The 144,179-nt window shown below is 34.4% G+C and overlaps 1 protein-coding gene across 2 annotated transcripts; it reads left to right on the plus strand.

Moving 5' to 3' along the window:
• The first annotated feature begins 11,893 nt into the window (after positions 1-11,893).
• Positions 11,894-120,105, plus strand: NOX3 (NADPH oxidase 3). Of its 2 annotated transcripts, XM_074265294.1 has the most exons (13): positions 11,894-11,986; positions 12,609-12,704; positions 12,804-12,914; positions 14,927-15,011; positions 38,142-38,287; positions 40,642-40,823; positions 46,220-46,349; positions 55,361-55,453; positions 57,779-58,032; positions 60,765-60,927; positions 78,758-78,904; positions 87,478-87,602; positions 105,610-105,823. In XM_074265294.1, the coding sequence occupies exons 1-13, from the start codon at positions 11,942-11,944 to the stop codon at positions 105,734-105,736; spliced, it is 1,704 nt and encodes a 567-aa protein (XP_074121395.1). In that variant the 5' UTR covers positions 11,894-11,941; the 3' UTR covers positions 105,737-105,823. The 2 variants fall into 2 exon arrangements, with proteins under 2 accessions (XP_074121395.1, XP_074121394.1); XM_074265293.1 differs by lacking the exons at positions 11,894-11,986; positions 12,609-12,704; positions 12,804-12,914; positions 14,927-15,011 and adding exons at positions 22,563-22,738; positions 114,982-115,103; positions 119,737-120,105 and having other exon boundaries at positions 105,610-105,701.
• The last annotated feature ends 24,074 nt before the right edge of the window (positions 120,106-144,179 follow it).

The following is a 144,179-nucleotide window of genomic DNA, read 5'->3' on the forward strand; positions in this document are numbered from 1 at the left end:
TACCCAGCAGTATTAACTCTTCCCTGAAGAGAAAAGGAAAATATAATAAGAGGGTTAGATACCTCCTGGGTAGAATAAGTTGTGGTCTCTTCCTTGAATCTACTCCCCAGTAGCAGACAACATCTGGCCCCCTCACAGGCATCCCATTCTCAGAGTGTCCATCAATGTATCAGTGCCTCTGTGTTGTGCTTGCTGACTACCCAACAGATTTCAGAAGCCAGTAATGAGCAGCATTAGAAGTAGAGCCCTCAGGCTGGATGATGTTATGTGTTTATTTTCTTGATTTAAAGTTTAAATGTAACCATTTCCCTAAATGTTAGCTGTAGAGTCTTGTCCTTAAATACATGCAAAAGAAGGCTCTCTATCCATTAGGAATATATTTGATAAGCATATCCTTGTATACAAATCTATTTCAAGTACATGAATTCCGAATCCTTTAGAAGAATCTGGAGTGCACATACAATTAGTAGGATCCTAGAGAAAGAATTTTCCTAAAGAAAGAGGCCATGGTCCACATAGTTACTGGACATAGTTAACAAGATTCAATGCATGCGGGTGTCTGGACAATCACACTACTAAAGCATGATCTCTTCCAGGTTTAGGATCTGGGGCATCCTTCCTGACTTCAAGTGTGATATACATGGCTTCAGGGTACTCACTGAAAATTAATCCACATGCACACACAATTTTTAAGATGCCCCAGTTATATCTATTTTTAGTAATCAATTATAAGAAACAAATAGTTCAAGGCAGACAAATGATCAAATCATAATCATAATCAAATATTTCCTACTAAAGAACTTGGAGCACATCATCCCATAAAGTGTGTACACACACATGGTCCATGGGGAAAGTGGGACAGGTAAAGAAAGACACACACATACTGGAAATGTGTGACCAGGGTAAACCTGTGAAGGAACAACTGCTTTTTTTCCTGAAACTTCAAGACTAACTATCTTTGGGCTTTGTAATCACACTGCTTTTGCAGTTTTAAAAATAAATAAATAAAATGAAAAATTAAAAAATATAAAAAAATATTATTTTCATTTTAAAATTATTAAATCATTTAATTATTAATTATTATAATAAAAATAAAATAATTTAATAATTTTAAAATAAAAATAATAGTCCTGACTAAACATTGTCTATAGTCTTTTCCTGATTGTATGAACCATTCAGTGTGGTGAGACTGAGATTGGATGGTGCTTCATTAGTGCATTTATCTCTTCCTTGGTCTCGTCAAAACTGGATTTCTCTCTCATAACTGAGTTCATCTCTTTTGAATTTTTGCTGGTCATCTCAGTTACTACCTAGTAGTATATGAAGATTAGAAAGTCTCTCTTCAGACTGATAGTTTGTTTTTTGTTGTTGTTGTTGTTGTTGTTGTTTTGTTTTGTTTTGTTTTGTTTTTTCATTGCAAATGCTAATGAATGCTTGCTTCCAAGCTAAGACTGTCTACATTTCTTTTAAGGCAAGGTAATTGGGGTTAAGTCACACAATTAACACAGGTTTCTAAGGCCAGATTAAGCTCAGATCCTCCTAACTCCAGGGCTGGTACTATATCAATTATACCACTTAATAGAGCATCTGCCCTGAAGTCAGGAGGACCTGAGTTCAAATCTGGTCTCAGACACTTAACACTTCCTAGCTGTATGACCCTGGGCAAGTCACTTAACCCCAGCCTCAGGAAAAAAAAACAACAAAAAAATACCACTTAGCTATTTTAGTTGTTTATCTTTTGAACTCTATACCTAGACTTGACTTGAATCAGTGCTTTGGCCCCAAATAATTATTTGATTTAAAGTTAGAAGTTCCTAAAATCCTCTGCAATTTGACATGCATGCTAATGTGAACCTGAATAAAAACAACTAAAAGATATAGATTTAAAAAAGTCTAGTGGACACTTGAACACGTATATACTTCACCTAGACATAGAATATACTTTCCCTCAGTTGGATGTAATGGAAAGGTCCTGTAACCTTAGGACTATTCTCCAAGAACTATCTCCACCCACTACTTCCCACCTACCCATTTCCTTTAAGGTAAGAGTGGTATTGTACAAAGAAGTCTTAATTTAGAGTCAAACAAGGTGGGATATATATTCTGTCACTTCCTGCGTGACCTTAGACTTACTCCCTATGACTTTTACTCCTGGGTGATCTTTGCCAAATCTCTTTACCTTTTGGGACTTCAATTATCTCATCTGTAAAAATGAGAATATTAGGCTTTGTTCAGTCATAAACAATTCTTCATGACCCCATTTGGTGTTTTCTTGGCAAAGACACTAGAGTGCTTCCATTTCATTCTCTAGCTCATTTTACCAATGAGGAAACTGTTAGGTTGTGTGACTTGCCCAGGATCACACAACTAATGTCTGATGCAATATTTGAACCCACAAAGTTGAGTCTTCCTGACTCTAAACCTGGCACTCTTTCCACTGTGTCACCTTGCTGCCTTCCCCGAATTAGACTAGATGGCCTTTAGTAGTTCCTTCTAGCCATACATCGATAGATAATCCTATGGCCCAAGGTGGGAGGAGAGAGGAATAATGTCTCCTAAGCCAACTACACCATTGGAAGAACTATTCTTTGGGTCACTGTGTTCTACCTTCCAGGGTAAATGAAGGGCATGGAGTTAGAGGATGTCAGGGAGAGACTTACCACTTCTCCATCACACCACACTATTCTGTATCCACTGAAACTTGCCCCGGGTACAGTTTCAGCTAGGTATATATCTTGTTAATTGCATGATTTCATGATGCTCACCATCATCCCTGCAAAGTGCCACATGAAATTTTTTTTTCTGTTAGTGTTTTAAATCAAAATAAATTTTGATTGTGCTTCTCAATTTTGTGATGCAAGATTTATTTAGAGAACCTCACAACATCTCCAGAGAATGGAACACTCCCTCTGCCCCAGAGGCTACAAAATCAAGATGGTAGACAATTCTAGAGAAGAAATCCATTGGGACTTTGGCAAGGATTCAAGAAAGGTTATGTTAATCCCTGCGCATTTGTCCTCTTTTTCTCTAGCTATCCATATTGTGGCACATGTGGTCAACATGGAGCGCTATCACATTGGCCAATCCAAAGGGGCTGGGGAGCTGCCAAACAAGCTTTCTTACCTTGGCAACAACCCAAATGAAAGCTACCTGAACCCAATCAGGAAATATGACACAGTGAGTTTCCTTCAGTGCTTGTCCATTTTTCTCATCTGAGAAATCTTCCTCTTTTGATCTCTCTGTCAAGAAAACCATATTTCAAAACCTTTTAATAAAAGAGAGCAAGGCAGAGGGTCTGCCAAATGCTAACATCAATTTCAGCTAAAAAATGTGATTTTTTTTTTACTATAAACTGCTGAGAGGGTACACAGCAAGGAAAAAAGCAAGGAATGGCACTTAATTAGTTTATTGGGGGAAGGGAGAGTAGATTAGGTCTAGTATAAAATGCAATAAACCTGTTAAAATGCAATATTTTACATTTTAAAACCTTGCATAAAAGAACTTTTTTTTCACCTTGTGTCAGACTCATAACTATGAAGTATCATCCAAATTCAGGGAATATAAATTGGATGTCTTCATTTTCAATTTGCAAATTGTTTTTTTGACCCACTCTGATAGGCCTCATATTTTGGCATACATTTGAATTGCTGTTGGTATATATCTGATATTGGGGAAATGAGCTAATTTTATGGCTAGTGTTACCATTAGAGTTAACTGTGACTGCACAGAGAGGCTGATTATTGAAGGAAGAGGATGATAAAAATATAATCATCCAAATTATAAGAGAATCTTGGTTCAAGATTCTAAGCTAGTTAAATGAATACTTATTAAGGACCTATTATGTACCAGTTACTGTGCTAATTACTAGGGATACAGAAAAACTTAAAATACAAAAATCCCTTCTCTTAAGCAGGTCACAATCGGATGGGGGCAGACAACATACAAATATCTATGTAAAAACAAACTGTATTTACAGGATAAAGTAGAGGGAAGGAAGAATTGAGAGGACTCGGAAAGGCCTCCTTTAGAAGGTGATCATTTAGCTGAGATTTAAAGGAAACCAGGGAAACCAAGAGACAGAGATAAGGACAGAGGGCATTCCAGAAATGGAGGATCTAGAGGGAAAATATCTGGAGTCAAGAAATGTCGGTGGATCAGAAAGAAGTCAGGGGAGTGGAGAGAAGGCAGAGTGGCATGGAGGTGTAAGATGTAAGAGACTGATGAAATGGAAGGGGGCAGTTTATAAAAGGGCCACTAACCTCTCCTTCAAGCATATGAAATAATATATGTGTCATATGTTCTTTAATTTTCTTGAATATAAAATATCCATTTAATTTATAGTCTTCTTTAAAGTTTTTCCAGGTTCTTAAGTCTTTCAAAAGAGAGAGAGAGAGAGAGAGAGAGAGAGAGAGAGAGAGAGAGAGAGAGAGAGAGAGAGAGAGAGAGGGGGGGGGGGGGGGAGGGGGAAAGGGAGGGGGAGAGGGAGGGGGGAGAGGAAGAGGGGGAGAAGGGGAGAGGGAAAGGCAGAGGGAGAGGGAGAGAGAGAAAGGAAGGAAGGAAGGAAGGGAAGGAAGGGAGGAAGGAAGGAAGGAAGGAAGGAAGGAAGGAAGGAAGGAAGGAAGGAAGGAAGGAAGGAAGGGAAGGAAGGAAGGAAGGAAGGAAGGAAGGAAGGAAGGAAGGAAGGAAGGAAGGAAGGAAGGAAGGAAGGAAGGAAGGAAGGAAGGAAGGAAGGAAGGAAGGAAGGAAGGAAGGAAGGAAGGAAGGAAGGAAGGAAGGAAGGAAGGAAGGAAGGAAGGAAGGAAGGAAGGAAGGAAGGAAGGAAGGAAGGAAGGAAGGAAGGAAGGAAGGAGAGAAAGAAAAAATGAAATGAAATCAACATAATGATCACTGTGAATGTTCCTTGGAAACACATAGGTAGAGACTGTGGAGGACTTTTGTTGTTTTTGGTTTAGGTTTGGCTTCTAACAGGAACACAGAGCCATGCACAAGGAGATGCTGACTAAGCATTTGTTTTGAATCTAAATAATGATATTTGGTTATTGGAAGCAAGGACAGGCGATGTTTCTTTAATAGTTAGAAGAGAACTGCTCACAGGTGCTGCTTTTTCTAGGATGAACTCCTCTGCACTATCTATGGGGAGCTCCTCTTTTTAGTATGCAGCAGCAAAAGCTTGCCTATGATCAATCTTGCCCTTGAGGATCAAAGAGTGCCTTTGTTGGGTCAGCCACTCTTTAACTGTGAAACACTAAAGCAGCTAAAAATATAATGCTGAAGGATTCTAGTCTAAGAGAGCTTTGCAGCACAAGTACTGTTAGCTTCCTATTTACTAGAAATGTGCTTGTTTTTAGGATTTCATCCCTCCAATTTTACTTTGCTGCCTCTTTTTCCTCATCTGCAAAATGGAGTTGATAATTGCATGCACTTCATAGGATTGCTATGAGGGCCAAATGAGGTATAATATTTAAAGCATTTTGCAAATCTAAAAGTGCTATAAAATGCTGGCTGTTTTTTTTTTTTTTACTAAAGAATAATAGAGTATGAATTTGTATTGAGAGGTTTTTTTTCTTCATATCATCTTCAAGTTGGGGTTATTGAAATTCTTCATTTCTTTCAAATCTAGGCTCAAGTGTCACTTCCTACATGAGTTCCCAATCCTCGTCAGCAATTTTGTCTAGACCTTGTACTTTGCCCCTATCACATTTTATCCTACTCCATATAGAAATTTGTAGTCAGTCAGGTAACATTTCTCAAGAACCTACTATATGCCACTCACTGTGCTAACCTCTGGGGAAGCAAGGAAGTGGTCCCTACTGTCAAGGAATTCATGGTCTAATCAACGTGGAAGACAAGATGCAAATAGCTATGTACATACAATATATTTCTATGTTTTGTTCATTCTTCTCTTCTAGGGAAAAAAGAGAATAAGTCTAATCCCTATTCCAAATAACAGATCTCCAAATACTTAGAAGACAACTGTCAAATCTCCCTACATCAGAACCAAGAGAACATTGTAGACAGCAACAACACAATTATGTGATGATCAGGTCTCATGGATGTAGCTCTTTTTAACAATGAAGTGATTCAGGCCAGTTCCAATAGACTTTTGATGGAGAAAGCCATCTGCATCTAGAGAAAGCACTGTGTCTCCTTTTTGGTTGTTGTTTGTTTGCTTTTTTATTTTTCTTTCTCATTTTTTCCTTTTTGATATGATTTTTCTTGTGCAGCATGATAAATGTAGAAATATGTAAATGAGGGAATTGTGGGACTTGCACATGTTTAACATATTATTAGCTGTCTAGGGGAGGGGCTGGGGAAGGAAGGGAGAAACACAAGAGGATTTTTCAAGGGTGAATGCTGAAAACTATCTTTGGATATATTTTGAAAATAAAAAGCTATTTTTTAAAAATCTCCCTACATCCTCCTATGATATGTAGGACTCATAATTAGCACTTAGCTCAATGCTTGGCACCTAACTGGTACTTAATAAATGCTTTTTGAGTGACTGATTAATGCTCCTTATGGAGCTGGCAGTGCTGAGTACAGGGCAGGAATCCTGTCTCTGTCACTTACCATCATTGTGACCTTAAGCAAAACATTAACTTCTCTGAACTTCGCATTCCATGTCTATAAAATGAAAGCTTGTCCTCGAATGACTTCTGAGGTCACTTTCCAACTCCAAATCTAGAATTATATGTTCTTGAGCTTCTTCTGACCAAGGCAGAAAAAGTTTTTTTTATCCCTTGTCTTGAGCACAGTGACTTAGACATAGTGGGTATTTAGCGAATGTTTATTGAACACAGCAGTGGACAATGCCTTTTGCATTAGTAAAACTGATTACATCCATCTTTCAAAACAAATAAGGCAACATTCATTTCACTGGCTTTCAGGCATTTGTAACTAATGGGTGAGAGAATACAGTCTAGTACATAGCACATATGCTTTTAAGAACATTGTTGGAAGCTGTGCCTATTTATTTAAAATGAAATCTTCGCAGGGGTAGGAGATTGTGGATATGGAATATCACATATACTTATCAGACAATTTGTTAATTAGTTTTGCTGATGTGATTTTTTCTTCTTTTTTAAATTTTTATTACAAGGCACAGTGGAGAATGTTCTGAGCCTGGAATAGCCTTAGACATTTATTAACTGTGTGACACTGGGCAAGTTACTGTTCTGTTTGCCTCAGTTTTCTCATCTGTAAATGAACTGGAGAAGGAAATAGCAAACTATTCTAGTATCTTTGCCAACAAAAAAATGAGACCCAATTGAACATCAACGACAACTGTTCTCTGTAAAAGGAAATGGGAAAAGACATATTTAAAAATGAAATGAAAGTGAGATGAAAAAAAAAGTGGTAACTCTTAAAATAAGAATTTGAGAGGAAACAAAAGAAATCATTTGTTAATGATTTTTTTTTTTGTAAAACTAGTAATCTTCAGCATAACTAACTTTCTTCCCTTTTTTAGCACAAGATTGCTCATATTTAAGATTCCATGTCATTCTGCAAATTTCCTCATCTGCTTTTCCATGGGTAACTAGCCCAAGATGTTTCCTCTGCCCCTCCATTCTATGCAGCCTCCATCTTCCTGAGTCTGCAAAGAATTCCTTAGCCAATTCTTTGGAACTCCTTGTTCTGTCCTGGTGCTTATTTTGAATATTGAAAATGAGAGGCAAAAGTGGTTAAAATTCCTACAGATTTGCCGTCTTCCAGCTTCCTCTTCTCCCTTTCCCCTCCTGACCATTTTTCTCCCTATCTGACTTTGCCCCAGATAAGCACTAAGGATTCAGAGGGCTAGCAATTGTAGTTGCGGTCCTTGCAAAGTCCTTTAAAAATAACTGTGGCTAAGACAAACCTCATTATCCTAAACAGCAGAACCTGTCGATATTTGTTCATGATGTGTAGGCATAAAATGTCATGAGGAAGCAGACAGAAGATAAGAATCCTAGAGCACCTGGCACCTGCAGAGTCCTCAGTGTACTTTGTGTTGTCTGTCACAATCCCTGCATCAGAGACAGAGAGCACAAGGTTCAATTGAAGTTGGCTCTTGTTCTCAAGATAAGAACTGACATCTGGAATTTAATCAACTTGGAGACCAATGATGTAATCTGATGGCTTGGGATGTCTTTTAACTGAGAAAGAAGTAACACCCTCCCCAGGTCATGGCTATGAAACTGAAATGACATTGATGTGAACAAAAAGAGCCTATATGAAGGTGGCGTTCAAAAGGGCTTTTCCAGCACTTAGCACAGTGCCTGGTGAATGCTGCTGTTTTTATTTCTGGTGTTGTTATTCAGTCCTTTCAGTCATGTTCAACTCTTTTTTGACCCCATTTGGGATTTTCTTGATGAAGATATTAAAATGGTTTGCATTTCCTTCTCTAGTTCTTTTTACAGATGAGGAAACTGAGGTGAATGGGATTAAGTGTCTTGGCCAACCAGATTTGAACTCATAAAGATGTAGATTATTGATTCTAAACCCACCTCTCTAGCCATTGTGCTACTTACCTGCCCAACCTGGTAAATAGTAGGCACTTAATAAATGCTGATTGAAAGAATGATTGACTGACTGACTGACTTCTCCCAAAAATTCTTTGTTGCAAGTAATATTATTCCCATTTTGGGCTTTATTTGAAACACAAACACACACATGCAGAGTGTTCCCTGATATGACAATAATTTCTAAAAGGAAATACTATTGGAGATTTCTGTAGTGGAATTATAGCTCATGTTTAAATGCCAAAGCCTGGAAAAGAATTCAGATCTTCTGAGCCCAGGGTTCTATAATTACACTGCCCTCTTTGAGAAGGGAAGGGTTACCATTTATTGAAAAACTTCCTGAATACTGACTGAATATAACAGTTAGAGGGAGGAAGAGAAAAGGGGCCTTTTATTTCACTTTGGACCTTATCTTGCCATTAACTAGCAGCATGATCTTGATAAGTCCATGATTTTTTTCTCAGTGCCTCAGTTTCCTTATCTATAAAAGTAGACAGTTGGATTAGATGATCTCTAAGGTTCCTTCCAATTAAGAATTATTATGATATAATTGGCCAACTATAATATAGTTGTGGTCAGTGAATCTGGACTCAAATCCCTACTTTGTCACTTTCTACATGAATGACCTCAGGAAAATAATTTAGTCTCCCTGACCCTCAATTTCTTCATTTATAAAATGAAGGGATTGGACTAGAATACATCTCGGGTCTTTTGGAGCGATGAATCTATGATTCTCTGACCACAATATTTTCCCTAAAAAGAAAATCTCTGAAAAAATAATGAATTTAAATATGAGCTGCCCAAGGTACATTTCCACAATGCAAATCATAACTGCTTCTTTGTAATAACTCCCATGGATGCTATGAATGAATAATAAATATAGCATCCAGCTAATTCAATGTAGTTCTGTGTATTCAAATGGGAATTAACCAACCTTATTTTTAAAGTAATGATGGACATCTCTTTAAAACTAAGTCGTCAAATGATGTTTTTAATGTGGGTCTGAAAATACACCAAGCAATTAACAAAAATTGTGACCACCTTTTATTACTCCATAATATGTCTCTTTATTATTTGGATTACTATGTGAAAGATATAAAAGCCTAGAAATTTTCAAATCTTTCTCATACTCACCAGACCAAAAATAGAAGAGATAGCATAAAACTGTAGGTATATTTCTCTCTGAATTAATTTTTATAACCCAACCAGATAAGACCTCAAAGATATGTAAATCCTAAACACTTCAGGAATAATAACAAATTATTTCACGATAGAAGATTATTGGCTTAGAGGAATGAATATGAAGATTTCACATCTACAGTGAGTGTACTTTAAAGGAAATGACTGTAGCAATTTCCCTAGCTAAGCTATAATCTCAAGTTAATTTTGCCAGAATACCTGTGATTTGATCCATTTCTAAAATGAAACAAATCAGACAGAAGACTCATTTCTGTTGCTTCTAAATAAAATCGAAGTTTAATTTTTTATTGCTGACAGGTGAAAGCATCAGACAACACTTTTCCAAATAATCTTGCTTTTCTCTGAAAATATGTCCATCTGTCTGATTGTTTGCCCATCTACGTATCTGTTCTGACATTATTTCTGGAAAGCCAGAATGGTTGAATGAGGGATAAAAATGTTTAGCTTCATTTGATTTGATTGAATATTGAACTTTTCTTTTAAACTGATGTACAAAATCAAAGTGGGGGTGGGAATGGGGAAGAGGATAACAGAAAGGGAGAGGAAGTAATAGATGAAATATATGACACACAGAAATAACAGAGAGGCTGCCCTCATGTCAGGAAGACTGAGTTCAAGTTCTGCTCCTGGCCCCACTTTAGCTGTGACAAGTCTCACCATACTCTCAGCAAGTTTATAAGACTATAAGGTAAAGATGGGTTGTCTACTCACGCTGACAAAGAGAATTATTATAATAGAAGTGACATATGTTTGTGAAATCATTGGTTTAGACACATCCCATAAAATTCATATAATAAAGCTAATGTTTACATAGTACTTTAAGGTTTTCAAAATGATTTATATATTTTATTCCATTCGACTCTTCCACTACACCTATGAATAAGATGCTTTTATAATCTTCATTTTACAGGTGAAGAAACAGGCTCAGAAAGAATGAATAACTTGCCCAATGTCACAAATTAGCTTCTGAGATTTTTTTTCTTTTTTTAGGATTCAAATCCAATTCTTCCTAAGTCTAGGGCCAATGTTTCATTATGCCAAGGTCAATCAAATGTTTATTTAATATACTGAAAGACAATGCCCTTATTCATAATTGAGTGTTGTATGCTATAGACAATAATTAATGAAAGACACCTAATAAATGTTAGTTGATTGATAGACTGGTTAATATATTGACTGACTGATATAAACATGGAAGCTAGCTTTCTAAAGTGTGACCTTGGACAGGTCCCTTTCCCTCTGGGCCAAGATTATCTCCTCTGTAAAAATAGAGGGTTGAACAAGATGGGTCTCTGAGATCTCTTCTAGATCTAAGCCTTTTATCCTATGATGTTAAGTTGCAAGGAGAGCTAAAGTTATAAATCAGATAACCCCTTTATGTCACTTTTTTTCCTGTTATTGTTCATGTTTAAAAACTTTTGACCTGTACCATCCAGAGAATTATCCCCATATCCCTCTACAGACCTAGAAATAGTATAATTTGTATGCTAGGTTGGAAGATGAAGTCACAAAAATGGTCTGGGTTTGGGCAGTTTTAAAGAAATGCCAGTCTCACAACACTGGCCCTGAGAAAATAATGTTTGATAAATATAAAAATTATATGTTAACATACAAATGCAAAGTGATGAAACAAATCTCCAAAACACACAGAACCCTTTTTATGCTCATATATTGTACATATATAAAATGTTCTTATCTAAAGCATTTTTCATTTTCATTTTTATCATATGATCATCATCATTACTACCCATTAATATTCATTGAGACATTATTTTTGCCCAGAATCAAAGATTTTCTTAGAATAGTAGAGACAGATTATATAAATATGAGAGAAAATGTTTTTTTTTCATTTCAGGTTCCGAGTTCAGTTATTTATTTCATGTATTTGTTCAATTTGGCATTATAATCTGAACTGCAACCATTTAGAAAACGGAAAAGAAAGTATATAAAGATAATTTAATACAACAGCTTTCCTTTCTTATGAAATATTTTGGAGAAAAAAATCATTAGACAGAGGTTTGCTTTTTATTTACTTAGGTCATGAGGCATGTCAGGTTGGTGATCTGCTCTTGGCAGGAAGTCCTTAATTAGAAATTCCTAGAAAGCACATCTCCCAGGAGGTGCCTATTAAGACCTAAAGACAAAAGGAGTTAGTAGGAAAGCCCTTACGAAGGGCAGAAAATCCAAGCTAAGGTGAAGAAAAAGAGTAAGTTGCTTCTCAGCATAAAAGCAAAGCCATTCAGATGGGGTGCTGGATTTTGAATGAAAGTCTGTCTGTCGTGTTACTAGTAAGTAGCTCTTTATTTCTCGACGTTACAAAATATGATAAACATACTTTGAATTTGAGTGTGTCGGAATGTTAAGTGATTTCAAGTATGACACAAAAACAGAGATCTGATTAGAAAACATTCAATAGTCATATTTAATATACCCTTAAAGAATTATGTAAAGTTGTTTGTGTGAGCAATCTCATTTTCAATTATTTTTAAAGTCAAGTATTTTGTTCTTGCATAATGTATGAATTGGCTTCTGGAAATCAAATGAGGTCTTCAAACCAGCTTGCAAGATTGGGGTCTTTCTCAAGTACTTTCTGAGGTTTTTGTCTCCCTTCTTCTAGATGTCATTGACCTTTAGCAAGGTCTCACTGGGAATTTACAACCTTTTGCAGTTTTGAAACAGCTTGGAGTATTTCCATGGGTTTTTAAACATATAATAAAAATATTTACAATTTATTACTCTTATAATTACACATAAGAACAATTTGATAATAAGGAAGGGGGTACCGCATTTCTGATTAGCAAGATGAAATTCTAATTTAATTTTTAAAGACTTATAAGTGATTCTGAATACAGGAAAAGGTTGACAATGATATTGATTGGCTCACTCTCTCCTCTCTTTTCTGTATTCTAGCTGTCATGGTTGGGAGGGAATTTCTATCTGTTTATTGACACATTCCGTTGGTATGAAGAAGAGGATGCTTTTCTTTACACACGGGTTATTCTAGGTGTAAGTAAGAAATTGTGAATCTTTGGAAAATAATATTCCTTTATCTTCAGCTTCCTTCTTTTTAATATGCCTCTTTTTTGTACTTTTATCCATATCCAGTCATCTTTGGCTTGGGCAAGAGCATCTGCTGTGTGCCTGAACTATAATTGCATGTTAATTCTGTTACCCGTCAGCCGAAATTTCATTTCATTTTTGAGAAGGACAATCATTGTAAGTACCACGCCCAGCTTGACTTTTCTCTGTGGTTAGCATGGTCATTATTATAGTGTCAGACTAGGGCTTTCCAAATAATATGTGCTTAATAAGTGTTGGTGGAATTGAATTATTTAAGTTTGGAGGAGGACATCTAAATCTGTTACTTCATGCACTTAGGGAACTCTCAGGATGAAAGCTCCCTTTACAGAAGTTATAAGGGTTGCTAGATGGTACATGGGATAGTGTGTTAGCCCTGAAATAAAGAGAATATGAGTTCAACCCTGACCTCAATTTACTAGTCACTTAATGCCTATTTGCCACAGTTTTTTTTTTAATCTGTAAAATGGGCAAACATTGAAGAAGGCAATGGTAAGCCATTCCACTATTTTTGCCAAGAAAACCCCAAAAAGAGTCATAGAGGGTTAGACATGACTGAAATGACTCAGCAACAATCTTTCTAAATATTGGTATCAATATTTGTAAGCCCCACAATCTGTGGCTTACAGTTTTACAAAATCACTTGGGGCACTGAGAATTTGAGTTACCTATGATCACACAATTGGCATGTGTCAGAGGTAGGAGACTGCTATCCATATATATATATGCAACATTCCCTTTTTAATCCGTTACCCCAATCTAAAACTAAATGTGCCTCTTATAAGTCTTCGTTTGCTCAAATGATCTGTGTGTTTATTAGTAACAGGAAGCTTCCAATGTAGGAATTCCTCTCACCAACACGTTATACATTATTATAAATATTGAACTCAGATTTGAACTTGTGTTATTTAGCTTTTCAAAATTGTCTCTCTATCCACTGTGCCTCATTCTCTCCCAAAGCCTTAACATCCTTTTTAAACTAAGGTTTATATCTTGCTATGAGGAGAAACCAGTGATTAAGCCAGGAAATCAGAATTTCTAGTAATACTCTCACTTCTGCCATTTTCTCCCTACAAGATATTGGTCACATCATTCAACCTCTCCATGTCTCATTGGCTCTGTCTGAAAAATGGAGTTAATAAACTTGACCTGATTCACAAAGGTAGAACTACTATAGCAGCATGAATTTTCACCATTTCAAATTCAAAGAACTTACATAAATAGTTCAGCAGAGAGTCGACAAGGAAGCATCTTACAGAATAATGGAATTTGAAAATCTGAGTCACTGGATTTCTTAGAGTTGAATCTTACTTCAAAATCACAGACTTTTCCCCTAATTATACTTATTTCAAAATATTTGGTCTTTGGCCAAACATCCTGCCATAGAGAATCATAACTTGTACAAGACTGCTTTTTGAAAAGGGAAAAATGTGGAGTTTTCAAACATCAGCATGAATAGAAATCTTTGATAATAAGTTAGTAAAAATTCATATAAACTCTATAATGTCTTTCTCTAAGTAGCTTAAAAAATTAATGGGTCATTTAACCCATATAAGATTATGTTCCATAAATGGGATAAGATATGAATTCTATTTTTCTAAATGTAGAAATCAAGGAATGGATGTTAGTAGGTTTGCCCAAAGTCAGTATGTCTCATTCAGGTAGTCTTAGGAATTCAAAAGTAACACAGTGGGTAGAGTCTTGAGCCTGAAGTCAGGAAGATTCACCTTACTGAGTTCAAATCTTCCCTCAGATACTTACTAGCTGTGTGAGAATGGGTAAATCATTTGATTGTTTGCTTCAGTTTTCTCATGTGTAAAATGAGTTAGAGAAGGAAATGACAAACCACTCTTTGGCAAGAAAATACCAAATAGATTCACAGAGAATTGGGCATGACTGAAAAATGACTACACAAGATGTAGACCCATTGATTTATTTTTTTTCTTGAATTTGACTAAATTGGCTTTCTTTCCCTCTTCGTATCGAACAAGTTGAAGGGAGATACTTGAACAAATCAATTGGTAGTTTTGATGTGATATAGATAACTTCTTAGCAATTCAATGGCAGTGAAAAAAAAGTAAATATTCAGATTTCCAGATTCTTATTCTATTATCCATTATCTTCAAAAACTATTATGTTTTCCCATTCAGTGTTGCAGAGAACCATGGAAGAAACAATTAGACAGAAGCCTCAAGTTCCACAAGCTGGTGGCCTATGCAATAGCTATTAATGCAAGTAAGTGTTTCATTACCTATGCATTTTCTTCTTCCTGATTTATGCAATTTGTTATTATCCAAAAGGATTTCCTAAGAACCTAGATATGGTGCCCAAATAATTACAAGACTAAACTAAACTAAAAAAATTAGAGTGTAGCCTTGGGTAAGACAAATGTACAGTAAGGCAACCTTGTATTGGGATTAGCAACATGTAGAGATAAAATCCTAGATTTTATTCAGAGAAAGTGGGCATATATTTCATTGAATGTTTTGCTACATGTTTACTTGGTGACCATGGAGAAGCTATGCAATTTCTCTTGCACTCATTTTCCAAACATTCCAAAGTGAGAGATGTCTAAGCCACCATTCTTATCTAAATTCTATGATTTGTCTTCTATAGGACCATTACAATCCAGAAAGAATAATTTGGTATTTATCGTTTTAAACTCTCTTTATTCAGATCCTTTTGCTGCAATATTTTCCACTATTTAGAAAGAGATACGTGATTAACACTATTTTCAATTGTGAATAATTAGGCTTGGGGATTATTGTATGCTCAATTTCCTCTTAAAAGCATATAAGGTTATTTTAAAAGTATGATTCAATGGGATTGCACTCCCCAGTGCAATGAATTGCATTTACATTCATACAAAAATAATTTATATGTTGGAACAAAGAAAAAAATGAGAGAAGGAAAGGAAGGAGGAAAAAGAAGAAAACAAGGTTCTGAAATATTAGACTTATGAAATAATAGATATAAGCTGCAATGAAATGGTATAAAGCACCATAAATATTTAAGGTAAATGACATTTTTTTTTTACCAAAGGCACCAAAATTAGTATGTTCCAATAGGTACCAGAAATAAAACAGGAAAACAAAGATGTTGAAACGAAGGGTTACATAAATGATAAAGAGTTATGATTCAGGACTGTTTTCCTCAAACCAATTTAACTATAAAATGTTTTCCTCATTTGTTTTTATCCTCCCATGCATAGAGAATACCAGAGTAAAAGGAACACTCCAAAACAAATGTGAATTTAATTAAGCAACAAGATATGACAGACTGTGCCGGAGTGCCAATTAACATAGACTTGGGGTGTGCAATGAGACATGAGGCAAAGATTCTCCCAATTGATTTTTCTTAACACCAGATTAAACTAACCAAAGAGATGCTTTGAAAAAGACTTTGTGGTTTGTTAAGGAATAGGGGTAAAGAGATGCAAGACTCAGAAGAAAAAGAACTAAAAGGGAGTATCAAATTATACTAAAAGGAAAGATCCAGAGCCAGAAAAAAAAATGGCAGAAAGAACCTCTGATATTTTGTACTATGAAGTGCATTTAAACAAAGGGACCAGAAGGTCTTATTTCTCCTCTTTGGGGTATTGGGCTTACCCTGCAGTAGGAAATTTTTTTAGGTGAGTCCTTTCCTCCCTCATTGAATAATCACAAATCACTTAGCTGCTGACCAGACCATAAAGAGTATTGTGTTCCTATTCCCAAAAAACACTTGTCTAATCAATCAGCAAGCTTTTATTAAGTGCCTTCAATGTGTTAAACATAGTGCAGGCCCCTGTAGATACAAGAAGAAAATGAAGCAATTCTAGCTTTCAAGATATTTAACTTCAACCAAATTTTCAAAATTTCTTATGATACTTTTGATTTTGATTATGATTATTTTTGAGCCTGTGCTTCTAGAATGGAAGAGTGGAGAAGCTAATCATTAATTATATTCAGAATAGAAATAATAATAATAAACACAATAATAGTATAGTGGATAGATTAGTGGGTTTGGAATTAGAAAGGTTTGAGTTCTGATACCTGATATATTGAAATCGATATCAAACATTTTATAGCTGTATGACTTTGAGCAAGCTATTTAACCTATTTCTGCCTCATTTTCCTCAACTGTAAAAAGGACCTAACAATAGTATCTACCTCCCAGGGTTGCTTTGAGAATCAATCCAGATAACATCTGCAAAGTTTTTAGCACAGTGCCTGAGGCACTGTTCTGATTGGATAAATTCACAAATCCTCACATGTATATAATGAGGTAGTAGTGTACCCTACAAAGAGAGGTAAAGTTGAGGAATATAAGATCAATGGTTCTCTGGGAATCAGATAAAGTGCACTGAAGCTTTCCCAGCACTTCTAGCCAGTGAATTGAATTTTCAGAACACTAAAATGGACTCCCAGAGCCAGATTCTTTTTAGCTGAATAGAATCAGCACCCCCTGATGGTTAAGGGAATAAAAGACATTCAAGCAGTACTCTGCATTAATTTTTTTTTTGATATTTAATAGTGTAGGTGATTTATCCCTCTACTATACTGTAAACTTTATTCATTGTTTAATCTTTTCTTCCCACTAATTCTTGCTGCAATGCCTCATTGTACTTGGAAAGTGACCCTGAGTTCTTGAAGGCCATGCCAGTGAACTGACTATAGGTTCTGGAAGGTTCAAATATATTGGAAAATTTTCAAGTATGGTCCTGCCAATTGAGTCTCCTTTTTGAAAATCTAGCTAGCTAAGTACAGAGGCTGGTAACAAGCTAATGATTCATTGACTTTGGCAACTCAAGAATTAAAGAAAATACAAAATAAACTTTAGTCCCATGTGGCTGTTCTACTATGCATGTGTTGGAAGGGCAGACAGGGATCAGGGTGTGATCCTTTTTTGACTATCTACAAACTATTGGTAACTGTTGATTTTCTAAATGTTTGATCTATGTCCAATAACTAATGAATTCAAAAAAATCTGTTTCACAAATATAATATAGGAGAAGCATGGCTAGACAAAAATTAGTTTGAAAAAAATACCTGAAGGTTTTAATGGAATGCAAATTCAACATGGATCATCAATATGAAATGATGGCCCAGAAAACTGATGTGATATTAAACACATTGGGAAAGGTTTAGTATTTAGGAATAAGAAGCCACATCTATAGTATAGGGTTCAATTCTGGGTACAACATTTAAATAAGAGCATTGACAAGCTGGAAAATATTCTTAAGAGAATGATCAGGAAGGGATTCTTTTTGAGTTCTAAATTGGACTAAATGACATTTGAAGTTCCTTTCAACTATGAAATTCTGTAATTCTATAATTGAATTACTATTAAAAATATGAACTACATCAATATCACTATTTTCATGACAAATGAAGCTAGAAGACAAAACAAAATTTCAATTAAGAGCAAAGTCCTTCTAGAGGAAAATAAAGAATTAGCAGAGGGTTTTTTTTCATGTTCATAAAGACAAAAAATAAGATCATCTCATGGAACAATTGGTCATTTCATTTTATAATGCTTAATAAAGAATATTGAACAGCTAAGTGGCATTGTAGAGAGAGCACTGGCTGTGAAGTCAGGAAGACCTGAGTTCAAAAGTGACCTCAGTCACTTACCAGCTATGTGACCCCAGGAAAATCACTAAAACTTGTTTGCCTCCGTTTTCTCATCTGTAAAAAAGAGCTGGAAAAGGAAATGGCAAACTACTGCAGTTTCTTTGCCAGTTAAACTTTAAATGAAGTTCCAAATAGTAGAATACAACTAAAAAAAATGACAACAACAAAAACAAAAAGGAGAGCATAAACAACAAAAAAAAAAGAGATTATCTTGAATATAATTGCAGTTTAAGAACCATTATCTTCTTAAGGGATGAAGAATTAGAAAACATCTACAATGAAATTAGTGATATCCTTCAGATTCAGTCAATGTATGCTATTTTAATTACTTCAAGACCAAAAAAACAATAGGGAAGAATGGCAAAAAAAAAAAAAATGTGTGAGAAAGAGGGAGTCTGAGGGATCACATACATATTAGGGGTCAGAAATTCAGCAGCTGATTAACTATGTGGAGTTAAAGTGAGGCATTAATAATAATATTAACCATTTATATAGCACTTTAAAGTTTACATTATCTTTTAATCCTCACTACAAACCTGTGACTTAAGTGTTTTATTGTTCCCATTTTACAGGCAATCTGAGGATAAGTAATTTGACTAGAGTCATATAGCTAGTAGGAGTCTGAGGCAGGTTTCAAACAGTTATTCCTGACTCCCAAACCAACATTCTATTGACTAGACCACCCAGCTGCCTCTAACACCAATAGAGAGAATTTTTACTTTAGTGTGTCCAGAAACCCATTAAAATATTGGAAAACCATTTTGAAGAACCACATAGTGCCTTTATGTAATATACACATATTACTTCTATGTGATATACACGTATTACATATTATGATGTAAATTAATGATGTTAGATATATGCATATAGGAATATATACTTCTATTATATAACATTTCCTACTCTACGGTTTCATGTATGTATACATGTATATACATATATATAGCATTATATATTTATACATTATCATATATATAGTCATATATTTATATACACAAACACATATATATCTCCAACTCCAGCCCCTTCAATTAACGGTACAAATTTTTCTCTGCTGGTTTTTATATACATGTTTTTCCTTAGCATTTGAAAGATTCTGATTTCATTGGAATGAATACTCTCTTCAGCAATGTAGATCACAATCTTTCCATAACTTAGTAAACAGTTTCATAAATTGCTGTGGTTCACACACACACACACAAAAATCATTTGATGGCTAGCTTTCCAGTGATAAGTTTCTTTGCTATTCAGCGAGGCTATTTTTCAGAAGGCAGAATCATATCTGTCACCAAAGCCTGTATTCAGAGTTTGCCCAACTGGAGAGGACTCCCCATACCTTGAGCTCCACTGGCATAGCCTCAGAGAATCCAGGGTCACCTGCATGCTGTAAGGAGGCACAGGAATGAAACTAGAAAGATTTTTAAAATAATTTTTTCTTAATTTATATAAAGTAATACAATAAAATAGAAAGAATCTAAACCCATTAAAAAATAAAAATCCTAGCAAAAAGCTTTAAGATCTAGGCAAAGAATAGATTCTGAGTACGTCAAGTAGTTCCACTATTTTATTCATTTCTATTTATGGATAGGGATAAGGATATCCCTATCCATAAATAGAAATGAATATTAGAAATTTATATATATACATATATATATGTGTGTGTGTGTGTGTGTGTGTGTGTGTGTGTTTATGGGAGTATATGGAGATGATTACCTCAGAGATCATAGTTTAGTCAAAAAGCATTTATTAAGTGTCTCTTATGTGCCAAGGACCATGCTAAGCACTAGGTATACAAGAACAAAACCTTGGGCCTCCTTGCAAGAACTCACATTTTAATGAGGGGAAACAACATGCAAGGAATTGTATATAAAGTCAAATCTAAAATTATATTTTAAATTTTTTTCTTCTCATCAGGTACCTATGCCTGAGAAATGACCAAAAAAACCACATCATTTACCATTTCTCTTCTTCAATGGGTCTGGTGGGGAGAGGGACAGAGCAGAGGGCAGTCGTTCTGAAGAGTTATAATTAGTAGAAAAAGGGAGAAAGAAGAAAACATCTTAAGGATGAGAAAAGTACTCCTGTGACTACCTAGGAGATCAGCTGGAAAAACTAAGCCTTCTATAGTCCTGTCATGCAAGCAATGCAAACATTTAATTGAAGTTTTAATGTGTTTTTTAAATCTACATTGGTTTAGAAGGCACTTAGAAGTCTGGCAGCAGATCCAGTGCCATCAGCTAAAAACATGGAAATTCCCGCAGTGCATTTTGTGGACTTTCTCTGTAGCTCCTGTACGGAGGGAGCTGTTCAAGCCTTTGAAGAGTCAACGGTGAAAATTCCCAGGATAGACCCAAGTTTACCAGGCATTTAGCTGAAAGGTGCTGAAGCTGAAATCTTACCTTAAGCAACACCATCTATTTTCTACTAAAGCCCTTTCAGAGTTAAACAAGGGTAGGAATGTTGGAAACACTACCCATGCACATTTAATTAGTGATTTAACTTCAGAGTTCAAATAAGACGCTTTTATTGAAGAGGGGTAGGAGGGGGAGAGGGAATTTTAAAGACTACAATTAAGAGTTCAGTTGCTCTAAGTTATTTTTTCTCTTCTTTGAGAAAAAGAGAGAAAGAAAGAAGATCAAAGGAATTGTAATTGAGGAAGAATCTTGGAAGTCTGGTCAGTCCTTTCTATCTTGCTGCCTGCCTGTCAATGATAGCAATCATTTTGGAGTTAGCCACTTTCTAATTAACTGTCCTTTAGAAAGGAGATCCCAGGGACAAATTCTAACTAGACTTCAGCAACCAGAATTTGGCCCCAAACTTTAAATTTGTGATTTAGTTTCTGCTAGAATGTGTGCTGATTATGGGGTACTGTCAGTGGTGTTCATTTGTAAATCCTATTAGATTTTATTAATCAGGACCTGGACTAGAGTTTTTGAGAAGTGCCTCCCACAGAACTAGATTAGGAATAATTCTTATTTTATTCTGTTTTATTATTTTATTTGAAAAAAGGCAGAGCGAGGGTCAAGTACTGAAAAGACACCTGATGCCTAGGCCTGGAAGCCTCTCCCTATTATATACAGGTTTGCAAAAAAAAAAAAAAAATTCACAGCTTATGGGAAATTGCTGGTTTGCTAGTTGTCTAGCACTGGAACCTCGAGGATGAAAGAAATTGAGTCTGAGAGTGGGGTGAGCTTTACACAGGCCATTATCTCCTGCTTACTTTGAAGGGTAACTCCGGCTCAAAAGCATGCTTGCTATCAATTGAAAGGTTCCTCAAGGTCTGTCTGGAACAGAGAGTCTAGAATGCTTGGCATTAATAAAAATGAAAGGGTGTGAAAGTAGGGCTTTATATTACTGGGGTTAGAGATCTCTAAAAATGATTTATTAGTAGGGGTTACCTACAGCATAAACACTTCTTATCCTAAGTAGGCATGCAAGAAGGCCAGAAGGTAAAAAGCCAGACTAATCAAAATTCCCATCACTGCATGTACAGAACTGCCCAGAATTCCAGATAACATTTCTCTTCCTCCCTTCCTTCTCCCCCACACCTCCCTTCTCTTTTCTCTTCTCCCTTCTTTTCTTCTCCCCCTCCTCCCTTTCTTCTCCTCTACACCTCCTTTCTCCTTTCTCTTTTCTCTTCTCCCCTCTTTTCTTCTCCCCCTCTTCCCTAGCATCCTTCTATCAGTTTCTAATTGCATCCTTTAACATAATAACCAATGAAAGCCCGTGGTTCTATCCCAGAGGGAGAATGAATAAGAAATTAGAGGTTGGTACACAAACTTCAGGATGGATGTGCTCTCTCCAAGGTTACACACCTCTATTAAGATGGTTTAGAAGTACATGATGACAAGATGCCCAGGACATGGGGGCAGGACGTTCCAGGCTGTTTCCCTAGGATTCAAGGCAGCTCAAGATAGCTGTTAGGTAGGAAAAAGCAAAGAGAACAAGGCAATTGGGGCTCAGTTTGTTTGGGGTTCCCTCATTACCACTTCCCCTAAAACCACAGATGCTGGTTAAATTTTTTATTCAGGAAGAGAGCTTTGAAAATGTAATAATTGCTTTGTCAGAGATCAAGAGACAGGAAGAACATCCCCCATCCTCCTCAATGGAAGGAATGTGCAGGGCTGCTTGTTGCCATGGAAGTAGCAGAAGAGAGAGACACTTTATTATCAGATGCAGCTCTGGCTCTGTAAAGTCAGGCAGCCTCAGGAGCTGGTCTGGATACAAGCTTCAGATACAAGGACTCTGGCAAAAAATATCTGGGTCCGGATTTGTGAGTCACAGATTCCAAAAGAGAGGTTGCTGTTTTCTCCTGTTGCTATAGAATGCACTTGGGGTATGGAAGAGGCAAGCAGAATGTATTACTCTCCCCATCATTTTGAATCTTTGTGTTAATACCTGATTTATTCCTTATTTATTAAGTACCTAATATGTGGAATAAGTAGTGTCTGTAGTAGAAGTATTCATTAGTGTACTTCAGGGGTTACAGTGCTTGAGTAGGGTCAGGAAGACCTGAATTCATATTTTGACTCAGAAGACATGTTAGCTCTTTGACCTTGAGCAAGTTCCATTCCTTATATATAAAATATGTGCAAAAATGAATTCAATTCAGTTGGATTAGATGAGACCTCTAGCTTTAAAATATATGATCAATATGTGGATCAAAAGTTACTGTATCAGAAAAACTTGAATTCAAGTCCAGTTTCTAGCTTATATGCAGCTGTATGGTACTGTGCAAATTATTTAACCTCTGAGTGTCCAAGTGTGGAAAATGGTTACCAATATGTTTTGAATGAGAATTCCTTTTATTAATGAAATCAGAGGTCTGATACACAAGTAACAAGAAAGAATGCTGGGATGTAGAATCAGGAAAACCTGAATTCAAATCCAGCCTCAGACACTTACTAGCCTTATGATGCTGAGCAAGTCAGATAATCCTGTTTGCCACAACTTCATCTGTAAAATGGGGAAAAACTAGGACCTCCCACCCAAGATGGTTATAAGGATCAAATAAGATATTTTAAAAGCATTTAGCATAGTGCATGGCACATTTTAAGTGCCATGTAAATGGATTGTTTTAATACAATGTGATATAGTTACAAAACCCTCCATTTAACCTCCTCCATCTCATGTAATACTTTTATGCTTTTTTTTTGGTGGGGTAAAAAGTACTTAGTACCAGCACTGGTACATAGAAGGTGCTATATAAATGCTTATTCATTCCTTTAATCTTTTTAAACTCTTTTATTGCATTTGACCACATCATAAACATTACTGCTTATATCATCCTTCTATGTCTGATCTGACAAACAACTCTATCACCTAAACAGGTTTGTTGTCTAGATGTTGCTGTCCTTGGCCAGCATATCTCTGTACCTATACTTGGCAAGGAAATTAAGTGTTCTTTAACTGGGAAGATTTTAGACTCTTTTGATCTTCTTAAGGCAACTGATCTACATCAGTTAGGAAATGGATATAATCCAAGCCAAACGCCACATATACAGATAAAGTTAATACAAATTGGAATGTCTTTAATAAGTAAATAGAGAAAGGTGGGGATTCATAAAAGAATTCATGGAAGAAATGGCTTTTGAGCTGAACTTTGAAGCATGAGTTTGCTTTTAAATATGTGATGTATCTAGAAGATAGATTAGAATTTAATTTGCAAAACAAATGAAGGGGTTGTACTAGATAAATTTAAGGTGTCTTCCAGCTATAAATTAGATGAGCGTCCTCGCCTTCTACAGAATCCAAAGAGCCATATAGATATTAAATCCATAAAATAGATTCATGGAGTTGATTGGAGACAGTTATTACTTTTCTTATTTTTGTTAGATGGACAGAGATTTAAGCAACTTGTCTGAGATCACTCAACAAATCATAAATAAAGGTAGGAAATTTGGTCACCTCCAAAGCTTATTGCCTATGTGATTTTGGACAAGGTATAGCTCCCCATACTCCAATTTCTTCATCTATAAAATAAAGGGGTAGATAAGACTGTCTCTGAGGTCCCTTCCAGCTCTATACCTATGACCCTATGACCTGATTCTATCCCAGTGCTAGAGAACATGGCTTCTTATGTTTAAAGTATTTTTGAAGCTATTTCCTGAAGCCACAGATGTTCTTTAGCACAAGAAAGATGTAAGGAAAAGATTTTTCCCTTTCCAAAATACAACATTCAAGCTTCCCTACTGGTAGCTATGAATTATAAAGACAGGCATATGTGCTAGATGGGTGAAGGACATTGAACTTGCCTCCTTAGTTTAACTTTTGTTCTAGCTAAAATGTATTTCCATGCTAACTCAGAGAGAATCTTGGAAATGTTTAACCTTAAATTAGATAATTAACCATAATAAAGGGCTCTGATCTCAGCAGGAGACTTAGGGATGGAAAAGGAAAGACAATTTCAATTTTTTTTTGGCCTGGGCATTTGTGGCTATGACTGTGAAGCTTCCTTTATTGATAGAGGGGCTCTGAAGTCTGAAATTAAGATGGCTTTTTGTGACTCTGAAGAAATAAGTCCAGAATATATTTGTTGTTCAGTTGTGTTTGACTCTTCCTGACCTTGTTTGGAGTTTTCTTAACAAAGATACTAGAGTAGTTTCTCATTTCCTTTTCATTTTACAGATGAGGAAACTGAGGCAAACAGGGTTAAGTGATTTACTCAGGGTTGCACAGTTAATGACTATCTGAGGTCAGATTTGATCTCAGGAAGATGAATCTACTCCAGGTCCAGCACTTTCTCCAATGTGCCATCTATTTGCCCAGAAGAATATAGTAGCAGTAAACAATTCTTAAGCATGCTGAAGGAACACTTAGAAGCAAGCCAACTGGGATTTGGGCATGGCCATCAACACAAGATCATCACAGTGAGAAATAACAGAACCATGTAGCAAAGAAATTTTATTTTCTAGAAAATTTTGTTTTCTATTCCATTTCATTAAATGTAAAAGTAATTGTGCCTTTTGGCTAATGGAAGCTAGAATAAATATAAAAGATAAATACATTGAGAGACTTTGAATCTCACAAATTATCTTAAATCTATGTAGCTTTTTTAGGACCTAGAGAGGGAAATATGAAAAAAGAGGGAATCTGCATTGAATTTGCATTGGTAGGCTAACTTACATCAAGTTACAATTCCTACCATATGGAGATGACACATCTATAAGAGAATAGACCCAATAAGGGAATTGTGATGATACTAGAAGACAGTGATGGTGATTCTAAATAACTAATTGTTTGAATTGCCTCTCAACACATGCCCTAGTCAAATGTGTTCTTCACATGTGTGTCTCCCTTATGGGAATCCCTTTCTGTTCTCACTCTCCTCTCCAATGGTATATAGGAATAATGTTCTGCTACCAATTTTTCTTTCCATTCTATTTCATTAAATGTCTTTGCTTTGAACTAATCATGTCCTCTGGCCAATGGAAGACAGACTAAATACAAAAGGTAAACACATTGATGGGGATTTATGGTCACATAGATTATATGAAACTTATATAACTCTGGGGAGCTAGGGCAAGGGGAGTGTCTCATGTATTACACTGATATATTGGTAGGCTAATTTACATCAAATTTTAAAGCACTGAATAATGCCTTATACATAGAAATTATTTACTGAATGCTTAATTCATTTTGAGGTTATAGAAAACATTTTTAATCAATTAAAATAATTAAGCTACCTTGTATGTAGAGTGTTGTGCTAAAATAAACAAAACCAAGAAATAATCCCAATCTTCAATGAAATTATACTTTATTGGAAAGACAAAACAGATATATTACAAATAACTTAGTTCTCCTAATCAAAGAAATACAAATCACTACAACCTTAAAATACTTTCTTCCATCCATTAGAATGGCAAAAATCAATCCAGTGTTGGCAAGGGGAAAGTGGGGAATTAGCACCTTAATTCATTGTGGTAGAACTGTAGATTAAAACAAATAGTTTTAGAGAATAACATGGCAACATGCAATGTCACAAAATTGATCTCACTTTTGGAAAATGTATTTGGATCAAATACTTGATCAAATGCAAAATGCATTTAAATCTAACAATAAATCATTTATTAAGTAGCCATCATATACTAAGCATTGTTATAATATTATTGAGCACACAGGGTCAAAAACAAAACAAAACCTGTCCTCAAGCAGTTTATATCAAGGAAATAAAAAAAATACTCACATATAAGTATATACAAAATATGCACAAAAGAAATCCAAGTTGATTTGGGTGGATAAGACAGTAGCAGCTGGAGAATTTAGGAAAGGAGTCATGTAGAATAGTGTTAGAATTCTAGTCCTAAAACATCATATGAAAAATCGGGGGGGGGGACTGGGGAGAAAGAGCCTATCCATGAGAAAATATTCATAGTTGCTCTTTTTGTAATAGACAAAATCTAGATGTAAACTATATGTTCAATAATTAGAGAATAGCAGAAAAAGTTATAACAATATAATAGAATATTTTAGTATCACAAAACTTAATATATGGAATATCAAGGAAATAGACAGTCTTATATGATGATTTAGAGCAAAATCAGCAGAATAAGAATTATATTCAAACTAACTATAATTATGTCTATTATGTATATATATATATGTGTGTGTGTATATATATATATATGAAAAGAAAAAGGAAACAGGGAAGAAAAAGGAAAATTGATTAAAAAGTTATGGAATTTTAAGTAGGCTTGAAGGGATCTTTGAACAAAAGCATTTTCTTTACCTACTTATTATTTTGTAATTCATTTGACTTAGCTTTGCTAAATTTTGGGGGAAGATTTTGCCCCTTGTTTTGTATATGCATTCAATTGTGCTGTATATAATAATATAATTTAAAGTGGTTTCAGGAGGGAGAGAACAATTTAGAGAATTTGAAAAGATTTCACAGGGCAAGTGCAAGGGTTCTCTGTGGAGGATACATCCTTTGGCATGAGGAAATAAGGAGGGAGAGTGAATGTTTGGGAAGATGCTGCAAGGATGAGTTCTACTGTGACCAGAACACAGAGCTTATGAGAGGTACAGTGTGAAATGAGACTGACAAGGTAGGCTGATCATGAAAGACCTTCATAGACTATAAAAATAACAAAAACTGGAATAACCAGTGTTGGTCTCCTCCTGGGATTCAATGATAACTGAGACATATATTTCTAATTCTAAAATATTCATAACCTTAGTATGTTAGTACCATGACCTAATTACATTGATAGTTATTTCCACCCAAGAATGAAAAATGAGACATGAAAACAAGTGGCTTCCCAATATGCCCTCATCATGGTGTAATCTGTTACTGATTGGACACCATAGTCTAAGGGAACTGTCATGCTTTCTCTAGTACAATCTATTGTTCCATAAAAATCCCATTGAACTATTTGGATGTTCAGCTTGTTAAACCAATACAAGTACTTTTAGGTACCATGTCTGTGTCTAACTAACACTTAAAAAATACTATGAGAGCTCTGTCCCTAGAATATGCTGCCCTACATTCCATGCATTTTAAGCTGAGACACACAAGTAAAACTATTGCAAGGATTATACCTACCAATATGAGGCGATCTGATTCTGAAAATTAAATGAAATAGATAGAATATAGCTTTGATATTGGCATGTTATGCTTTGAAATGTATTAAAATCCCTGACACAGAAGAGATCCTAGAATCAATGATGAAGTGTTAAATATGAGAAATATGTAGAAGATGAGATGCCCTTATGCTCCTGCAAAGGGAGAATTAAACATTTTTATTTTAATTGAGGATTTTAAAATCCTGGCAGTATAAGCATAAGTATAAAGTAAATATATGTAAGTATATATAAGGAATTTGAAATTATGAACTTCATCAGAGCATAATCGGAAATTAAGCAATTTGTATTTCAGTAAGGTTGTTCCCTTCAGTTTAGCCTCAGGATCACAACTGTTTTGGGAAAGGGTACATTATTGTTGGTTGTACCAAATGACTGTATTGAGGATCTCTTGGAAAAAAAAGAAGAAACATAATTTGGTGTCTCCAAGTCCCTAATATTCCTAATGTTCTTATCACTTCCACCCAAATTCTGTCACAAAATTAAATTGCAAAGGTTACCTGGATGTAACTCTCCCTTAAAATAATAAAAAGCACAAAGGATAGAACATCTATTCGGCTAGCCCAACAATTAAAGTTCACATTGCAAATTGCATCCATGTTCTATTATGTAAATGATATTATCATTTCATTATTTCTTTCTTAACTGTCAAATGAAATGTACCTCAAATTTTCAGAATTCCATTTTCCTTTAGCAAATGTCCTGTTGAAGATAGAAGGGAGATTGAGGAACTTTCTTAAATCTGTATAGTGCACTATTAGCCAAATTTAATACCTATAGAGCTTATGATCAATCATGGTATATAATGAAATCCAAGTCACTTGAAGAATAAAAAGAAGGCATTGACTGATGTAATGAGCTATTTTACAGATATGTAAAATGTAGAACTAAATTTCTGTTCAGTGGAAAACTTTTCCAGAAATAGCTTATAATGTAGCCAGGATGGGCACCTCATTACATAATTCTGTTAAGCTCTGGCATCTTAGTTTCTGACCTATTATAAGCTCCCAAACCATGACTTTCAGTGATGATAAGCAAAAAATTTTTACAAATTTAGAGCTATAGCTGCAGCTCAACACATTCTATTATATTGATCTATATGGTACCTTCTCCACCTAAATCTATTATCTGAGGTCCACTGCAGTTCAGTGGAATAGAAGCTTCCTAAGGACAGTGACTTTGTTTTTTTGTTTTTGTAGCTCCTGAATTTAGCGTAGTATCTGGCATATAAAAGGGAGTAAAGTGATACAACAGAAAACTATTGGTTCTAAAGTCAGAGGATCTAATTTCCTGTTTCTAATACTATTTGTGTGAGCTTGGGTAAATCTATTAATTTCCCTGGGTTCCTCATTTATAGAATTGGACAATAGTTTTAGATCTAGATCTTTGAATCCATGAATTAGTAAATATCAGTTGAACTGAACTGAATCTCTCTACCTCAAGGCACCAGAGCCTATTCTTCACAGCTTTGCACCTGAACCACTTTTACATTCTAGCAGGGAAAAATGAAAGCAACTGACCTTGAAAGTGCCATTTTTTTAAAGTAGTAAGATTAGTTTTTGAAAAAGCACTCTGAAAATAAGATATTAATCTATACTAATTAATAAAAGAAAGGAGAGGTAAAGATATAAACATTTATTGTGTACTTTTACTTAATCCGGGGCTATATCCACGCATCCTGATGGCTCAGAGGAAAGAAGGTTAGTAACCTTATACAGCCCTCCATCACTTAAATTCAATTCACTTGCAAGTCATGGCATCTGATATCATGGTCTTCTTCTAGAACTAAGGACAAAACAACAATAATAGAAAATCACAGCCCTTAGTGCTGTTTACAAGTATTACCTCATTTGATCCTCCCAAAAGACCCTGTGAGGGTAGGTGATATTACTATCCCTACTTTACAGGGGAAGAAACTGAGACAGACAGAAGTTAAATTATTTGCCTAGGATTGCATAATCAGTCTCTGAGAACGAATTTAAACTCAGATCTTCCTGTCTCCAAGTCCAGAGCTTTATGACAAATTAAAAGCATTTATTGAGTATCTACTATGTAGCAGGTATTAATGATATCAAAATGAAATGTAATAGTCCCTGCATTCATTCAATCAGGGAAAAGAATATGTGTACCTGGGAGTATATAAATAGCCTATATAAAAAATGCATAGTCATTTATGGGGAAAGTACTTGTACCTAATGGTTGGAAGAGAGGGACAGAAAATGCCCCATTGTAGGAAATGCCAGGTAAGCTGAATATTCAAAGGAACTAAAATCTCTAGGAGGCAGAGTGAGAAAGGAAAGAAGTGGCAGCCTGGGCAAATCAATGCAGGCAGATAAAAAAGGGCTGTGTGAGGATCCATAAGAAGGCCAGTTTATTCAAATCCTAGATTATGTGAAGAGGAACAAGGCACACCAAGCCCCAGGTGATTTATTTGTTATGTTCACTCACTTACCCTTTGTGACCCTATTTGGGGTTTTCATTTCCTTCTCCAACTCATTTTACAGATGAGGAAACTGAGGCAAACAAGGTTAAGTGAAGTTCTTAGGGTTACACAGCTAGTAAGTGTGGGGACAGATATTTTGAACTCAGCAAGATGAGTTATTTTGACTTCAGGCCCAAACTCTATGTCAACTAATTGCCCCAAGATGATTTATAGTATAAAGCAATTTTCATATGGAAAAACCAGAATTTTCAAGTTTCTGGCAAGGTTTCTAGAAGTCATCCCATTGTGACAGTGTGAAATCCTTCTGGGAGGGGCAATCTGACATCTTATGTTTGGATTATTTTAATAGCAGTGTGATATGGGGGTAGCAAAACATCTAGTTCCAATATTATTTAATATGTTACTCCTTAATATGAAAGAACTCCCTACTTCCATACTTTAAGGAGCTATGATTTCCTTGATGTGGGAATTCCCCCCACTGATACTTATTACAATCATCTTTATCTTCTCAAAAATTTGAATCTCATTTTCAAGTAATACAAGCATTCAACTATAGTATATCAGGGGTGGTTTTCAGGTAAACTAACTAGATCCAGTCATGCCTTAGAGGAAACGGCCTGTCTCCACAAGGCTATGCTTCCTGTAACATGCCCAATGCAAATGATGAAATTCCACAGAATCAATCTCCTTTAACTCTAAAATGCAGGGGAAAAAAGAAGGAAGGGAGGAAGAAGGAAGGGAAGGAACGGAAGGAAGGAAGGAAGAGAAGAAGGGAAGGAAGGAAGGAAAGAAGGAAAGAAAGAAGGAAAGAAGAAAGGAAGGAAGGAAGGAAGGAAGGAAGGAAGGAAGGAAGGAAGGAAGGAAGGAAGGAAGGAAGGAAGGAAGGAAGGAAGGAAGGAAGGAAGGAAGGAAGGAAGGAAGGAAGGAAGAGAAGGAAGAGAAGGAAGGAAGGAAGGAAGGAAGGAAGGAAGGAAGGAAGGAAGGAAGGAAGGAAGGAAGGAAGGAAGGAAGGAAGGAAGGAAGGAAGAGAAGGAAGAGAAGGAAGGAAGGAAGGAAGGAAGGAAGGAAGGAAGGAAGGAAGGAAGGAAGGAAGGAAGGAAGGAAGGAAGGAAGGAAGGAAGAGAAGAAAGGAAGGAAGGAAGGAAGGAAGGAAGGAAGGAAGGAAGGAAGGAAGGAAGGAAGGAAGGAAGGAAGGAAGGAAGGAAGGAAGGAAGGAAGGAAGAGAAGAAAGGAAGGAAGGAAGGGAGGGAAGGAGGGAGGGAAAAACGTTTGTGTTACCAGATACTTTTCTAAAAACTGGGTATACAAATATAATCAAACTTAATAGTCACATTCTAATGGAGGAAAATCACAGGCAGTTGTAACAGAATGATTTGCAAATGGTAGGGAAGTACTAAATCTGGGAAATTTAAGGCAAAAGCTCAACTATCAAAGTTTAAGGTATCAGGAGCAGCGTAAAGGCTCTAAATGGAGGAAGCTAAGGAGTATGTTCATAAGTCATAGAATGATGGAATAGGAAAACAGGCAGTGGAATGGTAGCAAAATTCAAGTGAGGGACCTGGGGCAGTTGCCGTCAACACAGTGCCTGATGATCATAGGTAGCACAGAGTTAGCAATAGATAGGAGAATATGTCCCTCCGTTTATGCCCTACATCCTCAGCCACCTCAGCTTCCCCTGTACTCTAGACTCTTTTGAAACCCTGTCTGGGTTGCTATGGTAACTTCTCTCCTGCTCAGGTGTCTTGGACAGATGCTGATACCAAAGCTTTTGAAGCTATTCTGGAAATCTTCCCCTTTGCTTACCTTAGATGTTGGAAGTTAGAATGGATGGTTTTTGCAGCAGAAAACTGTGCCTTGCCTAAGGCTTGCTAGGAGCTCAGGCAAAAAGTATTTTATATAACAATAATAGTTTTCATACTTAGCTGATAAGGTGAATGGGGCTAAAACTTTGGACCAAAATCTCTAGGGGACTAACCTGCAATATAGATATGATTCACTATTGTAACTTAAGTTTGCTAAGATATCCTCCAAAAAGTTTTGCTGTGAGATGTGTTAAAAGGAAAGTTTGTTTTTTGGGTTGTTTTTTATGAATATGCCATTAGAAGAGAGAAATATAATAGTCTAAAAGTTATTCAGAATAAAAGTTAGTGGGAGCAAATAGAAGAGAACCTCACCCATGGTAGAATACTGGTTTGGGACACAGAATGATTGCCTTTAATTGTCGGTTTTGTTTTTTTTCCAATATCTGATCCCAATAGCAAGTGAGGGAGGAAATGCAACCCATCTAAATTTTTGCACTGGCACAAAACCCCATTTCCTCTATTCAATTTTAGCTCTAGCTGTCCCTGGTCTTCTATTCCCACTGCCTCTATCATAGCACAGACCTTCATTACCATCTACCTGGAGAGATGTAATAGTTTCTTGTCAGGTCTTCCCACTTCCACTCTTCTTTCTCCAAATCGTTTTTTACACTGCCATCTGTCAGACTTGTTTTCCATATTCACAGATCAGGTCATGTCACATAGCTTGATGAAACTCTTAAATGGCTTTCTATAATATCTACTGAGTAATAAGCAGTTACCTGATACCATTCTTCTGTAAACTACAATAGAGTAAAAACTCTCAATTCTTGTATAAAACCTCTATCATGGATTTTGATTGTGTTACTTGGTCTAGTTCACCTGTTCTTGTTTTCATCTTTTTTCATGCCTTTGCCATTTCTTCATTTGACACATCAGACACAACTTTTATGGGCAAAATGTGTTGATTCTACTATCATAGATGATGAAGAAAAAATTTTGTATAGAAATGCTAATAGAATTGCCTTAATTTGTTTTTCTATCCATTTTCATCTATAATTACTCTGAGAATGAAGGATCTCAGAATGCCAAGCCTTCTGCAGATTTGTTTTCACTTCCACTCTTCTTTGCTGCTCTGTGAAATACTACAGCTCAAAATCTTTTATCATTGTCCTCCACACCCCTCACAACTGAGGTTATATTCTAAACCAGTTTGCCCTTGGTTTACATGTTTCTCTTTGTGACAAAGAAGCAAGGATTCCATGATTAAGATGCTTTCTAATTTCCTTTGGGCTTCTCATCATAGTAATTACTATATCAGCAAGAAGAGAAAATACCAAATGACTAGAAAAATCCATAGATGGAACTATTACCCCCCCCAAAAAAGTAATCAAGATGACATCAATCACTATTGATCCATATGGCTACTTGCTCATTTCTATAAACTCTTTAGGAGAATTCTCTAAGGCACTTGTTAAAGGTGTGCTCGTTTGAAAATATGAGTTGAGCATAGGCAGGCTTTTATAAATAATTTTCTATAGAAAACCACGTCTTTATTGGCATACAATTACCTAAAATGAGTATAGAGAGTATAAGGTCCCACAGAGCTTATTGTTAGTTGATTATTTTCTTAATAGGAATTTCATTTGTAGAACTCTCCTTCAACAAAGTATCTCCCATGCTTATGCTGAAATCATGAGGAATTGCTTGAAACATACAGAAATCATTTATAGAAAAATATCCCAAGATAATTTCACTTAGAGATTCTCTACTTTTTGAGTAAGGGCAAAGGATGCCACACCTTGGAAGATGTCCTGCAAGTCCAAAGGGAAAAGTATTCCTTATAAATGGGGAGGTTTACCAGTTGCTCCAGGTTGTGAATAATTTGTGTTGGTTACATCAATCCTCAGAATACTCTAGTGCTTCTTTGATAAGATCCACAACCAATCAAAATTATTTACATAGGGATCCACTGAACGGATGAAGAATATCTAATTCAAATTATGAATGCAGTTGTAATATCTACTTTGGTCACTTATACAGTTTCTGAAGAAGAAAAATTATCTCAGTGCAGATTTGAAAAAAGACAAACAGAGAGAGACAGAAAGATGCATTTAAAAATCAATTTTTTTCAAGCACCAACTATCAACTTCTTTTGAAAACCAGCAATCTGATACCAGAAATCCACATTTTAATAGCCTTTAAACAATTTTTTGTTGAGTTTATATGACCACAAATAATAGAATTTAAAGAATTAAGTTTGCAAATAATCTAATAGTGAATGGAAAAACCACTTACTAGAAATGTAGTATAATGTACCCAGTTGGTTATAGCATGTTAACAAAGATGCTTTTGACAAAAAATAGTATAAAAGATATTTAGTCAAGATATTATTTTATGTGTATTATATATGTACTGTATTTAGTAAAAATTTTATGAGAAAGAAATGTAAGTTAATCCATTAGCAAGATCAAGACAAAATAAGTGAATGCCCTTAGTGTTAACACTGATATCCATGGGAAGTTAAAATCCCTAACTTTTTTTAAAGGAAGGAATGAACAAACAAACAAAATAAGGAAGGAATGAAGGAAATGAAGGAAAGAACACTTCTAATCAGGATTGTGCTGGAGTCAGCTCAAGTTTGGTTTGTTAATTGTTAAATATTCAGTGAAAGCATCTACAACTCAAATATCAACAATTTACAAATCAAGGCTTAATTTATTATTTTGCTAATTATCTTTTTTTTAAAAAAGAGACTAAGAAAATGTTAATGATGCAGATTAAGCTAAAAAGAATGTCATGCTTTTTTTTTGCAACTAGCTAGTCATTAAACATTTACCAACACAATCCTAGCCTCCACTATTAACCAGTGAAGATGTCAAAACATTCTTCCTGTAGCATAGAATGATTGCCTCACTATAGGCTAGGAGATTACCCAGCAGTATTAACTCTTCCCTGAAGAGAAAAGGAAAATATAATAAGAGGGTTAGATACCTCCTGGGTAGAATAAGTTGTGGTCTCTTCCTTGAATCTACTCCCCAGTAGCAGACAACATCTGGCCCCCTCACAGGCATCCCATTCTCAGAGTGTCCATCAATGTATCAGTGCCTCTGTGTTGTGCTTGCTGACTACCCAACAGATTTCAGAAGCCAGTAATGAGCAGCATTAGAAGTAGAGCCCTCAGGCTGGATGATGTTATGTGTTTATTTTCTTGATTTAAAGTTTAAATGTAACCATTTCCCTAAATGTTAGCTGTAGAGTCTTGTCCTTAAATACATGCAAAAGAAGGCTCTCTATCCATTAGGAATATATTCAATAAGCATATCCTTGTATACAAATCTATTTCAAGTACATGAATTCCGAATCCTTTAGAAGAATCTGGAGTGCACATACAATTAGTAGGATCCTAGAGAAAGACTTTTCCTAAAGAAAGAGGCCATGGTCCACATAGTTACTGGACATAGTTAACAAGATTCAATGCATGTGGGTGGCTGGACAATCACACTACTAAAGCATGATCTCTTCCAGGTTTAGGATCTGGGGCATCCTTCCTGACTTCAAGTGTGATATACATGGCTTCAGGGTACTCACTGAAAATTAATCCACATGCACACACAATTTTTAAGATGCCCCAGTTATATCTATTTTTAGTAATCAATTATAAGAAACAAATAGTTCAAGGCAGACAAATGATCAAATCATAATCATAATCAAATATTTCCTACTAAAGAACTTGGAGCACATCATCCCATAAAGTGTGTACACACACATGGTCCATGGGGAAAGTGGGACAGGTAAAGAAAGACACACACATACTGGAAATGTGTGACCAGGGTAAACCTGTGAAGGAACAACTGCTTTTTTTCCTGAAACTTCAAGACTAACTATCTTTGGGCTTTGTAATCACACTGCTTTTGAAGTTTTAAAAATAAATAAATAAAATGAAAGATTAAAAAATATAAAAAATATTATTTTTATTTTAAAATTATTAAATTATTTTAATTATTAATTATTATAATAAAAATAAAATAATTTAATAATTTTAAAATAAAAATAATAGTCCTGACTAAACATTGTCTATAGTCTTTTCCTGATTATATGGACCATTCAGTGTGGTGAGACTGAGATTGGATGGTGCTTCATTAGTGCATTTATCTCTTCCTTGGTCTCGTCAAAACTGGATTTCTCTCTCATAACTGAGTTCATCTCTTTTGAATTTTTGCTGGTCATCTCAGTTACTACCTGGTAGTATATCTCTCTTCAGACTGATAGTTTGTTGTTTTGTTGTTGTTGTTGTTGTTGTTTTGTTTTGTTTTTTTCATTGCAAATGCTAATGAATGCTTCCAAGCTAAGACTGTCTACATTTCTTTTAAGGCAAGGTAATTGGGGTTAAGTCACACAATTAACACAGGTTTCTAAGGCCAGATTAAGCTCAGATCCTCCTAACTCCAGGGCTGGTACTCTATCAATTATACCACTTAATAGAGCATCTGCCCTGAAGTCAGGAGGACCTGAGTTCAAATCTGGTCTCAGACACTTAACACTTCCTAGCTGTATGACCCTGGGCAAGTCACTTAACCCCAGCCTCAGGAAAAAAAAAACAACAAAAAAATACCACTTAGCTATTTTAGTTGTTTATCTTTTGAACTCTATACCTAGACTTGACTTGAATCAGTGCTTTGGTCCCAAATAATTATTTGATTTAAAGTTAGAAGTTCCTAAAATCCTCTGCAATTTGACATGCATGCTAATGTGAACCTGAATAAAAACAACTAAAAGATATAGATTTAAAAAAAAGTCTAGTGGACACTTGAACCCGTATATACTTCACCTAGACATCCCTCAGTTGGATGTAATGGAAAGGTCCTGTAACCTTAGGACTATTCTCCAAGAACTATCTCCACCCACTACTTCCCACCTACCCATTTCCTTTAAGGTAAGAGTGGTATTGTACAAAGAAGTCTTAATTTAGAGTCAAACAAGGTGGGATATATATTCTGTCACTTCCTGCGTGACCTTAGACTTACTCCCTATGACTTTTACTCCTGGGTGATCTTTGCCAAATCTCTTTACCTTTTGGGACTTCAGTTATCTCATCTGTAAAAATGAGAATATTAGGCTTTGTTCAGTCATAAACAATTCTTCATGACCCCATTTGGTGTTTTCTTGGCAAAGACACTAGAGTGCTTCCATTTCATTCTTTAGCTCATTTTACCAATGAGGAAACTGTTAGGTTGTGTGACTTGCCCAGGATCACACAGCTAATGTCTGAGGCAATATTTGAACCCACAAAGTTGAGTCTTCCTGACTCTAAACCTGGCACTCTTTCCACTGTGTCACCTTGCTGCCTTCCCTGAATTAGACTAGATGGCCTTTAGTGGTTCCTTCCAGCCATACATCAATAGATAATCCTATGGCCCAAGGTGGGAGGAGAGAGGAATAATGTCTCCTAAGCCAACTACACCATTGGAAGAACTATTCTTTGGGTCACTGTGTTCTACCTTCCAGGGTAAATGAAGGGCATGGAGTTAGAGGATGTCAGGGAGAGACTTACCACTTCTCCATCACACCACGCTATTCTATATCCACTGAAACTTGCCCCGGGTACTGTTTCAGCTAGGTATACATCTTGTTAATTGCATGATTTCATGATGCTCACCATCATCCCTGCAAAGTGCCACATGAAATTTTTTTTCTGTTAGTGTTTTAAATCAAAATAAATTTTGATTGTGCTTCTCAATTTTGTGATGCAAGATTTATTTAGAGAACCTCACAACATCTCCAGAGAATGGTGAACACTCCCTCTGCCCCAGAGGCTACAAAATCAAGATGGTAGACAATTCTAGAGAAGAAATCCATTGGGACTTTGGCAAGGATTCAAGAGAGGTTATGTTAATCCCTGTGCATTTGTCCTCTTTTTCTCTAGCTATCCATATTGTGGCACATGTGGTCAACATGGAGCGCTATCACATTGGCCAATCCAAAGGGGCTGGGGAGCTGCCAAACAAGCTTTCTTACCTTGGCAACAACCCAAATGAAAGCTACCTGAACCCAATCAGGAAATATGACACAGTGAGTTTCCTTCAGTGCTTGTCCATTTTTCTCATCTGAGAAATCTTCCTCTTTTGATCTCTCTGTCAAGAAAACCATATTTCAAAACCTTTTAATAAAAGAGAGCAAGGCAGAGGGTCTGCCAAATGCTAACATCAATTTCAGCTAAAAAATGTGATTTTTTTTTTTTTACTATAAACTGCTGAGAGGGTACACAGCAAGGAAAAAAGCAAGGAATGGCACTTAATTAGTTTATTGGGGGAAGGGAGAGTAGATTAGGTCTAGTATAAAATGCAATAAACCTGTTAAAATGCAATATTTTACATTTTAAAACCTTGCATAAGAGAACTTTTTTTTCACCTTGTGTCAGACTCATAACTATGAAGTATCATCCAAATTCAGGGAACGTAAATTGGATGTCTTCATTTTCAATTTGCAAATTGTTTTTTTGACCCACTCTGATAGGCCTCATATTTTGGCATACATTTGAATTGCTGTTGGTATATATCTGATATTGGGGAAATGAGCTAATTTTATGGCTAGTGTTACCATTAGAGTTAACTGTGACTGCACAGAGAGGCTGATTATTGAAGGAAGAGGATGATAAAAATATAATCATCCAAATTATCAATAATCTCCATACATGCATTGTGTTAACTATCTTTCTCTTGGGAACAAAAAAGTATTTTAATGAAAGATCTGAAGCCTGGGTTCAAAAAATCCTGGCTCTTCCACTAAGTTGTCACTTTTAACAAGTCTCCTGCAGTGTTTTCTAGCCCCCTAAAATTCTGAGTTTGGGTTCTGGTTCCAATCGCCACTGCTATGTGACCCTGGGTAAATCAACCTCTTAGCTTTGGTTCCCTCATGTGTCAAATGGCAATAATAGTGATTATGATGATAAAAATTAGCGTAATAATGCTTTTTAGTAAGATGCTTAAGTATGTTTAAAAGCAGCTTATTCTCTTAAAGGTTTACTTTAAACATTCCACTTTTTTCTTGCTTACACTATTATTTTATGCTATTTTTGAGTAAAGTGTTCACTTTACTAAAGGTAAATTTCAGGCTATACCTCAGTAAAAGAAAATACTTTATAAATTAATATCAGCTTATTTGAATTGAAACCTTCTTCTAGAGCCCAGCTTCCCCATATGGGGTCTTGTAATGGAATGTGGGAATCGTGAAATTATGATTTATTATCAGTAAATGTTTGATTTGCATACCTATTATATATATATATATATACACACACCCCCAGGGTAATGTCAAAACTTATCAGATAAAAAGGGGTTGTAAGTAGAAAAAGTTTAAGAAGCCCTGTCTGTTTTACAAAGGTTGGCAAACTATAGTCCTTGTGTCAAATACAGTTGTAAAGCCTAGGAACTAAGAATGTTGTTGTTGTTAACATTTTTAAATAAAATTTTATTCTATTTTTTTTTTAAAATAAAAACCAGTCAGTTATCAAACCTTACAAAAGTAGACAAGCTGATTTGACCTGACACCCATGGTTTGTCTTCCCTGCTGTTGTAGGAGAAGGGAACTGCTTCCCTGATTCCCTAAGCTGAAAAAGGTCCCTCAGTCAGCCAGTCTATCAGTAAACTAGAATTTATTGTATTTTTACTATGTGTCAGGCCCTGTTCTAAGAGCTGGGGCTATGAACAAAGGGGGTGGGAGAAATAAGAATTTAAATTTATTATATTATTCTATTTGAATTCTCTTATGCATTTATCCACATTCTCTATCATGTTATATTTATTTAGATACATAGGTCAGCCTCTCCTACTAAGTTATAAGTTCTTTGAGAACCAGGAAAGTGATATTTATCTTTGTATCCCTGGCATTTTGCATATACAAGTAGACAATACTTGTTGAGTATTTCTTCCTTCCTTCCTTCCTTCCTTCTTTCCTTCCTTTCTTCCTTTCTTCCTTGCTTTCTTCCTTCCTTTCTTCCTTCCTTCCTTCTTTCCTTCTTTCCTTCCTTCCTTCCTTCCTTCCTTCTTTCCTTCCTTTCTTCCTTTCTTCCTTGCTTTCTTCCTTCCTTCCTTCCTTCCTTCCTTCCTTCTTTCCTTCCTTCCTTCTTTCCTTCCTTCCTTCCTTCTTTCCTTCCTTCCTTTCTTCCTCTTTACTTCCTTCCTTGTTTCCTTTCTTCTTTACTTCCTTCCTTTTTCCTATTCTTTCTCCCTTCCTGCCTTCCTTCCTTCTTTCCAGTCTTCTTTCCTTTCTTCCTTCCTTTTTTTCTCTTTCTTTCTTTACTTTTTTCTTACTTCTTTTTTTTCATTTTTTCTTTCTTTCATAAAATATTTTAGGCTCTTGCTTTCCAGTCATTAATAGGAAAAGTACCTTTAAAACATGTACTAATTGAGATGTATTTCTTTCAGAACATAATTACTGAATTCCTAACCACAATAGCTGGTATAACTGGATTGGTGATCTCCGTGATTTTGATTTTGATCATGACCTCATCAACTGATTTCATTAGACAGGTCTCATATGAGTTATTCTGGTATACACATCACACATTTGTTATCTTCTTCCTTGTCTTGGCTATCCATGGAACCGGGTAAGTACACATTCTATTCTTAGACGATAATCTATTAAAACGCTGTGCTTTCCAAAAACCTTTGATTGTCATTCTGAAAGATTCATAACACACAGATGGACTTTAGCCATGCTTTTATGACTGTGTGGTGCTAGAAAATTCACCTGACATTCACCTCATTATACCATTTGTAAAAAGAAAGAGTTTAAAAAGAAAATGTTGAAGATCTGTTCTGTTTCTGTATCACTCTTGCTTCAGTAACCTTGATGTCATACTACTAACAGAAATTGTTCTTATTAGAGAATGATATTTCATAACTAAATTTGCACAAGAGCATACATAATTACTACACCCAGGTGGAGAGAAAAGAAACTCAGATAGTTTGTGATTTGCCCAAGATTATAGAATGGTCAATACATGGTCAAGCTGGAACTTGAATCCAAGTCTCCTTCCTCTTATTACAGTGGTAGCTACCACATTTTCATAAAAGAACTGCAATTCCCTATTATGAATTATAGATTTGAACAAAGCATTTCAAGCAAAAATTGGAAATCTTCAGCACAATGTAGCATGTGGAGTCCAATATTTTCTGGTTCCAGATAAATTTACTTGGCCCTTCCATGGTTAAACATACACAAGCTAGATCCATGCAAGGTGATTCCTTATCTTACACTTGCTTCCCACCCAGCCCCTGTGATTGGTTGTTTTCCAAGGCTTGTGGTTCCAAGCACTAGCTAAGTGATAGGTATTCATAGTCCGAAAGGAGCAACATGGACCACTTTGGAATGTGTGTCTAAGGAAAATAATCAACCATAAGGTATGAAGCAGCACTATGAAGTGCACTATTGGAGAAGGAACTTCAGGCAGTCTAATGTTATCTATTCTCTCTTTCCCAATACATCTCAAATTCTGCTCCTTTAGCAGAAGGCCAGACTCATTGCCATCACTATGACCTTTGCCATCATCACTGATTGTCATTGCTACTGTCCCTAAGAGAGAGGCAGCATAAGGCATGTAAATGGGATGAGATTAAGGGACAGAGGACCTGGATTCAAATTAATGCTATACTTACTATACTGCCAATATTAACTTTTATGTTCTGTCAAACAGATCTCTTGTCCATGATTCATTCAGTTATTCAGTAAGAAATAAGCATTAATAAATGCCATGTGCCAAGTATTGTGCTAAATTCTTTGATTAACAAAAACAAAAAAAAAAACCCAGAACAAAATAAAAAGGTAAAATCAATTTTTGCCTTCAAGAAACTCAGCTTTTAATCTGCATTTGAGAAATCCACATTAACAATATTCTATCCTGGCACCTTGATGACTTTAGGTAGCTAGTCTCTCAAGTCTGGAATTCACTCCCCCTCCTCAACTTCATTTCTTAGGAGCTTTAGATTCTGCCAAGACATAACTTAGGTGCCACCTCACACATAAAGTATTTCCTGATTCCCTTCCCTCTTAGTCAGTACTCTCTCCAACTTTAAGTTTCTTTGTATTTTTTACATACAAGGTATATTTTTTGCTGAAATCTTTATATGTCGCATCCTCCCAGTAGAATGAAGTCCTTGAACAGGTCTGTTTTGTTTTTGTCTTTGAGACCACAATGCCTTACATTTTGTAGACCTTTTTTGATTTTTTAATTAAATCAATCAATAAGCATTTCTTTAGTGTCTACATTTGTCAGGCACTGTGCTAGGCACTGGGGATGCAAAGACAGAAGTCAATCAATTGAATTGAACTGAACTGACTTTGGAAGTTCTAAAGCATGATACAAATATGAGCTATAATTATGTAATCCAGTGATTCTCATCTATTGGTTTGCAAATCCCCCAAGGGGTTCTTCATGTTGGTCAAAGGGGTTCATACTAAAAATTCTATAGTGTTGCCTCAATCAGTAAGTAATTATAAAAAATATTACTAGTAGTATATCAAATTACCCTGGAGGTTCACAATGAATTTTTTTGTTGTTGAAAGTGGTTCATGGAACAAAAAGTTGGAAACCATTGATCTAATCTAACCCTTCATTTTACTGCAGAGGAAAGAGATTCAGAACTGTTAAATTATTTGCTGAAGGTTACAAAGCTAGTAAGTGATAAAGTCACAATGGAGAAGCCAGGCCTGCTGCTTCAAAGTCTAGTATGCTTTCCATTACTCTCACACTGCTCAATTCCCCACCTGCATTTCAATTTAATAACACTTTTCTTGCTCAGGGCAGTTCTAGCTGGGCCTCTGGGTAGTTTTCTGAGTGCAAACTAACTTGTCTACTTGGGGATGTCAAGGTCTCACAGCTGTCTTCTGTCAGAGGAACTACCCTTTTTCCTGGGGGTCTGCTCCAACTCCTTTCATGACAGCTGTTGCTAATGCTGTTACCTTGCAAGTGGGGTTGAGAATCCCCCCAGATTCCCTACTTGAATAGTAATCCTTTCCATAGTGATTCCTTATGTATTTCCCTTACCTTAACCCCACCAATGTGTTTCTGCAGTATGTAAACACAAGAGAATCTAAATTTGTAGTGAAGCATTTGGAATTTTTTAATGTGAATGAATTGGTGTAAACTGGAAAATGCAATATTTACTTTTTGGAGAGACTTATTTGGATATAGGGACTTCACTTAATGGGCGGCTAGGTGGTATAGTGGACAAAGTCCTAGGCCTGGAGTCAAGAAGACTCATTTCCCCAAGATCAAATCTGGTCTCAGATACTTATTAACTATAACTCTGAGCAAGTCACTTCTCTCAGCTTCCTCTGTAAAAATGAGCTGGAGAAAGTGGCAAATGGCTCCAGTATCTTTGCCAAGAAAACCCCAAATATATCATAAAAAAGTCAGAGAGGACTGAAATACTTAACCACAACTCCATTTAATCTTGGGTGCTTTAAGGATCCTGGAGTTAAATGGGCATGAATGAAGTCACTTGCAAATTCCAAAGGAAGATCTAGTAAAAGTAGATTCATTTGTTTTGGTGGGGTTTGGGGATTTTTCTTTTGTTTTAAAGCGGACCTGCAATGTCTTTGCTGGAGGGAAGTGTTAGTGAATAAACCTCTCTACCACTGTAGATCAGCCCCTACTCTGCAAACTAGGTTGCAGAAAGTTGCCTGGAGCTTTGTGATGACTTGCCCAGGGTCACACAGAGACAGTGAGTGTCAGAAGCTGTTCTTGAACCCATGGCCATTGTTATCTACTAGTAGGTGCAACTCTTGAACTTGTTAAAGCCTTACAGATCTAAGATTAACAGTGTTGTCACCCACATAGTAAACTCTTAATAAATGTTTGTTAACAAAATAACCGACTTCCTAAATTAGTCATTCTGTGAATCACTTTTTTTTTAATTGGAGAATTAAATATAACTGCTTACCTAACTGAAAATATTTTCCAGGCTAGATAACCTCCACAAAGCTGTCCAGTCAGAATGATTCATGATGTCCAGATGGTTTCTATGGCTATCCAGCTGCTCTCTGTTTTCATACCCCATAAGGTGCAAAAAGTCTGGGTGACCCAAGAAACCACCAGGATAATGAGTTTGTGTAGGGTCGGAGTTTCTCAGTTTCCAATATTAATGTTTCCCTCAGTTTAGTACAATATAGTTTTATTGAAATAAAAGAGAAATTCCAACATGACCTACTCTGACTGTCCATGTAGCTCCACTAGATTACAGGTGAACAAACTTGGAAATGGACTCTGAAACAGGTCTCAGGAACAACTGGCCAAAGGTCAATCTATATTTGAATTAATAATAGTCACACCGACTGGTAAGGCTCACTTCAAGAACCCACCTCAGATCTTTGAATGTTATTATGAAGGAAGCTTCATAAATGATCTACTGTGACCTTGTCAGACTCTAGGCCATGCAGGAGTCTTTGAAGAGCTAAAACGACAGTGTCTTGCCCTTTTACTGACCTTTTTTCCTCAAAGTCCCTTCCATCAGTCAAAAAAATGAGAAGGAAAAAGTTAAATAAACTTGCAAAAGAAAGGAGAACCGATTGACAGAAAGATAGCCAGCTGACCAAAATCAGCTTTCAGAATTAATTCGAGAATGATTCGATGGATCATGAATTAAAAAACAAACAAACAAACAAACAAAAAAACAACTTTCCTTTTTCAATTCTTTTCTTTTTCTCTTTCCCCCTTTCTTTTTGTGTGGTTTGTTTTTCCTATCTTATACATGAATTGAAGCATACCAGCCACCCACAGCCTGAATCCTATAAATTGGCTGGCACTGAAGCTTTGACCTGCTCTGTTGATCTGGGCTGGTTCACTTTCTCCTTATACAGCCTGATCACGCTTTGCTTCTGGGGACTTACCCTAGTGGTTCCAGGCATAGTATGCACACTGGATCACATTTCCCAAGCTCCAGACTCAGCTTCCTCAGCATCAGGGATTATGATGTGTACCAACCATCCTTGGTTTATTTAGGAAGCTTTTAATAGAACAACATAAAGGAAAAAGATTTATCTTCAGATTCTGTCTCCAGAATTTATTAGCCGTGTGACTATGGAAAAGTCATTTAACCTCTCCCTATTTCTGTTTTCCTCACATGTAACATGGGAATATTAATGTCTATAGTGTTTCTACCTCACTGTTTTTTTCTGTCAGATTCAAGCTTTGCAAAGCTTTAAATATTATATGAAAATTATTAAAATAATAATCAACCAAATTCTTTATAGATGAGGTAACTAGAGATTAAATGGCTTTTCCAATTGCCCATAGTTAGCATTTGACACAGCATTTGCCATCAAATCCAGAAAGCTTTCTGCTGGTCCAAATTGTATTCTCTAGAAGCACTTTAAAGTCCCTTTTGCTCAAAATTCTAGGGTCCATCTTTTTTTTTTCCTTTTTGAGTTACAAGGAGTACTAAATGATTTTGAATACTTAGAAAAGAAATGCTCCATTCATTCTATTTGCAAATAGTAGGATAGGTGTTGATAGGTCATAATATTACTAAAACAAAGGACCAGAATTTGCAATCAGGTTCTCTGATCCATGCTAAGGAAATGATAATAATGATGATAACATATTCTAAAGAAGTTAATTTACAGGCAGCTAGATCACACAGTAAAGAGAATACTGGGCCTAGAATTAGGAAAATTCATCTTGCTAAATTGAAATCCAGCCTCAGACACTTACTAACCATGTGATCCTGGGCAAATCACTTAACCTTGTTTGCCTTAGTTTCTCATTTATAAAATGAACAGGAGAAGGACATAACAAAGCACTCCAGTATTTTTGCCAAGAAAAATCCCCAAATGGGCATGAAGAGTCAGACATGACTAAAGCAACTGAACAAAACAACAAACTAATCTGTCACTATATTCTAGAATGAAATGGTCTTATAATGTTACATCATTGGGGGAAAAATGTTGAAAGGAAAATGCCAATGTTTATCTTTTGTCTTTTGGGCATTTTTGTATGAGAAGACAGATTGTCCGAAGTCAGACACTGGAGAGTTTGATGCTTCACAATGTCACCTACTGTAAAGATCATCTCACTGAATGGAACAAAACCACTCAGTGCCCCTTGCCACAGTTCTCTGGCAATGAACCTTCGGTAAGAATGATCCTCCTGATCTTTCTCACAAAACCTAGTTAAAATATAAATAAATGGGAATTTTGTTTCCTTTTTTCTAATTAAAAGATTATTAAAAATTATGTCACTAACAGACACATCTTTTATTTACTTTTGTCTACTTTTTGTCTTTTTGTCTACTAACTACTAGCAAACAATTTTTGATTGTTTGCAAAGAAATGTGATGCAACAGCTTATTCAAAAAAAGCAAAAGATGATTTGCTTTATCATGCCTCCCCTTCCACCACATCACTTTATTTGATTTTTGAATGTTTTATACTCCTATGAGAATGTGGATATTACTGACGTTTTGAATTTAAGTACACACTTCAAATAAAAAAATGGAAGTCCTATAAAAGACATTACTCAAGAAAAATTGTATTTCTACTCTGTCCTTCTGTTCCTTCTACGCCCCAACCCTTTCTCCTAACTCTTTTTTGTTCCCTGTTGCACCTTAAGAATGGACAGGTAGACCTTAGTCAGAAGATTGGGACAACATAAAAGAGATACATTGAAAAGAAATAAATTGAAAAATAGAGGAAGCCGCAGACAAAAACAAAAGGTTTGGCCCTAAAAAAAAAAATCACATAGATGAGATATGAATGCAAAGGAATCAGATAATTAAGTAACTAATAATATATCACAAATACAGCACATTTATTAAAAAAAAACCCTTCCCTATACCTTAAAAACCATACTTTAGATCACTGTAGTGCATTATTTTAAAGAGGAAAACATACAAGGAGAAATGTTAAAAAACAGAAGGAAACTGAATAGACATGTCCATTAGACTGTAGCTCTTTTAATGGCCAGTATAGATTCTCTCTATCTTAAACTAAACTATCGTTAGCCACTATCCAACCTGCATATTAATGAAGGACATGAATGCTTCTCTAAAATTTTCAGCTACAGTGTCTCCATAAAAAAATCAATACCCTCCAACGCATCATGAATACAGACCAGAGCCAGCTCCTTGCTGCATGCGCTGACATTAATTATCATTAAAAGGGGGGAAACTTACCCATCTCTCTGTTAACTCTCTCCTGCCACACCTCCTTGCACACCCAAACTCATGTTGTCAGTCTTTCCCATTATTTTTAATGGATCCTGATTCAAAGCTTGTGTGGGCTGTACAATTACCGCTTGGCTGAACTGTGCAGTATTCTATCTGATGTCTCGTAGACCCTGAAAGGAAAAGGCATCCCAAGGACACAACGAGGTTCCTACACTCCACTGCATCATACCTATTTTGTCTCTTTATTTCCTATCTTTCTACTCAACTCTCTAACTCCATGTAGCTCTTGGGTTCCAATTAATATCATTCCTTTACAGACAAATTCTCACTTTTCCAATAACCAGTTTTCATCATAATATAACCTTCATGTTAATTAAATCAATCACAGGGACAAATTATAACTCATGCAATTCCTCAGCTCCCCAAGATTACAGATTCAAAGATAGATGTTTACAGCAGTTCACAAAAATTTCTGCATTCTTCTTAGTCAAGCAAAGGGCCTTAACATTCTTAAAAAATGTTTTTGTGTTTTAAAGCTATTAGTGAGTGGCCGCAATGCTTCAGACAAAAGCTTTAGCTAAGCCTGAACAAAGGACATCAAATAGTCTTTTCTTATGCTAGGTTTTATTTTCAGATGAAAGCAGGCAAAATTAAAGGGATAGAAACACAAGAAACTAATACTGCTTGACTAGTACTATTTCATTCCTAGTAGAAAATTACAAGGATTTTTTTTTGTACATATCTGCAAATTTTTTAAAAAGTCTTTGTGTAGATGAAAGTATAATGAAATCAGGAATTATAAGGGGGGGATAACTGAAATTTAGAGTTGTTAGGTTCCTTAGAATAAAGTCCAGATGAGAAGGATTGAGTATAAACTGACTTGCCAATCAGGGAGAAGACCTATACCGACAGAAAGAAAATTGGGTAAAAATTCAAAAAAAAGTCATATCATACTGAAAACTATTATAGTACTGTTAGGATTACCAGGTGAGAACTCAGGTTGTCTGGACAGAGACAAGGTGAGAACTCAGGTTGACTTGACAGTTCTTGGCTCAGACCTTTGGTTCGGGCCTTTAAAGGGAGTTTACACCTTAGGAATTCTAGGAGGAGCAAGCTCATTGGTTGAAGTAATGTTTCCCAGAAGCCCTTGCGCTATCCCACGCCCATTCTCTGGGAGGATAAAAGAAGCGCAGCATTGGGTCTGAGAGAATCGACTCTGGGATAAAGTCTTGACGCCAGGCAGGCTGAAAGGAGACCAGTCTGATTTGAGAAAGGACAAGAGTTGGAGGAGATTCAGAGCTCCCAAGAAACCTGCACACAGAGGAAAAGATTTTACAGATCTCCTCCCAGAGAAGAATTATAATTGAGCAAACGACTGGACCCTCACAATTCAAGAACATTACAAAAATTACAACTGAGAGACAATCAGAACATTACATAGTACAAAAGAAAATTAAGTTCAAATCATTAATACAAAAGAAATTCTCTTAATTCCTCAGAAATCATGGAATATTGGCAAGAAATACAAAAAGAAAAATAATCTTAGTTTGGAAATTATGTTAGACACCAAAGCTCTTAAAACAAAGACAAAGTTAGAGAAGTTGAAACACATAATAAAGAATTCAAAGATTTAACCAAAAGTGGGTCAAATTTAGAATTAAAAATATATAGAAATGGAAGAAAAAATTTCAGAAGAGAAGCAAAACTTTGCAAAAACAGGAATTTTATTCAAGTCAAAGTGACTGACCTTGAACACAAAGATAAATTTAGAACCAAAAGTACCCAGAGGAGCATGATAAATTTTAAAATCTTATTATCATATCAGAAGAAATAGCACAAGAAACCTGTAACTTTTAAAATAGTATTTATCTATTCTATGGACTAACCCTTGAAATTCATATCACATTTTAATTTTAGAATCTTCACACCTAACAGTAAATTTTGTAAACATTTTTTTTTATAAAATCAGATTTTCAACTATGAAAAAACATCAGTTCAAATACTTTAGCTTTATTTTAAAACTACAACACGTGGGAGAATGAAATTCAATAATGTCTTTAAAAAAAGAAATTTGAGGCAATCTGAAATAACGTTTTTCACAAAACTGAGCCTAATAATTAATGAAAAAGATAGACACCTCCTAACAAAAGAAACATTTGAGCCATCTTAAAACAAGATGGAAGCAAACGTTCAGGTTTTAAAAAAGCAAATAAAAGCACGACAAGAATAAATAAGTACAACATTCAAGAAAAAAAATTAAACAACCATACTTCATATTTATAGGGTATTTGCTTAACAACAATAACAAAATTGAACTAAGGGGCAAAAAAGAGGGGCTGTTAGTAAAGGGCAAAAAGCATCTAATTGCTAAAGAGTTTGAGTCAGGGAAAGGGAAGAAGAGTAAAATGATTACTTGTGGATAAGCGTTCCCCTAAAAGCAAACCACTATCTTTTGTAGTATAGATAACACAATGAGATAATACTAAAACAGAGAGAAGACAAAATCAAGAAACAAACATTTCCCTATTGATCACAGTGCTGAGTGAAAAGGAAATGGGATAGTAATTTTTAAAAAGCATAACAATAAAAATGTGGAGTTAAGGGAAAGTAAAATAAAAGCAATGGTGGTGGGCAAGGAAGCTTTCACTATAGCAAAGAATGCCATTAAAGCATATAACCATAAAAGGAATCATAAGAAAAAGTATCTTTATAATGGAGTTCATCTAGACAGAAATACTTCCTTTGAGTTGTGGATCCCACAAACCAGGGAAAGGGATTTATGGGTCACTAAGAGTATTTGGCACCTAGGGTAGTAGAATCAAAGATAGGGTAGTCTGCTCCTCAAAGAACTAATTGATCCCTGAAAGATTAAAGAGTAGAATGTCACTATAATTTCAAATACTGTGATGCTGTCCATTCAACAATGTTTTCTTCCTAAAATGATATTTCTTACAGTGAAGCACAATAGAAGAAATGCCCTACAGAAAAAGACATATAAAATAAATGAATACATAAATTATACATATGAGGAAGAGAGAATATAGTGAAATCTAAATACACATCAATATAGAAAGGGCATAGAGAAGAGAATTCAGATTTGATATGCCAGAAAATACTTCATGAGGTACATATAAAGAAGGAACAAGTGAAAACATGTGAAAACATAACACAACATACAAGTGAGATAATCTAATTCACTGCAATCTTAAGGGGAGTAGATATAAAAGGGAGTACAGAATAAATAAAAACTTCTTAGAAAAGAGTGACACACTGGAAACTGAGTGGATGCCCATCAATTGGAGAATGGCTGAATAAATTGTGGTATATGAATATATGGAATATTGTTCTGTAAGAAATGACCAGCAGGATGATTTCAGAAAGGCCTGGAGAGACTTACATGAACTGATGCTGAGTGAGATGAGCAGGACCAGGAGATCATTGAGTATTTCAACAACAATACTATATGATGATCAATTCTTATGGATGTGGCCCTCTCCACCAATGAAATGAACCAAATCAGTTCCAATAGAGCAGTAATGAACTGAACCAGCTCCACCCAGCAAAAGAACTCTGGGAGATGACTATGAACCACTACATAGAATTACCAATCCCTCTATTTTTGTCTGCCTGCATTTTTGATTTCCTTCACAGGCTAATTGTACAGTATTTCAAAGTCTGATTATTTTTATACAGCAAAATAATTGTTTGAACATATATACATATATTGTATCTAACTTATACTTTAATATATTAAACATGTATTGGTCAACCTGCCATCTAGGGGAAGAGGTTATATAAGTTAAGGTAGGGGTGAAGATTCTGAAGTGGAGAAAGGGAAGAGTCAAAATAGGAGCAAGGATGATGAATTAATAAAATGAAACAGTGAGAAACTATTAAATTAAGAAAATTCAAAAACAGTCCAAAGGGAATAGAGGATATTCCCTCTTGCATGAATAGACTAGCATCCAACTGATATAAATAAAGTTAGTTACAGAGATGTCCACTTAAAGAAGGAGGGATTAAAAATCAGCACAAAAGAGATAAATGAAGAAAAATATAATTCTAACTGATTAGTAACCTTAAAGGTGAATAGATTGAGCAATTCAATACTTTTGAAAGGGAATAGCAGAAATTATAAGAAAATACAATTTCAACAATTTGCAGCATTAAAAAAAATATTTCCAAAAGATAAAGATCCATATGAAATGAAAATGAAAGTTGGAAATCAAATTTACTACATATAGGTAATTCCAAATAAACATGAGTTTTAATCTTTTAAACACAAAGCAAAAATAAAAACATGTAATTTGAGAGATCAAGGATACTATGTTGTATTTATGTGTTCAATGTACATTAAAACAATATCAATGGTTTAAAATTGTGTAAAAGTTAACTAAATTGCAAATGGATACAGATAGCACACAAAACAATGATTGTTGATTTAGTTTGTTCATTTGTTAATACTTTTTAAGACTTTAATGCCTCTCTCAAAATTGAATGTCTAACATTTTTTTAAAAAGGAAAATATAGAGCTGAAAACATTAGAAAAGTTAGATTTAAAAGATTTATGACATCTTCTGAATGAGACTTTAAAATATGCATATTTCTCAGACTAAACTATTATCTTTATAAAAATAAAACTATACATAACTATACATAAATATAAAAGGGCAGAAATATTAAACATATAATCTCCAGACTACAACACAATAAAATAGTGGCAAATACACAAAACATAAGGAAAAAGAACAAACATAAGGAAAAAGAGACAGTATGCCAATCTAACCTAAATGAAACTTAATGTTACACTAAATAAGTAAAAAAAAATCTTAGAAATATTACCTAATATGAAAGAGGATAATAGCAAAAAAAAAAAAAAAAAAAAAAAAAAAAAAAAAAAAAGCAAATTTAGGGGCAGCAGGTATAGGTTTTTAAAAGTCCCATAAGAAAAATTATATCTGATAACAAAATTATTGTAAACAAAATTATGTATTAACAAAATAGAGAAAAAGAGAATTAATGAACTGAGTATGCATTAAAAAAAAACAAAACTAAAGATCCAACAAGAAGCAGAATATTGTAGCAAATAGGGCACTGGAATTAGAACTGTGTGATGTTACTTACTATGTGATGTTAGGAATCACTTAATCTCTTTGTTCCTAAGGTCCCTTCCAAATCTAAATCTATAATTATTTAATCAAATAAACAATGCTAAAATGAGCATAAAAGGGAAATCTCTTAAAATTAGACAACAAAATAGAGAAGATGAAAACTAAAAGCTAGTTCTTTGAAAAAAGTAGTAAAATTGAAAGACTATTCACTAATCCATTTTTTTAACTGAATAAAATGAGAATGTAGGAGTAGATGATCTCTAAGGTCTTTTTTGGATGTAATATTATGGGATTCAGAAATAATACAAAGTTTCTGCTCTCAAGAAGTTCAAAATTTAAGTACAAAGTTGATGATTTTCTGGATAATTTGGTCCAAAAAATACCCCATATGAATGTGAATTACCAAAAAGAAAAAAATGTTTATTGCATTCAACTGACAAAGAAAAAAAGAGAGATCAGATATTTAAGCATGAGAAAAATATGTCTTGTTCAGAAATTCAAATATAAATCATGAGAATATTGGTTCATGTATGAAAAATTCTATTTATGGTTTCTGTACAACCTATTTCTCCAGAGACCTCCATGATTTATATAGGAGAGGAAAATTATCAATTTATTGTTTCACCTGCTCCTTTCATTTCTATCCTTTTCTTGTCCATATCTCCTGCCATAATCTTTCTTCTTTCCCCTTCTATCCATCCATTTACAATTCCTCTAATACTGATGAGGAAATAGTTCATATCTTATCTGGCTCAATATAAATCCTAAATCTTTTTGAGATGAGAATGATTGGTTTAAATGTGCTTCACACTGTCAATATAAAACAAACCTTTGGCGTATAAGATTTATAAGATTAGTGCTGAATTTTAGAAGAGAGTTGATGCAGGCAAGGTAGTGCATCTAGTGAATGTTGACTTTTGAGAGGAGAATAGACCCAGAGGCAAACAAAAGAGCCAAAAAGAACAGCAAGAACTAAAACTTGGCTATTGCAAAAGTAAAACAGAAGTACTTTACTCAAAGTAATTGGAAGAAAAAGGTCAGGAACCTGAAAAGAGAGTTATGGAAGATTGGAAAAGTAAAGCAATCAATCAAAAAGTATTTATTGAGTTTCCATTATGTGGCTAACAGTCAATTCAGTGTTATGGAATTGCAAAAGCAGTGTAAGACATAGACCTTGTCCACAAAATGGTGTTAAAGGTGCCAGGACAAAGGGAATAAGGAGCTTAGACTAACAATAATGTTTCTTTTGGAAATTTGCAGATAGACTTGTACAACCAAAGGGATATGGAGTGGAATCATGAGGTCATAGATCTCATGTTGGAAGAGACTTCAGAAGCCATCTAAAACACCACCTTCATTCCTAGTAGAGTAGGCTGAAGCCCAAGCAAGTTCAGTAACTTCTCTATAGTCACAAAGACAAAGACAAAATAGAAACCTAAGTTATTTAACACCATGTACAATAATCTTTCATTGTACCTTAAAATACATTGTAAATTACTCTACATAGTTAAGATATCACTACTGCATGAGGATTTCCTTCCCAGCTGCTTAAAATCTCTTCCCTCTTGACTTCATTTTCTATTATTTTGTACATATTTCATATTTATTCATCGGTATACACATTGTCTTCCCCCTAGTACAATGTAAGTTCCCTGAGGGTGGGGACTTTTGTTTTTGTTTTCATATGCCCATCTACTAAGCCTATATTGTTGTTGTTCAGTCACTTTCAGACATATCTTACTTTTCGTGACTCCATTTGGGATTCTCTTGACAAAGATGCTAGAGCAGTTTGCCATTTTCTTCTCCAGTTCATTTTATAGATGAGGAAAGTGAGGTAAATAGGGTTAAGTGATTTGCCCAGGATCACACACCTAGTAAATTTCTGAGGTTGTATTGAAATCAGGGAAATGAGTATTCCTAACTCCCAGCCAGACACTCTATCTACTGCACCATCTACCTTCCCTGTTAGCATCATATAGGTAATTAATAAATGTTTTGAATTAAAATAAATAAAATTTGGCTAGTGGAGGCTGGAAATTCTAAGCTTCTCAAAAAATAAATCTTATATTTTTCCTATAACTACCACCACACTTAATATGCAAAAAAGAAGAGCAGTTGGTTAGTCCATTCACTCATTTATGCAAGTATGTATTTATTCTTTCCTTGGAACTTTGAGAAATACAAAGATATTAAGAAAAAAGTCTGTCTTCAATGAACTTACATTTTAGTAGGACATTGATTAATTGATTATAGAAGTAGTCCAAATATTTCTTTTTTCATATATGTAAATTTGGAGTGACCATCATTTCAAGATCAGAGTTTTCCTGATAGTTATTCTTTTCTGTTGACTTAATAAACTTGACACTAATATACTTTGCAATGAGGCCTGGTGCTTTACATTCCAAGAAGTTGTATGTGGATATGTAAATCCCCAACTCACAAGACAGCATAGACCAAAACCATTGATTAGTAGTGTAATGTTATCAAGTTGTGAATTCATTAGTGTTATTTTATAAACCTTGGACTTTGGAGGAATTAGAAGCATTTATGATCCTCTCTCAATCAAAGTATGTTCTCAATGTTCTTATCTCTTTGAAAATTCAATTTTTCTCTAATTATATAAAGGTATCATTGATCAAATAAGCATAAACATCAATACCTAGTGGCTTAATCCCTTAAATAAGCAATTCCCATGGACTTCAGAGATTAATTGAATAGTTTAGCATTTAGTAACATGATATTAGCTCTAAGATAATCAGCAAAAGTTACAAAGAAATATCCTAATCCCATCATGTCATATATTGACTTTGTCCAGAGCAAAAATATTGAGATCATATTTTCATTTTCCTTTCCACTGTTCTCTACAGGCTTGGAAATGGGTTTTAGGCCCTGTGGTCTTGTATATGTGTGAAGAGATAATTAGGTTCTGGCGATTTCAACAGAAAGTTGTCATTACTAAGGTATGTATGCAGCTTTATGCAGGAATAAAAGCCAGAGTGTAGATGAAAAATTTTTATTAGACCAAGTTTTAATTTGCCATTTTTATTGCAGAACTGTCTATAATTTAGAGGCTCATCTTGTGTTCTAATAATTGCTTGCATCCTGAGCATCTTTTAGTGTGACTAATTTTATATAAGAGAAGGTAGGTCTAGTGATCAGAGAAGTTTACAGAATTCTGCCAATAGTTTATGAGACAGTAATAGGGATTCCACTATATTTCTTTTTACTTCAACTTTTCTGAAAAATAGTTAGATATACTTGCTCCTGCAATGACATTTTTGAACTGGACATATTTTCTCCCACCTCCACCTACCTATCATGCCTCTTCCATCCCATACAGCCACAGGAAAGAGTTACTTCTTTTTGTTTTTATACAAGAAGAAATGTTTATGATTCATATCCAGATACATAAAGAATAGCTAGTTTGAGATCCAGAAAACATAAGTAGATACTGAAAATCTTTTTTCTTCTCATAGTCTAGGGAAATCTATCTTTCACACAATCACAGAACCTCAAAATTAAAGGAAGCCTCTCATTTAATTCAGCCCCTATTTGTATAAAACTCCTTTTTATAACATGCTGAAGTGGTCATTAAGTCTTTATTTGAAGGCCTCATGAAAAGAGGGAGAACCTATCTCTCTATGAGATAGTTCATTTAAATTTGGGATGATTATACTTGTTGGAATTATTTTTTTCCCCTCACTTAAAGTCTGTATTTGCCTCTGCAACTTTCACCCATTGCCTCTTTTTCAATCCTTAAGAGACAAGGATAGGATCATGGGAAAACAGTTTTAGGATTTGAAGGGTCTTTATATATCTTTTATCCAACACACTCATTTTTTTCCCCTAATTTGCTGAGGCAATTGAGGTTGTGACTTGCCCAGGATCATACAGCCAGGAAGTGTTGTGTCTGTGGTCATATTTGAACTCAGGTCTTCCTGACTTCAGAATTGGTGCTCTATCCACTGAGCCACCTAGCTGCCCCTATACAATCATTTTTTACAGATGGGAAAAACTGAGATCCAAAGATTTTAAATAAATTGTCCATTGTTAAACAGGTACTAAATATAAGTGTTGTGATTTGAACTTAAGTTCTTTTAACTAAGTTTAGGATTTTTCCTATTATGATACAAATTTAATTGTGTTGCATGATAACCTTGCAAATACTTGGAAATAGCTATCATGCCTCTCCCCTAAATCTATCATGCCTCTCTAAATTAATTTTCCTAATTCCTTCAACTGAGGCCCAGAAGATTTGATCTCTAGATTCATCATTATTCTTGTTATCCTCTTTTGGATGCTTCCCAAACTAACACTGTCTTCCCTAAAATGTAATACTAAAATCTGGGGACCATATTCTAGATGTAGCCTTACCAGGGAAATCTTCAATGGGATTATTATCTCTCTAGTCCTTAAGGCAGCCTAGGATTGCATTCACTTTTTCAGATGCTAAATAATCAGGCTGCTCATTTAAAATTCCAGTCCTCCAACTTATACTTTTGAAAACTGATTGTATTACTCTATATTTATTCTTATTAGATTTAATCTTTATAGATTAGATCAAGTAATCCAGCAGGTGAATTTATTTGTGTATTCAGCTGAAAAAAAATCTTGATGTCACATTGCCCTGAAACTTTAAGCCAGAACCAGTCACTATGTCCATACAGACGTTTGACTTTAAGGTAATGTCCACAATGAATATGGAAGTTATTTTTCTTTAGAGGTTGAGGGAAATACAATGTTAGATTAAGGAGCATGAGAAGAGTTATAGATTATTGATAGATGTGATTTATTTAATAAAATTAAGTAACTAAAAAACCAATAATTAAAAGTAAAACCTAAGCATGAAAAAATATTTTTGTATGTAATTTCTGTAATTATGAATATTAGGTACTTGTTAAAGTTATATAATATAGAGTTCTATTTTTTTAATCAAAGAAATATATTTGAGTAGAAAATCTTGTTGGTCTATAATTTCTTTGACTTAGTTAAGCACACTCCTGGGAGTCTCAAAATGTAGGTCAAGCAGTCATTGCCTGGGTACTGTTGCTTCCCAGATAAGAGTTACCTATATTACACATGTTGTCCCATACTTAGAAAAAAAAAAAGTAGCTTCGTAGTTTTCTTTTCTTTTTTTTTTTTTTTTAACATAAACATTTAAGATGATGGTGAATGCCAAAGAAAGTTAAAAGAGCCTCAGAGGTACTTTCACAGACCATTTCATTCTTCCTTTCGTGTAATTAAATTTGAATGAAAATGCAAATCACTATCTTGTTATGATTTAGGTGATAATTCATCCTTCTGAAGTCCTGGAACTTCATATGAAAAAGCGTGATTTTAAAATGGAGCCTGGACAATACATCTTTTTGCAGTGCCCTTCCATTTCCCAGTTGGAATGGCATCCTTTCACTCTCACCTCAGCTCCTGAGGAAGACTTTTTTAGTGTACATATACGTGTTGCAGGTGATTGGACAGAAGCTTTGTTTAAGGCTTTTGGAGCAGAAGAAACATCATTTAAGGAACCCTGGATGCTTCCAAGGTTAGGATCAAATTTCATTTTAATGTATGTTTATATGCATTATAAAATATTATCTTCATCAAAAGAGTAGACAGTAATACTTCTCTCTAAGGTTGTGAGGGTATGGCTATATCTCATACATTTTCTTTCTTTCTTTCTTTTACTATGAGAATCTATGTATCAGGGGCAGCTGGGTGGTGCAGTGGATAGAGCACCAGCCCTGAAGTCAGGAACACCTGAGTTCAAATCTGACCTCAGACATTTAACACTTAACATTTAACATTTTACATTTTACATTTAACATTTAAAAAAAAGAAAGAAAGAAAGAAAGAAAGAAAGAAAGAAAGAAAGAAAGAAAGAAAGAAAGAAAGAAAGAAAGAAAGAAAGAAAGAAAGAAAGAAAGAAGAAAAAGAGAGAATCTGTATATCAGAGTACTTTAGAAATATTATATATTTGTAGAACAACAAAATATCAGTTGACACTCTTAAGCTATCTAGAAATACTTTAACAAGTATCCCTTAATTATTGACCATCCAGGTTTATTTGAAAGACTTTAAGTTCTTGAGGGCGGGAGCTATCTCATTTTAACCTTTCTATTATTTGAATACTAAAGTACATAGTATGTAATTAGCACATCCTTGTTGATTGACTGATTGATTGACTTGAAGATCCCTAGTAAGGAGGAACCTATGATATATTTAGAGATTAATCTTATACTACATCAAATCACATTTGTGTCATTAATAACAACTATTGATCCTGGTTCTTCTCTTTGAGACTGAGCAGAACAAGCAAAGCATGCTGAGGAAATTTTATGTCTGTAATAACTAATATTTATATAGTTCTTTATGATTGGCAAAGAGGCTTACTTGTTTTATTTCATCTATCTTGATAGGAACCCAATAAAACAGGTACTGTTATTATCCCCATTTTACAGGTGAGGAAACTGAAGCTGAGGTGTTAAGAAACTTAATCAGTAAATGTCTTAAGCTGATTTTTTTCCTTTTTAAAAAAAATATTTTATTTTTCCAAATAAATACAAAGATAGTTTTCAATATTCAGCTTTGCAAAACTTTGTGTTCCAAATTTTTCTTCCTCTTCTTCTTCCTTCTCTAAGACAGCAAGCAATCTGATATATATGTGCAGTTCTTCTAGACATATTCCCATTTTCATCATATTGCACAAAACAATCAGAGCAAAAGGGAAAAAAAACACACACAAGGAAACCAACAACAATAGCAAAAGGTTAAAATATTCTTCTCCATTCAGTTTCCAAAATTCTCTCTCTGATTGCAGATGGCACTCTGCATCAGAAGCATTTTGGAACTGCCTTCAATCACCTTGTTTTTGAAAAGAGCCAACTCCATCACAATTGATCATCACATAATCTTAATGTTGCTGTGTATAATTTCCTCTTCATTCTGCTCACTCCATTCAATAACAGTTCATGTAATTCTTTCCAGATTTTTCTGAAATCAGCTTACTGATCATTTTTTATAGAACAGTAATATTTCATTAGATTCTTATACCATAACTTATTCACCCATTCCCAACCGATGGCATCTATTCAATTTACATTTCATTGCCTCTACAAAAAGGGGATGCTACAATACTTTAAAATCACATGTGGGTCATTTCCCCTCCTTTATGATCCTTTTAGGATATAGACCCAGTAAAAACACTTCTAGTATGCACAATCTTATAGCCCTTTGAGCATATTTTGCTGAACTTCAACATGAGTTTAAATTTTTCCACAGAGTAGCTGTGTGATTCTGAGTAAGTTATTTAACCTCTCTTGGTCTCAATTTCCTCATATATAATATGAGCACAATAATAGCACCTCCCTCCCAAGGTTACTATGAGGATCAAGTGAGTTAACAGTTTTTGCAAACTTTAAATGTTATATAAATATTGACCATTTTTATCATCCTTTACCAGTAATATGGAAATATATTAAGAATAGAATTTACTTTACAAAAGAGGTCTCTGTATAAATTATTCTTCCTCAGAAAAATTTCACAAACAACATGTTAAATATAGAGAAATTAAAACATCATTACCATGGGATATGTTTGGCTCAGACATTGTGATAGAGGTTAGGTACAGTGATTTCCCTGAGAATAGACTTTGTAATGTATTTCCAAGAAATCCAAATGAATGTTTTCTATTACACTTGAATGACATACAATATACCTGCTCAGTTTGTATACACTAAATCTTCTGATTAAACAAGTGAGAAAGGAAGGGAATTGCATTCCAAAAGGGCAATATAGGTCTTCCAACTCACCTTAGTTCTTCTGCTTTTCATTTGCCCAGCTTAAGATAAAAAGGACTTATTTCTCTAACCTTGATTCCATGGACACAACTTCCAATGACTACAAAGCAAGGCCATCACATAGGAAAGACAGGAGGTGCCAAAATAAGTCAATATCTGTCCTTTCACCAATTGAATCTGCCCATAACGACAGCCTCATTGTCACTACAAGGAAGCAGCCCCATACATCTTCAAGTCCCCAAATAGAACAATCTGAAACCCATAGAGTTTGTTTTTTGTGGAGTTTTTCTTTCCTTTTTGGACTAGGCTTGTTATTTCACTAGTCTAGGAAGTTCTTAGTAATGAACTTCCTTGGCTGATCACAGAACTATGCTTCCTAATGATATGTTAAGTAAATCTTTAAATGGGGAATCAACTCAAAAAATCATCCTTGAAACCACATTTTCTGATTAAATTGCATTTTACTTTGTGCATTTAGACTGGCAGTGGATGGACCATTTGGAGCTGCTATTACAGATATTTTTCACTATCAAGTCAGTGTATGCATTGCTGCAGGAATAGGAGTTACTCCCTTTGCCTCAGTTTTGAAATCTATATACCACAGATGTTGTGGTCCACCTACAGAGCTGAAGCTGACCAAGGTATGGAGAAATCATTCATGTACATCTACCCAGGGCAAAACGTTCAGCCTTCTTATATTATCTGCAGATTCTTGGGGAGGATTTTAATTAACTACAAGGGATAAACTCAAGGATCCTTAACTACACTTATGTTCTTAAAAAATCTCCATTCAGTATTATATTTATGAGAAGGGTTATGTCTAATCTTGTTAAAGATGACAAGACATAAATTTTATTGCTCCACTGCCATTATGGAACATATAATTGCTCATCTTGGTAAAATATGGACATGGGACAATTGACCGAGTGACGAGACAGTAGTTATATCCAAGAGGCAACATTTTTTTTTGCCAGGTTCGGTTTAAAAATATTGTTGCAATATTGTTATAATATCTTCCATTTGTGAATCATGGAAAATATCTAGAGACAATAAAGGTTTGAGCTTTTCATCTTCCTCATTTCCAACCACCTCCTCTTCCCCCCTTTTTCCTATATTCCCTCATAGTCTCACAATTCTTCCAATCACCCAGACTCAGTCACAAGTTTGTCTGATTCTGTTCTCTGTCAATTGCTTAAGTCCTCTTGATTTTCTGTTAGGATTACCAGGTGAGAAGGAGAAGAACCACTTCAACCAATGAGCTTGCTCCTCCTAGAATTCCTAAGGTGTAAACTCCCTTTAAAGGCCCAAACCAAAGGTCTGAGCCGAGAACTGTCAAGTCAACCTGAATTCTCACCTTGTAATTGTCCAGACAACCTGAATTCTCACCTTATCACTGTCCAGACAACCTGAGTTCTCACCTGGTAGTCCTAACAATTTTCCTGTGAAATGTTCCTCTTCTCTGACTCCTTCTTTACTATGGCCTTAATTCAGACCCTTATTACTCTCACTAGAGAAGCATTAGAAGCAGTCTTCTACCTGATCTCTTGCCAGTAGTTAAAAGTAACTTCTTGCACCCTCTGATTTCTACTACTACTATACCAAAGGATATGAATACATTATAAGAAACTAAAAATTTTGAAATTTTACCCCATCATTTCAGAAATTAGTTCTTTTGAAAAATTAACAAAATTTCAGACAATATGATGGATGAATTACCAAAAATATAAATTATATAAGCAAAGGGAAGTCTATTCAACAATGAAAGTCACAATGTGTCTTAGTTAAGTCTTCAGGAGTTATTTATGGCATACAAAGGTTAAATTTCCTCAATATCTCACATAAACTAATGATTATTATTATATAACAGAAGGTACATTCTAGGTTTGTCTATTATGTATTCCTTATCTACCCTATCTCATCTCACCCAATCCCCAACACACATGCATAGATACAATACTCTAGGCCAAAGCTTCTTAAATTGCAAGTTGTAACTCTATATGGGATCATGTAACTGAATGTGGTGGTCACAAAAAATTATAATAAACAGTAATTGTAAATAAACAGTAATAGATATAAAATATTCCACCAAGATTTAGTTGTATATAAAAAAAACAAACACATCCATCTCAGTATGCAAATTGCTTTTATCTTTAATAAATGATCAAATTTTATACATATATTCACCAAAGAATTGTTTTAAAATAAGTTGCTCTATGATTTATTATCAATAAAATGATTTATATACCTATATGTCCAGGGATGCATAAAAATTTCTCCCATGAAAAGGGTTTGCAAGTGGAAAAAGTTTAAGAAGCCCTGCTCTAGACCAACTTGGTTAACAATGATTTTTGAGTTAGTCATCCCATCTAGATGGAATTAAATGAGCCTGACTATTAGGAAATGGAAAGAAGGATAAAGCTATGAAAGAATTTAGTCCTGTGTATTCCTTAACTTCCTCTGTCCATAGATTTTTCACTTTTAGAGGATCTTGGACTGGATTGGCAGTCAAATCCTACAGACTTCTAAGAATAAAGTGTTTAAATGCATAAAATATACACAAGGTTAGAAAGAAAATTATTTACATTGGAAAACAGCTATCAAATTGTATTTTTTTTAAATAATCAAGTTCATAGTCCTTTGATGCATCTCTAGTTCCTTCTCAGTAATTAAATTTAATTCTAATCAAAAAGAAGTCCAATGTAGCCCTAAAAAAAGCTCCATTCAGCAGTTAGTTTCAGGGAGTAAAAGGATATTTTACTCAGGCCTTAGGCTCAGATATACCACTAGTTGACTTAAATTTTTCCAAGTCACACCCCTTTTCATGTGAGAAATTTTTATGTGACTATAGAGGTATATAAGTTAGGTAAATAAATATTTACTGATATTAAGTCATAATTTTGTGATCCATACATTTAGTTATGAGACCCCATATGGGATTATGAACCACAGTTTAAGATGCTGGGATCTATATATAACTTTAGGGAAATCATTGAGCTTTTAAAAATCTCAGCATTGGGTTGTTTTTAAATTTAATTTTAAAGAGTCCTTTCAGCAATTAAATATTATAAATAATGAAAACATTCTGATGATCTCAAGCCAAATAAAAACTATTATGATAGCTTCAAACCAAATGAAAATGAAATCATCATCCAGGGACAGAAGACACCATCCAATTTATTCATCTCCCTAATTCCTCTTTTATATAAGATAGACTATGGATTCGGTTAATACATATCAAAGATGGCTATTTGTAAAGCACCAGAATAAGTATTATAGAAATGTAAGTTCTGTCGTGCTATTTTACAAAGTTTGACTTCTCTTTCCCTGAAAACGTCAGATTTTTAACTTGTTTTTCAGAGCTCAACAAAATATACATAACACACACAGTGAATTGCAAGTTGATAAAAATTTTTTAAAAGTTTGTAGCCTTTAAAGATGAACGAATGAACAAATGCAAAAATACTTATTAAGTGCTTACTATGTGTCAAACCTATCTTGATGATCTAATATTTTGGGACTTTTGCATCTCCCAAAAGGCTTATTGTCAAGTAAAATTTAAGAATAAAGTAGCATGACAATACAGCATCATTTGCTGCCAGGGTAATGATGCAGTGCCACAATCATTTCTAATTCTATTTCACTTAGATTCCGCCAACAATTTACTTAATAAATATGTAGTCATCACAAATTCTTTTCTTTCTCAGAAATTTAAAAACTAAAATAAAATTCTGAACTTTCTCTTAACTGCCCTGAATGCTAAACTTCAGAAGGGTTGATAAAGATGTTGAAAAGTACTAAGGACAACCTAATGAGTTTCGGCTGATATATTCAAATGGTGTAATGAGAACAGAATTTGAACCAATAGGTGGAAGATAAAAGTAATATAAATTGTTCTTCAACATGAGAAAATTTCTATACCAATTAGAGTCTTCCCAAAAGAGAATGGGCTAGCTTCAGAAAATCAAAGAATTTCCCAATTGAAAGAAATATCAGAGTCCATAAAGATTAACTCATATTCCCAAAAGAAACTCCTATTAAAACATCCTCAGTGCTTAAGGATCTAACTTTTGTTTGAAGATCTCCCCTACAAAAAAGGGAAGAACAACACCTTCCAAAGTAACTGATTCCAGTTTTATAAATCTTTAAATGTTGGGAAATGTTTCTTGATATAAAATATATTTTCATTGTTGTTATTTTTACCCAGTCCTTCCAAGTTTATCTTCTAAGTCTTAATAGGACAAATAGAATATCTCTTCCAGATGGCAACATTTATAGCCATCTATCATGATCCTTCTAAGTTTTTTCCCCCCTCTCTTAAGGCTCATGGGAAGTGATTTCAAGGCCTTTCATCATCCTGGTTACCATGTTCAGTTAAGCAATGTCCTTGAATTATAGTACCCAGAATTTAACAATATATTCCAGGTGTGCTCTGACCAGGGGCAGATGACAAGAACACCTTATTTCTAGAAGCTATACTTCTTTCCATGATTTCTAAAATTACATTAGCTTTGACATGTGGTGAGGACACTGCATCACACTGTTGCCTTATTTTGAGATTTACAGTGAGAGACATGACCTATAATTGAAAATGGTCAATAAAAGGTATAGGGTACTAGAGGAGAAGGGCATTCCTTCTTCAGACAGGAGGTTAAAATGGATAACATTTAAAAATTTTTTCAATACTGTTTTATTTTTTTCCAAATGTATATAAAGATAGCTTTTAACATTCATTTTGGTAAGATTTTGTGTTCCAAATTTTCCTCCCTTCCTCCCTTGCTTCCCCTCCCTCCCTGAGACAGTAAACAACTTGACATATTTTAAATATGCACAATTCTTTTAAACATATTTCCATATTTGTCATGATATGCAAAAAAAGAAAAAATGAGAAAAAAATAAACAAAAAAGGGATCGAGAAAGAAAGGTGTGAAAACACAATGCTGTAATCCATGAACAGTCTCCATAGTTCAGTCTCTGAATACGGATAGCATTTTCCATTCCAAGTCTATTGGAATCACCTTGAATCACCATATTGTTGAAAAAAGCCAAATCCATCACAGTTGATCATCACATAATTTTGTTACTGTGTAAAATGTTCTTTTGGTTCTGCCCACTTCACTAAGCATCAGTTCATGCAAGCTGTTGGAGTCCAAATCCAGTGAATACCGAGAATCTGAATCTGAATTGAATATCCATGAGGCCAGATGAAAAGATTTGCTTTGCAATTTTCATATATTAATCTTGAGAACCAGAGTTTATATAATCTTTAAGCTAGTGTTCCATTAACACCAGCTACTTTCAAGTGGTGCTATATATATTCCAGGATTAATGTATAGACCATACTTTGATATTTAAGTTTGACTATCAATACCTAGCAATAACAAGGTATCTATCATAACAGGATTGTTAATGACAGTAATCATTAATAACAAGGTATTTCTCAAAACAGAATTGTAAATAGCATAGTTGTGCTGCTTTGTTCCTACCACATGCATTCTCCGTCAAGATTATCCTGAATTTATCTCAAATATGATTTTCATTCATTGTTAAGAAAGGTGGTGAACCAATGCTTTGAATTTTTCCCCCTCTACAATAAACTTTTCTAGGCCTTTCTGAAATCAATTTGCTCATCATTCTTTCCATTGTAATAATATTATTTTTCCTTTTCAATATAATATTCCATTATATTCATATACCTTGACTTATTCAGCCATTCCCCAATTATTGGATATCCACTCATTTTAATTCTTTGTCACCAGAAAAAGAGAGACTCCAAACATTTCTGCACATGTGGGTGCTGGTTTATGATCTCTTTGGGTTACAGAGTAAATAGGAACACTGCTGGATCAAAGGGTATGTGCAGTTGAATAGCCCTTTGCACACAGTTCCAAATTGCTCTCCAGAATGATTGGATCAATTCACAACTCCACCAACAATGCATTAGTGTCTCAATTTTCCCATATCTCCTTTTTTTCTATATTTTCTATCATCTTAACCAATCTGAGAGGCATGAAGTGGTATTTCAGAGTTGTCTTGATTTGCATTTCTCTCTGATCAATGGCGATTTAAAGCATTTTTTATATGACTATAAATGGCCTTAATTTCTTCATCAGAAAATTGTCTGTTCACATCCTTTGACCCCTTATAAATTAGGGAATGGTGTGTATTCTTATAAATTTGAGTCAGTTCTCTACATATTTTAGATATGAGGCCTTTATCAGAAACACTGGTTGTAAAAATATTTTCCAAGGTTTCTGCTCCCCTTGTAATCTTAGTTGCCTTTGTTTTGTTTGTACAAAACCTTTATAGCTTCATATAATCAAAATTATCCATTTTTCTTTCATAATATTCTCTTGCTCTTCTTTTGCCATAAATTCCTCCCTTCTCCACAAATCTGACAAGTGCACTATCCCTTGCTCCTCTGATTTGCTTTTAGTATCAGCTTTTATGTCTAAAACATGAAATCATTTTGACCTTATCTTGCTATAGGGTGTTTGGTGTTGGGCAATGCCTAGTTTCTGCCATACTCTTTTCCAATTGTCCCAGATATTTTTTGTCAAATAATGAATTCTTATCCCAGAAGTTGGAGTCTTTTAGCTTATCAAAAACTAGATTACTATGGTCATTGACTATTGGGTCTTATATAACTAACTTATTCCACTGATCCACTACTCTATTTATTAGTCAGTATCAAATAATTTTGATAACCACCACTTTATAATATAATTTTAGGTCTGCTACAGTTAGATTATCTTCCTTTTCAAATTAAATGATTTTTAAGGTCCATTCCACCTCCAAGGGGCTGCTGCAAACTCTAGTGGGAAATGTATTGGGTTTTAAGAGCAAAGACTAGAGTTTGAGTAGTAATTGTGCCACTTACTAACTGTAAAATGGCAAGCCATTTTATTTCTCAACGATCCTATATTACTTCATCTATAAAATGAAGACTTTGGACTAGATTCCCACTTTGCTCCCTTCTATTTCCAAAATTCTTTTGTTGAACTTTAGTGAGATTATTTATGAAAGAAAATCCCTTAAAAAGTTTCAAGACTCTCTTTTTCTCATCAAATTCTTATTCCTTAGCTCAGTTTTAAGGCATCCATCTACATGTAAAGGTCCTCAGGATACTGGAACAGCAATAAATCTGACTTTGCTGACAGGGATAAAAAGGCCCCAGAAAACTACTGTGATGCAAAATTGATACATATATTAAAGACACTGTAAGGACAGAATTTTTAGAACTGAAAAGAGAGGAGAATAATATTTCTCTCATTTGCAGGGCTCAAAGGAAATTTGATGTGGGCTAGGGGAGAATGACAGAGAATGACTATAGAAATATTAGAGCAATGAGGAAAGAATACTAGAACTGGAGGATTGCAGATTACTAGAATCTTGTCTTAGAACTAAAAGCAAGTTTAGAAATCCTTCTAACAATTTTACATTTATCTAACCATCTAGTCATTTTACATTTTGCTAAGGGATGTCAGCATTTGTCCTTTTAACAATTAAACTAAGAAAATATTTAATTCAATTCAATTCAACAAGTATTTATTAAATCCTTATTTTGTACCAGACATTGTGCTAGCAATTGGAAATATTTTTCAACCATGTCTGACTCTTTGGGATCTTATTTGAGTTTTCCTGGGTAAAGATACTGGAATGGTTTGACTTTTTCTTCTCCAGCTCATTTTACATATGAGGAAACTGAGGCAAACAGGATTAAGTCACTTGCTCAGGATCATACGTCTGGTAAATGTCAAAACCAAACCAATCTGAGGGCAGATTTGAACTCACAAAAATCAGTCTTTTTGACTCCAGGCCTGGCACTTATCCACTCACTGTTGCACCTATCTGCCTATAAATGTGAATATAAAGACAACAAGAAAATAGTCCCTGCCTTCAAAAATCTTATGATTTACTTGGGGAAGATAATATGTATATTGATATTATATGCTGATTTGTCAAACTTATACAAAATAAATGCAAATTATTTGCAATAAATGCAAATTATTTGCAATGGGTGTGAGGGGGAGATACTAACAAAGACTAGGGAACAGGAAAAGCACTTTCTAAAAAAGAGCACTTGAACTTGAACACTCTTTTCTGGAGGTAGGGTAAATTTTGCCCTAGGACACACACTGAGAAATCATCAAGCTGGGATTTGAGTCCATGTGTCTTAACACTGTCCAGGATTCATTCTTTGTGAGGTAGAGGTTTCTATTATTACCAAAAGTCAGTGAATACCTAGTTTTGGTGGCCCAGTGGGTGAAAAATTACACACGTAATCTGCTTTATCATAATCTAAAATATTTGGAAAAGTTTGTGAAGTTTCCCCACTTCCTTTTAAGCAACTTTGTGTTTGTTTGAATACAGCTATCATTAGTCTTACATAACTAATATTTGTCAGGGCCTCCCACATGCTTTTGCAATATAAATACTATTCCTTCTCCTTAGCTGTCAGCATCTGTATAATTTTAAAAGTTCAGCATAGCAAAAGAAGTACATATTTATCTAACAGCTTCTTCACAATTATAGATCTGGGCTATGGTTTTCAGTTTGTTCCCTTCTGTAATGAGGAGGGGAAAGAAATGGTGTGGGGGGGTTTGGAGTTGGAATGTTAAGACTGGATGCTGGGCTGCAATTAGACTGGATTTTTTTCCCCTCCATGTGTAATGCACAGGTTGGAACATAAAAAGGCAGTAATTTCTCCTAACAACAAAGCCTCAACTTTCAAGTCTGAAGTCAGAACTTGTTTCCCAATGCTAGTGTTCTCTCAGGTCTTTATAACAGCAAATTGCCACCTCCTTTTACTCCCTCGCCCTCCCTGCCACACCACCCTTTAAACCTTCAAAATAAAACACAGGAGAAAATTAAATGGGCTGCCTGCCACCTTCCTGGAGTCTAGTAATAGTACCCTGTATTTGAAGCTGCCCTTGGACTCCTGACTAAATTTTTTTGGCTGCCCAAAAGGACAGAATACATACTAACCAGTGAGGAGCTAATAATGACTTGCAATGGAGAAAGTGAAATTAAGCTGCCATATTATTGAAAGGACGTTTTCAATGGCAGCAAGAACGGCCAACATTCTTTTTTAATGAGAGCGGGAATGCAATGCCATGCTCCTTTGAGATGAAGGAAGGAAACACAGGTGACTGAAGAGCATGGTGGGAAGCTGCAGAAGAGGAGAGCCAAGGGGTGCAAATGCCCTGTAGATATTAAAAATTCCTTCAATTCCTGCCTAACATGTGTGATTAATTCTGCTTCACACTCGATATGTGAAAAGAGCACTTGGAAATAAATTTAGTCCAGTTTACTTATGTGAAGCATCAAGAATGATAAATGAAATGGGATGGGGGGGTTCATAAAAAGGAGAAGTAAAGGGGAGATTATTGATATAAGTATATTAGATTACTGAGGATCCCCAGATACCAAGGACATTTGAGTCCCTAAAAATATGTCAGCTAAAAAAAATTACATTTCTTTTATTTCTTTAACTACAAATGCATGTGCATGTGTGTGTTTGCATTTATATGCATACATAAGCCATATTCTATGATTTTGCTGTTAAAATGTGATAGATTGTAGAAAAGAAGAGACCATCACATTTCTTCATAAATTATCTTCCTTCATCAGTTTAATAATATATAATTGTGATAATGAGTATTTATTTATTGTGCATTCCATGGAAAATGGCCTTTGGGTTCCTATCTTAATCTAATAAACAGATAATTCAAATAAAAAAGGCAGCAGGGGCCAGTGGGAGCCAGGGAAAGAGACCAAGAGAGACAAAAATCCTTGGTCTACTTAAATATATTAATAAAATAAGGGAGGATTTTCTCTCTTTTGTAATGAATGAAAAATGTCTTTAATTTAATCTGTTTAGTCTGAGAAATTATTTATACTCCTTTCCCTCACACCAGAGCTCTGCCTCCTGCTGGAAGGGATCATCTGTACTAATCATGTGTATAGTAGCAAATTGAGTTGGTGTGGTCCAGGTTATATTCTTCTTTTTAGAGATGCATATAATAATTTCGTACTTAGCATCTTTCATGGGAGGACCTCAAACCATTTCAGCCTGTATATTATTCCTCACAGTTGCCTCATTAAGAAGATGGCAAGTGTGATTATCTTTAATTAGGATAAACTGAGGCATAGTAAGTCTCACCCCAGGTCATGGAATAAAGCTGTGATGCAGCTAGAATGTAATCACAGTCAGCAATGTCCAGAGCTTCATATTAAAGCTAACGACTGTGAAAAAAAGTCAAAAGGACTGAAGACCATTGAAAGAGGCTATGCAAGGTCACACGTGCTTAAAGTGAAGAACAACTTTATAATTTTATCTCTTCTAAGAGCCCCAGAAAGAATAAGCCACATCTGGGAGGCTCCTTCCTGTGGACAAGCCTCTGCCACAGAGAATTTTATACTTGCTGAGTTGAACTCAGGCTACTCTAACAGAGGTGACCTTTTATATTTCAAAGTACAGGCACTTATAATTTGAAGAGAGCTCATTATGCTGAACTTCAAACTTTCAGTAAGGCAGGGCACTAATTTACTTTACTGAACCCAGAAGTTTGGCTTTAAGAGACACTTAAACTAGAGTATATTGTGAATGGAGGGTGGAACCTACTGGTACAGCATAATTTTGCAGTCTACCTCTGTTGTTTATCCTCACAATAATCAGCAAGGTGAATCCCATGTCATGCACATGAATTGAATTTAAGTGAGGGAGGAAAGTGTAAAGTCATCTGTCTTACTTTCTCCTCCAGAGCTATCTGGGTCCAGTGACAAGATATAGATCTGGAGGACTGGAGATGGCCCTGAATGCAGTAAGATTTTTTTTAAATTTGTCTTCAACAGATCTCATTTTGCCCAATCAATGATTAAGGGTCGGTAAGAAATGAGACAGCGAATGACCTCTTTTATCTAATCAAACCAGACAAACAACCTTCAGGGTTTCTGGCCAAAATACTTGCTATTTGCATTCATTCTGAGCCAATCAGGGCACAAACAATGACCAAGTGGAGCTTGGAGGAGACCTATTGTTGACCAGTCAAGGAGGGCCAGAATAATATGGGTTTAAGATTCAGTCTCATCCCATAAACTCCAAGATATTTTTCTAGGTTTCAGTGATCAAAATTTACATTCCTTTGGGCAGGGAGGAAATGGAAGGGGAAAGGAAGAGAAAAGTAAAGGTGAAAAGGAAGGGAAAGGGAAGAAAAAGAAAAGACCTGTGTGGCTCAACTGACTAGTTGGTTCCCCAGTTCGGTCCCCAGTGGGGCAGCTTCTACTACCTCTACTAGACATTGAGAAGCCTATAAAAGGGAAAATCAAAGAAACTGAGATGATAGACTTAAAGATGGAAGTCACTTAGTCCTCCTGTTTCATCTTACCATTGAAGAAACTGAGGCTTCTACTAGAAACTCAGGATTGAATCCAGGTGTTCTAACTCCAAATCCAATACTTTTCCCACTATAGAACTATTTTTTGGAGGGTGTTGTAGTGGTGCTTCTCAATCAGGAGTCCCTGCTGACTTGGAAATTTAAAGACCTTGAGATCATAATGTTCCATAATTTGAAGCCAAATTGCATCACCAGAATAAAAAGAAATCAGTTTGTAAAAGCTAAAATATATGTATATGTTGGAGTGATCTCTAGTCATGTGAGAAATACCTGTGATATGAGGAAGGACAGAGAGAATATCTTGGGATCAAGACAATTACATTAAACAGCAAAAAATCCTAAGCCATCTCAATGGTACATGAGCTCAATATTGTCTGAAATTGAGAAAAAGCCCAGTTGCCTCTCTAATACCAGTCTCAAAAGATTTGAGGTACCCCCTTCCCAAATTTGTGTGCTTTCCTTTAAATCTGCTGTGCATCTATCATTCAAAATTAGCCTTTGCTGGACTTTTTCATAGCCACAGTCTTCATAATTTCTCTAGATAATGAATTCTATAGTATCATTAGGCATTAAGTATGAAGGTCTCATTTCTTGTATTTGTCCTAATTCTTCTTTAAGTCCAATAATATTCTCCCAAGTTCTAGGAAAACTTTTCTAGGGAGAAATCCATGATTTTGTAGGTTTTGCATTTATCTTACTGTTGTAGATGGAACTTAAAACCAACTCAGTATTTATTGGGCACCTGCTATGTGTCAGGTGGTATACTTAGGTGTTGGAAATAAGAGTCTCTAGCTCCAAAGAATTTACATTCTTTTTTTTTGTTGTTTGTTTTGATAGAGTAAAAGGGGAAGGCACAATATGTATACAAGTGAGTAAATAAAAATTAATTTGGGGAGAAACACTAAAAACTGGAAGAATCAGAAAAAAGTATTTTGAAGGATATGGCACTTCAGATGAACCTTGAGGCAAAGAAACAGATTCCTGGAGGCAGAGACAAGATAGATGGCAAGGGAAGTATTCAAAGGACAGTATAAAGCCTGGGCGCTTTACAGGAAACCACAAATAAGTAAGTTTGACTGGAATGGAGTATTTTAGAAGAAAAATTAATATGAATCTGGAAAGAGATTTTTATAGTCAGTTTGTGAATGGCTTTAAATGCCAAACAAGAATTCGTATTTAAGAGAAATTTACTGAATTTACCTGAGAAGAGAAAAGACATAGTTAGGATTACACTAGAGAAATGAATTTGACAACAAGTTATAAGATGAATTGGAAAAAGGAGAAACTGGACAAAAGGAGAGCAATTATGAAACTAATACAATAGTCAAGGTAAGAGGTGATGAATTAGGATATTACCCATGTAAGTGGAAAGGCAGATATTGTATCATTTTTTTTTTGTCTGTCTCCATATTGCCAAGTACAGTGTTTTACACATACTAGATACTCCAACATAATTGCTAAATTAAATTTAAATTTTAAATTCAGTCATTTCCTAGTTGTATGTCCTTGAACAAGTCACAGTTCTTTCTGAACATCAGCTTTCTCATCTCTGAAATTGAGATATTACCTCATATGATTATTGGGAGGATAAATGCATGTACAGTTTGTAAACCATTAAGTGTTATGGAAATGTCAGTAATGAAAAGATATATCTTCTCAGTTTTGTTCTCTCTTGACAAAAAAAAAAAAAAAAAAGACTACTTTTTTTTTTTTAGTCAACGCTCATATGGAAAGGCTTCTTCCTAGGACCCTCGCAGGGATTCTCAAACTATGGCAGATGCAGCCCACTGAGGACGTTTATGCAGCCTGCCCGGTTATGGCAAATGGGCTGAGGGGTGGAGACAGAGTGTGAGTTTTTGGTTTTACTATAGTCCAGCCCTCCCACAGTCTGAGGGACAGTGAACTGGCCCCTTATTTAAAAAGTTTGAGGACCACTGCCGGTCTATGTATTAGAAGGAACTGTATATTCCTTGCTCAGAATTCCTTCAGAGCAGAAGCAGAACCTTATAGCTATTCATTGTGCATTCTCTAGAAGTATAACAGTAAAGCCTGAATGAACCATACTACTAAATTTGCTTATATTATACTTACTGCAGCATATTATGGCATTTTTACCAGGAGCTTGGTGATACATTGGCTCTGGATGAGCGAGTCTCCCCTTGAAAAAGACACAGGCCCCATAAAAATGGAAACTCAAAGATGCTTGCCAAGAGGATGGAATTTTTTAATGGGGTTTTTTTCCCCTTTGTAATTCTAGAGAAATTTCAAGAAAAAAAATATCTTCATTCATTCTTCATTTTGTGGCCAGAATGTGAAAGAATATTAGGGATTTGGCAAGACATAGAAATGAATGACAAGCTCTGTACTCTCATGGAGCTTTTAATCCAGTAGGAAGTGATAAGACATATATACAAATAATGACAGTACAAAATTGACCATTATACAAGGTCTGTGAACAAAGTATGATGGAAATTGACAGGAAGGAGAGATGACTTCCAGATGGAAGATTTCAGAGACAGCTTCATAGAGAATATAATGTTTGAGCTGGGGTTTGAATGATGAATAGGAATTTAAAAAACTGAGATGGGATAAGGAGAAATAATTCCAGATATTGGGAATATCACAAAGTCATGAACTAACAGAATTTGAGGGCTGGAAGGAACCTTGGCAGCCATTTACTATATGAAAGAAACCTTACAACAATATACCCAAAAGCGATCACCCAGACTTTTGTTACCAACCATCTAGAAAGTGGCCTCAAGGAGGGAAGGACCACCATTTCTTAAGGAACCCATTCTGGTTTTGGATAATTTAAATTATTGAGAAGTTTTCTTGACATCAATCCTAAATTTGCCTTTGCTGAATTTTTTCGTAGCCACAGTCTTCTCTTGGCTCTGCTACATGGGGCCAAAATGAATAAGACTAATATTTCTTTCAAATAGCAGCCCTTCTAATACTTGAACACAAATGAAGAACTCATCTGCCTCAAACTATGTCTCATGTCATGAGCTCCAGGCTCTTCATCATTTGAGTTGCCTTAGTGTGCACATAATCTAGTTTATCATTGTCATTCTTAAGCCAGAGTACCCAGAACTGAACATGATACCTGACATGAAATCTGATGAGTGCTCAATTCATCAATACAGTCAAATTATCTCTTCTTAGAAGCTCGGTCCATCCTAATGCATGAGCAAAGATACAGCAGCAGTAGTAGAACATAGAATGTGTTCTATTTTGACCATAGTGTAAAGGGAATAAGAAGAATATTCTAGAGTAAGATAAATTAAGAGTCAGTTTGTGCAGAGTTTTGAATGCCAGGCTAAGTAGTTTGAACCTTTATCAATAAAACAATATTTGACTTGGATAAAATATTATCCAACAATTCATATATTTCAATTTACAAGATGTTTCACTTTAAAGGGCAAAATTATGTAGATGCTATGGAATATCTCAAATGTATTAATATTAAAAATTATACTCACAATTATGGCTTTCTCCCTATTTGGTGCTATGTTAATAACAAAAACAGTTCTTCCTTCCCATCCATTCTGTCTTAAGAAGTAAGTGACTTGGTTTAAAAAAAAAACTTTTGTCTAGTTGATCTCTAATGAAAATTGATTTTCAGACCACATATGGCTTTAAAGAATTAAATCTGACTTTTATAATAACTATGACGTAGTAACATCTACAAGGACTATATTATCCAAATGTCATATTTTAAATAGCCTTGAGCCATTTTACAACTTAGATCCATTGAATCTGTGATCCCAAATAGAGAGCTGTTATTGTTTGTTGGTAGTTGTTAATTATAAACATAGAGGATAGAATGTTTCAGCTGAACAAAGATTCTTGGAAACCATATAATGTACCTGCCTGATTTTAAAGAATAAGAAACTGAGGACCAGGGTGTGGGGAGAAGGAAGTGCTCAGGATCACAAATTATTTAGAAAGGGACATACCCCTAAAAGGCTGATATGTAGGATAGTTTAAAAGTCTTATAAAGTCTAGTTACAAAAGTCAGTAATGTAAAGAATAGACTGGAACATTGGTCCTAATATGGTAATTTTCCTGTAATTATTTATTAGAAGATATTAAAGCTCATATTTTCCACATGGAATGATGCATCAATCTGATCTAGAATTCACAAAAAACTGCTTGCAGGAAATTGGTCTGTTAGGGAAAACATGGGAAAGGATCCAGACCTGGGCAATGTGGCATAGGTGAACTTTGCAAAGATTCATTAAGATAACTAAGTCAATATTCTCCATTATTTTACTGATAATTTTTATATTAGCAATCTATTATTCCATGTGCATTCCAAATATCTCTTTAACCCTGACATCACTGATTCTGCTGGGGGGGGGGGGAGTTTTACAAATCAGATTTTGTGTTTATTAAAAAAATGCATTTTGAAAGGCATAGATAGTAACTATATGTATACACATACATATGTCTTCAATCCATTGTTGATGAAGCATTATACAGGACAAAATGAGGAGGTATCATAAAACAAGGATCCCTCTTCAGAGTTGGCTTTTCTATCCACTGAAGAGATTAAAATAAATCAAAGTAAATACATTTTTCTTACATTGGACTTTTCCTTATTGCCTGAAGCATAGATGAATCTGTTCATTTTCTTTCCAATGCTTCTTGAACTGAACAAGCTCAAGCATCACCCAAAAGGCAGTCATCTACAGAGGAAGAAACAAGAAGCTATTGTGAGAAGGCAGAGAAAATAAAAAAAGAATGGGGACACTAAGTACACACAAACACATACTTGGTTAAGCCCCAAGAAAATAAGGATAAGAATTAATTCTATTTAGGGAAAAATAATTTTCTGGGGTACTTTTAAGTAAGGAAGATTAGAACAGTATTTGAAATGTTCATGGCTCATTCATAATAATCATAGGATTCAAAGCTGGAAGTAACTTTAGAGATCATTTGGTCCAACTCTTTCATTTTTCACACATTTTTCAAAAAAATAAGTAAAGGAATTGGATGAAGGCAATAAAAACTGGATGCCACATCAAGATTTCATATCATCTGACTCCAAATTCTGATTCTTTTCACTCTACCAGGGTGTCCTTTCTAGTTTGTCACTATTTGCTATGAATTGTTCTTAATGCTATAGAAAGCAACAATTTGGCTTGCCATTGTAGGCTATTTTCTTTAGATTTTTTAAAATAATTTCTCCCATTGTCCTTTTATTCATTTAGTTTAGTTATTTTTAAAGCATTTATTATTTCTCTCCTTCAAAAATATAAAATCCCTATAAGGAATATGTGCAATCCAGCAAATTAAATTCTCAGATTGACTATCTGATTTTATATTTAAGTCCATCATCTCTCTGGGAACAGGTAAGTGTTATGTTTCATCCTTAGAGCTCTGGAATCATAGCTTATCATTGCATTGATTAGCATTCTAATGTCTTTCAAAGCCGTTTATCTCTATGAAGTTTTCATTTTATAAATTGTGCTCTCAGTTGTGTTTACTTCTATTTGCATCAGTTCTCACTAGTTTCCTAAGTGATCCATTTCATCATTTCTTAGAGCCAAATAATATTTTGATATATTATTATACCATAATTTATTTACCTTTTTCCCCAGTATGCAGTCATTTAGTTTCCAGTTGGAACTATATTGGGAAAACTTAGACATAATTTATTTTAAAAGTTAAGTCCTCTACAGAGTGAAGGAATAAAGAGCAGTTATTCATAAGGTGATGATCATTGTGTAAAAGAAAAAATATCACCATAAACAGGGGGTCAGCTAAAGTAATGAAACTACTAAAAAAAAAAAAAAGGCAACTGTGTTAGTATTTCGAGCACTTGATATAGGAGTTAATTTCCACTTCTACTGAGGGCAAAAAGGGCAAAACCAAAATGAAACAAAACTAAATTCCAGTGGGTGTGACTTAGTTTATTATTAGTCTAAAAGAATCTAGTTTCTTTTATTAATATAATAATTGTCTCCTTCAGATATTTTAAAAATAAAGAGTAGCTTACGTTTATGTAGGGCTTTACAATTACAAAGTAACTTCATATACTTTGAGCATTACAGTCCCAGCACAGTCTTTTCAACTGAATTTTACAAATGAGAAAATTGAGATTCTGAGTCATAGTGACTAACCCAAAGTCACAGAGCTAATTAATGGAAGACTCAGAGTGAAGTCTTCAGGGATGCTTCAAGTCCAGGGATCCTTCAATCCCAAAATGCTGACACTTAAAAGATGAAAACATATCCCAGGAGAAAGTGTAAGTGTAAAGAAAACAGGGGAAAATAATCAATATTTCAGTGTCTCTTTGAGCTGTTCTCATCTAAAACTGAGTAGAAAAATTTAATATTTGCTTCAGCAAATTAATGCTACATTTTGTTTTATGGCATTTACTGAATGGAGAGATTTTGCCTACAGTTTTAAAAAAAGAAAAAAGAAAAATCTTTCCACAATGAGAATTGTATTATGGCAATAAACATGCATGCATATACATTACCTACAAGATTTCATGGATGCTGAGTATGCCTGGATGAGGGGAAAATGCAGCCCACTGAAGCTTGAAACTGCAATTATCATAACCTCCACTCTCTCAGGGATCTGGTGGGTGAAGTAAATTAATACACAAGCAGTAGGATTCTCTGGAGGACTGAGTTCAAATTCTGAGCTTAGGTCATAAGTAAAGATGAAAGTAGTTAATGTAAAGCTTTATCCCCTTCTGGGAACATTGCAAAGCCATTGATTGCATAGTTTGTTTTGATTATTAATCTTTGTTCAGAAAAACCACAAGATTGAGTTTAGGAAATTGATCCTCATGTAGAGACCTTAGTAAAAGCCTAAATCCTAGGCATTCCTTGAATTCATTCTTGGCTTTTTCAAGGAAAAAGTGATTTTCTCCCCAAAGCCATTCAGGCACAACTGAGATTGTTTTTACATTGGCACAGAGAAGCATATTATTTGTAAAACATCCCAATGTGGACTAAATGTGAACAGAAAGATATGTTTGCTGCTATAGACATAGCTAATTACTAAGAGCATTATGAAAAGACTTCCCTGTCCAATTCACTGCCTTTCTTCCTGACAGGTTTATTTCTATTGGATTTGCAGAGCTCCATGTGCCTTCGAGTGGTTTGCTGATCTTTTGTTTTTGTTGGAAACTCAGATGGCTGAGAAGGGAAAAACCAATTTTCTAAGTTATCACATATTTCTTACTGGATGGGATGAAAATCAGGTATTAATGAACCCCTGACACCAGTGGTGTGTTAGTAAATATTTAATAATCAGTTCTGGGGATGGGAAGGGGGAGAGGAAAGGAAAGATAGGATGTACACAAACTTTTAAGTTTAATTTTCATTATTAACATTTTCTTCAATATTTTTTGAATCAGGAAAATCAACAAAATAACAAATTAAATCCTGATTTGTAGTGTTTATGAAAAGGTGAAAACACTCATGCTGAAAATTTGACAAAGGAAGAGGTAGGTTTAATCTGGTTCCAACACACTCCCACCTAAACTGAGTGTGCCTACTTGATTTTCCAGTAAATAGGAATAATAATTTTAAAAATAAAAACATTCAGAGAGGTAATACAGCAAAAACAGGTAGAGAGCCAGCCTCTAAATCAAGAAGAGTCAGGTCCAAACTCTGACTCTTAAACATATAGGTTGCATGATCCTGGACAAGTGGTTGACCTCTCAATTGTTCCAATTCAATTATGTCCAATTCTTCATGAGCCCATGAATCACAGCACACCAATACTGTCCTTGGGATTTTCTTGGCAAATATACTGATGTGGTTTGCCATTTCTTTCTTTAGGGGATTAAGGCAAACACAGTTTCAATGGCTTGTCCAGGGTCACCCAATTAGTAAATGTCTGAGGACATATGTGAATTCAGGTATTCCTGACTTCAGATTCAGGGCTCTATGCAGTGAGCCATCTAGCTACTTCCAACTTCTCCATACCTCAAACAACTCTTTAAGAGGAGAAACTGCAGAATAGGTTGATTTGCCTATATCCCTAAAGGACTATTGCCAATTTCCTAAGTATCTTTTGAGGGCATGGCAGTTTACAGGAAGCTAACTGTCCAGATTTCAATGGGAAACTCCCAAAGGCTTACCTTCAGAGATATGATTTGCAAACTTTGAAGGCTTCAACAAAGAATAATTAAAAACACTACTAAGATTACTAAGACTACTACTACTACTACTAAGACTACTAAGAATTCTCTCTCTTTAGAAATTCTTATAAATTATATGTTTTGGTAATTTTTTAAGGCAGACAAGTACTGTGTTGTATATATTTATTAAATGCTAGGTTTTAATCTTTACTTAACAGAAGAGATGTCAAAAGATTATATAAGGTTTTATACCAATAATGGTCTTTTAGTGTTGATAATGATGAATGATGAATATTATATGATAAATCATTGCTTTTTTCTCTTTAAATGGGGCTTATCAATGAACCAATTATTAGGTTATGGATTGTGCTATTCCAAATAGTATTTTGCAGCAGGTGGTATTGATATTTACTTCCAAGTAAAGTGTGTTAGACCCAAGGAGATTTGCATTAATAACTGCATTTGCAAATGGATTCTCCATCTCTCTTTCTTAGTGTGGCCTTGCAGAGCAACACTTTAATTTGGCTCTATGCTTCTGCAAATGAATGAGGGTTTGCTTGCTGGTCTACAGCTAAATGAATTTTTATGGTCTGTTTGCAACACTAGTTAAATATCTTGATTCCTTGGCATTATGTTGAAGTTAGATTTCATTGGAAGCCAAATTTCACACTTCTAGATGAGTTAAATAATGTTAACTACATTTTCTAAATAGTTTTTCTCCTTCATTTAAGTGGCATGTGAATAAATGGGATTTTTGATCAATAATATGGCTCCTTCATATTTGTAGAGTTCTTTACAATTACATAGTCACTGCTTTACATACTTAATTAACTCATTTGATTCTCACAAAACCTCTGTGAGATAGGCAGTGCAAATACTATTAATTTTATTTTATAGGTGAGGGACTGAAACCCAGAGAGAGAAACCAATCTATCTAAGCTCACACAGTGACTAAGTAGATGAGATGGAACTAAAACCTGTCCTTTTGACTCCAAGTATATTGCTATTTCCAGTATACTGGGCTACCTGTCATATGCTAAGAGTTCATGATGAGATAAGGGCTCTTACTGGCAGAGACTAATATAGACATGACTTGGTCTTTATGTTCTCTTATGATGACAAGATGTTAATGTTAAAAATAAATCAATATACTGTCTAAGACAATAGTTGAACTATTCATTTCTATTCATTGAAAAAAAGACAATGGCAATTCTTGATATATATATATATATATACATATACATACATATACATATATACATATGTGTGTATATATATATATATATATATATATATATATATATATATATATATATATATATATATATATATATATATATGGATCGATGGGCCTCTCACAATAATCATTGCTAACTTACCCTTACCCAACTGTTCTCAATCCACAGATTAGGAATTAGGTCCCTTCAATCCCTTGCTTTTCTACAACTATAACTGATTGATCATGGGAGTTAAATACATTAGGGTAATTTCTGACAGTAGCAGCTACATTGGAATTGTGAGAGTGTCTCATTGCTTTTTTGACGCTGCGTCTAGAACCCTTACAAACATATAATACATCTTGTTTTCTGTATTCCTGTGAATTAAAATTATTACCTTTTGATCATTCTCTTTCTTGATAAAATTGGAAGCTCCTTAAGTTGACAAAGATTTGGGGCAAGGTAGACAGGATTGAAACTGGTTTTAGTAAATGAAACAACCTTGAAGTAAGTAGTCATCTTAGAAATAACTAATTGCTTAACTGAGTTCAAACTTTTTTATTAACTTGTCACTAACAACTTAGAATTATACAAAAGTCTTCCAAAGGTTTTGATCAATCCACAGAATTAATTCATTCACTGAACAATTTTAAAATACATGTTTTATAATTGCCTCATAATTAAATATACATATATATATATATATATATATATATATATACATATATATCTACAAATACATACATTTTTACACACACACACACACACACACGCACTACAGGGATATGTGTACTTGGAAAGCTAGATTGGATATTTTGACTCAATTGAGTAGCCAGCTAAGTCAGTCTGTCAACAAGTGCTTATTATATGCTTTCTATGTTCTAGGCACTGAGCTAAATGCTGTGGATATAAGGAAAGATAAAAATAATCCTTGTTTTTGCTTTAGTCAAAAAAATAAAACAAAAGTTTGATTAAATGCATCTAGTCATTACAAAATATAATTTCTTATCTATATCTCAATTTTTCCTTTATTTTTTAAACAGCTCATGCAAACTCCTGATGTTAATTGAGGCCCTGCTAGAAATAAGACATTTTTCCTAGATAGCATGAGGGATAATATGGTATGATTCTGTCTTGAGAGATTTTTAAAACCTAGCTGAAATAAGGTACATACACATAAACACAGACACAGACACAGACACACACACACACACACACACACACACACACACACACACACAAAGATAAGATAAAATGTAAAGTTATATATGTCAATGGATTTCACTGATCATTTAGTTTGCTGACCTGAGTACTCCCTAGGGAGATGCAGATTACAATTCATTCATACATTCTCATACTATGCAATTCTTGTCTGCCTCTTTCACAAATCTCCTATGGATTCACCAGACAGTGGTCTGAAGACCCTGATTCTTTTAATAGCATGTGTATATCAGTGCAAAAGCTTATTGATTTATTGATTAGACATTGAAACTGTAAGTTCTTTATCCCTAATTCTTTATATATGATCAGTCAAAGTTCTTATTTTGATTTCTTGACACCACAATCAACTTTGTTTGCTGAACAGCAAAGGCTTATTTGCCATATTCAAGGAAGCTGAATTAATTTCATCTTAAGAATTTGACCTTTTCATATTTGGAGGCAGTAAAGTGTTTTTGGTGATAGTATTGTTTAACAATTTCTCACATGAAAAATGCTATTGATAACTATTTGTAATCTTCCTATAGCTATGATGAATATATCTACTATTTTTGTATCTGTTTACATTTTTCAACTGTTACAGCCTTGCCCTCTAAGGTTTTCTTCTACTTAGTCCATAGGATCCATATACTTATTTATTTGTCTTCTCCATTTAAATCCAAGGTCCTTGAGGGCAGAGCCCATTTTTGCCTTTATTTGTATTAATCAATCAGTAAAGTGTTTATTAAACACTTGCCCATTATGTGTCAAGTATTGTGCTAGAATGTAGAAATACAAATACAATGAAGCAATCCTTATTCCAAAGAGCATAGCCTTAGCCTATGGAAAGCACTTAATAAATATTTGTTGACTGATTGTCCTTTCTGTGATTTATCTGAAATTATTCTTACATTACATCACTCAAGAATGTTATTTTAAAAAAAAAAGTTTAGAATTTTCAAAATCACTGCACAAATAGAATTCCAGGAGCAAAGCCAAGGTGCCAGAGTGAAGCCAGGAAGCTACTCAAGCTCTCCCAATTTCCCTCAAAAACCACAAGAAACCAAGCCTCTGAACAGAATCTGATGGAATGAAACTACTCTCTAGTTCAACTAGAATTCAAATGGAAGGACTTCAAGAACTGTCATTCTCACTGGAGTAAAAACAGTATTCAGCCCAGCTCAGACAAAGTCCGGGAAAGCCAGTAAAAGGGTCTTAAACAACTGAGACCCTCAGTCCTGACTCAGTAGAAGAGCAGACCAGTGAGGCAGTCTCCAATCACAGCTTAGAGGAGAAAATGTGGGAAAACAAGCTATTTCCTAGAAAGAGCAGGTAAAGCTATCCCCGTGTGAGCAAAACATCAAACACAAGGGATCTCTGTGCTCAAAGCCAAGGCCCAAAGGTGCACAGGAAGATTTGGACAATGTCCTTTTTATCCCAGGAGCAGAGCTCGACCATAAAAGTAAAAAAAAAAAAAAAGAGAGAGAGAGAAAATACAAAAAGAAAAGGAAAGAAAATGAGCAAGAAACAGAAAAGAAACTTTACCATAGAAAGCTACTATAGTAACAAGGAAACACTAACTCAGATGAGAACAAAATGTTCAAAAGGGAAATTTCAAAGAGTGATGTGAATTGGCCCAAGAGTCTTGGAAGTGCTCATAAAAGAATTTAAAAGGCAAATAAGAGAGGAAGAAGAAAAATGAGAAAAGAAATGAAAAGGATGCAAGAGGAAGTCAACAGGTTGGAAAAGGAAGGCGATTCCTTGAAAAATACAGTTGGCTAAAAAAAAAAAAATCCACTAAAGAAAACAATACCTTTAACAGTAGAATTAATCAAATCGAAAAAGGGTGCAAAAGCTAACTGAAGAAAATCATTCATTAAAAACTAGAATGGGGTAAATGGAAGCTAATGACTATGAGGCATCAAGAATTAGTCAAACTAAAAAGAATGAAAAAAATGGAAGAAAATGTAAAATACCTCATTGGAAAAACAGCTGACCTGAAAATAGATATAGAAGAGACAATTTTAAAATTATTGGTCTACCTGAAGGCCATAACCATAAAAAGAATCTGAAGAACATTCTTCAAAAATCCATCAAGGAAAACTGCCCTGATATATTAGAGCCAGAGAGAGAAATAATCACTAAAAAAAATCCATTAAACACCTCCAGAAAGAGATTCCAGGGAACATTGTTTTAAAACTCCAAAACTATAATCTCAAGTTAAAAATATTACAAGCTGCCAAACAAAAGTAATTCAAGTATAAAGGAATAACAAATAGTCAGCATTAGCCAGGACCTGACAGCTTCTACAATAAAGATTGGAGGGCCTGGAATATCATATTCCAGAAGGCAAAGAACCTAGGGTTACCACTAAGAATTAACTACCCAAAAAGACTAAGCATCATTTTTCAGGGGAAGAGATGGATCTTCATTAAAGTAAGACTTTCAATCATTTCTATTAAAAAAAAAAAAAAACAATTAATTTCAAACACAGGACTCAAGAGAAGCATAAAAATGTAAACAAATATATATATATATATATATATATATATATATATATATATTATTTAATTATTAAACTGTTTATATCCCTAGATGTGAAAATGATAATTGTAACTTTTGAGAACTATACCTGTTATTGGGGCACTTAGAGAGGGCATCACATGAACAGAAGGTATGATTGTGAATGGACTCGGATGTGATGATATTAAAGAAAAAGGAATTAAAGAGTGGAAAAAGGATTGTACTGGGAGAAGAGAAAGGGGGAGATATAATGAGACATATTAAATCACATGAAGAGGCACAAAAAACTTATTATATTAGAGGGAAAAAAAGGAGGACTTGAGCATTGTCTGAAGCTTGATCTCATCAGTTTGGGCTTAAAGAGAGAATAACAATCAATTGGGTATAGAAATTTATCTTGCCCTATAAAGAATTAAGAGGAGAAAGAGAAAAGAAAAGGGAAGAACTAGATAGAAAGGAAGGCCTAAACACTAGGAGAAGGGGATAAGAGAAAGGAGGAGTGGTGATAGAAGGTAAGACACATAGAGAGTGAGTTAGAAAAAAAACATTACTAGGGAAGGACAAAGTGAAAAGAAAGAACAAAAGTGTATACAGGGGAGAAAATAGGATAGAGGTAAATACAGAGCTGGTGATTATAATTATGAATATGAATAGAATGAACTCTCACATAAAATGGAAGCAAATAGTAAGAGGATTAAAAAACAGAATCCTACAATATGCTGTTTACAAGAAACACATTTGAAATAGATCCATACAGAGTAAGGGTAAAAGGCTGGAGCAAAGAAATCAGAGGTAGCAGTTCTGATCTCAGATAAAGCAAAAGTATAAATAGATAGAGCATCCACATTCTTAAAGAAAATATTAAAATCACTGCACAATTTTCCAAATGTAGTTCATCACAACCTCCTCCCACTTAATTCTGAGTCCAACTAGTTCCCTGTGAGTGTTCTAGATAACAGTACTCATCACCAAAAACAATCACCAAATACAAATTGACAAATGTAAATACCATTGTATTCATGGTATTTAGATGCACAATATTTATTTAAATGCCATTATAGTTACTTTACAACTGAAAAAGATTCATTATTTTTTCTCCTTTTTGGAAGGTTAGACTGATCTCATTTGAATGGTCGTGGATCTCAGAGCAATTATCATAATGTCATCTGAAATCATCTGTATAATATCTCTGTCATTGGGAAATTCATTGTCTCCTTGCATTTTATACAGAGGATTTCCCATGACAGTGGCAAGGTATAACTATCAAAAAAACATGATAAGCAATATAGACTAAAAGGAGCACATTATGAACTAGACTAATTAAGGAAGCCTTCATAGGAAAGACAAGTGTTGAAAAGAACATTTAAAAACACATAGTATTCACAGCAAGAGGACTGGAGTAAAATAGAATTATATACAAAAGTTTACAAGGTAAGTCTCTGGAAAAATAGAGTAAAGTGATCTAAAACAAATTCCATGTAGGAGAATAATAAATGATAAATTTGGAGGAAGAAGTTGAAGAATAGATTTTGAAGAGTCTTGAATAACAAATATATGGTCTTTGTCTTGTGAACAGTGGTGTTATTTTGAAGATTTTACACATGGCAATAAAATAATGAAAGTTATATTTCAGGCAGATTTGTTGAGTAAACAGTATAAAGAACAAGTTGGTGGAGGAAGAAATTCAATGAAAAAAAATCACTTCTTTACAACATGATGAAAAATTGAACCAGGATGATATCAGTAGGAATAGAAAGAAGATATTGGGCATAAGAAATATTGACTTAGTCTCTCGATTATATCAATGTAGTGAAGAAGTAAAGGGTTAAAGGTAACTCTCAAGTGTCAAACTTGAACGACTGAGGACACTGTCAGAAAAAGGTAAGTCAAGAAAGAAAGTTGGCTTTGAAGGGGAAAAGATGAGTTCCATTTCAGATATGTTGATGTATTTGAACTGACAATGATAATAAAAGGTAAATGTCCAGCATGTAGAGATACAGGATTAGAGGATGAGAGAACTGTCTAAACTAGAAAAAAAGCTGTGGAATACATGTTTATGATAGTTGTAGTTATAACAGATGAATCTCAACTGAGAAAAGGAGATCAAGTAGTTGAAGAAGCTGTAGATAATTTTTATATTTAAGGAGCAGAAGGAAACAGAAGAGCTAGAAAAGTGATAGGAAAAACAGTGCCATGAGATGTTTCAAGAAGAAAAGAGTGGTCAATTAGCTCAATGATTTAGAGAAGTCTATCACACAACAGTCTATTCAGATGTGTTGATTAGAAGTATGCAATTTCAGTAGCAGTTGGGGCAGGACTTAGATTGTAAAGAGCTGAGTAGAAGAATTGTGAGAAACTAGGGAATATAGAGCATTCATTTGAATCATTTAATAGTGAAAATTTTATTGCTTACTTCCACTCACTTCTGATTGTTTTCCCTCCTGTGAAAATGCCTCATAATGATTTTTTAAATTTTAAATATTATTTTGAAACATAGTACAATGGAAAGGGTAATGGTTATGTGATCAGAGGACCTATGTTCAAATTTTATTTCTGCGATGCACCATCTATAATCCTGGACAAGTCATTAAATTTCATTTTCCTTGACTAAAAAATAAAAGGATTGGGCTAAGTGATGTCCAAGGTCTATGATCCCATGAAATGCATTAAATCAAGATCCTCTACTTAGGAACTTAGGAACCTTTCATTGGTTATCTAAATAATAATATCATGTTATGATTTTTACATTAGGCTGCCCATATCGCTTTACATTGGGATGAAAGTACTGATGTCATTACTGGTCTAAAGCAGAAGACATTCTATGGAAGACCTAATTGGAACAATGAGTTCAGAAAACTGGCTTACAACCACTCCAGGTAAGGTTGGTTCCCTGATTATTTATCTTCTGTCCTTCTCTGGATAAATCTACATTGCTCCTGAAGTTGAAAGCCACTGGAGACGTGGCAGCTAACAATGTAGTACTTTTCAAAAAAATTGTTAAAGATCTTGCTGTTGTCTTTGTAGCAAATCCAATTCATGGAACCAGGTTTTCTTTATTTAATTCATCTTAGTTTTACCATGTTGTTGTCACTACCTTCATTGTCATTTTCATCATTCTCATCATCAGAAAGAATTTACTAACTATCTTAATTTGATATGATGCTAGGGCAGATGCAATTCAAAGAGATAACTAGAAAACTCACTGTAATCCCTTTCTATAGTATGATATTCCGTCACTAATATAAAACCATTAAGGCTATACATGAGTACACAGTACACTATCACATAAAAGTGATATATATATATATATATATTTTTTTTTTTTTTTTTTAGTGTATGAGTATATATTCAAAGTATCATGAGATCGTAGAGCTGGAAGAGACCTCAGAAGCACTCTAGTGCAACCCTTTCATTTTTCAAGGTTGGAAAATGAAGCCCAGACCAATAGGAAACCTCAGAGGATTTGATGCATTTGAACTAGTTGCATAAGAAAAAACAATCACCAGCACCTTGATAGTACCATGCTTAAACTGGATGGTCTTGTTGTAAAAGTTGAAAAGCACCTTAAGAATTCAGGGCATACGGGGGGAGGGAGTGGAGGGAGGGAGGGGATAATTTGGAAAAATGAATAAAAAAATAAAAAATAAATAACAAAAAAGAATTCAGGGCATAGGAAAGCAGTCAACTCTTTCCTAATCAATTTAAGAAAACTTCATATAGAATTTAAATAATTATTTAGATTTCATGATGGATGAGAAAAATTATGGATGGTTGAGAAGAGACAAGGAAAAGGTATCAAAAGACTGTGCAGAATTTTGGCAATAATGAAGGCTTTGAAAAGTTATGTTTATAAAATAGAGGCACAGAGTAGACTCTAGATTGCAGTACTAAAGAGAAGTATCCAATGGGAAAGATAAACGTATTGTTGGACATAGGATTTATCACTTAAAAGAATTTTGAATGACCTATCCTCAAAGCCCCTCATTTTAGAGATGAGGAAGCAGATCAAGGGCTTGATGTATCAAGACAAGTTAAGCCTTAAAGTCTCTTCAGTCTTCGAGGGACAGAAGTGGCGTCTGGCCAAAGTAATAGATTTAAAAGATCATTTCAGTAGTTGTGATGATGATGATGATGATGATGATGATGATGATGATGATGATGATGATACACTCTAAGGGAATAGTGGTTAAAGTGGGAAAATTGGTCAAATAGGATTTGTGATTCTTCAGTTGAGAGCTGTCAAGTAAGTTAACTGGCCTAATGTAATCACAGTGAGAATAGAGCTGAAAGAGGGATGATAAAGGAGATGTGGTGAAATCACTGTCAGAATTTATAGCTAATCAGGGGCTAGTAAGGGGCAGAAATAAGTAGAAAATTACTCAGAGGTTGCCGATGTGGAAGAACAGAAGTGATGGGGATGACAACCAATGAGGAAGATGGGCATAGGGGATATCTTGGAGAGAAGGTAAACAATGGTTGTTTAGTATGTAGTTTCTATAGAAGGAATAAGGGTGGGAAAAACTAGCATAATAATGCCATTTTATAATGGTACAGCTGGCTCTGCTTTTATAATTTTTAACTTTTAGTCAGAAAAAAATCAATTGCAGAAGCATTTTATAGTCACCTCTCAATTATTCATGAGTGGACTTTTGACACTGTAGGCCTTTGACTTTTTTCTTTTTTCCCCACATAAAAATCTTGGCTTAGACTAGATGTTGATATTATCACCTACACCTTTTAGAAATGTCACTTATTGACATCTTACATTATCTCTGCTAACTTATTTTGCATGCAGCCTGCAGCACAGTAGGAAAGTCACTTAAAACAAAAACAATTAATTATCTCCCTTCCCAGGAAAGGGGTGAACCAAAAACCTAAAAAGGAGAGAAAGACAGAGAGAGACAGAGAGACAGAGACAGAGACAAACAAATAGACATTCAGAGAGAGACTGAGCCTGAGACAGAGACAGAGACAGAGGCACACACAGAGAGAAACAGAGATAGAGACAGAGAGACAGAGACAGAGAAACAGAGAAAGGAACTCTTTCAGGCTATTGTTTTGTATGGTTGCTAAGATGCAATTTTGTTTAACTCTAGCATGAAGTAAACAACTAGAAAGAAGGGCAAAAGGACAGGTTGGAGAAGGCATTAAGAGTTCTAGTTTTTCCTGGGCAAGATCTTTATAGTTCAACTCATTATTTTGTCTAAAACTAAATCCTAGAACCTCACATTTTCACTTAAAAATATAAAAGTGCATTTAAGAGTCAAATATAAGTTTTGAAAATATTTAATATTTAGGATTAAGTGTATTTCTCCTTCTAACCAATAGCTTGAATTATAAAGAAATGACAAATTTGACATTGTAGCCTCTATTAACTTTAAAATGTTGTGTAAACTTTAATAGAAAGCTCATGAAAACTAAAAGGTTTTTTGTTGTTCTTTTTAACATTTTTTTTTTACTTAAAAGTTTTGAGCTCCAAATTCTCTCTCCCTCCCCTCCCCACTCTCCGAGACAGTAAGCAATCAGATATAGGTAATACATGTCCAATTTTATAAAACATTTCCATATTACTCATTTTGTACCAAAAGAATAAAAGAAAAAAAAAGATATAAAGGAAGTAAAATTATCATGCTTCAGAATGTATTGAAAATAGCATCATTTCTTTCTCTGGAAGCAGATAGTATGACTCATTATTTGTCCTTTGGGATTATTTTAGATCATTGCCTTACTGGGGATGGAAATATCTTTGTCAAAAAATATTGCTATTAACTTTTACAACATTCTCCTGGTTCTGTTCCCTTCACTATGCATCTGTTCATGTGAGTCCAGGTTCTTCTGAAATCATCCTGCTTGTCATATCTTAAAACACAATAATATTCCATTATTATTCCATACTACAACTTGTTTAGTCATTCCCCAATTGATGAGTATCCCTCCTTTGACTTCTAATTCTTTGCTATCACCAAAAGAGGTGTTATAAATATATTTATTACAAGTAGATTCTTTTTCTTTTTTTTTTTTTTTCTTTGATATATAGACCTAGAAGGTATTGCTGGATCAAAGTGTATGGGTAGTTTTATAACCTTTTAGGTATAGTTACAAATTGCTATCTAGAATGTGAAAATGCTTTTAAAAATATTTTAAACCCTTATTTTAAAAGCCTTATTGAATAATTATTTTACTTCACATTTACACAATGCTTTAAGGTTTGCAAAATATGCTGTATGTATTGTTTTACTGAATGCTCAAAATAGCCTTATAGTTTTAAGAAAAGCCAATGTCATCCCCATTTTACGAGTAAGGAAACTGAGTCTCAAAGGTTAAGTGACACACTCAAAGTTATAAAGCTAGAAAGTGTTAGGGCCCAAATGATATTCAATGATTATATATCTTTTACCAGAACTCTGAAATTCCAGAGATTGAAGTTGATCTATTTACCTACGATGTACCTTCTTGTCTACATTTCTAATTATTCTTTTTTGTTCCTACAAATTTGATTGAAATTTTCATCATGCTGTACTCATCTTATTTTCCTCACTCTTTACTGACATTTTAGTCAGAAAGGTTTGTTTGCCCTTTTACAAACAGTAATGGAGCTAAGTGCCTTTTAGCCCAATAGCTATGTAAACTTCCTCAGCTTCTTGAAAAAGGTCTTGGTATCTTCCAAAACAGATGGAAGCCCCAGGGTTTGAATTTCACTTAATGCTTTCACTATCCAGTATTTCTTAGCCCCGAGAAAAAGGATTAAGATTTTTTTTAAATTTTAACCTTTGAATTTAGACCTGTATTGCTTACTAGACAATTTCAAGTGCCATTTTAATGAATAATAGACACATGTAGGCAAAAGTCAATTGTTGTTTTATCCCTGGAATACCAGAACTCTGGGAAAAGTCATTTCACCAATGAGACAGCTAAGCATCACCCTTCAGAAAGACAATGACCCCTTTAAAATAATTTTGTTTTCTGCTTTGTAAAAAGAAGATTTATGTTTAATGAAGCTTTTAATGAAGAAATCTCGGAAAGAGAATGCCAATAAAATCTAATTTTTAAAAGAGAAAATCTAATATTTAGAAGTATTTCAATATCCTGGCCTTTGTCCAGATATAAATGAAACACACAATCCAATTACTGTTCTGCACAAAGGACAAAGTCACATTAATTTTCCTCAAGATGGTTATTAAAGAGATAAACTGTATTTTTTTCTTATTATGTCAAGGATATGTTTGTTTCCAAGCATACTTGGCTACTCTTGCAAGACTGGTCTGTTCTGTCATTAGCTCATCTCTATTGGCAGAGATAGATCAGTAGGAATTGGTGGATTTGTTAGTGGTCTAAGAAAAAGCCTTTGTTCTTGAGGGCCTTTGAAGTGAGAATCTCAACCATTTCTATTCATCACCAGAAAGTTAAGAATCCTTTTGACTTACTCTTAAAAACATTTACCTGTTCACTCAAAGCTGTGGCTTACTCTTGTTCCCAGAAGAAAGAGTTAAATAAAAAGAATAAAGGAAAAGGGGAGAGAAAACACTTTTTTTAAGAAGATGAAAACCAGCACCAAAAAAAAGCTCGAAGGGAAGCAGATCAAAGAGAAAAGTGCTGGCTACAAAAAAGAAGCAGAAAATTGCAAAAATAACAGTAATAGGGAAACAAATTGATGGGCATCAAAATGAATACAAATAAGGAAAGAGGAAGGAAAAATTAAAAATAGATGAAAGGTAGAAGAGAGGAAATATGACAACTTATACTTTTGTTTTTGTTTGTAATTATTTTTTGTAATTATTAAAGCTTCAGTATGAAAATAGAAGTATAATAAAAAAACATTTCAGCACTCTCTAAGGGTATATATTAAAAAATAAGGCCCATTTACTGACATGTCCACACTAATATCCACAAGACAGTTTACATACTATAAAGCTAGATGATTGAAATCCTTAGAAAATAACCTTTAATACTTTGAATAATGAAAAAATTCCCCCAAAATTTGGCATGGTGATTTAAACAGAAGTCTCAGCTGTAAAGGAAGAGTCCTGGGTTCTAATTCCAGCTGGATTATTAGCTATTTTCATGGCATTGGATAAGATCTATCATCTTTCCTGGTGTCAACCAAGACAATCCCTACCAAAGATAAATGGCTTTTTGAGACAATGAGTACCTTTAGTATTTGAGTTAAGAAGGAATAATGCAATACTGAACTGTCCTAAACAGATGGTGGCAGTCTGCTATTTTGCATGACTTCTCTAAAATTCATGAAATTTTTAAAGAAAAAAAAACACGTTATTTAAATTATGAAAAAGAATATTCCTAGGCAAAATCTTGACCAAATATATAGCCACAAGCCATCCCTTCTTTTGAAAATACTCATTTCTTGGTATTCTTATGACTACTCAATATGACTAATTTCACATCCACTTTGAGATGCTATCCATATTATGTCAGGCCATGATGATCCAGTGTATATTTAGTGATTTGAATTTTACCCAATAACTCACTTACTCAGAACTATCTATCTGAGCCATTGTCTAGTGCTATTTCCTTCTTTGTTATACTCAAGAATTTTATCTGCCAACATCTGCCTTAAAATCCAGCAGTAATTTAAGATCTGAGTTAGAACAACAGGCAGTTTCACTGAATTTCTTAATAGTAGAAGATTAGTGGGTCCTTTAAACTTTAGACCCTTTCAGGCTTTAGGGCAGTGACTAGGATAATAAGCAATGACATTGATAAGAGGTGATCAAAGCTTTAAAGCAGAGTATTATTGATCTTGCATTATTATTATTGATTTTGGGGAAGCTAGGTGCCATAATAGTTAGGGCACCAGCTTTGGAATCAGGAAGACTCATCTTCATGTGTTCAAATCTGGACTCAAACACTTAATAGCTGTATGATCCTATAGATGCCTTTGTTACCTATAAAATGGATGAGTAAAAGAAATAACAAACCACTCTAGTATCTTTGCCAAAAAAATAAAGTGCAAGTGTAAGGTATCACAAATAGTTGGACATGACTCCAATGACTCAACAATAATAGCAGCATTGATTTTGAATTGTAATGGCAATCAAAGAACACAGAAGAACAAAGAAACTAAAAGTTCTACCCTTTTAAAAATGGGACTTCAAATCTTCTAGTTTCCCAAGAGGAACTTGCTACTGTGATTAAACAGACACACTCTGCTATTGTATTTCTGCAATTATTCTCACCAAATTACATATGATTTTCTTTTACAAATTAACAATCTTCCATTTTCCCACCTACAGAGTATATAATTGGATAGTATTATCTTCTAATCAGTTGTCCAGTGTCCAGAGCTTAAAAGAGCTAATGTTTATATTACATAATCCAGCTATTTTAAATATTAATTATGCTGATGAACCTACACTAAACTATAACTCAGATGTCTCATCATAACATAGTGATAAGCAACTTTGGGTCATTAAAGATTTTATGGAACACAAACTTTGGTAGAACTATCAAGCTGGAAATTCTTGGCCACACGCTATGGGTCAGATGTTGGAGAGCCAACCTGGGTTAAGAATGGCTCTTCAAGAGATATTTGGTCATGAAATGCTAAATTATTTTGAACACAGCAATTTATGAAGACCATCATCTAAGAGTTTAAGGAATTCCTCTTTGTTTCAATGAAAGGATACCCTACATAGGGGACATATTAATCTTTTGATACTTTAAATTGCCACTAAATACAATCAATAATTTCAGATAGAATTTATTTTCTAAATGTATTTTTAAATTAAGGTGTGGGGCTTTATAGAGTGCACCTAAATTTCAGAGAGCCATTTCAGGTACTCAATGAAATTCTATTGGTCTGTGTTCAAGTATCCTATATTTATATATGGGTTTTACTTTCATGTATTATTCTAGTTCTTTATTTTATATTGCTTTTCTCACTCAAACAAGTTTGTATTCCATATTTTCTACTTCCATAATATCTTCACAACCTTATTGTGATAAACTTTCTCTTAACTTAATATTAGATGTTGATGTTGAAATAATATTGTCAGCAGCTGCCTATATCTAGCCATGACTCTCAATTTCAACATAATTTCTTTCCCCACTGCCACCTTAGAGATTCCACTGTAAATAATATGCCCCAGCCTGTGAGGGAGTTCTCCTGTTATTGCTGTTCCTGATCTTGATACCATTGTAATGTCAGAAGATAGTGTGGAAGCCTCTAGTCCATTAGGGAGATTCTCATTATTGGACTTTTAGGAGGACTTAGATCTGAGAGAGCAAGCAAGGATGGGTCACAATCTATGAAGCTGAAGGGAACTTTCCAAATAGTGAGGTCACAAATTTATTTGAGTATTTGAAAGCCCTACCTAGTGGACAATATTAATGGTAATAGTAATCCTTGCAACAGTTCATCCTAGGGGAAGCTAGAGAACAATCTTGCAGCAGAGATTTCTATGTATGAATTCCTGTTTGAGATGTAATTTTGTGCTTTAAAATATCAGCATGGATTTCTTTTTTCAAGATTTGCTTAAGAGGTGAAAAAAATTAAAGTGTATCCGAGTAAATAAAATGAGCTTTTCATATACAGATTTTTTAAAATGTAGAACTATGCCTGCCATTTAATTAGAAGTTGACTAGAACCATATTGTATGAATGATTTTTATCTCACCCATTGTTTTCAGGAATGTAAAAATACTTTCATGTTAATTTGGGTAAATGTGTCCATCTGGTTTCACATTTGCCTGTATGCACACCCTTCATTTCTCATTTGTACATGTGCATATTGCTTAGCACTCAGATTATAGCACACAGGAATTCTATTGACTGAAATAACTTGCAAGCTCATTTATATTAACTCTTTTAAATAATCAAATAGTCCAATATAAAATGGACTCTATCATAGCTGGATTGATGACACTCTTCCTTTCTTTAGTATATTATCTTTACATAACACCTTTTTTCCCCCAAAATCCACTAGTCCCCTAGCTTTAACTATCAGCATGATCTCAAATACACAATACTCTTTTACTTTACTGGAAGGTTTGATTTCTAGGTAGTTGATTTTGGAATTCTTTCTTTGATTTATTGGGCATATACTATGGCTTAAATGGTACCTAGCATGCTAGGAGAGATCTGATTCAGCTATTCTAGCACTCTCCAAAAAGTAATAGAGCCCCAAATGTCTGACCGATGGGGACTGGCAACTACAATCACTAGATATGTCCACTGGGAACACATCTAGAAGATTCACATATAAAATGGATTGGTCCTATTATTAAATCCTTGCTAAAATGATTTCCATAATAGTGATAAATTCAAAACCCAAAATCTATAAGCAGAATAAATATATGGACATGGCTATATTTGATTTTGGTTTATGTGTTTCTAGATAATTAAAAAAAAAAAAACTATTTTGTCCTGTCCCCTACGGCTGCCTTTTAACAAACAAGGAAGAGAGAAAGAAGGAAGAAGATAAAAATGAGAGCTCAAATTTCAGCCTTCTGAAGGATTTCAGCACCATTTAGGCAAACCTTTAACTAGCAAAAAAGTAGGGGGTGACATGAATTTGGCTTGAAAAACTATGCTGCTCTGTTCAACAATATAATTGAATATTATTGAGGAATTGTTGTAGGCATTAATGAAAGAATATATAATAAGAAGCTACAAATGAATGATGGCAGTTCCAAATAGAACAATATTGCAATATATGAATGCCTACCTCAGTATAGTATTAAAGTAACTAACAGCAATAATAATTCCCAAAAGAATGTTCTATGAAATATAATCATGTGACAAATTATTTGGGAGAGTTTCTAGTTGTGAAAAATAAAGATTTAAAAATAAAGGATAAACTAAAATTGGGCCTATTATGAAGACCAGAAATGAACTTTGAGTATGTAGTCCTTGTGTCTTCTTTCTAAGTCCCTATAAATCCAAGGGAAAGATTCTATTTATTGATTTTATTTGCAGAATACACTCTGGGCATAGAGTAATTTGATTTCTTTTTTTAAAATGGGGCTTAGTCTGTCTTTCCAGGCATATAACTTATCAAGCATAAAAGCCAATACATAAAAAACAAACATACAATTTAAAGATAGGGTGCTCAAGGCAATAGGAGCAAGGAAGCCAGGGAGGTGGTAGGATTACTCCTGAGTTTACCATGCTTCCATATATCTGCAGGATTTAAATCTCCTGACATACAATATTTTGAATCCCATCTGTCCATAGCAGAGCTGAAGTGTTTGAGGGCGGGAGGGAGAGCCCCCAGAGAATAAGATGGATATTTAGCCAATGTAGAAGTGAAAAATTGAATTTTCTTCTTCATTGCTAGCATTTTTTATTATTAAATTCCAAAGACGAGGCTCTTAACAGGTTTTAGTACTTTTGTACTCATTTAAATTTTGTTCTCTTCTCAGCAAAATCAGCAGCACTAGATGGATCAATGCCGATAATGCTGCTTCTATTCCAGAGCCTTATGGATTCACCCAGGTCTATAGCTTTTAGGCTGTAAACTGAAGAATGATACACACTGTTTCTACATTTTGTTTACTGAAACCCCTTTTAAAAAATAATCTAAGTAATCTTGGAAAATTATATTTTATAGGAGGATTTTCCACCATTTACTAAATTCTTTTGGGGATCTATAGTACTTGTCCATGGGCTTATAAAAGGGAAGCTGCCACATCTGTGCTGTAACAGCTTTGTGAAAGTTTTCTGCTTTATGAATTACAATATTTATTCATAAATGGATATTTGTCTATGGAAAACATAAATGCTATAGTAGGGTACACTAAGGTAAAGGAGGTCTCATCTTCATCACCAAAAGCTAGCATTTTTATAATGCTTTAAGGTTTTCAGAGTACTTTGCTTATGTTATCTCACTTTATTCTTACAACAATCCCTTGAGGTAAATTCAATTATCATCACCATTTTACAGATAAGAAAATTCAGGATTCGTCTAAAGCCATTCAGCTAATAGTTGACTGAGAGAGGATTTGAACTCAGGTCCCATATTATACCCACTATTCCATCTGCCCCTACATATGAGTTTTGGTTCTAGAAAGATGTGGAAAGAATGAATTTTCAACCTTGGTGTATAAGGAAACCCATGCCCTTGCACATAGGAGATATTCAGTAATTTTCTGGAGCTGTGTTCCAAGGACAGTGGTGACTTTTGTGAATGTACCAAAATAGAAATATGACAAGCAAAATTAGGGAATAGCTATTTTTCCAGTTGGCAAGAATGAAGAAATTGTGAAGAAGAAATTTATGAAATAAATTGGGAAAACTAGGTTACAGCTAGGCTATGTACATCTTTCTAGTCATTATTTAAATATATATATATGTAAATTTTATATATACATATGTATATGTACACACACACACACACACACACACACACACACACACACATATATATATTTCTTTTTTTTGAGGCAATTGGGGTTAACTGACATGCCCAGCATCACATAGCTAGGAAAAATTAAGTGTCCAAGGCTGAATTTGAACTTAGGTTTTCCCAACTCCAGGGCCGATTCTCTATTAACTGTGCCATCTAGCTGTCCCTGTTATTAAACTTTTAAATGAACATTTATGTCATAATGAGTAAGTAATGCTATCAATATCTCTGTGAAAAATAAATTTTAAAAATATGAGCAACTAAATATATATATATAGATAGATAGATAGATAGATAGATAGATAGAATGCATACATGTATAACACAGCTGTCATAAGTGTGTCCACGGTTGAATAATAAAAATCCTGGGTGTTTTTATCAGATGATAAGCATAGAAAGAAAACTAGTATGGCAAAGATCCTTGTGGTTATATTATTTGAGAATCAGTTAAAGAAATTGGGGATACTTAGCCTAAGAAAGATAAGCCTTGGAGAAAACTTCATAAATAACTTCCAAGCAACTGAAGGTTAGTCATGTGGAAAAGAACCTTAGAGACAGAATCAGGAACAATTAATGGAAATTACAAAGAGATAGATTTAAATGATTGGGGGAAACATCCTAGAAGCTATCCATAGAACTGGGACTGCTTCAAAAAATAATGAGTTCTCCTTCTTTGAAAGTTCTCAAGAGGGAACTTGAATTGAAAGCTTCCTAAACTGTAAGTCTTAACTCCATATAGGATCTCCTAACTGAATGTGGGGATCATGAAATTATGATTTATTATCAGTGAATATTTTTGTATACCTATTTTATATACCTGGAGTCATGTAAAAATTTATCTGATGAAAAGGGGATCACAAGTCAAAGAAGTTTAAGAATCCCTGAACTAAATCATGACTCTTAGATATGGTTTGTAGGAATTCTTTTGGGCATTGATTGACATGGATGGTGACTGAAGTCCTTTCCAACTCAAAAATTCTGTGATTGATGCTGTGTAATATTCAGAGTTTTTGGATGATAGCATAAACATTATACAGTATATAAACTACAGACTTAAACGTGATAATGTAGTTGTGAACTACAGGGAAGTAATTCAAATAACAGTTCTCCACTCATTTTTTAAGCGCCCTACATGCAAGATATTGATTATTCTAGCCACTGAGAACAGAAAGACAAAAATTAAAAATAGTTCTATCCTCAAGAAGCTTATTTTATGTATTAAGAAATAACAAGGTAATTTGATGAGAAAGAGTATACTGCAACAGTGTGTGGGATCGAGAAAGCATCCCTTATAAAATAGTCAATGAAATGAGTGTCACAAATATGAGACTGGTATCTAGCATTTGAAATTGGTATAATTCCTTGCAAAAATGAATGTGGATTGAGAAGACAAAATATTGACTATAATATAAAACAAGTCACCAGTAAAATGTATTTTATTATTATGTAAACGCAAACTGAATTAATATTATATATAGAAGTATATATATCACATATACACATATATGTACATGGCAACTTTAAGACTTATAAAATGCTTTACATATGTTATCTCATTTGATCTTCACAAAACATTTGTAGTGAATGCTTTTATTATATTCATTTTATGAATGAGGAAACTGAGACAGAGATTGTGAGATACCTAAGAATCACACAGCTAATTATTTTATGTAGAAACTGAAATTGTTTTTTTCCTGATTGCAAGTCTCATACTCTAATTGCCCAGCTGCCCTCATATTTTTAAATGAATCTTGGAGGCAGAAAATCCAAGACCATTACGTTCTTCAAATAGTGACTACATGTATAAATCATAGAATAATGTTAATCTATGCATGAGGAGGCTGTCAATCTGGGAAGCATCCCCATTCCTGGCATTGCCTTTAATCAAGGAATCAGGTGAATAATAAAATCATGAAAACTAGGACCATCTATCTGAGATACCATACACCAGGAGTGAGTCAATCAGGAGAGGTGCTGATCAACTTCATGAGGTTACCATTCATTTGGTCTTCTTCATGGTGCTTATGTACCAGATGCCCCAACTGGCTTTACACTTTCCACAGACCCTGAATGCTCTCTTTGGGATTCTTTCATCTTTATTTGTGGAACTTTATGAATTTAGTCATGTATTAATATGTTTTATATATATATATATATATATATATATATATATATATATATATGTATATATATATACACACACACACACAAATGTTAATGACAGAGAATCAAAAGCTAAACTACTCTATCCATCTAATATTATCCCAAATGTTTAAATAAGACTACTCAAAGAAAGGAGTTGGAAACTTTTGAGAGAGTAGCACTATTATCCACATAGGTTTATAATAATCTGAAGATGCATCTTATAATAAACTTGCAATAACAATGGCTTATTCTAGCCCAATTCAACTGGGCATGGAGAAAGAAGGAAGAGGCAAAGAAAGCATATACATCTTGGAACAACTTCATTGAATCAAATAGTTGTATTAGTGGGCATCTTTTTTGAAAAAGAATTTTCTGGAATTTTGCCATGGATATGAGGACTTTTCAAGTAGCAGTTAGAATTCAGAGAGGAAATTAGTTTAAATGTACTGTAATTATAAATTACTGTAATTACCTTTTGCCAGGTACCTTTGAAAGCAGGGTTGGAAATTGTGTTGAACCATCAGTTCCTGTCACAGATGTCATGTCCTGGAAGTAGTCCCTTTTATTAATGATTCTCAGAGGCATAATAATAATTGGAATTCAGTTAAATGAGGAAGAACATGTTGAGACATATACTGGAATGGATTGGGCTATAAGTACTAACCTGCAAAAAGTCAATTATTGCAATAATAAAGAGCAGTATTTGAGTAGTTGCTAAGGATTCTAAAAAATTCACTATAGAGTGCCTATGGTGTTAGAGGCTTGGATTTTGAGGGTGCCATAGAAATCAATCAGAAAAATTCCATAGCTATGTAACATTAATCAAAACTCTGTGAGGGTTTCATATACTCCCAGGGATGAGCTAAAATATGATTACTATGATTATTAGAATTTCTAATCCCAGACAACTGGACCATAGACAACTGGAACCATTTTAATAGAGTGGACTTCGGTTGGAACAGAGTAGACCATGATTTGCCTGGTATGACTTGGGAGAGACAAGGAAGGTCTCATTTTCTGAAACACCCCACAACCTCTGATCAGGCAGGGTCATATTGAACAGGTCAGGTATAGTTTGACTTATGACAATAATAATAAATTTTTTAAATTTATATCTTTCTTTGTATTTTCTGTAGCTATAACAGTGTGTAGATAAAACATAATTGATGTTTAATAAAATGTTTAAGTCAAATCAAGAAGAATTCATTAATCAAGAAGCATTCATTAAGTGTCCACTGATTTCTAAGCACTGGGAATACAAAAGCAAAAGGATAGTCACTCTTCTCACAGCTGACACAGGGAGAGACAACATGAAAAGAACTATGTTGAAACAAGATATATACAGGATAAATTGGAGAAAATCAACAGAAGGAAGACATTAACATTAAAGGGGAACAGGAAAGGCCTCCTGGATAAGGTGGAGTTTTAGTTAAGACCTTTAGTTAATATGGAAGCCAAGAGATGAGGAGGGTGGGATTCTAGACTTGGAGGACATTTAGTGAAAATGGTCAATCATTAGATAGTGTGTCTGGTGAAAGGAATTGCAAAGAAACCGTTACTAGATTACAAAGTGTGCATGCATGAGTAAGTATGGTCTGGAAAGAGCCAGGTTATAAAGGGCTTTGAATGACATAGGATTTTTACATTTGATTCTAGAGGTGAGATTCCTTAGGGTAAGAAATTGCACTCAGTGGTCTTTCTGCCTCTTCTCCTTTCCCCTGAAAGCACAAACCAGGACTGGGAGTAGAGTGGATTGTAGACTAGAATTAACCCTACTTTTCTATATAAAAATAATTAAGCAATACAACAACACTTCCTAATAGAATGACTGCAACTGAAAATGTTTATTTCCATTTTTAGTAGATTATTCTATTAACAGAAAGAAAGAAATTATGAGTGCTTTAATCATCTGTAATCAATATTATCAGTTGAATTTGAACTGAGCTTTGTTTCCTTTTAGAATTGCTTTCATGTATGTGTTGTAGTCATTGTGCATATTATTCTTTTTTCTTCTTTCTTAACTGTCATTTCATGCAAGTCTTTTCATGTTTCTTTAAGCTTTTCCTTATTTATTACAACACAGTAATATTCTATTATATTCTCATCATAATTTGTTCACCATTCCCCAATTGCTGATAATTCTTGCTACTTTAATGTCATTAAAGTTATTAATTCATTGAATATTTATTATCTCCTTATTACTATTATATATAAAAGCAAAATAGTCCTTGGCCTCAAAAAGTTTACATTCTATGAGATTAGAAATAAATTAGAAAAACAAAGGATAGTTTACCTCTCAGACCTGTGGAGGAGGAAGGAATTTGTGTCCAAAGGAGAACTAGAGATCATTATTGATCACAAAATAGATAATTTTGATTATATTAAGTTAAAAAGGTTTTGTACAAACAAAATAATGCAGAGAAGATTAGAAGGGAAACAATAAACTGGGAAAACATTTTTACATTCAAAGGTTCTGATAAAGGCCACATTTCCAAATTATATTATTGACTCAAATTTATAAGAAATCAACCCATTCTCCAATTGATAAATGGTCAAAGGATATAAACAGACAATTTTCACATGAAGAAATTGAAACTATTTCTAGTTATATGAAAAGGTGCTCCAAATCACTACTGATCAGAGAAATGCAAATTAAGACAATTCTGAGATACCATTACATACCTCTCAGATTGGCTAAGATGACAGGAAAAGATAATAATGAATGTTGGAAAGGATATGGGAAAACTGGGTAACTGATACATTCTTGGTGGAACTGTGAATGGATCCAACCATTCTGGAGAGCAATTTGGAACTATGCTCAAAAAGTTACCAAACTGTGTATACCCTTTGACCCAGCAGTGTTTCTACTGGGCTTATATCCCAAAGAGATCTTAAAAGAGGGAAATGAATCTATATGTGCAAGAATGTTTGTGGCAGCCTCTTTGTAGTGGCCAGAAACCAGAAACTGAGTGGATGCCCATCAATTGGAGAATGGCTGAATAAATTGTGGTTTAGTGTTATAGAATATTATTTTTCTGTAAGAAATGGCCAGAGGATGATTTCAGAAAGGCCTGGAGAGACTTCCATGAACTGATGCTGAGTAAAATGAGCAGAACCAGGAGATCATTATATACTTCAACAACAACACTATATGATGATCAATTCTGATGGACGTGGCCCTCTTCAACAATGAAATGAACCGAATCAGTTCCAATAGAGGAGTAATGAATAGAACTAGCTACACCCATAGAGGGAACTATGGGAAATGAATGTGGACCACATTTTTACTCTTTCTGTTATTGTTTGTTTGAATTTTTGTTTTACTTCTCAGGTTTGTTTGTTTTTTTCTTTCTTTCTAGATCCGATTTTTCTTGCACAGCAAGATAACTAGATAAATATGTATACATATATTGGATTTAACATATACTTTAACATATTTAAGATGTATTGGAGTACTTGCCATCTAGGGATGGGGGTTGGGGGAAGGAGGGGAAAAGTTGGAACAGAAGATTTGCAAGAGTCAGTGTTGAAAAATTATCCATGCTTTTTTTTAAATAAAAAGATATAATAATATTAAATTAAATTATTAAAAGTTTACATTATATAAGAATGAAACATGTACAGTAATGAATGTACACAGAGTATGGAGCAGGAATACCAGGACAGTAATGCTTGAATTACCAACTAAATAATGGAGCATATGCATACATTTTTACACCAATTAGCCAATACAAAATATATGCAAAGCAAACATAAAAAAAAATTGACAGGAGGGTATTAAAAATTGGAGAAATTAAAAAAAAAGCTTTGAGTAATCTGGGGGTCTTGAATTGATCCTGAAAGGATATTAGTGACCCTCAGAGTCAGAGGCAAAGAGAGAATACATTTTAGGATGGATGGACAGATAGGTCAGAAATAAATGTTGAAATCAGATTATAAGAAGTTTTAAATGCCAAGTTTATACTCCATTCAAGTTATAGCAGATAATAGATAATCACTTGGGGTTTTGAATAAGGGGAGTGACATAGTTAGACCTATGCTTGAAGAATATAAATTTGGTGTCTGAGACATGTGGCAGAAGTGTGTGAATTATTCTGGGAGAGAATGGAACCAAGGAAAGCAGATGGAGGAAATTGTAATAATATAGGAAAAAAGGTAATGGGGGCCTTAATTAGGAATGTTAACCCTTAACCATAAGAGTTGAGAGAAGAAAATGAATATGATGTGTCATAAAAGAATTGACAAAATTTGGTAACTGACTGTGAGGGGTGAGATACTCTAAAAGCATTTGAGGGTCCCCAGGCCGGTGTTAGTTTTGCAAAAGAATTCACAGTCCCAATCTCCAAATGAGGTTTTGGCAAAAATGGATTCTGAAGATATAAGTAATCTGGGTAGATAGACAGTAGTGCTAATATTTTACATTCACTTCCCAGTGTTCCTTCTCTGGGTGTAGTTGTTTCTGTCCATCATTGATCAGCTGGAAGTGAGTTGGATCTTCTTTATGTTGGAGATACCCACTTCCATCAGAATACATCTTCATACAGTATTGTTGTTCAAGTGTATTGTGATCTTCTGGTTCTGCTCATTTCACTCAGCATCAGTTCATGCAAGTCTCTCCAAGCCTTTCTGGATTCATCCTACTGGTCATTTCTTACAGAGCAATAATATTCCATAGCCTTTATATACCATAATTTACCCAACCATTCTCCAATTGATGGACATCCATTCAACTTCCTAGGCCAAGATCTCCAAATGAACTGAAGGTGGAGATTATTTTGGGTGTTTCCCAGAGGCCCAGCAGAAGGGTGGGAAGGAGTTGAGATTAAGGTGGGCATCATTTTAGGAGTTTCCTGAGGCCAGGTAGAAGGGTGGGAAGGGGTTGTTCAGAAATTCAGGGTTTTCTAACCCTGGGCACCCCCGACAAAGATCAGGGGATCACAGAGTCTTTATTATATCAACTGCACATAGAGATTGAAGGAAAGGGAAGATTCAAGGATGACAGAGATTCTAGACCTAGCATTCTATCCAATCCATTTTTTCTTATAGCTTCTTTTTTTTCCCATTCCAACATCAAGTATTGTCCTTTCACTTTGTCCTTTAAAAAAGTGCAAATAACATGGAAAGAAGCACACATTAAATCAATAATTCCTTAATAGGAATTGGTTTTTATCAAATTAGTTTCTTCTCTATAATGACAAGAAGGAACTCAGAGCATAATTGTAGAAAGTCTAGATTGAAGAGAGGAGCGTAAAAGTTGGGCAAAAATGGAAGAGAAGAGAAACAAGGAAATGAAGAAAAACCTCATCTACCTCACACTACAACCCTGAGCTAGCTTTGGTTCTTCTAATCCTGTTCTTTTTTTGTCTTTACTACAGCAGTAACATTGGTGTATTCTTCTGTGGACCCAAAGCTCTCTCCAAGACTCTTCAAAAGATGTGTGGCTTATATTCCTCAGCTGACCCTAAAGGTGTTCATTTTAATTACAACAAAGAAAACTTCTAAGCCACCTTTTATAGTTTATCACTGTGTGCTTCTACATAGATGCTTTATGAATACATGTGTATATATATAATTTTTATAATGTGTATGTCTTCCACCAATGCAGATCACCTCTCCACAACTTCTTATCCTGTGTGATTCCTGTCCATGAAGTCCCACATGTTTCTGCCCAACACAACAGAGACTTTCCTCTGGTTCTTTTAGCACTGTCCATCTGTTGCTTCTGATTCTCCCCCATATAACTGACTCCCCCCCCTTTATGGCCATATATATTATTTTCTATATTTACATGACTTCTTATAAGTCACCAACGTCCAAAGGTTTCAGAATATGTATACTTGTGGTGATTTTAGCAGTACCCATTTGGTTACTTATAATTTTGACTCTTTTAAGATCATATTGTTTTATTACCAAATTCATAGCTAGATAGACTCACAAAGAAAATTATTGTAAATGAAAGGAATATTAGTGGCAGCAAACAGTTTTTGGCTCAATGAGAACACTGTGTAGTTTTCCAAATGTGATTTAACTGAATCTCCTCTTCCTACCTAATTCTGAACCCAAATCATTGCCCATCTGCTTTGTTTATGCAAGATGCATTGCTTGACTAATTCAACTGCCCATCTCACTGTAATATACATTTTCATTCACTTTGTTTCTGTGCTGTTGATAATTAGACCAATATCATCCATATCATTATAAATTTCAAAAAGAAGACTATTATTTCAGTTACCTGCAATGAGTATAATGTAATGTGAATGTAGCATTTTAAATTACTATCAAAGCATTTTCACATGTTTCTTGTTTGCTTGTTTTTTCCTTGTGTTTTTTTTCTTTTTGATCTGATTTTTCTTGTATAATATGACAAATATAGAAATATGTTTAAAAGAATTACACATATTTAATCTTTATCAGATTGCTTATTACCTTGGGGAGGGAAGGACAAGGAGGGAGAAAATTTTACAACAAGTTTTACAAAAATGAATGTTGAGGGGCAGCTAGGTGGCACAATAAATAGAGCAGCAACTTTGAAGTCAGGAGGCCCTGAGTTCAAATATGACATCAGATACTTAACACTTCCTAGGTGTGTGACTCTGGCCAAGTTTCTTAACCCCAATTGCATCAGAAAAAAAATGTTTAAAATTATCTTTACATCTATTTGAAAAAAAGCAAATACTATTTAAAAAATAAAAATGATATCAATAATAACCTCTTGAATTTGAGAGACTCTGCAAGATATCTTCTAAGATAGTAGGGAGGAATATAACATGCTTATGTCACTCTGTTTTGACATCTCTATGAAGTCAATACTAAGAAAATTGTTGAATATAACTATCCACTCAAATCGCATCCACCTACCATAGTCTTTCGTTATAGTTATATATGCATATATATATATACATATATATATATATATATTGCAAGACACCTTGTTGAAGGCAAGCCTTCAAGATTAGATATTTGTCAAATCAAATGCTTCAGAAAAAAATAAATAAATAACATATATAGCATATTATGCCTTTTACCATCACTATTCACTATGTGACTTTAAAGATATGGTTGGACTACAATCATAGGTTACATGAAACAGATACTCAGGTCCCTTCCAACTCTCAAAATCTGTGATTCTAGGCAACTGGACTATCATGGATTTAATAGGGAAGAAATCTTAACATGTAGTCTAGAGGTTCTTAATCTTTTTGTGTGTCATTGATGTCTTTGATAATATGCTGAAACCTATGGACTTTTTCTCAGAATAATGTTCTGAAATGTACAAAATAAGGAATATAGAATTTAAAAAGAAGACTAAGTATATTAAAATGAAATTATCAAAATTTTTCCTTAGAAAATATGTTCATGTGAATAAAGCACTGAACCTGGAGTTAGGGGGACCTGAATTCAAGTCCAATTTTAGACACATAACACTTCCTACTTGTGTAACCCTGGGCAAGTCATTGAACTCCAATTGCTTCACAAAAGGAAAAAAAAAAAGAAAAAAGAAAAGAATTCAGATTCCAGATTAAGAACCTTTCATTTAATTCAACTTTCTCATTTTATAGAGAAAACCTATATAGAGACTACATATACCCTATAGATAGGAAGCCCTCACCTTCTTTATCCACACCTTCTTTGCAACTTTCTAGCACACTAAGAAATAAAATCACTTGCCCTTGGTCACATAGCTAGTAAGTGTCAGACAAGGATTTGAATTCAATTCTTTCTGACTGCAGATCCAGTGACCTACCCATTTCACCATTCTGTGTTTTTTAGCTAATGCTAATTTAGTGATAACTAGATTTTGAGGGCAGCCTTCAGGGATGAGATCCACCTGTTTAACTGCAAAATATCAAGACTATGCTTTCTGAGCCTATAAATGAGAATGTCATATGCAACAGAGGCAAAAGCCTTCCTGAAATCAAAACAGATTACATTTATCACAACCGTCTTATCTTTAGCCTGTCACTCTATTGTAGGAGGAAATTAAATTGCTTCATATTACTTTCTTTCACAAAACCATGTTGGTTGCAATGTAATGCCTTGAGCTCTTCTAGATGATTGGGAATTGGTGATTTCTTTTGCAATCTTCCCAGGTACTAGATGTCAATGCTGTAATTTCTTGGTTCATCCTTTCTTTTTCCTTTTTTAAAAGAAAGCCACACTTGTTTGATAAGCCTCAGGGATTTATTCTATGTCACATGTTCTCCTAAAAATAATGACTAAGAGCTCAGAAGTAATATTTGTTCATTCCTTTAAGGAGTGAGCCAATAAGGTGTGTTATCAAAATATGTGGATTTGAATACAAACAGGTCTTGAAAAGATTCATGTATGGAAATACAACTATATATTTCCCCTTTTCCATTTGACACTCCATCCACTATTCACAATTGAAAATTACTGGTCACGATTTGCATTTGATCTTTCAATAGAGAGAAACTAAGATGTTAAAAATGTCTCCTTTTTCACTATCTCATTGCTTTCTTCTTTTCCCTTTCCATTCAGAAGCATTTTTTTTCTTTCAGTGCTACTGAACTTGTCCACTTATAAATATGGATCATTGTTTTGTTTTGTCTTGTTTTTGCTACTTTCTTTGTCTTTCTAATTGCAGTTTATTTCTGTTTGACATTTGCAATATATTCCATATATTACCAATATTAGGGCCACCAGAATACTGCCTAGCCAAATCCAAGGCATGTTGCCTGCACTTTAGATTCCTCTAAGATTCCTGCCCCTGAAATCCCAAACCCAGCACAATTCTTCCTAACTCTTTACAAACTAGGACATCCTCACACCCTCCAATTCTTGCTCCTATATATTTGATATATGTTGTCTTCCCCTATTGGAATATAAGTTCCTTTGAAGACAGGGTCTATCATTCTAGTTCTTTCCTCTTCACAAGAAATAAAACAAGAACAGTATCTTCCCTGAGTGATTCTTTTACTTTGTACATAAGCAAACAAAGCACTGAATTGTCCTGATATATATTTGAGTAGTATCAGGCAAGTATAACACAATCTCTACCTGCTCCTACTGAACCAGAAAAACTGAATATGGATACAGCAAAGAATATGTTAATCTGTCACTCAAAGATCAAGCGAAGCTCAAAAAGTTTTATCCCCAGAAAGTTATTTCCAGGTGATTAATTTTTTTGAACATAAAAATCCCATGTCCTATTTCTGAATATGCCATATGATGACCACAGTAGAGTAAAGGAAAACAACATTGAAAGACTTAGCAAATCTTAGTTCCCAAGTTTAAAAAAAAAAAAAAAACTTAGCAGAGCCAAGATGGCCTAGTAAAAGCAGGGATCCAAATTCCTTTAAATAATGACTCTAAACAAATGTTAGAACATCAGAACACACAAAAAGCTGGAACAGAACATTTTTCAGTCAAAGAAAACTTAGGTTAATAGTAAAGGTCTGTAGCACAAAGTGGGACTCCAGCATACAATTCTGACACAGGTCACAGCAGTGCAGCTCTAGTCCCAGCACCAGCATCAGCAAAGCAGGATGAGTATTGAGCCTTTGAATCAGAAGCTATACTGATAGTTTCTAGATCTCTCAGCCCAGAGACACCTAAGATGACTGGGAATGATAGCAAGAAAGGTCTGTCAATAGAGTGAGAGGGCCTTAGGAAACCAGCAAATTAAGAGTGGGCATGGGCAGTAGTAGTTACCAGCAGCTTCTGGAGGCCTCAACTCACCAAAAGTCTCTTTACTAGTACTAAGAAAGAACACTTGCTTTAGCACACTAAAACTTACAGCCACAATGGAATGAGGATGTTCCTCACAGTTCCAAGGCAGAAAAGAATGTTTGTGCTCAGGTCCCTAGAAGGATCTCTGAAAACAACTTGGGATATTGTACCCTCCATCTCGTAAATGGAGCCCCACTTTAACAAAGAGTTAAAAGCCAAATAATAGGCTAGGGAAATGAGCAGACAACAGAAAAAGATTCTGACCATAGAAATTAACTTCAATGACAAAGGAAGATTAAAGCACACACTCAGAAGAAGATAACAAAGTCAAATAAATGGAGAAAATGCAGGTAGCGCTCATAATTGGGAAAAGAATTTTAAAGCAAGTTTCTCTGAAGAAAGCCTCATTTCTTAAATTTATTATTTTTAATTGGAGCCATTGTCTATTTGATATGAACTATACCCAAAAGTCTGTAAAATCATGTATATCCTTTGACCTAACAATACCACTACTAAGTGTGAATCACAAAAAAATATATATTTTTTTTTTAAAGGAAAAGGACCTATTTATACAAAAATATAGCAATTCTCTTCTCAAGACAATTGGCAATTCGAGGGATGCCCATCAAATAGGGGATGGCTGAATAAATTGTGATATGTGATTATGATTGAATATTATTATACTGTGGGAAATGATGAAGAGGATGTTCTCAGAAAAACCTGTAAAGTTCTCCATGAATTCAAGCAAAGTGAAATGCATTGTGTACAAAATAACAGAAATGTTACAGGATGAACAATTGTGAATGACTTTGCTATTCTCAGCAATATAGTGATTCATGAGTACCCTGAAGGGTTTATGATAAAAAATTCTGTCCATACCCAGAAAAGGAACTGATTATGTCTGAATACAGATTAAAACATACTCTTTTATTTTTTACTTTTTCTTGTGGGTTTTTTTTTTTTGAGGGAGAGGAGATCTATATTTTCTTTCACAACACAACTCATGGAAATGTCTTGCATAACTTCACATGTATCTTCTTAAAAGGGTGGTGGGAAGGAAGGGAGCTAAAAATTTTAAAAATAAATTTAAAAATGTTTTATATGTACCTGGGAAAAGAAAAAAACTACAAGATCTTAATCACACAATGACCAGTCATTATTTCAAAAGACAAATGATAAAGCATTCCTCCCTATTCTTGTCAGAGAGATGATAAACTGTTGGCACAGAATGAGACATATATTTTCAAGCATAAGCAAATGTTAACTAATTTGTTACAAAGTTGGGTTTCTTTGGGGAGATTAATTAGTAAATAGCATTAAAGAAACAAAAACAAAGAAAAGAAAAAGAGTTTCAATAAAACGTTTAAAATATTCAGAATACAATGACTACAATAATGTAAACAGAAAAAATAACCACACATATGTCCCCCAAAAAAATTTGAAAGTAGATGCTGCAAAATTATAAATAATAATAAGCAGACAACTGAAAAAACATTCCTACTTCATCCCTATGCAGAAGTGGGAACTGCACAAATATTGCTCATTTCACATATTTTTAGACTTTTTCAATATAATGATAAGTTGTACTGATTTATTCCTCTTCTTTTTCTTTGTCCTTAAAAATATTATTTGTTATATCGTATTGCTCTCTGGGGGAGGGAAGGGTACTAGGGAAAACTGTGGTGATATTAAAAAATGACATCAATAAGAACTTATTGAAAGAAATAAACAAAATTTAAAAAAAATACACAGAATGAAAGAAAAAATTCAGAAGGGCAAGAAAATAAGGCAATTTTGTTACTTCTATGTCAAATTCTATATATACTTTTTTAAATGGTGTATATAATAGAATTTAATGCTTTTATATATAATCATGTTTTATTCTTTTATACATGTTGAAATATTATGTTTGTAGATGATAGTTAAATTCCAAAAAAAATTAGGGAGAAAGTTTTTGGGTTTGTTTTTCTTGTAAACGGTTGGCAAATACTAAATAGTTTTATAACTAGCATGAAGTATTAGAAACAACATTGGACTTGTAGTTCAAAACAACCTCAATTCAAATTCCACCTTCATTGCTGATTATATGACCATGGGAAAGCATATGGGTTCTCTGTGTCCCCATTTCCTCATCTGTTAAGCAAAAATTTTGCCTATAGTACGTAGTGCAACAGGGGGTTATAAGTATTGAAGGAGAAAATATGCATAAAGTGTTGCATATACCTTAAAGTACTATATAAATGCCAGCTATTAGTACATGCGAAGTGACTTTGCTCATTAGTAGAAAGATTGCCCATAAAGTTTTGAAGAATTACTTTCTACTTGTACCACTAGAGCTTTCCTGACTCATACTATTTGGGAGAATTTACCAAACATATTCTTATTTCAACTATATTCTTATTACCTTCAACTTTATTTAATTCAACTGTTTGCCTGTCTCCACACTTTTACAATGGTCTAAGTTGGTAGAGTAGTCAATTTAGTAAGTACATTAATACATATATAAAACAAATACAACATACAGATGGACTTCAGACATACAGATGACTTAAGGGACTTCATCACCATCAAACACCACCTCATCTTTTCACATATGTAGAAACTAAAGTTGAGACAGATTAAGTGACTCACTCAAGACCATACCAATAATAAAGTACCTTCCTGTTTGAATCTAAGTCTTTTCACTCCAGAACTAATGATATTTTCACTGAGGCTGAGTTTAAATTCAATAGAAAAAGATCAAAACATTTTCAATAATTCCAATTTAGTGATTGCTGCAAAAGCATGTATGTGTGTATGCGGGTATATACTTATATGTGTGTACATGTGTATATACATATGTGTGAATATCCATGCATGTGTGTATGTGTGTAATAAATAAATAAATTATATATATATATATATATATATATATATATATATATATATATATATATATATATATATATATATATATATAAACATACATACACACTTTTATACACATAGTTTAGGTGAGTTAGGAGGGGTGATCTCTCCAAATATGTGAAAACTTTCCCAGTACAATGGGCAAATGAGAACAATTTGTTCTGACAACCATGAAGGCAGCTGAAGTAGGCCCTATGGCATACAAAGCTTGGTCAGACATCAAAGACCACAGAGTCATACATGGCAACCCAAACCATTTTCAGTTTTCCTAATTTTTGTCTTTCCACTGGACTTCAATAACTTTGGAAGAGAAAGTAAGCCTGACAATTTTGCTCAACAGTGTCTCACTCAAATTCAATTCATGTGTGAGTTGACATTGCCCATAATGTTATTGATCCCCTTCAAATTAAAGAACAAACAACAATATGTATTGTATATTTGTGTGCATTTGTGTAAGGTTAGCTTGAATGTATAACTATGTATAGTAATATAAATATAACTATAAATAAAACAGAGATAAACAGAGAAGTTTTATTAATTTTATTAATGAGAAAATATCCAAATTTAGCCCCTAGATTATCCTAGAATAAGGATAATAAGAATTCAAATGATAGTAGTATAAGAATCAAGGAGCAGGCAGGAAAATGGCCTCCAAGTGAGCATAGTCAGTCTCAGACCCTATGATGCGCCTGTTGTACTTGGAATCTACTCCCTCCTAATTTCTGGTTCTTAAAATTCCTGGCATCCTTCAAGGATCAGTTTATATTCTATCTACTTTAGGAAACTTGTCCTGAAGTCCCATAGTTTTTAGTATTGTCTTTATCCTCAGATTAGCATCTGAATATTTATATGTTTACATATTGTCTCTCCAAGTTGAATGTCAAGAATAATTTTTTTCATCGCATGTATCCCTAGCACCTAGCAGAGTTGCCCATACATAATAGAGAATTGAGAAATATTTGTTCAGTTGGATTGGGGAAAAGGAGGGGGAATTTAGCTGGCAAGAAATGTAAGGACTTTCCAGAAAACACACACACACATACACACACACACTCACACACACACACATTCTCATACACATATATATGCACATATTTGTACATAAATGTGTGTACATATATGTATGTATGTGTGTGTGCTTTAGTTTATTAGCTATTCAAAAATGTAAGGTTTAAGCAATGATATAAAATATCCTTCCATAAAGCAACTCCATCTAGAATCATTTAAAACAGATATTTTCTTAACCTTTGTTATCACAGGATCACAGATCCAGAGCTGAAAAGGTCTTTAGAGCCTTTGTAATTCAAATCCCTCAGTTTACAAATGTCTTTATACCTACATAACCAAGTTAGCACATGAGAAATTAAAGTTCCCCTGCAGTTTCAAAACTCACCACTTTTGGGTTCTGGATTCTAAGGCATGTAGATTTAATTATAGAGAAACTCTTTTCCCCAAAAAACCACACATAGAAATCCTTAATCAGGCTGTGTTTGGGAACCCCAGCACTCCACACTAATGAACAAAAACTTGATCTCTCTTAGATTTTCTAGAAGTATGGAGTAAAGGGAGTTAAAAGTTCCTCCCCTCTGCATAGACCCCATCAAAAAAAATTAGAAATTCCAAGCACCCAGGATTAAGACATTATGAATTTAAGAACTTTTATCTGAGGAAGTGGGGGGAGTGCCAGGGAAATACAAAATCCCTAAGCAGCACAATCTGTGCTGTTCTGACCATCATCTTCGTCTGGAATACATTTCTAATATAATAAATTATAATTATAGATATTATAATTTATAATATAATTTATTATAGAATTTTATAAATTTTATAAATTAGAATAATAATTCTAATATAACCCATCCAGTCTCTGACCCCATGACATTTGCTTGAGACCTTGCCTCTTCTCTTTTTAAATGAGACTACTTTTTTCTAGCTCCTTCTCCATTTTCCCAGTTGCCTGCTGTTACACAACCCTCTTGCCCTAGTCCCTACCATTTATTGTTTAACTTTGTGCAAACTGCTATGCAACTGGTACAGGAGAAGAGTTCCAAAATGAAGTTATGTTATTGTATTTTAGAACCATGCATCTTTGTTTTAATATTGCTTAAGCTTTTTTTTTCCATTTTTTTTTGGAAATGTCTACCTATCAGGAATGATTAATGTGATGCATAGAGGAAAGCAGCAGAGTGAGTGGAGAATTAGAGCCTGTGCCAGTTCACCTAGAGGCATTTATCTTTTATTTTTTCCCCTGGTGCCTGTGCTGAGCCTGAGGGTAAGCTGACACTTTTTTTAAAAAAAATGAATTAAGCTTTATTTTCTCTGTGCATGTGTGTGTGTGTGCATATGTGTGTATTGAGAACCTTGAAGGGAATGAAGAATGTGTGGCGCCTCCAATACCAGCTGCCATTGCATGAAAGAGAGAGGTGACAATTTCCTGTAGATTCAGAATGATTGTTTTAATGGGGCTGGATTGGAGGTAACAAGCACAAAGATATTGCACTGCCAGGAAAACAGGAGCTTTTCTCCCCTGGCCTCGTGCAACATGATGTAACATTTAGCTTCTGGCTTCTCATGGCATCTCTTGGCTGCTTTGATTTATTCTCACTTTTGCAAATCACTGTGGTATGCTACCAGAGATGCATTTAGAGTTCTTGTTATAGTTCATTGAGGAGCAGAGCTGTTATCACTACCAGAGGAGAATTTCACTTGTATCAGGGGTGAGTGACCTAGAAGAAAAGGGAGGAAATAAAAAAAAAAAAAAAAAAAAAAAAAAAAAGAGCAGGAATATAGATGTTATGCTTGGATGGAATTGTATTTACCTTGATTGAAAACTCTTTTATTATGAACACAATTTGGATCCAAATGGAAAATAGAAATATTGGGCTCCCTGCTTTGCCGGGAGTGGCACTGAGCACACAGCAGCTGCAATAATGTAAGTGCATATGTAATGACTGTGTTATTGTGTTTATATATGAAAACATTATATGCAGTCAAAGGAAATGAAAAATATCTTCTTGCATTTGCCCAGTCAGCTCCTTTAGCAGAAAGTGCTCAGAGGCATGGAGAGTAGCAAGGAATAAACAGAATCTAAAATATAGTAAGAACTGTATCATCTTATCTTATGAGGGAACAATGTGGCAGTACCCCACCTGTAAAAGGGAAATTCAACTGGAGCTCTGATACCTTTAGAATATTTACTATTGTATCAATTATTAAGAATCTCATGATAAATAAGATTACATAATCAGCTATCCAGCCAACTACGGAGCCCAGCTACTTTGTGCTAATGGCTTGGGAACATGAAGGAGACAGCTTAGCAGTCCTCAGAGTGTTTATAATAAACTCTCTGTTCCATGCAAACTAGCCTGTTAGCACTTCCTTATGTACAATATTCCAACTCCCATCCTCTTGCTTCTGAACATATTTTTCTACATGTCTGAAATGTACACCCTTCTTACTTTTATCATTGAGTCCCTCTCTTGCTTCAAAGCACTACTAAGCTGCCACCTTCAATACAAGACTTTTCCTGACCTTCCTTTGTTATTGTCATCCTCTCCATTTTCAAATTGGTTTATATTACTTTGTATATGCTTTTTATTTATTTCCTTGTGTACATATCACATCTCTCTTAAGAACATAAGTCCTTTGAAGGCAACAACTATCTCATTTGTATCTTTGTATCATAAAATCTGAGTGTTTTGAGCTGGTATTAATGGACCAGTACATTGGTAGGTTATCGGTAGGACAATGGAATAAGATGAGGTCCTTTTAAGATATTTAACAGGTAACAAAGGAGATTTACTTAGCCAATGCAGGATAAGCATTGAGGACACTTTATGTTGGTTTAGTAAGTTCTCTTGCCTGATTTAATTCCCAAATGGCATCTGGAGTTGTGAGGCAACTGAAGCAACAAATAAGTGATGTCAATAGTTTGAGCCTTTAGACTTGAGTCAATTGAGCATAGTTTCAATACTTTTTAAAGAAAAAAATAGCATTAATGATTGGGAACCTAATTGCAAAGTTAAGATGTTGTACCTACCACCAGGACAGTATTTTGCCACTACCACTACTACCACAGTGCCTTATATACAGTTGGCTCATAATTAATGTTTGTTTGATTGAATTGAATATAATTATAAAAATAAGACAAATACACACAAAAGATTACTAAAAATACAAAACCAGATATAATTATGAAATATAAGTGTGGTACAGACAATATGTTTTCTAAGGAAGATATTTTAGGAAATAATTTCCAATATAGTGTGTATATAGATATATAGATATTATATAGATAGATAGATATAGATATATATTTATATTTTTTCCTGACAAGTTCAATCCTGAAGTATCAATTCATTCATTTCTCAAACTTTCAAGTCAGGAATGTAGTATGAATTACAAAATAAAATAAATGGAAGATGACAATATTTCTATCATAGTATTACAGTAACCCAAGTATCTCTGCACCAATTGGAGTTTTCACTTCTAATTCAATAAGATATCAAATACTCTTTGAGTAGCTAGCTCCTTCGACATATTATATCCACATACAATGAAAGAAGGTATAGGGAAGCTGCAGGGGATAAGGATTATATAATTTTTTTATCTTCCTATTCTTTTACTTTTTGTTGTTGTTATTAAAGGAGTGAAAATGAAATTTTATCAGTGGGAGGTAGGGATGAGAAGGGAATTTGATATACCAAAACTCCCTACACAGTGCAGATTGACAACTCTTCTGCAATATATTCATAGAGACTTCTACTTAGAGGGAGGTAGAGTGCTAGAACTGAAGTCAGGAAGACCTGAGTTCAAAATAGTCTAAGACAGTAGCTGTATAATCCTTGACAAATCACTTAATTTGAGTTTTCTCAACAGTAAACTGGGTTTGGTAATAATGGCACCTACTTTGCTAGGTTGTCATGTGGTCCAAATGAGAAAACATTTAAAAAGTGCTTAGCACTTAGCATATTGCCTGTCACATAGTAGGTTCTCCCTTTCACAAACCATAAAGGTTATATACTAGCATACATAAGAGACAGAACTGCAACTCAGGATTTCCTAACTTTGAGGCTGATCTTGCACGTGGTAGGCTTAATAACAGTTAGTTATTAATAGTTGGTAATCTCTATCAACTATAGCCTAGGTTGGCTGCAATATCTTTCTAATGACAACCTAACCTTAAAAAAGTAGCATAATAAGTATCATGAAGGAAACACAATCTAAAAGGAAGATAGTCAATGGCTCTGAGATCAGAATAGAAGATGAAGGGAAGTAAGGGACAGATGCATATATATATAGGTAACTAATAACATTCCCAGGAAATTTTTTTAAAAGAATTTAGCAAAAGCTAACAGAAAAGAGAGTTTATTCCAATTTCCCAGAGATTATGTTATTACCTGAATTCTCTTATATCTGTTTCCTGATGCCATTTAAGCCTTGAGCATATGCTATTTTGCATGGCTACCATCAAATCAACAAATTTCATTCATATTAAATATCTTCTTCCAACGACAAAATTTTATACAAGAATAGCTGAATTATTATTAGTAACATTAAAAAAGACTGTATCTGATATAGCTTTTAAGAAACATATATCCCTTTTTCTAGATATCAAATTTATAGAAGATAGCCTACTCCCAAAATAATTTAGGTTTTGTCTGGTAGCCTAGAAGATAGCCTGCACTATTCCTGAAAGAGATGATGGGTAGAGTGATATGTCACCTTTGATTCTCCCTGGGAGTACCTCTCTAGGACATCATTAATTTCAAGAAGCTTCAATTCCATTGTCAGGATAATATGTGAGCAGAATCAGAATCAATATAACTAGCATTATAAGACAGTCATTGAAGCCCAAACTAAAAACAACAACAAAAAAAAAAACCTGCAGACAAAATAATCTGGGGAAAAGGAGTATTGACATGAGAGAAAGAAAATAAGTGAGTTTTTATCCCCTATATTCTACACTATCACACCAGTTCTTTACCTGTTGCTTTCCCAATTAGAATGTGAACCCCTTAGGAGCAGGAACCTTTTTTGTATCCTTAGCACTTAGCACAGTGACTGGCATGGAGTAAGTGCTCATTAGATTTTTTTTAGTAAGTGAATGTACAAAACTCAAGGCTAGAAAGACAGGAAGAGATGAAAGAAACAAAAGAGATATAGTAGAAGTTCACTTAGGTTGTCCCCCTTCTTCTTACTGTTGCAGTCAGAGCCAATGACTAGCCCTCTAAAAAGAAATCAACAGACCATGATCTAACCTAGCCAAACCCCAAACTAGAGATTCTATAGGATAGTACAATGGGGGTCATGATCAGCTTAGAGCGAATGCTTCTTTTCTGGCCAGAAACCCTAAGGATCTTCCCCTAACAGATTTTTTTTTCTTTTTCTTTTCTTTCTTTTTTTTCTTTTTTTCCTTCTTTTGATTAGGCAAAAGAGGGCATTCTCTGTCTCATTTCTTATCAAGCCTTAATCACTGATTGGGCATTGCCTCAGTCAAACTGATACCTATTAATGACCTTAACTTAGAAAGGCCAAGTCTCCCTACATCCAGAACCATTTCCAATTATCCTGATTAATGTCTTCTTGATATCATGATCCTCATCAAGAATAAAGAACAAGGAACAGCTAGATAGCACAGTGGATAGAGCACCAACCCCGAATTTAGGAGGACCTGAGTTCAAAGCCTCAGACATTTAACATTTCCAGCTGTGTGACCCTGGGCAAGTCACTAAGCACTAATTAACTCAAAACAAACAAACAACAACAATAACAACAAAGAATGAAGGACAAACAATAATAACAGCAAGAGCTTGAGACAGAACTCTCTAGAGACTTCTTCCCCATGTCCCCAGGCCTCCAGAGAAGTAATCCTCATCTATTTTGTTTCTCCTTTTCCTTTCTAGGTCCAAGGATTGGAGTCTCTGATTTGGACTGGCAGTATAAACTATGTGCATGAAGGAATCCAAGAATCAGTACCAGGGATTATAATCTGCCAAATAGCCATACCTTAAAATCAAAGGCCCAAAAGTCTGGAATTCCAGTTCAGCAAAAGCCAGCAACAATGCCAGATTGGGATGAAAAGCTGTGGGACTAATGCAATGTAGAAACTGAAGCTAAATTGTGAGCTTCATCCCTCACATCACTCTGTCTCCAGACACCAAATTGTAATAAGGGGGAATTTTGCCCCTGAGGAATTGAGAGAAAATGTTTGTACTTTTTCCCCCTTGTTATATCTTTGAAATAAAGATATCTCTGTTAAAAAAAAAAAAAAAGATTGATATGAAGTGATTTAATAGATGTAGGACTCAACTCCTTAAAATGGAAGAAACAATGTCAGTTGAGACAATCCAATGACAAAGAAAAGAGACACGATTAACCACCCTGGATGGTTAACCACCCTCTTTTTAGAGGGCTAGTCATTGGCTCTGACTGCAATAGGAAGAAGAAATGGGACAAGCTAAGTGAGCTTCTCTATATCTCTTTTGTTTCTTTCATCTCTCTCTGTCTTTCTAGCCTTGAATTTTGTACATGTTAGAATAGCACTTCCTCACACCTGGCAAGTATTGATAACAGAAAGATCCCACATCCTCATCCTAGACTTTACATCTATTCCCATGTTTCTTTCATATTTACATAGAATATTAAAGTTTATAAGATGCTTTCCTCCCAACAACTCGATAATGTGCAGTAGTAAAATGAGTAGTACTCATTTTAAAGATAAGTAAATGGACTAAGTTTAATCTAACTAAATGACAGATCCAAAGTTCTAACTCATTTGTCTTAGCTTCAACTGCAGTGCTCTTTCACCTGTAGCATTGTCTCCTGAGTGTGTTATGACCTAACATCATGGGTATTTGGTCAACACAGAAGTATTCTGTTATGGAGGGAAGAAAAGAATACACATTTTCTTTTGGGTTTTCTCTGATTAATATTAAAAATTGTGTAGTCCAGCAGTGTGCTGATAAATGTCTGACAACCTAATCTCCAAAAAAAATTTACCTTTGACACACTTTTAAGTTTAATAAATATTTTTAATATTTTCTCCATCAGTTTCTTAGGTCTAGATAATCAATGAAACAATAAATCAAACACTTATTTGTAACATTACCAGTTTCCAAAGTATCCAAGCCTCACAGTGAAAATTTAACAATTGGCTCTAGCACAACCCTGGAGTACAATTATCTCTGAGGTCTGCAAAGCACTGACCTTAGAGCCAGAACTCTTAGGTTCAAATACTGCCTTCAACACTTACTAGTTATTCATTCTGCAGGGTCCTTATTTATAAAGTGAAGATATCAAACCCTTTCCTACTTACATGCAAGGGTTGTTGCAAGCAAATTGCTTTGAAATTCTTAAATTGCTATATAAATGACATTATTATTATGTAAAATATTAATAGGATTTTTCTCATTTTTAGTATTACTATGAGTTTCTTCTATTTTGGAAGTCACCACGGGAGATACAATGGCTAATAAAAAATGACTCCCCAGCTTTTCCCTTTTGTACAGGAATGGTCTTATCTCTGATATGAGTTAGTTTCCTTGCTTTTCATGCATTCTAGAACAGTGACTGGTGGAAAAGTTATGTGTCATATATTACTTCTCACTCCCAGAACTATACTCTGAGATTTTTATTAAATGTAATTAGTTGGGTCTTAAGGAGAATGGGAAAGAATGAGAATGTCTTTGAATAACTCACTGCAATGGCTGAATTAGGGCCTTTACTCATAGAGTTTATTATCATGACCTTGGTTAGGCTTAGAGCAAGATTTCTAAAGTCAAAGATCTCATTTCTTTCAAAGTGGTTATTGCCTTAGAATAGGCTTCATGGCAAAAATAAAGAACAATATTATTGTTGATGTTTAGAATTCCAATGTAACTTTTAATTTTTCAGAACCTATCTTCAGATTCAAAAACATGCGATTCATACAGAAAATAAGTTAACATTCACACATAACTTTTTGATAAGTATTTCATTTATAGAGGTATCATGCTGTCTATTTGGTTCCTTTATGATATTTCATTCATCTACAAGTGTCAAATTTTCTGTGCACCTGTTCCTGATGCATCTAACCATCCAAATCCCTTTACAAATAAGGACTAAAATCTTCTGGTTAAAGACTGAATTCCCAAGACTATTGTAACTATCTTTGTTTTGGAGAGGTATCCTCAGTTGTAATTGATTGTGCATAGAAAACTATAGAAATATATTGTTATTAGTCCCAAGTGATCAATATACTAAATATATGGATCTTATATGGTTACTGTAACCAAGTATTTTAAAAGCACAGTTATCTCTTTCAGCTGAAAAAATAGAAAAAGTTGAAGTTTTGTGTGATTCTGATGGACCATTGGGCCTTACTATTTGACCTACTGTTCATCAATGACAACTAGACATGGCTATTTGTTCTACCCTTGTCCTGAGAACCACTGTGCTTTAATATAGTCCTTCCATTTTGCTGTAAGGATTATTCATCCACCTTTCCATCCACCAGGAATCTGGACCCTATGAGTTTTGTTTTCCTCCTTTAGAATGCGAGTTCCTTAAAAATAAAGACTCATTTTTCTTTTTATGTTCTAGCACTTTGGACATACTATCTATGCACTTAACAATTTTTTTCAATAATTATCATCAATGAAATGAACCAACAGGCAAATTTTAAAACCAAAATAGATCCTAATATATTCCATCATACTGACTGATATATACCTCTCATAAAACAAGTTATATCAGGGCTGGCCAGAATCACTATTAGACGCTTAGAGGAGAATAATAAAAAAGAGAAAGGATTCTGAAATCAGTAAAAAGCCTTGAGGTCCTTTGGGAGAGATTATGGACTAATATTAGTGGGGTTTTTTGTTTGTTTGTTTGACCTTAGAATTTATTTGTTTTTTTATTAATTTTATAATTATAACATTTTTGACAGTACATATGCATAGATATATATATGTATATATATATATATATATATTTTTTTTTTACAACATTATCCCTTGTACTCCCTTCTGTTCTGAATTTTTCCCCTCCTTCCCTTCACCCCCTCCCCTAGATGGCAGGCATCCTCATACATACTAAATATCTTATAGTATATCCTAGGTACAATATATATGTGCAGAACTGAATTTTATTGTTGTTGTTGTTGCAAAGGAAGAATTGTATTCGGAAGGTAAAAATAATCTGGGGAGAAAAACAAAAATGAACAAAAAAAATGCTCACAGTTTACACTCATTTCCCAGTGTTCCTTTTCTGGGTGTAGCTGATTCTGTCCATCATGGATCAACTGGAATTGGAGCTAATATTAGTGTTATGTGCATTTAATAAACTTTATATCTCACATCTGCATATTTGAAATAAGTAATTATTTAAACATAGGTTTGTGGAGTAGCCAAGTAATGCAGAAGATAGCACTAACCCTGGGGTCAGGAGGACTTAAGTTCAAATCCAGTCCAGACATTTACTAGCTATGTGACACTGGGCATATCACTAAAGCACTACATACAAAACCACATTAAACCATTAAACTGCCTCACCTGCCCTCCAAAAAATTTAGAAAAGAAAAAGAAAAAAAAAACATTGATACATGGAACAATGCAAGTGGCTTGTTTTTAGAAGAAAGCTTTTCAGTCTCCTATATCCTGATCACTATGGATTCAGGCTTATATAATGGTAATGACACTGAGATTCACTATAATATATTTGACTATCTTCTGAAAAAGTAGAGGAATTCACTATTAGAGGTGGAAGAAAGACATTCTTATAACAACAATAAACTATTCTGTCAGATATGGGTCTGAGAGTTACAGCTGACCTTTCATAGTTATGCTGGGACAAAATTCCCTCAGCTCTGTACTTACTCTCTTGATCCTGTGTAAAGGTCAGAAATTTTTTGGAATAGCCAATCCATACATTACATTATTCAAGGACTATAATAGTGAGGTCTATGGTCTAATAGGTGGGAAACTTTCCCATTTGTAGGAGAGAAAAAAGAATAATTGGGTATAGGTCAGAGATCTCATCACTCCCTTCACAGGACTGCCTTCTTGACCTTCCCAGCAATCTACATCAATCAGGACCTGGTTTAAAATACAGACATACAGTCCTAAATACCTTTGCCAAGATCAAAGTGAAGTCAGAGGTAATAAACAAGGCAAATTTATAGCCCCTTGTGGTTCTACCTCATACAGCAATTTCCATTGCTTACTATTAAGGCAGGATGCAGTTATTTTCATTTAAGAATTAATATCAACAGGTTTTGGAATTAGTTTATAGCAATAATATAATACAAAATAATAATTCACAACATCCATCTTTTGGACCCATTAAGTTCATAAAAAGGTTCCTACCAGTTTTCAGCTCTTTTTCTTTTCTTCCCAGTGTAACACATTAAAAAGTAATATGAATTGTCCACAATTACACAAAAAAATTAAATATTAGCATTGTGGGATTTGCAGTAGAAAATAGACCATAACAGTGGGGTTCAGATTTCTAGGGAACAACTGGCAGAATTCAATTAATAATTATGTATGTTTCATTCCACAGTACATACATGATACATTTTGTTTGAAATAATCATACCTAATGGGAAGAAATGCAAATATTTATTAGAGGGCTGATAAGGGAAATAATTCCCATTCAGGCTCTTGTTGAACATTAACAACATTGTTTGACACAGAAGAAAAGCAAAGTAAATACTAATACATTTGTGAAAATTATATTAATATTACATATTATATCAAATTCAAAATTCCCATCCATCTAATGTTATTCTCCTCATTTTGAATGTTCTTAATAGGACCTTTTTGGTCAAGCCTTAACACAAGGGCAGGTTCCCTGGATATTCAAACTAGCTATATCATGTGCATCTGCATTCTTAAAAGCATAGCTATTAAATCCTAACTGGTATGTTTATATTTCAATATTCAACCCTAGGTTAAAATTAGCTCAAAGCAAAGTTTACACTATTAACATAGAAAAATGTATACTCTCCAATAATCCTAAAGAACATTCTATTTACTATTATTATTTACACTGTCAAGCGAGAGAGTAAGCAAGTATAATGATCACTCATGAGGGGCCCACACATGATGGATGTACAAGGATGAGCAACTCAAAACCCTGACCCTATAGGACCCTGATTTGTCTGATGATATCTATCCTTGATGAGCAAGATGTCTTGCCTGGCCATGTTGTTCCAGTGATTTCTTAGGTTTACTTTCTGCTGGTCATATTCCTCAGAAAAACACAAAGGGCTTGCTCTCTCTAAAAAACCTTGCTCTGACAGTTGGCAATAGTCTATATAATCTCCAGGTCAGAGAATTACTTACACAGCAAATCTTAGCATAACCTTTGGGAGGAAAATGGAACTTTAATAAATAAAGGATTTCTAAGCATTCTTGTTGAAAATATCAGTCTCATAGAAATTTTGAAGTATCAAACAAGTCAAAAAATTAAAATAAAAGGTAACATAAGTGAACAATCATAAGGGATAAGCAAAGATAAACTGTTTACAAATAATAAGGGGAGGTGATACATGTATCACTTAAGAAATCCATCAATATTAGGATAACATGATGGACCTCTGGAAATTACTGAATAGAAATAAAAAGGAGTATACATAGTACTCAGTTATACATGCTGTCACCACAATTAAACAAATGATAGAAATATACAGTAACTTCATTAAAGATAATGACAGCAAATAGACAACATACCAAAGTTGGGACATGAAGCCAAAGCAATACTTGGGAAAATTTTGTATCACTAAGCTCTTTTATCAATAAAAGAGAAAAAGAACAAATCAATGAATTGTACATGGAATTTTTTTAAAACCTAGAAAACTGACAAATTAAACTTCTAATTAAACATAAACATTAAAATTTTGAAATCAAAAACTAGTTAACAGAAGTGAAGGGACAAAAGCACTGAATTAATAAATAAAATTAGGGCCTAGTTCAATGAAAAAATAAAAACAATGAAATAGACAAGTCATTAGCAAACTTGATTTAAAAAAAAAAGAAAAGAAAATCAAATTACCAGTATCAGTGATAAAAAATTTAATTCGCAATCAATCAAGAAGAAATTAAAGTTTTGGGAAAGTATTTCATCCAATAATATGCCCCAAAATACTGATCTAAATTAAATGGATTTTTAATAGCAAGATTAACAGAATAGGAAATAGATTATCTTAGAAAAAAAATTGAATGAATCACAAATGAATTACAAAGGTAAAAACATTTGAAAAAAATATAGCAAAGGGCAAAAGGCCCTACCAAATTGCTTCTATGAAACAAATATTGTTTTGAAATATAAATCAGAAAGAATATAAGGGAAAATTATAGCCCACCATCCCTAGTATATATTGATGTAAACTTTTAAAATAAAATATTAATAAGACTATAGTAACATATCACAAAAATGAATTATAATCAGGTTGAATTCATGTCAAGAATGTGCAGCTGATTGAATATTAGGAAAACTATGTCTACTTGAATAGTTTAATTAAAATTAAAATAACAAAAATCATGTAATCACATCAATATATGTAGAAAAAACTTTTGACAAAATGCAATATCTTTACTCTCAAAACATCAGAAAGCATAGGGATAAATGAAATTTTCCTTAAAATTATTAGTAGTATCCTATCTAATAATCATGAGCTTTTCTTATCTCAGAATTGTCCATTTTACCAGAAAGTTCCAAATAGGTATATAACAGATATAAATGATGATAGTATGTACAAATTTAGCACAAGGAAAAAATTATTTATCAGCAAAGATCACTTTCTGGAAAATGAACAATTCTGACACCATATTTTTTTAAATTTCACAAACAAAACCAATTCAGCTAAAATTTGAAGACAAGTAGTAAATAATGATGGAAAATCTTTGCAACAAGTTACTTTGATGAACATATATAGACATTGGTGAGAGGAGATTTTAAAAGTAAAGTAGAATTGCATAAAACACAGATCATATATTGCACATTCTACTTATTTCTCAACACTTTTGGTGCAAATAGGGAGACAAAAAGCAAAGAAAGAAGTATTAAAAAGATAGAATGAAGGAAAACACATAATAAGCAATCATAATCATGAACATAAATGAGATAGAAATCCATGAAAGGGAAGAGTAATAAATATATTGAAAAACCTGGTTCCAATAGTATATTACTTATTGGAAACTCTTGAAATATAAAGATTCAAACAGATTTAAAATAAGAGTTGGACAAAAATTTAATATGCTTTAAAAGGGGAGAAGTATAATTATGATCTCAGGAAAAAATGGAGAAATATGCTTGATTAAAAGGAATAAGCAAGGAAATTACATTAGAATCATTTTTTTTTTTATTGGTAGAGTTTAGAAATTAGAAAATGAACTAGCAACAGTGTTTCCAAGAAAAAAGAAAAGAAAACAAATAAAAGAGAGTTATTGAAACATCTTTTTAAAATAGTTAAAAGGGATGAAAAGAAAGTTCATAAGGAAATACAGACAAGCAGAAAAACTTTGAAAAGTTAAATATATCACACTTTTAAAGTAAAAAGCAAGCTATGGAAAATTCATGGATTTTTATGTAGTCCATTCTTGCTACTCTACTTTGTATATGCAAAAGCTTCCTTTGGATATTTCTTATATTCTGAATTTTTTTCAATTTATAAAAAAAGAACTTGACTATTTTTTGGTAGAATTATGATAGTCTCTTATGAGGTACAACCAATTGAAGGAACGGGAGAAAGATTTTCATATTTTTCTGTTATCTTTTTTTTTTTCCTTTCTCCCATCCAGTTGGCTGGACCAAAAAGGAAAAAAAAAGGAAACAACAACAATAAATCTTTCTCAAATTAGTTTCCAATTCAAATAATTCTTTTTAAAGTAAATATAACTTTATTAGGAGATAGATTCATCACATTTACACATACACATGAAAAGACAAGAAAAACAAACATTTTTGCCAACACACACATTCATCCATGCAACCAAAAACAGTGCAGCATTTTCAGTTAACTTTTCTGGTATCCATGCCAGCTCTTACAAGTTTTTGTACTCTTTTGCAGGGAAAGAGGAAAAAAGGGAATGTCTTATCTCTTTTTCTTTTTGTATTGCAGTTTCTTGCTCTAAATGAGGGTAGTTTGAGCTCTTGCTGTCATAGAAACAGTTAAATTCTGGTTTTTAAATAGATTAAGATTTAGAAGGAGAGAAGAATATTGAATCTCATATCTAAAGACCTATATTCAAATATAATCTCTATTCCTTTCTACCTGTGGAAGTTGGAAAGGTAACAACTTGTCTAGCCTGTTTCAGCATCAGTAAATAGAGTAGATTAGACTAAATAGCTTCTAGGAACCCCTTCAACTTTAAGTCTTTGATACTATTAGATAAAACTAAGTGGCCTTGCCAACAAACACCTAGTTTCTTTCTCTGTTAATGTAACTACTATTACAGATTGAATATCTAACCCTCCTGTTTTGGTTCATTCTAGTTTTTATTATATGATAATTATTTAACCTCATATATTCTGATGAAATTAAATGACAATCACTTAGTAACCTGTCAATGCCTGAACAATTAGCTAAATCCTTAATATTGCCTTTTCAGTGTAATTCAAAACTAGGCTTCTATCGACTACAGTTTTGTACTAAGGTAAAGCCAAGCAGCTTAACCCTTTGCTGATTCTTTGTTTGGTGATGACTTAGAGTGATGCTGCCAATTATCTTCAAAAAACCACTAGAGGGCAGATTCATCATTTCTGATGACTTCTAGACACTGATCTAAAGCATTCCCAATTTACAAGCTTTAAGAAGATCATCTAAATCAGGGCAAATGATGGTTTCAAGTCACTAGGATGCACTAATCTTAATTCTAACATCTTATGAATCAATCCTGGATGCTTCACACAAATAAAGATGACTATCCCTACAGAAATAATTTAAAGAATAAAAGGTCCTAAGAAAATCAATGAAGAGGAAAGTAGATGCTTGAGCCAAACAGGTTTCTCTGCTAAATTCTCTGTTATTGTTTTGCCTTTGAATTTTATTCACCACTTATATTCAGCCATCCCAGATCTGGTCCTGTTAAAACCATACTATTAAGGCTATATTACAATAAAATATTTTGAATAAGAGTCACAAAAATAACAATGCCCATCTAAACCAACAGAAGAGATTCATATTATCAAAACAAATACTTGTTCTTTCACTCTTGGCACCATTTTCATTTTTCTATACATGTAAGATTTTTTTTGTTACTAAAAATGAATTGGAGGGACAGTTAGGTGGTGCAGTGGGTAGAGCACCAGCCCTGAAGTCAGGAGGACCTGAGTTCAAATCTGGCCTCAGACACTTAACACTTCCCTATGTGACTCTGGGCAAGTCAATTAACCCCAATTGCCTCAGCAAAAAAAAAAATATGAATTGGAGAATGTATATAAAATGGTCCTATTATTCTAAACTTTATATTTGGCAGCAGATACCTCTCCAAATGAATGATTTCGTAGTATGTGAGGGTTTACACTAATAAGGGGAAAAAAGAAAGTCCATCTGGAAAAGTAAACATTAAACAATATTATACATAGAATTAAACTGTAAGGAACTTCAAATGCTATTGAGTTTAACCATTTCATTTAATAGATAATGAAACTGAGAATGATAGTGGTTAAATGCTTTACTCAATTTCACACAATTAGTACATGTCTAAGTCAAGAATTGCATTTGGATTATCCTGACTCTAAGTTCAGCACTCTATCTAGAGAATCATTTGTATTCTGTGGAGCTGACCCAAGCTTTTTCTCCTTTTATATAGGAAAAATAATTTTTAATGGGTCTTAGTTTTCCCTGATTCTCAAAAATGTTTGAACAATGTTTGATAGGGAAGTAAGATGTTTTCTGTCATTTCATCTCCTATAGATATACTTTCAGATTTTTGATCATCATAATTGGTTGAAGAATTAAGAAACAAAGGAAGGAAGGAAGGAAGGAAGGAAGGAAGGAAGGAAGGAAGGAAGGAAGGAAGGAAGGAAGGAAGGAAGGAAGGAAGGAAGGAAGGAAGGAAGGAAGGAAGGAAGGAAGGAAGGAAGGAAGAAAGGAAGGAAGGAAGGAAGGAAGGAAGGAAGGAAGGAAGGAAGGAAGGAAGGAAGGAAGGAAGGAAGGAAGGAGAAGTAAAGAAGTAAGGAAGAGATGAAGGGAGGGAGGGAGGAAAGAGAAGGAAAGAAGGAGAAGGAAGGAAAGAGAAGGAAAGAAGGAGAAGGAAGGAAAGAAAGAAGTAAGGAAGAGATGGAGAGAGGGAGGAAGGAAGGAAGGAAGATATGAAGGGAGGGATGGAGGGAGGAGAAAGAAGGAAGAGATGGAGGGAGGGAGGGAGGGAGGAAGGAAAGAAGGAAGGAAAGAAGGAAGGAAGGAAAGAAGGAAGGAAGCAAGCAAGCAAGGAAGGAAGGAAGGAAGGAAGGAAGGAAGGAAGGAAGGAAGGAAGGAAAGAAGGAAGGAAGGGGAAAAGGTGTTATATTTTCTAATTTCCAATTAAAAAACATTTCTAATTAAAGCAATTCTGATGAATCAGTCTCCAGACTCAAATGCATACAGGTTAACATTCACTTGGGCTTTTTGTTCAATATTGCAGAATCTTACAAATACACTAGTTGTCCAACCCTGGGTAAGGGTTTTTATGCTTCAGTTTCTTCATCTGTTCAAGAAAAATAAAAACAGCTCTTTTTCTCACATGATACATGGGAGGAACAAATAAGATATATGCAAACCTTAAAATGCAATAATAAATAAAATAGTAGCATTTTTAAGGTTTGCAAAGTACTTTGAAAATATTATTTTATTTGATTCTTAAAACAACCTTGGAACATAGGCACTATTATCATCCCCATTTTAACATAGGAAGAAACAGAAGCAGACAAAGGAACATGATTTGTTCATGGTCTTAAAGCTCATTAAGGTCTGAAGTTAGTTTTGAGCTCGTATCTTATGGACCTTATGGACCTCAGGTCCAGTACTCTAAACACTATGTCACCTAGCTGTCAGATAACTGAGACCAAGACTATTAAATTTTGAAAGAAATTTAAAATTCCTATAGGGTTTAACTCAGCTTTGAGAGTGATTATGAAATTGCTTATCTGACTTATAAGATAATAGGATCTTAGTACTGAAAGGAAACTTTCCAGGTCTTTTCTTAGACCTGTTTATTTAATACAGTCCTTTTTATTGTGGGCCATTTTTAGCCCCAGGATACTTTTGAATGGCCCATCTTAACACATTCCAATAAATGAAGTATTGAGTAAAAATACTGAATGAATATTAGGTTATTTTCTGTACCTGTTACACACAATAGAGGTCTTTCTGATCCCAAGTCCAGCATTTTATTGACTAGACAGTATAAATGTTAGTTATTATTGCAAAATGGGGATTGCACAGGAATCTTATGGGAATTATTTTACTAAAAATTGATAGAACTATAGGTTGAGGTTTTTTTCAACCCAAACTAGAGCTGGGTCACTAAAAATCACTTATAAGGAAGCCACCATCTAAAGCATTAGATATAAAATGTTAAGCACAGAAAGATTTAGAAGCCAGAAAAAGAAGACATGAAAGGCAAGAAGAAAGAAATTTAGACCTCAGAATCCAAAATAAGTAAGGCAGAATATGGGAAGAGGAAAGTAGCTATTATAAATTAAGACAACTGACTAGAAACTGAGGTTTTACTACTTTGCTGAGAACTGGACTAAAAGGAAGACAAGCATTATTTTGCTAAGGACTGATTGGATAGAGAAAGTCTACATTGCCCTTTGTTATCATCTTCAGCTTGATAGAGGAAAATTGCCTTGATGGCTTGGAATCAGAAAGACTTACCTTTTTTAATTCAATCTGATCTCAGTCACAAGTTGAGTAACCCTGAGCAAGTCATTTAACTCTGTTTCTCTCAGTTTGTCAATCTATCTATAGCTGGGGAAAGAAATGGCAAACAATTCCAGTACCTTGGCCAAGAAAACCCCAAATGGGGTCACAAAGAGTGAAATACAACTGCAAAACCTCTGAACAACAAATAGCTTAATATAGGGTAAAAGAGAATGGAGAAGACAATCATTGTAGTTATTTTCCTATGAGCTATCCTAATGGGATAAAAGGCCTTATTGCTGGAACAAAGACTGCAAAAAAATAGAATTGGCTGAGTAAAGAGATGAAAAAGCTAGTATTTATCTTCAGTGACATATAAGGGAAGAGACTTAAAAAGCTGCATACATCATGCTAAGAGCTACTGTTTCACTTAAATTGTATGAAGCTAAATTTTTTGTGCTAAAAAAAAATCATAATATTTTATAAGGACCTCATCAAGAATGGTGTGCAAAAGATCTTGACATTGTTTCAGCAGCCTGAGAATAGGAGGGAAATGGCTTTGAAAACCAAGTAGCATGTAGTACAAAATGTTTCCTAAAAGATTGCAACAACTACACCCAAGTCTGCAGTACAGTTTTCCTTCTTTGCTTTATCTTTCCCTTGGTTTGATAAGAAGTATATTTATCTCATAAAAAAGTATTTTGAGAATAAATTGTATAGTCTTGCTACTAATTGTTCTTTAAAAGTTTAAGTGAATTCCCCAGAATCCACTAACTTTAAGCAAGAAACATTTACCCCACAATTGATAAATGGTCAAAGCCCCAACTGATAAATGATCAAAGAATATGAAGGAGACAATATTCAGATGACAAAATTAAAGCCATTGATTAGAGAAATTCAAACTAAAACAACTCTGAAATACCACTTCACATCTCTAAGATTGGCTAAGATGACAGGAAAAGATAACTATTTCAAGGGATGTGGAAAAACTGGGACACTAATTCATTATTGGTGGAATTCTGAAATGATCCATCCATTCTGGAGAATAATCTGGAACTATGCCCAAAGGACTATAAAAGTGTGTATATACCCTTTGACCTAGAAGTGCCATTATTGGGAATCCCAAGGAAATCATAAATGAGGAAAAAGGACCACATGTGCAAAAATGTTTATAGCAGCTTTTTTGTGGTTGCAAAGAATTGGAAAATGAATAGATGCCCATCATTTGGGGAATGGCTGAACAAGTTGTGGTATATCAATAAAATGAAATATTTATTGTTCTATAAAAAGTGATGAACAAGCTGATTTTAGAAAGGCCTGGAAAAATTTGCATGAACTGATGCTGAGTGAAACAAGCAGAACCAGGAATACATTGTACATAATAATAGCAAGAATGTGCGATGATCAACTATGAAACACTTGGTTCTTCTCAGTGGTTCAATGATCTAAAACAATCCCAATAGACTTTGGACAGAAAATACCATCTGCATTCAGAAAAAGTACTAAGGAGACTGAATGTAAATCAAGACATGCTATGTTCACTTCTTTTTAATTTTTTAAAAATTTCTTCCATGATTTTTCCCTTTTACTCTGATTTTTCTCTCCCAAGATAATCCATGAAGCAATGTGTGTTATAAATAAATTTATTTTTTAAAAAAGAAACATTTACTGAATTTATTAATCAAAAGTAAGGATAATCATAATATTTGCTTTTTCACAAAGGAGGCAAAAGCAAGAATTATGGAGAAAAAAAAGCAAGTTATCAAAACATAACAGTTCACCCAAAAACCTGCCAATGTACGTAGGCTCTCCATCCCACAAACACTGTGTATTTGTGTAAGAGATTTTGTGAGCTTTGAAATGGCAAGATTTGACAGCTCATTGGAAATGTGGGATGAGACTTCCGGCCAAGATGGCGGCGTGGAGGCAGACAGCTGCTTGAGCTCCTAGTTTTCTCTCAGAACTTACTTCATGACAAGCCTCTGACTTAATGCTTGACCCAGAAAGAAATCCACAAATTATCACCAAGAGAAGACATCCTTGAAAGTCGCCAGAAAAGGTCTGTGTTTGTTCGGGGGAGGGTCAATCAGACTGGGCGCAGACTGAGGGCAGACAGCCAGAGCAAGACAGGCAGCTCACACAGCTCAGACCGGAGGGGGAGGGGTGTGATCTCTGTCGTTTTTGTGAAAGGGCTTTTGCCCCAGTGTGGATGCTCCGTCTTGGCAGCAAGCCAGGAGCGGTGGAGAGGGTGTAAACACTGGAGGTGAAGATTAAAACCCCAGAAAGCCAGCGTCTATCAGAGCCCGGCCACCCCCAACCCCCACCTGGACTGACTCGGTGCGTTCTCGGAGCCTCAGAGCGCAGACTCAGTACAGTCATTGCTGTTCTGTTAGTGGCTCTCTGCTGCCCTACCCCCAGTCTGTAGAGGAAGCCCATTAATACCATCCAGCCCTATCCCCCGCAAAACAGACCAATTGTTTCTCTTGTCAGTTTGTTTTCTTTGATTCCTACTCTGACAAAATGAACAAAAAATTCAAAAGGGCTCTAACCATTGACAGCTTCTGTGTGGAGAGGGAGCAGACTTCAAATGCTGAAGAGACTAGGAACAGAATGTCCCCAGATGTATCCCCTGGGAGGGATATAAGCTGCTCCTCAATACAAAAGAACCTCATAGAGGAAATCAAAAAGGCTCTCACAAGAGAGCTGGAAGAGAAATGGGAAAAGGAAAGGGAAGCTTGGCAAGAGAGCCTGGAGAAGTCATCCCATGCATTCAAAGACAGAATGGATAAAGAAATCAAATCATTGAGAAACAAGATTAGTGAGCTGGAAAAGGTAAACAACTCCAAGGAAAACAGGATTAGAGAGCTGGAAAAAGAAATCAGCTCTCTAAAAAATACAATGGAAAAAAATTCCATAGAAGATAAAAACTCAATTGGACAATTACAAAGAGATATAAAAAAAGTGAGTGAAGAAAATACATCATTGAAAATTAGACTGGAACAAGTAGAAATGAATGACTCAAGGAGAAACCAAGAGGGAGTCAAGCAAAACCAGAGAAATGAGACAATTGAAAAGACTGTCAAGTACCTTACCAGAAAGACAACAGACCTGGAAAACAGATCCAGGAGAGACAATTTGAGAATAATCGGACTCCCTGAAAAATGGGAGGAAAAAAAGAGCTTGGACACCATTTTCGAGGAAATTATCAAAGAGAACTGCCCAGACGTTTTGGAAACAGAGGGTAAAATAGACATTGAGAAAATTCATCGATCACCTACTGAAAGGGACCCTAAAATCAAAACGCCAAGAAATATAGTGGCCAAGTTCAAGAACCATCAGACAAAGGAAAAGATATTGGAAGCTGCTAGAAAAAAACAATTCAGATATGGAGGATCCACAATAAGGATAACACAGGATCTAGCAGCGTCCACATTAAAAGAACGCAGGGCCTGGAACATGATATTCCGAAAGGCTAAGGAACTTGGTATGCAGCCAAGAGTGACTTACCCAGCAAGAATGAGCATCATTTTCCAGGGAAGAAGATGGACATTTAACGAAATAAATGAATTCCATCTATTTTTGATGAAAAAACCAGACCTACATAAAAGGTTTGATCTTCAAATACAGAACTCAAGAGACTTCTAAAAAAGGTAAAAAGAAATCTTGAGAACTATACTTCTGTCAAAAAAATATGTAAAGAACATATGTACAATTTGTCTTAGAAACTAGAGGTGGAAAGGAGATTATATCATAAAAAAGTATAAAGTGGTGGTACTACATCTCATGAAGAGGCAAAGGTAACCTATTATATCTGAGAGAAAGAAAGGAGGGAGATGAACATAGCGTGTATCAATAGACATATTCGATTTATGGTGAAACTTCTTCCACTTCATTGAAAAGTGAAAGGGAAGGAGTAAGCTAAGGGGAAGGGAATACAGTAATTTCGAGGAAAAGGGATAAAATAAGGGGAGGATCTTTAAGGTGGGGGAGGGATCCTAAAAAGGGAGGGCTGTGAAAAGCAAGTGGTGTTTACCAGTTTAATACTGGATAGGAGGGTAAAAGGGAAGGAAAGGGGAAAAGCATAAGCAGGGGTTAATAGGATGGCAAGCAATATAGAATTAGTCCTTCTAACCATAAATGTGAATGGGGCAAACTGCCTCATAAAGAGGAAGCAGTTAGCAGACTGGATTAAAAGTCAGAATCCTACTATATGTTGTTTACAGGAAACACACCTGAAACAGGATGAGACATTCAAACTAAAAGTAAAAGGGTGGAGCAGAATCTATTATGCTTCAGGCAAAACCAAAAAAGCAGGAGTAGCCATCCTCATCTCAGATCAAGCAAAAACAAAAATTGATCTAATTAAAAGAGATAAGGAAGGGCATTATATCCTGCTAAAGGGAAGCATCAATAGTGAAGCAGTATCAATATTAAACATGTATGCACCAAGTGGTGCAGCATCTAAATTCTTAAAAGAGAAATTAAGAGAGCTGCAAGAGGAAATAGATAGCAAAACTATAATAGCGGGAGATCTCAACCTTGCACTATCAGAATTAGATAAATCAAACCACAAAATAAATAAGAAAGAAGTCAAAGAGGTAAATAGAATACTAGAAAAGTTTGATATGATAGATCTTTGGCGAAAGCTAAATGGAGACAGAAAGGAATATACTTTCTTCTCAGCAGTTCATGGAACCTATACAAAAATTGATCATATACTAGGGCATAAAAACCTCAAAATCAAATGCAGTAAGGCAGAAATAGTAAATGCATCCTTTTCAGACCATAATGCAATCAAAATAACATTTAATAAAAAGCCAGGGGAAAATAGACCAAAAAATAATTGGAAACTAAATAATCTTATACTAAAGAATGATTGGGTAAAACAGCAAATCATAGACATAATTAATAACTTCACCCAAGAAAATGACAATAATGAGACATCATACCAAAATGTGTGGGATACAGCCAAAGCAGTAATTAGGGGAAGTTTTATATCTCTACAGGCCTACTTGCATAAAATAGAGAAAGAGAGGGCCAACGAATTGGGTTTACAACTAAAATTGCTAGAAAAGGAACAAATTAAAAACCCCCAGACAAACACAAAACTTGAAATTCAAAAAATAAAAGGTGAGATTAATAAAATTGAAAGTAAAAAAACTATTGAATTAATTAATAAAACTAAGAGTTGGTTTTATGAAAAAACCAACAAAATAGACAAACCCTTAGTAAACCTGATTAAAAAAAGGAAAGAGAAAAAGCAAATTGATAGTCTTGAAAATGAAAAGGGTGAACTCACCACTAATGAAGAGGAAATTAGAACAATAGTTAGGAGCTACTTTGCTCAACTTTATGCCGATAAATTTGATAACTTAAATGAAATGGAAGAATACCTTCAAAAATATAGCTTGCCCAGATTAACAGAGGAAGAAGTAAGTAGTCTAAATAGTCCCATCTCAGAAAAAGAAATAAACCAAGCTATTAACCAACTTCCTAAGAAAAAGTCCCCAGGACCAGATGGATTTACAGGTGAATTCTACCAAACATTTAAAGAACAACTAACTCCAATGCTATGTAAACTATTTGAAAAAATAGGGATTGAAGGAGTCCTACCAAATTCCTTCTATGACACAGACATGGTACTGATACTTAAACCAGGTAGATCGAAAACTGAGAAAGAAAACTATAGACCAATTTCCTTAATGAATATTGATGCTAAAATCTTAAATAAGATATTAGCAAATAGACTTCAGAAAATCATCCCCAGAATAATACACTATGACCAAGTGGGATTTATACCAGGAATGCAGGGCTGGTTTAATATTAGGAAAACTATTAGTATAATTGACCATATTAATAATCAAATTAATAAAAACCATATGATCATCTCAATAGATGCAGAAAAGGCATTTGATAAAATCCAACATCCATTCCTACTAAAAACGCTTGAGAGTATAGGAATAAATGGACTATTCCTTAAAATAATAAGGAGCATATATTTAAAACCTTCAGTAAACATCATATGTAATGGTGATAAACTAGAACCTTTCCCTGTTAGATCAGGAGTGAAACAAGGTTGCCCACTATCACCATTACTATTCAATATAGTACTAGAAACTCTAGCCTTGGCAATAAGAGCCGAGAAAGAGATCCAAGGAATTAGAGTAGGAAATGAAGAAATCAAATTGTCACTTTTCGCAGATGACATGATGGTATACTTAGAGAACCCCAAAGACTCTGCTAAAAAGCTATTAGAAATAATTCAGAATTTTAGCAAAGTCGCAGGATACAAAATAAATCCACATAAATCCTCAGGATTTTTATACATTACCAACACAATCCAACAGCAAGAGATACAAAGAGAAATTCCATTCAAAATAACAGTCGATAGTATCAAATATTTGGGAATATATCTACCAAAGGAGAGTCAGGAATTATATGAGCAAAATTACAAAACACTTGCCACAAAAATAAAGTCAGATTTAAATAATTGGAAAGACATTCAATGTTCTTGGATAGGCCGAGCGAATATAATAAAGATGACAATACTCCCCAAACTAATCTATTTATTTAGTGCTATACCAATCAGACTCCCAAGAAACTATTTTAATGACCTAGAAAAAATAACAACAAAATTCATATGGAAGAATAAAAGGTCGAGAATTGCAAGGGAACTAATGAAAAAAAAGTCAGAGGAAGGTGGTCTAAGTGTACCTGATTTAAAGCTATATTATAAAGCAACAGTCACCAAAACCATTTGGTATTGGCTAAGAAATAGACTAGTTGATCAGTGGCATAGGTTAGGTTCACAGGACAAGATAGTGAATAAAAATAGCAATCTAATCTTTGACAAACCCAAAGATCCCAAATTTTGGGATAAGAATTCATTATTTGACAAAAACTGCTGGGAAAACTGGAAATTAGTATGGCAGAAACTAGGCATGGACCCACATTTAACACCACATACTAAGATTAGATCAAAATGGGTCCAAGATTTAGGCATAAAGAACGAAATCATAAATAAATTGGAGGAACATGGGATGGTTTACCTCTCAGACTTGTGGAGGAGGAAGGAGTTTGTGTCCAAGGGAAACTAGAGACCATTATTGATCACAAAATAGAACATTTTGATTACACCAAATTAAAAAGTTTCTGCACAAACAAAACTAATGCAAACAAGATTAGAAGGGAAGTAACAAATTGGGAAAAAATTTTTACAGTTAAAGGTTCTGATAAAGGCCTCATCTCCAAAATATACAGAGAATTGACTTTAATCTATAAGAAATCAAGCCATTCTCCAATTGATAAATGGTCAAAGGATATGAACAGACAATTTTCAGATGATGAAATTAAAACTATTTCCACTCATATGAAAGAGTGTTCCAAATCACTATTGATCAGAGAAATGCAAATTAAGACAACTCTGAGGTATCATTACACACCTGTCAGATTGGCTAAGATGACAGGAACAAATAACGATGAATGTTGGAGGGGCTGTGGGAAAACTGGGACACTGATGCATTGTTGGTGGAGTTGTGAAAGAATCCAACCATTCTGGAGAGCAATCTGGAATTATGCCCAAAAAGTTATCAAAATGTGCATACCCTTTGACCCAGCCATACTACTACTGGGCTTATACCCCAAGGAACTACTAGAGAAGGGAAAGGGTCCTGTATGTGCCAAAATGTTTGTGGCAGCCCTTTTCATAGTGGCTAGAAGTTGGAAGATGAATGGATGTCCATCAATTGGAGAATGGTTGGGTAAACTATGGTATATGAATGTTATGGAATATTATTGTTCTATAAGAAATGACCAACAGGAGAAATATAGAGAGGCTTGGAGAGACTTACATCAACTGATGCTGAGTGAAACGAGCAGAACCAGAAGATCATTATACACTTCAACAATGATACTGTACGAGGATGTATGCTGATGGAAGTGGATTTCTTCAACATAGAGAAGAGCTAATCCAATTCCAATTGATTAATGATGGAAAGAACCAGCTACATCCAGAAAAGGAACAATGGGAAATGAATGTAAACTGTTATTTTTACCTTCTGAATCCAATTCTTCCTGTGCAACAAAAAATTCGGTTCTACACACATATATTGTATCTAAATTATACTGTAATATATTTAACATATATAAGACTGCTTGCCATCTGGGGGAGGGGTTTGGGGGAGGAAGGGAAAAAATCTGAATAGAAGTAAGTGCAAGGGATAATGTTGTAAAAAATTACCCATGCATATGTACTGTCAAAAAATGTTATAATTATAAAATAAAATAAAAATAAAAAAAATAAAAAAAAAAAAAAAAAAAAAAAAAGGAAATGTGGGATGAGAGAAAGTGAGAAATAAATTATAATACTGAAATTTCAAACTTAGGAGACTGGAAGAATGATTATACCATTGAAAGATATAGGGAAGTTTGGAAGTAGGGAAAGAAACAGTTGTGTTTTATATATATTGAGTTTGATGTCTTCCAAATATCAGTTTGCCATGTCCAATAAGCCTATAGATAAGCAGGACTGAAACTCAAAGGGGAGACTAAGGCTAGAAATATAGAGCTATGAATCATCTTCATAGAGAAGATAAATAAAATAAAGAGAACTACAGAATATATAGAGAGGATAGGTTTCAGGACAGAGCCTTTGGAAACTCTAAGAATTAGCACTTGTGATAAGAAGGAGCAGTCAGATTGATAAGAGAACCAAGAGTAGTTTTATGAAAATAATATGGAGAAAACAATATACAGAAGTAGGTTATAATGAATAGCCTCAAATGCAACAAAGATCAAAAATGATAATAACTGAGGAAAAACCATCAGATATGACAATTTAGTGATTACAGGCAATTTTGGAGACAATAGTTTCAGTTAAATAATGAGATTAGAAGCCAAATTACAAAGGTTGAGGAATGAACAAGATCACTCTGGTTCTAATACAGTTTCAGTGATATAATATTAGCCTGGTTTCGGTTCAGGGAATCAATGTTAGGCCAGAACAATTTAGAATAATCAATATGATTCCAATTGATTTTGAAATTATTTCAAAGTATGCCTTTAGTACAGACCCTGCCCCTGGTAGTGAAGAGAGGATGGGGTGCAGAATTTCAGAGCAAATAGACTGCCTACCACACTCTCATCTTCATTCTATTGCTGTTTTCTAGAGCAATACTACAATTATTATGATTCGTGAAATTTAAAATAATAGATATTAAAATATGTAGGATATTGGTACTTTGAGAGACATCACTAGGCTTTTGAGATTGAATAGAAGTCTGTCTAAATTCCAATACACTTGGAGTAGAAAATACCATCCACATCCAGAGAAAGAACTATGAAGACTGAATGAAGGTCAAAGCATACTATTTTCACCTTTTGTTTTGTTTTCTTGCGGTTTTCCCTTTTGTCTGATTTTGCTTTCCTAAGATGACTAAGATGGAACTGTGTTAAACATTATTGTACTTGTGTAACTTATATCAGATTACTTGCTGTCTTAGGATGAAGGTAAGGGAAGGAGGGAGAAAAAAAAAGTTGGAACTCAAAATATTGAAAATGAATATTGAAAATTATCTTTACATGTAATTAGAAAAATAAAATACTTAAAAATTAAAAATTAAAAAAAGAAATATGTGTCTAGGGAAAAGAAAAGAAGTGATTAAATCACATGTACATAAAGAGGCTAATAAGAAGGGACAACCAGTTCAGACCAGTCAGTTAGTTTTAATAGCCAAAATAGAAGCAGATAGTTTTTATAAATTTTTATAAGTAATTTTTATAAAGTAAATTATTACAAGACAATAAGAGTAACAATCAATTTTAAACTAAAAATATGGACTAGCAGAACAGGGACTGTATGTAGTTTCAAGGAGTAAGATTAGGATGTGTGAATTAAACTAAGAATGTTGCTGCTGTTTTTCATATTAAAGACATAGTTTAGGTTTTCATGGTTTATAATGAGTGTAAATAGTAACTATATTCTGTTTGGTCAGAAACATTGATGATGTCCCTTCCCAGAATGATATTTTTGTGATGGCAAATTGGACCATCTTTTGTCTCAATTTTTTTAGTTATTGAGTGGTTATTGTCTCAGACAAACTGAAGTTTGTTAATTGAAAAATTAGAACTGCAATGAGTTCAAATTCATTTCAGAGACTTTTAGAGGCTCTAAAGCAATTTAAACAATAGCTGAGCAGAATGAATCATAGATTCCTCATCCTTCACTATCTACTCTCAATCATTCCATTTATTCCAACCATTTTGAAATCTTGCTGTTTTCTCCTTCATCACATCTCTCATATGTTCCCTTTTTTCCATTTGAGTTTAAGCTCTCATTACTTCTTGCATGGACTAAAAAGGAGGAGAAGAAACCTTCCTCTCTTTTGAATTTCTTCCCACTTCAATCCCTCTTCAATTCAGTTGCCTAGGTGATGTATTCTCAGAAAAATTCTTACCTCCAAAATCAAATATAAACTATATTTAGATTTAAAACACTTCATACTTTGTACCCTTCCTACTTTTTTAGACATTAATTATATTTTATCCCCCCTACATATGCTAAGATCTAGCTTCAATGGTCTACCAACAATTCCATAAAGACCCCTCTATTTCCCAATTTATAACAGCACCAAAAGGCTATTTGAAGGCTGCCCACATGCTTGAAATGCTCTGGTTTCTCTCTGCAACTTCGTCTCCTCACTTTGGTCAAGAGTCAGCTCAAGTCCCACTTTCTGCAGGAGGGGATTTGTCCAAGATTACACAGGTATATATATCCTGATGCACATTAGAAAAAAAATAGGTATCTGTCTCCCTGATAATCACACTGCTATCTAGAATGGCAGAAGACTATTAACAACCAGTAAGTTAAAAAAACAGAAAGGAAAAGGAAAAGAAAAGTATACTTCAGATTAGTCTTGGAAGAGGCCAAAGATTCAAAGAGGTAGAAATGATAGAAAGTACATTCTAAACATGGAAGAGAGTCCATGCAAAGGCATTAAGATAGGGGATGAAATGGAAAGTTTGAAGAATAGCTAATAAAATAATTGTATTAAAAATGGGAATAATGTAAAAAAGATAATAATAACTATGAGTGTGTGGAAACCAATTCATGGAGAACTTTAAACATTAAGTTTGGGAATGTGTATTGCCAAAAGGCAAGAGAGAGACACTGAAGACATTTAAGTATGTGAATGCAATAGTCAGAATGGCGCCCTGGGAACATTGTTTTGAAAACAGCAGAAAACATGTATAGGAGAGAGGAAATAATGAAACAAGTAACAAAATTTTAAAGTTATTACAATAGTCCAACTTAGAAATGATTAAATCTGAACTTGGGTAGTGGGCATGTAAGCAGAGAGAAGAAAGTGTTGTAAGAGATGTACTGGAGGTGATAATTGACAAGCTTTGTCAACTGATTGAATATGAGGAGGAAGAATCAAAATGATTATTATGAAGTTGCAAACTTAAATTATTTGAAAAAAATATTCCTTAATAAAAACAGGACAGTATAGAAGAGGAGGGTATTAGAAAAGAAAAAAAAAACAATGAATTTTATTTGAACATGCTAATTTTGAGAGGTTATGAGGAGATCCAGGTAGAAATATCAATTCAGTATTCAGTTTTCAATACAAGTATTGACTTCAGGAAAAAAGATTAGAGTTGGCTATAAAGGTTTGTGAGACAGCCACAGAGCAACTGATTTCATGTTCTTTGATTCTTTCACAATACTGTTTCACTCTCTTTTGTATGCACACTTATGTTCATGCTAAGATGTAGACCCCAGAACTCAACACAGCAATTGAGATTTCTGACTGGGTTAGAGTATAGTGAAAATATTATCTTTCTCATGCTGTACAACAGATAATCTCTTATAGCAACCTAGGGTAGCATTAACAATTCTGGTTTACATGGCATGTTATTGGCTCACAATAATTCAGTACAGCTTGAATTAAGCATAAATTCTTTGAAGGACCTAAACATAGACAGGATAAGGAAGAATTGGTATATATCATTTATTTAAATTTTGTAAAAGACTCAGATAAAAGTCCAACCCAAAATATGTCTTTTAAAATGGGTCCAAGTTGGGATTTGGAGAAATATTTCTATACTGAATAGGGAATAGGGAAAGATATAGGGGGAAAAGTAAAGCTAGCTCAAGATAAATGATTTTTGACTTGGGCTCCATGAATTTAGTTTGTTTGATTTTAGGAGAAAGAGAGAGAATAAGAGAAGTTCATTTCAATACATTTGGTTGCCTTTGTAATACGATGTTTTTCATTTTATTTATTTAAATGTTTTTCTGAGAACTTTCACCAGACTGCCAAAGGGACCCACTATTCATGCATTAAAAATGTCAATTCCTGTACAAATGCTAACAGAGAGATACTTTGGAGATAGATTCATTTAATATTTTTATATTTTATCTGAAAGATGAAGTTTTCAGATGACTTTAAGCTCTTTTGAGTATTATGACACTGAAAAATTGGTCTACAAGGCAAAATAGGGACTTTTCATCAAAGA

Source organism: Sminthopsis crassicaudata, chromosome 4, assembly GCF_048593235.1.
Source record: "Sminthopsis crassicaudata isolate SCR6 chromosome 4, ASM4859323v1, whole genome shotgun sequence".
In the NCBI taxonomy this organism is placed as follows: Eukaryota; Metazoa; Chordata; class Mammalia; order Dasyuromorphia; family Dasyuridae; genus Sminthopsis; species Sminthopsis crassicaudata.

What these genes read in the sequence shown, in the direction of transcription:
- NOX3 (XM_074265294.1), top strand. Translation starts at nt 11,942, where the DNA reads ATGGGGTGCTGGATTTTGAATGAAAGTCTGTCTGTCGTGTTACTA. An exon ending in GTCTGTCTGTCGTGTTACTA is followed by an intron (nt 11,987 to 12,608) that starts GTAAGTAGCTCT and finishes TCTGTATTCTAG; the next exon opens with CTGTCATGGTTGGGAGGGAA. An exon ending in TGCAATAGCTATTAATGCAA is followed by an intron (nt 15,012 to 38,141) that starts GTAAGTGTTTCA and finishes CTTTTTCTCTAG; the next exon opens with CTATCCATATTGTGGCACAT.